This window comes from Rhamphochromis longiceps, linkage group LG15 (assembly GCF_057381845.1).
Source record: "Rhamphochromis longiceps isolate RC_006_pf linkage group LG15, R_longiceps_female_GT1.1, whole genome shotgun sequence".
Taxonomy (NCBI): Eukaryota; Metazoa; Chordata; class Actinopteri; order Cichliformes; family Cichlidae; genus Rhamphochromis; species Rhamphochromis longiceps.
The window spans coordinates 10,148,526-10,292,704 of NC_140571.1; the positions used below are offsets into that span (position 1 = coordinate 10,148,526).

General features: G+C 40.3%; 7 protein-coding genes across 9 annotated transcripts; 5 read left to right on the plus strand and 2 right to left on the minus strand.

Annotated features, from left to right (window-relative positions):
* Positions 1 to 3,635: 3,635 nt before the first annotated feature.
* fdft1 (farnesyl-diphosphate farnesyltransferase 1) lies at positions 3,636 to 11,075 on the plus strand. 2 transcript variants are annotated; one of them, XM_085383387.1, is made up of 8 exons: positions 3,636 to 3,843; positions 5,532 to 5,629; positions 6,629 to 6,812; positions 6,903 to 7,031; positions 7,741 to 7,932; positions 9,660 to 9,836; positions 10,136 to 10,288; positions 10,379 to 11,075. In XM_085383387.1, exons 1-8 carry the CDS (start codon positions 3,745 to 3,747, stop codon positions 10,604 to 10,606), a joined length of 1,260 nt encoding a protein of 419 aa, XP_085239513.1. In that variant the 5' UTR covers positions 3,636 to 3,744; the 3' UTR covers positions 10,607 to 11,075. The 2 variants fall into 2 exon arrangements, with proteins under 2 accessions (XP_085239513.1, XP_085239512.1); XM_085383386.1 differs by lacking the exon at positions 3,636 to 3,843 and having other exon boundaries at positions 3,943 to 5,629.
* Positions 11,076 to 11,659: 584 nt separating this feature from the next.
* On the plus strand, positions 11,660 to 14,535 carry ctsbb (cathepsin Bb). The gene is made up of 10 exons (XM_085383391.1): positions 11,660 to 11,881; positions 12,402 to 12,525; positions 12,633 to 12,718; positions 12,821 to 12,935; positions 13,057 to 13,172; positions 13,364 to 13,449; positions 13,547 to 13,687; positions 13,779 to 13,895; positions 14,110 to 14,238; positions 14,363 to 14,535. The coding sequence occupies exons 2-10, from the start codon at positions 12,403 to 12,405 to the stop codon at positions 14,437 to 14,439; spliced, it is 990 nt and encodes a 329-aa protein (XP_085239517.1). The 5' UTR covers positions 11,660 to 11,881; position 12,402; the 3' UTR covers positions 14,440 to 14,535.
* Positions 14,536 to 19,886: 5,351 nt separating this feature from the next.
* LOC146652127 (phospholipase ABHD3-like) lies at positions 19,887 to 24,861 on the plus strand. Of its 2 annotated transcripts, none has more exons than XM_085383388.1 (9): positions 19,887 to 20,087; positions 21,413 to 21,573; positions 21,687 to 21,869; positions 22,007 to 22,052; positions 23,226 to 23,338; positions 23,470 to 23,643; positions 23,726 to 23,774; positions 23,867 to 24,032; positions 24,328 to 24,861. In XM_085383388.1, the coding sequence occupies exons 1-9, from the start codon at positions 19,968 to 19,970 to the stop codon at positions 24,534 to 24,536; spliced, it is 1,221 nt and encodes a 406-aa protein (XP_085239514.1). In that variant the 5' UTR covers positions 19,887 to 19,967; the 3' UTR covers positions 24,537 to 24,861. The 2 variants fall into 2 exon arrangements, with proteins under 2 accessions (XP_085239514.1, XP_085239515.1); XM_085383389.1 differs by having other exon boundaries at positions 19,937 to 19,988.
* Positions 24,862 to 26,063: 1,202 nt separating this feature from the next.
* Positions 26,064 to 32,145, plus strand: LOC146652128 (phospholipase ABHD3-like). The gene is made up of 9 exons (XM_085383390.1): positions 26,064 to 26,566; positions 27,513 to 27,673; positions 27,787 to 27,969; positions 28,107 to 28,152; positions 28,579 to 28,691; positions 28,824 to 28,997; positions 29,087 to 29,135; positions 29,228 to 29,393; positions 30,188 to 32,145. Exons 1-9 carry the CDS (start codon positions 26,447 to 26,449, stop codon positions 30,394 to 30,396), a joined length of 1,221 nt encoding a protein of 406 aa, XP_085239516.1. The 5' UTR covers positions 26,064 to 26,446; the 3' UTR covers positions 30,397 to 32,145.
* Positions 32,146 to 32,520: 375 nt separating this feature from the next.
* On the plus strand, positions 32,521 to 46,406 carry prkg3 (protein kinase cGMP-dependent 3). Its single transcript, XM_085383384.1, has 22 exons — positions 32,521 to 32,906; positions 34,865 to 34,954; positions 36,341 to 36,403; positions 36,519 to 36,645; positions 36,729 to 36,895; positions 37,052 to 37,165; positions 38,202 to 38,307; positions 38,469 to 38,532; positions 38,673 to 38,750; positions 38,890 to 38,978; positions 39,595 to 39,660; positions 39,850 to 39,897; positions 40,043 to 40,084; positions 40,217 to 40,328; positions 41,467 to 41,603; positions 41,692 to 41,781; positions 41,927 to 42,068; positions 42,189 to 42,352; positions 42,562 to 42,678; positions 44,102 to 44,164; positions 44,875 to 44,950; positions 45,588 to 46,406. The coding sequence occupies exons 1-22, from the start codon at positions 32,897 to 32,899 to the stop codon at positions 45,672 to 45,674; spliced, it is 2,052 nt and encodes a 683-aa protein (XP_085239510.1). The 5' UTR covers positions 32,521 to 32,896; the 3' UTR covers positions 45,675 to 46,406.
* An 11,357-nt stretch (positions 46,407 to 57,763) lies between these two features.
* LOC146652130 (potassium channel subfamily K member 2-like) lies at positions 57,764 to 98,616 on the minus strand. Its single transcript, XM_085382309.1, has 7 exons — positions 98,272 to 98,616; positions 94,550 to 94,863; positions 86,825 to 86,942; positions 69,581 to 69,741; positions 67,702 to 67,897; positions 65,473 to 65,615; positions 57,764 to 61,947 (listed from the first exon to the last, which is right to left on the minus strand). Coding segments are annotated over exons 1-7 (1,290 nt in total). The 5' UTR covers positions 98,273 to 98,616; the 3' UTR covers positions 57,764 to 61,590.
* Positions 98,617 to 126,868: 28,252 nt separating this feature from the next.
* LOC146652131 (uncharacterized) lies at positions 126,869 to 127,630 on the minus strand. Its single transcript, XM_085382103.1, has 2 exons — positions 127,588 to 127,630; positions 126,869 to 127,491 (listed from the first exon to the last, which is right to left on the minus strand). The coding sequence occupies exons 1-2, from the start codon at positions 127,628 to 127,630 to the stop codon at positions 126,869 to 126,871; spliced, it is 666 nt and encodes a 221-aa protein (XP_085238229.1).
* Positions 127,631 to 144,179: the final 16,549 nt, after the last annotated feature.

Here is a 144,179-nt window from a genome sequence, read left to right on the forward strand (position 1 = left end):
GTGGCTATGACCTAAACATTGCTGAAGAGCTGCTTCTTTTATTAAACATCAGCCCTCAGGAGTCTTTCCTCATAAAAGGACAGAGTTATTTATGAAGTCTGCTCCCATCTATGATATATTTCAGTTAAAACAGCTGTGTGGTGCTTTTCACTGTGTAATTTTAAACAACGCTGACATATTTTGTATTTGTATTTTTAATCTGTCTTCTAGGTGTTTTCCTTCCTGTGGTTTCAGTTGACGGAGGTAAGCGAGTAGAGGCAACTTGTCTTGGCAACTTGATTTTTTTTAGAACTAATTTGCATATGTGCTCTTTTATGTGTGGTGCTTTTCTAACTGTGTTTCAGAAGACATTTTTTAAAATATTCAATCAATCAATCAGTCAATCAATTAATTTATTTATAAGCACTTTCAAAAACAACACAGGTTGACCAAAGTGCTGGACATAGTAAAAAAGGAAAAAGTAGATCAAACACACAAAAAGAACAAAACAAAACTCTGTCAAAATTAAAAGCTACAGAGTAAAAATGTGTTTTCAAACGGGTTTTAAAAATGTCAAGTGTTGGAGAGACCCTAATTTCAAGAGGCAGACTGTTCCAAAGTTTGGATGCAGCAATCGCAAAGGCCTGGTCTCCTCTGTTTTTTAGCCTGCTTCTAGGGACAACTAGAAGCAACTTATCAGCTGACATGAGTTCTATTAGGAGTATTTTTAGTTAACAGATCATAGAGGTATGACGGAGCTAATCCATTTAGAGATTCAAAAAACAAGCAATAAAATCTTAAAATCAATTCTACAACGTATTGGAAGCCAGTGTAAATGAGCCAAGACTGGGGAAATATGCTCATGTTGAGCGCCTGTCAAGATTATTCATTTAATTTTGGGGGGATTTTTTCTTTCTTTTTTTGCTGATAGATTTTGGCCTTCACTCTTAGTACTCAGCTATCAGGCCGCTCATACAACTTGTTAGTTTTAAAGCTTCCGAGTTTAATGGAAGAAAGTATTTTTTGCAAAATCCAAAGCTTAAAAAAAATCGAGGAAGAGAGTAAGTAAAGTAAAAAGTCCTTTCCTGGTTCTGTCTTAGATCATCAAGGTCAGTAAACTCATATGGTGCATGTTGCCACAGCCAGAGGTGCCAGACTGCAGCGTTCTCATTCAAGAAATCTGTGTATCTTCATTTGAGACGTAACGTTTAAGATCTGACACATTTCAAACTGTCAAAGGAAACTTTATTGTCATCCCAGTTGTATATAAGTATACAGAGAGATGAAATTGTGAAGCTTAGGGTCCACAGCTTAAACATACACATTATGCAAGTAGAACAAGACAAGAACAGTGCAAGTATGACATACAAAAACTCAAATTACAGGTAACTTGGTAATATGGCTACAAAAGCTGTTTGTCTTGTTGTATATTTTTCACATTAAATTGAATTCCTCTCACACTGACTGCATATCTTGTCTTGTAATAGATGTAATGAATTGATTGTCATCTTAAGAAATTTTAAGAAAGCAAGAGAAACTATGGCTCCAGTCCATATATAGGCCCCAGTGTTCACCCATACAGGTGACATCTCCCTTAGAAAGTGTTAAACCTACTTATTTTGTGTCACACTCCAGCAGTTTTCCAGTTTTGCAAAGAGGAAGTAACCATGAACATCAGCGGTTGCTGCATCTCTTTACACTCTGGAACACAGCAGAGCTAGGGCAGGTGGGATTAATATTGGTAATAACATTCAGACATTTTTGGCTTGCCTGGAGATTTCGCTCCTCCGTACATGGTACATTTTGGATAAGTCGGTATTTAGTCGAGTCTACAATTAGCTCAGCTGACACCTTTCTACATAATTCTGGTCATGTAGGGGATTTAATTCATACCGCCTGAATTATCCTGTCATAGACAAAGAGACTCTGGCCCTTGTGTGAGCAGTGCAACATTGAGAAGTTTGTGTGTTCCTCTTGTGGTCTACACAGCGCACAGCCCTCTAATTTTTCTTCTGCTCATTGAGTTCCCCAAACTGCAGACTGATGTGTCGATTTCTCACCTTCCTCCGCACGGTCCAGCATCGCATTAGTGTTTTCAGTCAAATCACTTCAAACTATTTTCCGATATTTATAAAACCCCTCCGAGGGTGCCAGGTGCTAGCAGTGAAACTGGCCTTCCAGCGTGGAGGGTTTAGATCTAATATAGAGTAAACTTTAAAAGTGTTCATACACAGATATCAAATGTAAAGGATTTATTTGAAACTTTGCACAATATAATTACTGAAAATAATAACAGCAATAGGTTTTTGTCCTAATAATTATAAACATTTAATGATACAGAGGAAATCAGTTAAAGGTTAAGTGTGGGACTGACAGACAAGCTTGTCTGAGCCTTAGTTTTCAAAGCATGTAAAATGTGCAAGTGCAACATTGAAAACTTGGAATACACCAGTTACAGCTCACACTGATGCAGAGGGACGCATTAACATATAAGCATGTGTTACAGAGTGAACCGGGTATTTTAAAGCATCAGGAAACAACTTCTCACACATACACAAACAAGCTAAGTGAGGTTAGATGGTGTTGTTGTGGACACTGACTAATACCTGTTAATACCGTCTAGCCACATGATTTTTTTGGGAGGAGGGGGCATGATTCTCTTTGGTTTCATTTTGGCTTAAAATAAATTTTGGTTAGCCCGAAGGCCAGTCGGCAGCTGGCTGTAAATATGCACAACAATATATATTATATACATACATTGTATATGTCTAGTTTGTAGACAAAGGCTATAAATGAGGGGAAAATGTAAAAATATTAAATTTAAAAAGGAGCAGAGAAACACTTGGCTGTGTGCTCACCGTGTTTTGACTTTGGCCATTAGGTGTCCTCTATTGAACTGTTGATGATCTACTTGGCAATGAATCGGTTCAGATTATCACGGATTTTGCGGCCTTCCTTAGCTGCAAATGAGCAAATGACCTTACAAGCACGTCGTTTAATTGACAGGGAAATATATTTTCAACACGAATGCAATGTCGGATTTTGATTTTTTTTTTATCATAGGACAGCTTCCTTGTCCAATTTTTGTATTCGCAGTAGTTTCAGTATGCTCCAACTTCACAGTGGTGGGATGCATCACGAGCAATGATGAGTCTGACTGCAGGATGGGGGTAAAGCGATTGATGCTTTGATGCATGGGATAACAATCTCTGCATCAGTGTCAAGAAAACAGAAGGAGATGATTGTGGATTTCAGGAGGGATGGAAACTCCCAACCAACCTGCACATTGGATGAGCAGCTGTGAGAATGATCTCCAGCTTTAGAAGTACCCGAGAACCTTAACTGGAGCTACAACACTTCCTTCCTGGTTAAAAAGACTCACCAGTGCCTTTGTTTTTATAACATACAAGGTGCTGCTGTGTATAAACAGTCAACAGGTATCAGACCTGGCCGGGATTACCACGATTTCATTGAGCAGACAGTTTCTTTCTTGATTAACTAACGGACCAATCAGCAGCTGGGCTCCACTGACAGCCCAGGGCGGGGCGGGGCATCACACCAGTGACTCTGGCCGCTCATTGGACGTTAACCTCTAAGCCCATGACTCGCCAGCCAATCAGACGCTCCGTTGATCTGACGAGGCTCCCGGCCGCAAACCGTGTCCTCGCTCATGTTTGTGGTGCTGCCGCATCTCAGAGACACGAATATCTGATGGGGCTACATCTTGTCAGTCTGCCAGAGTAACCGCTGAACACCTGAAGCAACATGGACATCCTGAAGTCGCTGGGTCACCCGGAGGAGATATTCAACCTGTTTAAATTTAAGATGGGTGGATGCAGAGCCGTCATGCCAAAGTTGAATTATGTGAGTAAAATCTACTCGAAAACGCAGTCTGAGCTCATATTTATAGATTCGTTTGAATACTAACACATCAGCCACACGCAGAGAAAGGATGTTGCGCGGATTAAAAAGCAGATAGCCGTTCCTCTTTTCAGAGCATCATCACAGTGAGTCTGCGCAGAGGAAAAAAAACAAACCAAAACAAAAAGCACATAGCCATATCTGGCACTTTACACCTCAAACCTAACTGAGCAACACGGTCCTTAGTTTTGCTCCAAACGATCCGGGTGAAAACAGAGACAGCTAATTGGACTTTGTCAAATTAGATCTGCGCTCACACAGTCTACTCACACAGGCAGAGATGACCATTGACTTGGGATTTACCTTACATAATGAGCTTGGAGGGCGCACCGGTGGGGAGAGATGCTGTGCGCGTGTTTGACGGATAATCCCACTGTTTTAACGCCAATGTGACCCAGAGGCAGGACCCGGAGAGCCTGCAGACTGCACCATGCCAACGAGGCTTCGTGCTCGGATTGGCAGCATTACTTAAACAAAACACACACACAGTAAAAATATTCTTCATTTAAGATTTGGATTAAAGCACCCGAGGAACAAACCTGCACAGGATGTCAAACGTTAGAGCTCAAGTCTGTCATCTGATTGTATTAAAAGCCAAATTGTTGTGCAAAAGCAACACAAGTGCAGTAATGTCTGAGCACAATCGATGTAAACATTAAAAAGAGAAATAAAGGTTATAATGAGTTGTCCGTTTGTTTTAGTATACGTCTCATATATTTGTTTTAAAAATCTTTTTCCTGGAGTATCACAGACTTGCAGGTCACGAATTTTCCCGTCCTTCACGCTGTCTCCCACCAGATGTCAGCAAAATACAGTTTTCATGAGTTCTGCTTTTTTCAGGGGGAGGGGTGTTCAAACTTGCTAAGGTTTGTTTTTCTATTGCAATGAAGGCTTTATATTGCACAAAGTCGCAGTCGACACCCCACAGCTGACTGTTTGCTTATCGCGCACAGCCAACATTATCTAGCTGCATGCGTGCATGGAGATACAACTAAATAGCAGCTAATGCGTGCTTTCTTTAAAAAGAAAACACTGCTCACCTTTAGCGAAAAAAGGCTTTAGTGCAGCAAAAACCCCAAATCGGACCCCCCCCCATTTTTAGCATGCGGGAAGTAGGTTATGGAAGTGAACTTCAGCTGGCGTTGTTTTGGGGGCAGGGGTGGGAGGAGTGTGCCTGCTCATAACAGCAGATCTACAAACGCTGCGCACTGGCCACGCTCAGCCACGGTTCAAGGTTAAAGTGCTTAAAGATCCGCGGGGCGCTTATTTAACTCCACGCAGCGTCGTCCACACAGCGTTGTTCACCTCTCTTGTCCTCTACATGGACTTCATGTTTCACGCTTCCTCAACAGGCGTGGCGTCAACATGGATAGTGTGGTTTCATAGCTGCAGAGTCGTTCTCGCTGTCGGTTTTTCGTATGGCCGGAGCTTGCTGCAAGTGTCCGCTGTCTCTGTCCGTGTTCAAGCGCTCTCTCTCGGTGGCTCCGCGTGGCTGCGGCTCCGCTCCACGCTCTCTCCTGCACGGGTGGAGGCTCGGGGAGAGGGGCCTGCAAGAGGCCGCCCGACCCTCCAGCGCCCTCAGACCTGCAGGCTTCTACCGACAAACAGCTTTTCTCTGTCTCTCCTGTCAGGAGTCCATGACTGAGAGTCTGCGGACCTGCTACCTGTACCTGAACCAAACCAGTCGCAGCTTTGCAGCTGTGATTCAGGCGCTGGACGGTGAGTTGAGGTGAGTAAAACTTTACTGGAGCTGGCTCCAGGTGAGGACACGTGTGTGCGTGCACATGGTTTGTTTTCTTTAGAGCAAAACAAAGGGTCTTGGCCGAAACACTCCCCCTTTAAAAAAAAAAAAATCCCTCAACTTATCTCATAAGTTTCTATTTTTTGTCGACTTTTGACTTTTTTTTTAGTATTATTAATTCCGTTTAGTGTTTATTTCCAGAATGTCTTACTTTAGTTGGGATTCGTTTCAGTGCCAGTTTTAGTCTTTAACTATAGTTGTATGGAGGGCATATGCTCGAGGCAACATTTAGGATGAGTATTACAAAAATAATAGAAACGCTGAGAGCAGTTGACCCACAGTACAGCACCAAAGCGTCATCAGGCAAGTTATGATGACAAACTTTATAAACAAGTACTCAAACTAAAGATATACATTCAAAAAGTACATGTTAGGTTTTTGTATGACAGACTTTTTTTGTCCTGGCTGTGTGATGTTGTTACCAGCATCATGTGAAGCAAAATACCATGGCGGGTAAAGGAATCACAAATTAATCTAACATGCATATCTTTGGTCTGTGAGAGGGACCTGGACCAGGACCTTCCCAATTCATTATTTGGGATGAAATATCCCTGTAATCTAAGACAGACTGACAGGCATTCATTCCTTTTATGAACCCTAGTTTAATTCTTTCATTTTGAGCCAGATATTAAACACGAATCTTAAATAAAATTTTGATATCAAACTACATTTCTATGTACTTGAAAGACTCTCCATAAATAAAATGGGTGTTAATTAACGTTTCCATTGCAGGCTTTTCAGGGTTGCAGAGGTGAAGGCTGCCATGTACCTTTTCTTTTTCTGCATTTAAAGTTTATTGTTGAGTAGTATTAATAGGAATATAAAAAATATCTTTGATGCAGCCATGCAGGAGTTTTTCACATATAGACACTTGACATACCTGCTACCTTTATCATTGTGTAAATCCTCCTTGTGTCTATGATCCAGACATGCAGTTTGCATTTTCTACCTGGTTCTGCGTGCACTGGACACAGTGGAGGATGACATGACCATTCCTCTGGACAAGAAGGTTCCCATGCTCAATGACTTCCACACCTTCCTGTACCAGGATGAGTGGTGCTTCATGGAGAGCCAGGAGAAAGATCGTCAGGTCCTGGAAGACTTCCCAACGGTCAGTGGGTTGTCAAGGGTTATTTACCAAGTTTGGGCAAATTAAGGCAGTGACTAATTGGTAACTATAACCTTTGTCCTCTAAAACCAGATATCGCTGGAATTCAGAAACCTCGCTCAGGAATACAGAGACGTCATCTCGGATATCTGCCACCGTATGGGAGTGGGAATGGCTGAATTCCTGGAGAAGAAAGTGGGATCTATGAAGGAGTGGGACCAGGTAAATGTTATGCTTCTGTTAGTTGTTCTAGCACCATAATGACTACATAAATGACTGCTTTGAGTTGGGGGGGGGACATAAAGAGTAAGTTCTAAAATTACTGGAGTAACGACCCAAAATAATTATTACATTGCAAAATAAAAGCCTTTTATTTTGAATAAAATGTCATCACTCTGATTAAAAACTGAATGGATGTTATCAGAGGTTTGTAAGCTACAAACTAGCTGTTGACTCACTGGTACAGCTCAGGAGCAGATAGTAAGCTTACAATTTTATTGAATTAGCTACAGTAGCGTTCAGATTTGCAGCTCCTTACTTCTTAAATCAGCTGCAGAATCAACCAGAACTTAAGGAAGGTGATTTTAAATGTTTCCTTTATTTATGGCAGTAGACAATTTTGCTTTGACTAATTTATTCATTATTTATTGAGACAGAGGTTTTATATATTTCTTTTTTATTGCCTGTACTTAATTGCTTTATGGGTGCGTGCGTGCGTGTGCGTGCTACTGTTTTATAAAACTCCTCTGATTGTACTGCTGTCTTTCTTGGCCAGGACACTCCTGTAGAAGAGATTTTTAATCTAAAGAATCTTGTCATGTAGCTATATGATTCAGCTCTGAATATTACATAATATGAATGTTTAATCATAAGCCAGGATTTTGTTTCTCTTAAGTCCTGCACTGTGATTTGTTTTTCTGTTTTTGTGCAGTATTGTCACTATGTTGCCGGTTTAGTCGGCATTGGCCTGTCCCGGCTGTTCTCTGCGTCTCAGCTGGAGGACCCTGAAGTTGGGCAGGACACTGAACTTGCGAACTCCATGGGCCTGTTTCTCCAAAAGACTAACATCATCCGAGACTATCTAGAGGACACACAAGAGGGACGTGCCTTCTGGCCACAAGAGGTAGAAACAAAATCTCTTGTCTAATACCAGTGTGCCTGACCAGGGTCCGGTACTATGAAGCAAGTTTAGAATACCCAAGATATCTTTCACTTATCTGGGTTTGCTTACCCTAATCGGGCCAAGCAGTCGCACGAAGGAGGTTATCAACTCGATACGTCAGCCCAGGGGTTTCTAATCTAGCTGTGACCATGTTCACATGAATGGGGCAATTTTCCAGGAATTATGCTATTTCCTACTGAACTCATTGGTGCAGTCATAAATACTTAGAAATATCTGCCATATTTCAAGCAACTTAAAAAAGTCCAGACGCTTTTCTTTCCAAGCTCCTTAGACTACAATGACCTGGATGACTGAGAACCTTCACAGACACCTGCCATATTCATAATACAAAATGTGCTTTGTAACATTTGTTTCTATGCAGGAGGGGCTTTATACTGTCTAATGTCCTTTTTTTTTTTTTTTAAATTTTTTAAATTTATTTATGCTTAACACTAGTGACGGCTGTGGTCCTATTTGTAGTGTTTTCATGTTGTACAAACGTCTGTTTGTGTTGGCTACAGAAGGCCTTTCTGACATTTCTGAGAATGTGGTGCAAACCTTTACTTGGGCTCTAGGAAAATCTATGTTGCCGGTCAAAGGTTAAGATCACTGTGACACTAGAAAATGTGGTACTATGAAAAAAATCTTGATGCACCTATCATTCTTTTATATTTTGCTTCCAAGGACCCAGACTTTCTTTCCTTTTAAAGTGGTCAGAAGCAAGAGTTCTCCAGGGTTTCTGTAGGTATTTCAGAGTTTGTCTTTGGACATTGGCTGCTTTTTCACTCATTTTGCCTCAGCCCTTGACTGTTGTTGTTATTGTTGTTAAGCCACTTAACACTGACCTATGGAGAGAAAAGAAAAAAAAAAAAACAACAACCCCCAAAACAAACCCACCTAATTCGTGGGATGTCTGCAAATAACGGTTAACTTGGCAAATAACCCATTTTAAATGGTATCTTTGGGCATTTGGTAACTAGCCTGTTGCAAAAGCACATCATTTGTTCCCATTTATTTAGTTGAGTCTATGCCAGAGTTTAACAGCTTTTTAAATGGTATTTTTGTACCAACAAAGTGATTCTTTAAGAGGTATTAGCTGAAAACTTGGCATATCTTTAGCAGCGTGTCCTTAAAACTGGACAAGTGGAGGGCAGAAGAGGAAGCAGGTCTCCAAAAATTATCTACAGCAGGTGAACGGTATATGAAAGTCATGCCCCCAAGATTTGGGCTGAACTTCAGCCAGCGGTGTTGGAGAAATTGTCTAAATCGATGGTACTTTTCTGCATTCATAATTCCATCAGATTGAAAACCTACCTGCATAGAAAAACGCAGAGAGGACACTATCAGCCATGGATAGTGACCTCTCCAGAGCCAGGAGCTCAACATTATGATAGTAGTGTTGGGTTGTCTTGACAGAAAATGGACCAAATGCGGTCAACGTTCCAAAGAAGAGTTTCAGATGTCCCTCAGGAAGCCTGCAGTTTTACAATAAAAGGACAGTCATGTGGCCATGCTTTCACCCTGGCCTCCAATCTCTAATCAACTTATTCTCGGGTCTGTGGGATAAGTGTTTGTACTAAATTTGAAGAAATTTGCTCAAGGCTTCTAAGAAGTACATAACGAACAGAATCCAGCCAAGGCTGGTGCCAGTACAGATAAATAAAATCCTTGTTACATGCTGTGTGCAGGCTTGGAGCCAGTTTGCAGGCCGTCTTGAGGATTTGGCCCAGCCTGAGAAGCTGGAGTCGGCGCTGTCCTGTCTCAACCTGCTGGTCACTGATGCTCTGCGTCACGTCCCGGATGTTATTGCCTACCTGTCCCGCCTGCGCAACCAGAGCGTCTTTAATTTCTGTGCCATTCCACAGGTATGCGCTGCGTCACAATCTCCTCCAAACCATAACATTTAAACCTGTTCATTTTTTATTTATTTTTCAAGCTCAGAAAACAAACCATTCTGTCCATGTCCTACGGTCTTACTGGAACATGTTTTGATTTGCATTTAAAGTTTGCGAAACATTTTAATATTTTGTTTTAATAATAACTTTTTCTGTAACTGATAAACGATGGAAAATGTTGCGCTTAAATAGAGAGACCAATGAATACTGACTCATGAGAAATGATCAAACACTTCCACTTCACATGTTGTCATTTCTCTCTTGACCAGGTGATGGCAATAGCTACACTGTCAACGTGCTACAACAACCCCATGGTGTTTCAGGGAGTGGTGAAGATCCGAAAGGGGCAGGCAGTCACTCTCATGATGGAAGCCACCAATATGAGTGCTGTGCAGACAATTATCGCCCAGTACAGCCAGGAGGTGGGTTATTTTTATTTATTTATTTTTAAACTCAGTCTCTCTCTACTGCTTCCACCATATTGGTGTACTGAATGTGCTCTCTCTCTCCAGATATTACACAAGGTGTCCCCCACCGACCCGTCTCGGGAAAAGACGCTCCACATCTTGGCTGTAATCCGTGAAAAGTCCGCCCTGTCGCAGTCCAGCCTCCGCTCCAGGACCCACCACCTGTCGCCCATGTACCTTTCTGCTGCTATGGTGCTCGCTGCCCTCAGCTGGCAATACCTTAGCACTACAGCGGCACAGGCCCAAGGCACCAGTGACATGCAGAGACCTTGAACTAATTTAACCCCCTCCTTTCCTGAGCCTCTATACAAAAGAAGCCCCTGTGCCCCCTCTGAAGGTCTGTTTCTAGAGGAATTTACAGATTCACTGTGGCTGTTACAGGATGATGGACACTCTAAAGTATGACTCTGTTAGCAGGCTGGTGTCATTAAATGATTTGATCTGTAGCAGTCCATCCTGTGTCTAGATAAATTATATACACACATTGGTGTGTGTGGGTATATTTGCCATAAATGGTACACTTCCACAGTTCAGGGTGTTTTTTTTTCTTTTTTTTTTTTTCTTTTAAATAGTTTGTTTGAAACATTGTTTGAATTGTAATTATTCATCGTATTTGAATAATTGAAAACAAACGTTCACAGTTTAATCCTGCACATACTAGGATTTTTTTTTTTTTGGGGGGGGGGGGGGGGGGGGTTACCAACAACCACCACCACCACTTGTTTTTCTTTCTTTTCTCATATCACATCAAACCTAGCTCCATATTCCACTTGTGTTTCTCTAGCAGAAACACTAAAAAGTTACATTGGTGCACTCTGCAGCGCTTCCGCTGTATGTTCGACGGCTTCCAATCACAGTTGAACCTTTTCAGTCCTTTTCTGTGTGTTAATCTGTTTCATCGTTGTGTTTTTTTTTTTAAAATTAAGGAAAAACAATTATGTGCAATATCAGGGTAGTTTTTATTACAGATGAAAAGGGGAAAATGGATGTATTTTCAGGTCCTTTATAGCATCAGCAAAAGAGGGAAGAAAAAGGCATACTGAGACTACTAGCTAAGTGTCCTTAACACTGCTTTGGTGCGTTGAAAGGCTAGCACAGAGTAACTTTGTACAGAACCAAAGGAGAGCTAAAAACATTGCTATGTAATGTGACATTTTGATTTGTACATATTTGAAGAAATAAATAACAATTAATCCTGTATTTTGAGTGATTTCATGTTTTGATGCAGAGTTTAAGTGTGTGTGTGTGTGTGTGTGTGTGTGTGTGTGTGTGGGAGAAGTTCATACATATTAAACAAAAAATTAAGAATCAGAAGGTTGATGGTTAAATAAAGGAAACAAAGCTGCATCTCGTTATTGACGTATAATAATTTTAAGAGCTTGGTCAACCTTTGGAATGGCAGGCTTCTAGTCACATGAGACATGCAGGTGCATTTATTACACAGGCATGTGATCAACAACTGTAGTCTTATAAGAAGGGTAACTGTAAGGTTTGTTGAGTCAGAGAGAAGAAGAACGACGAAAAAGATCTACTAAAACAGCAACCCAGGTAAAAAATTAAGACATTTGGCAAATATGCTGATTTTTTTTTTTTTTTTTTTTGCACATATGAGTTCAATATGCATGTGGATTAATACTTTATGATTGTCTTAAGCTGAAGTTTTCATTTTTTGTTTTTAGCTTGAATCAATGTACATATATGTTAAATCTAGCTGCAGTTCTGATTCATCTGATAATATGAATGTTCTTTTAAACTTTTTTTTTTCTTTATAAATTGGAATAAAAGTATCATTTATCATTAATTGTGGATCTAATTCTTAAAGTCAGTGTTAGATATATTTCAGAAAGAATGTTTCTAATAACCAAGTTCATTGCATTCATACATGACCCAGTTCCTATGTACAGAAATGTATTTGCAACATTACTGCAAAACACATGTTGGTTATAAATAAAGGAAATGGCCTCTTTCCTTATTCCCTTTCCTTGTAACGCTCCACTGAGATGTGCTTTTGTGTGCATGTAAACAGTTTCCTGGTCACCTCCTATGATCACTGATGTCTGTTTTGCAGGATGAGTCCACTGTTCCTCCTCTCTGTAGTGGTGATGGTGTCCACCACTTGGGCACACCCTCACCACTCCCTTCTCTCCTCTGAGATGGTTGATTTTATTAACAAGGCTAACACCACCTGGACGGTAAGACCATGCAATCAGTTTTTATGGATATTTCCACATCTTAGGAAGCTGTTAACAACCCGTAAGCGATGATTTCTCTGCTCCAATTTCCTTTTTATTTGCTCCAGGCCACAAGGAATTTCCAGAATATCGATGCCACCTATGTTAAACAGCTGTGTGGCACCATACTGAATGGACCCAAGCTACCAGAGGTGTAAGTTTATCAGGTGGTTTGGACAGCTGGTCACATGAGATGACATGTGACAGTCAGCAGGTTGAGCTAATCTGCAGTGATTCTGTTTTCTCTCTTGTTTAGGCTTCATAATATTGAAGGCATTAAACTTCCTGACAGCTTTGACGCACGCAAAGAGTGGCCCAACTGTGCCACAATCCAACAGATCAGAGATCAAGGCTCCTGTGGGTCCTGTTGGGTATGACACACCAAGAAATTAAAAATACACCACCACCAAATAGAGGAGATAGGGTGGGACATTAAAAAAAATCATTACCAACTTCCATGTTCTCAGTGTTCCCGGTTTGATTTTTACACAGGCCTTTGGGGCAGCTGAGGCAATATCTGACAGATTATGTATCCAAAGTGGTGGTAAGATCTCTGTGGAGATCTCCGCTGAAGATCTGCTGGCCTGCTGTGATGAATGCGGCATGGGGTGAGCATTAGTAAAGGCTCGTGTATATAAGTAAATGGGCTGTTCATTAATTCTACTCATGAAGTTTTCATGGAAAAGTTTTTTTGGAGAAACCGTGATGGTTTATAATTACAGTCTTCAAAAATCAAATGAAGTAAAACAGCTATAACATAACTCATGGTGCACATTATGTCTTTTTGTGTTTGATGTAGCTGTTATGGTGGCTATCCTTCTGCTGCTTGGGAATTCTGGGCAAAGAAAGGGCTTGTCACAGGAGGCTTGTATGACTCTAAAGTTGGTAAGTCCATTATCCACTTGCTGAATTCAGTTTAAGTAGTTTTGGGGAGGAGCAAAAGACTTGACTTAAATGGACTGACCGTGACTGTTTATTACAGGCTGTCTACCCTACACCATCGCCCCCTGTGAGCATCATGTGAATGGAAGTCGTCCTCCGTGTGGGAGTTCAGAGACTCCTAAGTGTGTGCAGCAGTGCACTGATGGATACTCACTATCATATGAGAAGGACAAACACTTTGGTACAGAGAATTAAAATAAACTCTGCACCCTCCTAGCATTGGTTTACTTTGTCGTTGCAGTCCTTGAAGTTTCCTGTATGTCCCTCTTCAGGTAGACGCACATACGGCGTCCCGTCGGACCTGGATCAGATCATGACGGAGTTGTACAAGAACGGGCCTGTGGAGGCATCTTTCACTGTTTATGAAGATTTTCTGCTGTATAAGAGTGGTGAGGTTTATGTATTTAATTCCAGTAATGTCACTCTATATGAGTAACGTACTTCTTTGTCTCAGTTTAATATTGGGCAACTGTTTGAGAGCAAGCAAGTCGACCACTAATCTGAAAAAGCTCCACTGACACTTTAGAACGCCTGTCAGAAAATGGGTATTATTCAAAAGAGGAACAACCTTCTTCTGCTTTAATGAGCTTTTTTTTGCTGTAGGTGTGTATCAGCATGTGACAGGGGATATGCTGGGCGGTCATTCCATTAAGATCTTGGGCTGGGGTGATGAGAATGGGACGCCCTATTGGCTGGCTGCAAACTCCTGGAATACTGATTGGGGAGATGAAGGTATGGATGAAAGTGTAAGGCACATAGCCGGTGTCACATACAGGCCTACGTCACACAAAGTGCTGAAGATGAGTGGGAATGCTGGCCTAAAACTGTGTCGTCCTCTGTTGTCTTCTTATTTCAGGTTTCTTCAAAATCAAGCGTGGAAATGACGAATGTGGTATTGAGTCAGAGGTGGTTACAGGAATCCCGCTTAACTAGATGAAATAATCATCACAGCAGACAATCAAGAAATAAATCGAAGAAAAGACAGACCTCATTCTGGGGCAGATTTTGACAGATTTCATGCAATAAAGAGGGAATAAATTGTTGTGTCTTGGTCTTCATTTGCATTTCTTTACCATGATTTGCAGGTTTGTTTTCCCACAAGTGAGCTACAAATTTTTTTTACAGCTTCATTTCATTACGGAGAGAATTGAGCATTATTCATTGACATAGAGAAATGAATGTATTTTGCGATTAATCTCTGATGACCTATCATGGCAGAGCAGAATCTAGATGGTGGTGGTGGTGAAGATGAGTGAGGTTTGGATGAAGCTCCAGTTGATATGTCTATGAGGTGAGGATGGGGAGGAGGTGGGTTGCATGAATGCGAGTCTGAAAGCGAGAATGACAGAGAGTAGATCCCGAAAGTTTGAATCTATTCATCTGGACGTAGCATTTTCAGTGGGAGAAACGTTTCGTCACTCATCCAAGTGACTTCTTCACTCTCAGCTGACTGCAGGTTTCCCCAATCTTATAAACAGTACATCGCACAATGACTGAAACTAGCACATGAACATAATCCAACTTTGGGGATTTACTTACCTGGATGATCGAGCATGCATCAAGACGAAGAGTAGAGATTTAAACCACGTAGAGTGGAGGCTAATTGGCTCAAAGAATGTGGGCAAGAAGGTGATTGGATTAGAGTAATGATGTCAGTACTGAGTTTGACAACGTGGGAAAAAGTAGTGGAGTCAAGAAGAGACTAGTAGCAGCCAAACAACCCAGGAAAGCAGGCAGATGAGTGACTGCGGATCTGCCTAATTGAAGTTGCGCATAAACTTCATTGGGAAGGTAGATGAGATTATATGTTTTAGCATTCAAAATTTAGATAATTATATTTAGAGATATATACATATTATCTAGCATTCTAGCTTTAGTTGGGATGATGACATTGCTGATTTCATATACTATGTACTGAATCAGTAATTTATAATAATGATAATACCAATATAATACCATGACTCCTTAAATTACAGGATACTACAGCAAACGAAAATCAAAAATCACATATCCAAATAGTCCTCTTTAGGGGCCACTGTAAATTAGTCCTCCTTTGGTGTTGCAGCTTATTTTTGACTGTGGTGAGAAATGTGATTTGCTACAGTCTTAACAGTGTTTTAAAAAGCATGTGCCTGACAAGATTTAAGATGTTTTAAATTTTACTGGATGCCCTTCTTTCACAATTTGTGGTAGATCCATCCAATGGCAATTCCTTTTGTACACTAAAGGAAAAAAGCTGAAAAGGTTACAACACAAACTTTTAAATGAACTGTGACTTACAGGACAATGTCAAGCAGAGGCGGAGGCAGACATTTGATACACCCGGGGCTTAGCCCTAAAGGGTAGTATGCATGTGGGATTGGGGTGGGAGGTGGGGGGGTTAGAAATGACTGAAAGATTAATAGGCTCTGTTTTGAGTTTTGTTCAAAAAAGAATGACTTCATATAGGGAAAAATATATATCACATGTGCAGGACACCTTAAACTAGTTTTTTAATTAAGCAGCAAGGCAGAACAAAGTCTGGGCTGTATCAAGACTCGAGGACTAAACCCTAATTCAACCAGACCCAGAACTGATCCGGAATTAAAACAGGACTACAACAGTTCAAATCAGGACTACTTAGGATTTAACCAAGACAGAACCAGAATCAGAACTAGATGATAGTAGCACTAAAAATCATCATAGACCTGCACTACACTTATTTTTTAATTCTACCAAAGTCCACTATTTAGATTGAGAAAAGTTTATATAATTATTTAGCCTTGTTGTGCAAACAAGCCTGCATAACTTGCTGACAATCAAACCAAACACCAACATCATCAAATATACAGTTGAAACCAGATATTTACACACTCTTCAGATAAAAACACAAACACTTTTTTAATTGTAACATCAAATCAGACTAAATGTTTATTTTTTTAGATTGATAAATATAAAAAACATATTTGTTAATTTTAAGAGTAAAGAGAGAAACTATCTGTATTTCATAATTTTAAATGGCACCAAATTGTATGGACATGGACTCTACTAACCTATCAGAAGCTTCTTCAGCTCAGAATGGAATCGTCTGGAGTTTTCTTATTAATTAACAATAAACTTAGTGTACATGTACTCCTAAATTTGATGAAAGAGATAAAAAGAGACAGCTCTGTCTGTCTTTATTCTGACATTTAACTAATTCAAAAGATATTTCAATATTTATTTATCCAAAACAAAACAAGTTTACTCTAAATTGATGTTGTACAGTAAAAAAATGTTCTTGGGTTTTCCATAAAGTGTATGTAAATATCTGGTTTCAACTGTGAATATACTGCTGTGTATTGAAATTCCTCTTGTTTTGAATAGGAATATACTGAACAACATACAAAGCATAATATATAAAATAACATCTACCAGAGTTTTTTCTTTAAAAGAAGCCCCTTATGTCCATTCTTGTATATCAGTACATTACTGAAACCGATTTATTTAGACGTGGAGGGAAACAACTGAAAATATGAAATAAACATACATGTAAGCTAAGACTCCAAAGAAACAGCATTGTTGTTGTTCGGCTTTTCATTTCGCCATTTGTTGATTCACTTGAAGAGCAAGTAACGTAATATGGGTCAAGTGATCAGTTTGATATCAATCTTTCGTGATACACCGTCATATTTACATTATTTGTACAGTACGAATGATTTTCTTTGGTACCTGGTCGAACTTCAGTTCTCCCCTCTGTCTGCCTGGCTGCACTTCTCCAACAGCGCACTTGCAAGCAGCAGCTCCCCCCGCCCCCTCCCTCAGTGTCTGAGCTCGGATCATACCAATATTAGGGGGGATTTACGCACAGTCGTAAATTCCCACAGTGTGCACTATGTGCTTTGAATATTGTGTGTAGTTTTTGTTTTATACAGTTGTCAGACAGGCATCTAGCTATGAAAAAATTACACTCCAAAAGACCCCGGGCTTCTGAAAAAACAACCCGGGGTTAAGCCCAGTAAGCCACCCCCCGCTCCGCCACTGATGTCAAGACATGTTTCTAGCAGGGCCCAGCAGAGGGTGGTGGTAATGCACATACAGTTCGGACCGTGTGTGTGTAATTTTGCCTCTGCACACTACTACAGAAGATTTTAAATCAAACAATCAGACAGATGCGAGTGGAAGTGAGGGGCACCGTTATAAGGCTGAAGAAACCCAATCAAAATTCAACTAAACCAATCAGAGAAAAAGCAAGAACTTCGGAGTGGTCGAATCAACAATATGGTTCATTGTTTAAAAGAAGGAGTTTACTGGAAAGCTTAACAACATCAAAAAAGCATGAAAGAGCACAAAATACCACCAAAGTGGATGATCACAGAATTATTTCCATGGAAATGAAAACACCTTCACAAGAACTCGCATAGTCAAGAAAACTGTTGACGAGGCATAAATATCAAAGTCTACAATCATTCCTTTGTGCACTTCAATCACATGACTGATTTAAAATCCACTGTGGGGGTGTACACTGTGTCTGCCCAACAAAGTATGGACCTATATGTAAAAAGATGCAGAAAGGTGCTAAGAAACAGGAATAAGGAACAAGTGCATTTAAAAGAGTAGCATTAAAAGAAAAAAAAAAGGGATACAATAAGATGCAGCTAACCCTGGGTATGTCTACAGGGGTAAAGTTAGGATTACACAACATAAGGCACTTGTTGGCAGAGGGAGCGGAGAGAAATAAAAAGCTGTGGGCGGCTAGTGACACAGAACGCAACAACTACTTAAATTATTCAGTTAAACTTTAGTCCAGCTGTACTACTGCCAGCAATACAACCTTGGATACTTTATGACAACACCGTAGATTTCACTTATCTTTATAATTCACATACTGATGTGTGCAGAGGTATAAAAGAATAGAATTGCAGTAGCATTTAGTATTCTGAAGTTTCATCTCAAAGTAAGGAGCAGTGTTTATGACTATGCACAAGAAAAAAACACTTAAAATATCCTTTTAAGACAAAACAAGGTCATTTGAATTTGATGACAGTAAACGAGTTGGGGCACCGTCATGTTTACCACTATAGCATACCCTTTTCTTTTAATAAAAGATATAAAAGATATAAAAGATAGAATATCTGGGAATTGAGGAGACCACCTCTGGAATGTTGATGAAGGATTCTAGCGGAACAAAAAATCCTCGGTCTTCTTTGATGCACCAAATGTTTTCAGCTGGTGAAAGATCTGGACTGCAGGCGGTTAACCTCACCACCAAAACTTGTCTGCTACAAACCCAGGCTGTTATAATAGCTGCAGAATGTAGTTTAACATTGTATTGCTGAAACATACAAGGCCTTCTCTGAAAAAAGATGTTATCTGGATGGAACGTGTGTTGCTTTAAAATCTGTACATACATGTCAACACTGATTGACCCTGTCTATATGTGCAAGCTGCCAGTTCCATCGGCCCTAATTCACTTTCTTACCAACAGAGAAGCAGGATTTAAGCATTGAGTAAAGCCAGCAAGTTGGATGGTCCCTCCCCTCTTTAGTCCAGCGTCTATATCTTTTCAAATATTTGAAGTAATTTTACCAAGATTTCTTCCTTTATCTAAACTCAAACGTTTATTTTGCAATGACCCCGATGAAGGCCACAAGCTGAAACGCTTTGGTCAGCTAATAAAGTTTTTCCATAGTGCTTCAAGTGTCGCTGGAGTCTTCATGCCACCAGACATTTAACCACACAGCAGTTTTTTACTTTGCTTCAGTCCAATTTAAAAGAACTGTGTTCATAGTAGATGGCAGCGTCCCATAATGTTCACGTCTGGCTTCTTCTTTACATGGTTACATGGTACAAGCTTTAATCTCCATTTGTGGATGACATGGTGAACACAGATAATCATTTCTGGAAGTTTCCTGAGTGCATGCAGTGATCTCCATGACGGAATCATGCCTGCCTTTTAATGTGGTGCTGTCTGAGGGCCTGAAGATCATAGACATCCAATAGACATCAGAATTATCCTTTGCATACAAAGATTTCTCCAGATTCTCTTAATGATATCATGTACTGTAGACCGTGAGATGTTCTAAATATTTACAGTTTTATATTGATGATAATTCTGAAACAGTTTTTTGCAGATTGGTGAACCTCGGACCACGGTTAATTCTGAGAAGCTCTGCCTCTCTAAGATGTTCATTTTATACCAAATCATGTTATTGACCTGTTGCTAATTAACCTAATTAGCTGTAAAGTGTTTCTCCAGCTGTTTCTTTTTAGTTTCGCCTTCTCATTTTCTTTTTTGAAACGTCTATTAAATAAAAAATGAGCCACATTTTTTCATGAAACAGTAAAATGTCTCGGTCCAAGCTCCACACCAGCTGGTGGCGGTAATGCAATAATTTATTGTTCACCAAAAATAAAAGAAGAACGCCTGCGCGCTCTAGAGCTCAACGCTGAATGCTGGCGATGAAGGCATTAAACATTAGTGCACTTCATTCTGTCCTGTCATGTTTCTGACTCATGCGGAGGTATGGAGAACATACTGGGAGTGCGTTTTCACGCCGTTCACGGTGATCATCTGCTCCCTCACAGCCGCACTGTACTATCTGTGGGGCCGCAAGTGTCAGGTCAGATTCCGTGGTTACTTTATTCTGTTTCCTTTTCACTATGCTACTTTCCAATTAGTTACAAAAATTTATATGTTTACTTCAAAAAAGTTCTACTTTACCCCTCAGCTGAGTCTTGTACGCTTTTGCGAGATGTAGAATTAAGTCTGTTTGGTAAAGGGAAAAAAAATTAAACCGATCACACCACCGACCACAACTAAAGCTCAAATTAGTCATCAGTCAACAGTAGCCTCCAGCAATCATGTAACCAGCAGCACTGGGGAGGACCCTGACTTTGCAGTGGATGAGCTCATGCAGATCAAACTTTTGGAAGTACTCCTGTTTCTCTGGCACTAAAAAGAGGTCATTCTTCAGCTTGTGCAGCAACACTGTAAGGACAAAGGTAGCCAGTTATGTTAATCTTTGTATGCTGGTGCCTTCAGGCACAGGTGTATAAAATAAAGCACCTGTATGGGTCGTTCTGAAGATTTCGTGAACTCAAGCGTAGTGATGAAATGGGATCTCGCCGTTTCCTTCCTCCTATATATCCCACAATCAACAATCGGTGGGTTTCACACAAAGTGGGAGTGTTTGGGAACCACAACAACGCAGCCAAGAAGTTACCGACCAGGTATTAGAGATCGGGGTCGCGTAAAAGTCGAAAGCTGCAGACTGACTGTGCCATCACAAAAAATGCGTACCAGGAGCTTCATGGCTTTCATACTTCCTGTAATCTGTAATGTTTAAAAGCAATGACTCCACTCGAAAATTGCCAAACAAAAGGAAATGTGTTTGTGAAGAGTTTTTCGATCACCCTTTGCACCTAATGTCTCTCCTGTTTCTTTGCAATTAGACGGACATGTTTGCACTTCTATAACTGGGTGCTTTTTCTGTGAGCTTATTTATCATTGACTTTGTTGTGTGACCTGTTCATATTCATATTAAGCATTGTGCTAAAGTTTAAGCACTTTAAGTTTAAGTATTGGCAGCTGAAGAATTTAAGAATTAAGAATTTTATGTTAAAAATGCCAAAAAATAAGCAAATATAACAAATCTCTGCACAGACTGTATCAAAAGGAAAAGGGGAGTTTTGATCTTAGACTTATTTTCTGTATGTCAGCCACTCACTGATTACATGCTATTGTGTGACATCACATTAAAGTGCAGAGCTGGTATTATTCAGCACACTGACACTGCATCTACATACCACTGATACTGCCATTATTTTCTTTGTACCTTGTTCTGCTTGCCTGGTGTGTTTTGGATGTTTTCTTGTCTCTCACAGGTGTGAATGTATTAGCAGCTGTGCTTTTATAACGCCTTCATCTGGTCTTGTGTCCTTTCAGAGACCAGCTCTGGTTTGCAGTGAGGCTTTCAGTGCATTCCTCTACAAGCACTGTCCTGTGGTAGCTGAGCGCTTCAGTCCCACTCCGTGGTGCTGGGGAGGCCGACTTCAAACGCTGGTCTTTGCTGTCCTCAAATCCAGACCCCCTGTCAGTTATCGCAAGTAGGAAGAAACCCTCTTTTTTCAGTTCACCACTATTTACAAGAGGGTTAAAAATCTTAATCTAAACATTTAATTAAATAATGAATATCTTGTCTCGTCCCTTCATCTCCCAGTGAGCTGATCCGTACAGTGGATGGTGGTCAGATCTCTCTTGACTGGTTGGACAATCAGGCCAGTGTGACCTACCCAGAATCCTCCACGCGTCCCACAGTGCTCATCCTCCCCGGGATTACAGGAAACAGCCAGCAGTCCTATGTGCTTCACGCCGTTAGCCAGGCCACACGCCACGGTTACAGGTCAGCTGCACTCCTCACACAAAATGAAGTGATCTTGAAGCAGCGCTAACAGGAAAGTTTACATTAAGCAGGAAGCTTAATGTAGCTTGTGCCCGGTATTTGCCTGAAGCAGTTTTCATAAATACTTTCCTTCCTAGATGTGTGGTCTTCAACAACAGAGGTCTTGGAGGGGAGGAGCTGCTGGTAAGTACAATGAATACCTAATAATTTATAGTTAAGTAAAATCTAATTCTCAAAACACTGTTTAAGAAAGAAGCTCATGTTCCAGAATGAACACATTCAAGCTTGACTGAAATTTGCCCTCGTGGAGAAGCTAAATGCCTTCTGGAGAAAACTTTATAGTCAGATGAGACAAATATTAGCTTTTTGGCCATAATGACAAGAGGTGTGTTTGGAGGAGTAAAAGTGAGGATTTCAAATATGAAAACACTGTCTGGGGTTGTTTTCCTGCCAGTGGTGCGGGCACATTAAACAATGTGGATGGAATGATTCTAGTGTATCCAGAGAGTACTCAGAGTGCTTCATTTGTTCCACTTTTTTCATGTTACAGCCTTATTCCAAAATTTTTATTTTTCACCACAAAATTTTGCAAAGTAGAACACCCAAGTACTTGCGAGTTTAATAATAAAAACATAATATGTACATAGGAATTTGCAGCCTTTGCTCAATACTTTGCAGAAGCAGCTTTGGCAGCAATTACAGCTCAGGTCTTTTAGAGTATGATGTTACAAACTTGGCACGCTAACCTTTAGGCAGTTTCTCCCATTCTTCTATCCAGTTGGAGGGGGAAGGTTGGCATACACCGATTTTCTGATTTTTTTCCAGAGACATTCAATTGGTTCAAGTCTGGGTTCTGGCTGGTCCAGTCAATGACATTTGCAGAGTGGAAACCACTCTTTTGTTTGTTTGGTTGTGTGCTTTGTGTGCCTTGTTGGAAGATGAACCTTTACCCCAGTATGAGTTCCAGAGCACTCTGGGGCAGGATGTTTTGATATATTACTGCGTTTATCTTGCCCTTGACCCTGACTAATCTCACAAAAACATCCGCACAATATGATGCTGCCACCACCGCGCTAAATTTGATGTCATGGTATTGGCTGCCTGGTTTCCTCCAGACATAAAGCTTGACATTGAGGCCAAAAAGTTCAAGCTTTTGACCCAACAAAACAATGCATTTGTGACCAGTTTTCTAAGATTCATTTCTTCAGGCATAGTTAGTTTCAGTGTTTTTCTTAATATAAATATGGAGAACGTCATCCTCAGTGCACCATTTCACAGCAGTAATAGCACTAACAGAAGATCTGAGGCTTAAGCACTGCATGTAACTGCCCTCCTGTATCCCTCTGCTTGCTTCAGACACCAGTCACCTACTGTGCTGCCAATACTTCAGATCTTGAGTGTGTGGTGCAGCATGTCAAAGGGCTCTACCCCAGTGCTCCTGTGCTTGGGGCTGGTGTGTCTTTGGGAGGGTGAGTTGGTGCATAGTGTTTCTGCTGGCCTCCATTTCTGGACCTAGATTTGTCGTCTGTGTCTTTCCTCCATTTCTTTTATTATTTTTTTTCAACAATTTTATGATTCGTTTCTTTTCACCCTGCTGCAGCATGGTGTTGTTAAACTACCTGGCCCGTAAGCACACAGAGTCAGGATTGGTTGCTGGTATCACCATTTCCGTACCCTGGGATGCATTGAAGTTCTCCAGCTCGATGGAGGAACCGCTCAACTGGCTGCTCTTCAACAGGCACATCACGAAATCCTTGCACCAAATTCTCAACAGGTCGGATAAGTTACGGTTGCTAAATCTACATTTGCGTTTGTAAATCCAGTTAAATAAAAAAACAAAAATCTGTTTCTCACAGGCACAGGAAGATTTTAGAGAAAGTGGTGGATGTTGACTATGTCCTGAAGGTATGATACAATATTACTCACAGTTTGTCAGTTTCTTAGATGTATAATTGACTCTACATTCATCGTCATCTTGTTTTCACACCCCCTTGTAGGCTCGGTCCATCCGGGAGTTTGACGAACGCTTCACGTCTCTGATGTTTGGTTATAGCTCATGTATGGATTATTACCGCGATGCCAGCCCAGGCAAAAAGCTCCCCAATACAGCCGTACCCATCCTGTGTCTCAATGCCGCTGATGACCCTTTCTCTCCACAGACTGGTGAGTACACAACAGGAGAGGTGTGTCAGTATAAGCACTGCAAAGGGGAAATAACAGCTGTAATGGTTTACTCATAAATGCTGATTCAGTAGGCCTTGTCAGATTTGGCGCACAAAAGATAAATCAAGTTTTGTAATTGTTGAGAATTTATATTCTTCTTAACACAATTCCTTTTTTTAAAATGTAATCAAGGATGTTGAAGTCACATGAAAGGTTTCCGATTCATGTGTCTGCTTTGTGTCTACTCTGCTGTCTGTTTATATTCATTTGGACTTTTTCTGTCCTGCTCTCACAGCCTTCCCAGTGTCTATAGTCCAGGATCTTCCTAACGTCGCCCTGGTATTGACGGCACACGGGGGACACATTGCCTTCTTGCAGGGTTTTTTTCCTCGAGGTGAGAACTACATGGAGCGCTTGTTTGGCCAGTTTGTGCACGCAGTCTTTGAACACCAGGAGGAAATGAAGCAAGCCTGTGGTATCAGAGAGGAGCAGATGAAGGACTAACGAGCAATATGAAGGCACTTACACTGAAGTAATACAACATTTGCAGCTGCAACTCTGCTCATCTACCTCATGACCTCAGGTTCATGTTCTGTAGACAGTCAAATTTTCCTATGATTACACTTTTGCATGCTGTAGAGTGTGGATGGGACACCAGTGGTTAATGAGCTGACACTGTGTAAAGACCAGTAACACCCTGTGTGGGGTTTCAGATAATTGTATCTGCTGCCATAAAGTGTAATAATGAATCGTAAGCGTATCATGAGGACCAGATCACTATGTATGTGTGCTGAATGTATTTTTATTAGCAGTAAACTGAACATCAGTTTTTTGTTTGTTTGCAGTGATTTCCATGACAGAACCATACCTGTTTTCAATGCAGTGCTGCGCGATGGCCTGGAGGTCACGGCCATTTAATACTGACTTTTTGCACTTGTTCTCTGTGCACAGAGATTCCTCTAGATTCTCTGAATATTTTGATGATATACTATGATGAGATATTCAGCAATTTTATGTTATTCTGAAATTGTTTCACAATTTTTTGCACATTGGTGAACTTCAGCCCATCTTTACTTCGGAGAAACTCTGCCTCCCTAAGATGCAGAAATATTCCTGACCTGTTGCTAATTAATCTAATAATTTGCTAAATATTTCACTAGTTGAGAACAAGGTAACATAGGGTTTTGAAATTGATATCGTAGATGTCTAATATGAGGCTGAGGATTAGCACTGCCAACCACCAGTATTTTTAGTGAATGTTAATTCACGTAATAGGGCTAGTGGCAATATTTTTATGGGTACTTGTATATTTGGTGTCAAAAGACATGAAGGAGGAGAATGGAGCAAAGGCCACAACAAACGTTTATGGTGATAATAAATCAACCTGAGGGAAAGGTGGGATAAACAAGAGTAAGTTGAAGTGTACAAAAGGAGAAATGAGGTGAGGAGGGAAAAGGAGATACATTTGTACATACTGAACTGATCAGCACAGGATACACTGTTAGAAATATGAGGCAGAAATAAGGCAATTCAATTTCATTCAAGTCCTCAGGCGAAAAATAGATCTAATAAATATTTTAAAAATGCCAACTTAGCTGATAAAAATAATTATTTTTGTTTTTAAAGCCGTAAATAAACAAAAGTTTCGATCCAAGCTCCACACCAGCTCGTGGCGGTAATGCAATCATTTATTGATTGTTTTTGATTGAATCTTTATTTTGAACTTGTTGAAACAGTATAACAACATAGAATTAAAACGAGAGAAACAAACAAAGAAAAACAAAAGGAAAACGAGCAACCACAACTACAAATAACTTTCATGCTCAAAAAGGAGCAGGAAGAAACATAAGCTTATTTAATCCCACCCCCTTTTCCACTATCTTGGAAATCAACAGACTACAGAAATCCTCCTTACAACTACATTATATTTTACGTGTATTTAAAAAAAATGTATATCTATCTTTCTATCTATCCATATATATATATATATATATATATATATATATATATATATATATATATATATATACACACGTATATATACTCATTTTCAATAACCCCATAGAAAGTAAAAGAAAAACTATATCTCCATATTTGTAGTTTACATGGATCGTAGCCATGACGTTGAAGTTGGAGCTTTTGTCCAATCAGGAGCTTCGCCTGCGAGAACTAGGAAGCAGCTGCTCCCGGAGAAAACACCAGACTTATTACCTGATGGCTACCGGCGTCTAACGTAATATCGCCAAGGCTGCTGGGAAGAGTCGAAGTACAACATATTGAACGTTAGATGTTTCTGATGAAGGCAGGTTGTCGGGCATTAAATATCATATTCTTTCTGTCCTGTTATTCCGTTGTGTCGGTTAACGACGTCGTCGGCTAGCAGCTCAGCTGTCAACCGCACTTAGACCGTTGTCATGTTTCTGACTCATGCGGAGGTATGGAGAACATACTGGGAGTGTGTTTCCAGGCCATACACGGTGATCATCTGCTCCCTCACAGCCACAATGTACTATCTGTGGGGCCGCGAGTGTCAGGTCAGTCTCTGCGGTCGAAGTTAGCGGCAAAGACTCCGCCATACCCGCTTTGACTTACAGTTTAGTTGGATTTTTAAGCGTTTTATTTCCTTTAAAATGAAGATCACTATATCCTATTAACTCCTATTCGACTTTATCTGTGGTATTTTGTTTTTCTAATTAATTAAAAAACTGTTTTTCCGTTTTATTTATTTACATTTTTAAGCTTATTTAACATTTCTTGGTCCATAATTTTACAGTTTTTAGTGTTTGGGTTCAGAGGTTTGTACTCAAAGCTCTGAACCTTTTTTTTTTTTTTTTTTAAAAATTAGCTTTATTTTGTATAAAATTAAATCTGTAGGTTATAATATTGTAATATGTGTATCATCTGTGTATGAGATATGATCTTTTATTCTACAAAATTAAAGCCTCTCTTTTATTGATTCCATAAATAAAACTGGAAGAAGATCATGGTTATGAGTGATCATTTGGTAATAAGCAGTATATCAGCTTTATTCATAATAAGTGTTTTACTTAAGTTTAAGCAGCTAAAGTGAGGATAATTTCAAAGTATGGTCAATAGTAGAATTTGTTTATGTAGAAAATGCAGAAAAAATAAATATCTAAAATATCTTCACAGACTGTAAACAAGACAATATGAATTTTGAATTGATTATATTTGAATACTATTTTCAAATATCTAAAACGTTGGTAAGAGTTATTTTCTCATTGTTAGCTACTTGCTAATCAAATGCTATTGTGTAACATCACATCAAAGTTTCCAAGTGATGTATTTCTTGCAGAGCTGGTCACATCACATCTACATACCACTGATACTGCCATTATTTTCTTTGTACCTTGTTCTGCTCGCCTGGTGTGTTTTGGATGTTTTCTTGTCTCTCACAGGTGTGAATGTATTAGCAGCTGTGCTTTTATAACGCCTTCATCTGGTCTTGTGTCCTTTCAGAGACCAGCTCTGGTTTGCAGTGAGGCTTTCAGTGCATTCCTCTTCAAGCACTGTCCTGTGGTAGCTGAGCGCTTCAGTCCCACTCCGTGGTGCTGGGGAGGCCGACTTCAAACGCTGGTCTGTGCTGCCCTCAAGTCCAGACCCCCTGTCAGTTATCGCAAGTAGGAAGAAACCCTCTTTTTTCAGTTCACCACTATTTACAAGAGGGTTAAAAATCTTAATCTAAACATTTAATTAAATAATGAATATCTTGTCTCGTCCCTTCATCTCCCAGTGAGCTGATCCGTACAGTGGATGGTGGTCAGATCTCTCTTGACTGGTTGGACAATCAGGCCAGTGTGACCTACCCAGAATCCTCCACGCGTCCCACAGTGCTCATCCTCCCCGGGATTACAGGAAACAGCCAGCAGTCCTATGTGCTTCACGCCGTTAGCCAGGCCACACGCCACGGTTACAGGTCAGCTGCACTCCTCACACAAAATGAAGTGATCTTGAAGCAGCGCTAACAGGAAAGTTTACATTAAGCAGGAAGCTTATTGTAGCTTGTGCCCGGTATTTGCCTGAAGCAGTTTTCATAAATACTTTCCTTCCTAGATGTGTGGTCTTCAACAACAGAGGTCTTGGAGGGGAGGAGCTGCTGGTAAGTACAATGAATACCTAATAAATTAGAATAATATCAAATTAGTTTTTAAAAATCTGTAAGTAACATGTCAATACACTCTGAAGGACCCCAGTTGAGTGAGGAAAGTGAGGATTTTAGAGCGGGAGGACAGAAATGAGAAGTAGGAAACTGTGGTGGTCTTGAACTCTGATCCCCCCTGCAAGGATTCTAGCCTTTGGTAGATGGGTTGCCAATGTATTTAATCCCAATTTAAAACAGTTTCAGATTAAAAAAAAAAAACCAAACAAACAAAAAAAGTGAATTGAAAGTATTTTCTGTGTGTTTAAGTAGTAATTTAAGTTTTTCCACTGATACACCATTTCAGACCAATAATAACACTAACAGAAGATCTGAGGCTTAAGTGCTGCATGTAACTCCCCTCCTGTATCCCTCTGCTTGCTTCAGACACCAGTCACCTACTGTGCTGCCAATACTTCAGATCTTGAGTGTGTGGTGCAGCATGTCAAAGGGCTCTACCCCAGTGCTCCTGTGCTTGGGGCTGGTGTGTCTTTGGGAGGGTGAGTTGGTGCATAGTGTTTCTGCTGGCCTCCATTTCTGGACCTAGATTTGTCGTCTGTGTCTTTCCTCCATTTCTTTTATTTATTGATTTTTAACAATTGCATGATTCGTTTCTTTTCACCCTGCTGCAGCATGGTGTTGTTAAACTACCTGGCCCGTAAGCACACCGAGTCAGGATTGGTTGCCGGTATCACCATCTCCGTACCCTGGGATGCACGTAAGTCCTCTGACTCGATGGAGGAACCGCTCAACTGGCTGCTCTTCAACAGGCACATCACGAGATGCTTGCACCGCGCTGTCACCAGGTTGGATACATTTGGGTTCATAAATTTTGTCTAACAGTTTTGCGTTTGTAAATCCAGTTAAATAAAACCCCAAAATCTGTTTCTCACAGGCACAGGAAGATTTTAGAGAAAGTGGTGGATGTTGACTATGTCCTGAAGGTATGATACAATATTACTCACAGTTTGTCAGTTTCTTAGATGTATAATTGACTCTACATTCATCGTCATCTTGTTTTCACACCCTTTTGTAGGCTCGGTCCATCCGTGAGTTTGACGAACGCTATACGTCTCTGATGTTTGGTTATAGCTCATGTATGGATTATTACCGCGATGCCAGCCCAGGCAAAAAGCTCCCCAATACAGCCGTACCCATCCTGTGTCTCAATGCTGCTGATGACCCTTTCTCTCCACAGACTGGTGAGTACACAACAGGAGAGGTGTGTCAGTATAAGCACTGCAAAGGGGAAATAACAGCTGTAATGGTTTACTCATAAATGTGACGTTTTTCAGATTTTATGGTCCTATTCGAAAAAAACAAGTTGGGAACATTGTGTAAAATTGAATGCTTTACTGAAAGTTGTACAAGACATCATATTAAAAGTGTACTGCTAAAGAAAACACCTGGTGGAACATTAGTAACACGGTTGGGTATAAATAGAGCATCCAAGAGTGTCTAGGTTTCTCAGAAGTAAAGGTGGGGGCAGCGTTTACTACTCTGTTAAAGACTACACGAAAAAATAGTTGACAGTAAAGTTTCTCAAAATAAAGCTGCAAATGATCTTGGAATTTTAGAGAATCAAGCAAACTCTCTGTATGCAAGTGACAAAGCTAAAAACCAAGGCTGATATCTTAAGGCCCTTAGGTGCCAGTGGGTTCATTGCCACAGACTCAGGAACACTACTGAAAACATATGTAAGCGAATACAGTTCAATACTGCATCCACACATGCAAGATAACACTCTCTCAAACACTTTCATCTTTGTGTGTGAGCTCATTTAAGATGGACTGAAGCGACGTCAAAACAGATGATTGAATTTATCTCTATTATATTAGGAAATGTCTCATTCTTTTTAGCACAATTCCTTTTTTATATGTAATCATGGACGTTGAAGTCTCCGGGTTACAAAAGGTTTCCGATTCACGTGTCTGCTTTGTGTCTACTTTGCTGTCTGTTTATATTCATTTGGGCTTTTTCTTTCCTGCTCTCACAGCCTTCCCGGTGTCCGTAGTTCAGGATCTTCCTAACGTCGCCCTGGTATTGACGGCCCACGGGGGACACATTGCCTTCTTGCAGGGTTTTTTTCCTCTAGGCGAGAGCTATATGGAGCGCTTGTTTGGCCAGTTTCTGCACGCAGTCTTTGAACACCGGGAGGAAATGAAGCAAGCCTGTGGTATCAGAGAGGAGCAAATGAAGGACTAACGAGCAATATGAAGGCACTTACACTGAAGTAATACAACATTTGCAGCTGCAACTCTGCTCATCTACCTCATGACCTCAGGTTCATGTTCAAGTCATGTAGAAATAAAAAAATGACAGTGAAGTAAAATCAGTAAAGCTATTTTGAAGTATTTAATACATTTTAGTCAATTTGAAAATATTGCTGATCAATTGATTGCTACCTACTTTCAGTCACAAAGGCCGTCTGTGCACCGCACACCTGTAGTATGTAGACTGCACTGTAGAGTTCAAGTGCTCTGCTTGTTGCTATTTAAAAAAAGTGAAGAGTTGGTTATTAAAATTAAAAACAGCATTATTGTTGTTTTCTTCTTGCTAATTATGTTTTTTTCCCTTTTGCATCAAATGCTTATTTAGTTTTGAGCCTTCAAGAAGTGTTTTCCTCGGGGTTTGTGGCATGCCTTAAAGGATGAAACTTTCCTGTGTTTATACGCTGCATGTTGTACAGTAAACGACACCAGTGGTAAATGAGCCGACACTGGGTAAAGACCATTAACGCCCTGTGTGGTGCTTCAGTATCTGCTGCTATAAAGTGTAATTAAGTATCGTAAGCATCACACAAGGACCAGATCAGCATGTACATGTACTGAATGTATTTTTATTATCAGTAGACAGTACATCAGCTTTGTTTTTGTATTACCAACAGTGCACTGATTAATATGTAGCTTTACTGTGCTAGGTGGTATTAGTGTAGGATTCATGCCATTTTTAAATGACGCCACTGCTGGCTATAAAAGGAAGTGTTTTCAATCATCGGCATGAAGAAAATAGGTGATAATGGTGCTAATTGGTGGCTTTTAATTGTCAGCGTGAGGGTGGATGAGAATTTAATTTTGCTTTTTCAGAAGTAAAAGAGGCTTTTCATGAATGTCATGAATCCATCAGCTATTTGCATGTTTACCACATTCACCTGCCTTTTAATATCTTTTTTTTTTAAACTCACGCCTTATTTATAAACTTTATGTATGGGCTGTAAAGACAATCACGGTGTTATTGCAATATCATGTAATGGTGCAATATTTGGGCATTGTATGTTCGATGGTGTATCTTGTAATTACACTACAATTAAAGGGTGATAAAGATCGACTGGTGATTTTTACATCTTGAGTTTGTCTGGAGGCTTCAAGTGGCCGTTCACTGTGATCGATAGCAAGTCGCAGCAGGTTTATTTTGTTATAGCACGTATCACCAGGTTTGACCTGTAGTGGAAAAATGTTATAACCCATATGCTGCCTGTCACTGAGTTACCCTTCACTTGCACCGCTGAAATCCGAGGCCTTTAATCTCTGAGCGCTCGAGTCATTAATGTTGCAGATTAACCAGGAAGATATCAATAATTAACTGTGAACAATAAAGGCCCACGCCCTTTGTCACAATGCTGACCCTCTAACCTCATTTAGAGTCATTTCTGGCCTAGAAAACATTCAGTGGCATTTACTCTGTGGAAAAACAGGAACCTGAAGGAGTAGCCACTTTCCGAATCTGGCAGATAAAATCTACCCTAAAATAGTTCCACACTACCCCAGCTCTTATGTGAATGCAGCCATTTGGAAGAAAGGTGCTTGTTGCGAACACATTTTTTCTTTCTAAAGACAAAAATATGAAGGTAGAAGAGTGAGGACTTGTGCAGCTTTTATGCTTCTACTTCAGCTTTGTGGCAGCTTTTGCAGTGACTTGTTTGCTTGTGCTCCCACTTTAATTTCCTCACTTCTCTGTCATCTGCGTCAGTGAGAAACAATTATTGCTAATAAACGTCACAGTAATCACAAATCAGTTCCTGTTTTTTTTTAAGGTAACAAAATAATGTGAATGAGGTATAAAAGAAGCACCCTGGTACGCTTTTCTTCTACTTGCCCGATGTGTTCTTTCGGGATGAATAACGTGCTGCAACATCACACTTTAGCTGTGTGTTTTCTCAACTGAGCATAATTTTTACAGCCCAGCTTTCTCTCCAGCTCATCCTCCTCCTCCCTCCTCCTCCTCTTCTTCTCCTTCTCGTACTCCTGCTGCCTGTATTCCTCTACCTGGTGTGATAGGAGGAGCCTCAGGTTATGGTTAATGATTCAACACCAGAGCCGTGGAGATTGATAGATACAGAAAAAGAAGGAAAGATTTAGTGAGAGAGAGAGAGAGAGAGAGAGAGAGAGAGAGCTGGAGAGAAGTAAAAATAGTAAAGCTGTAGACGGGGAAATGTAAGCTGAGAAAGTATGCAGTGGCAGGAAAAGTAGAAGAAGGAGTATTGATAGAGAGTTTGCAGGCTGCATGCGGTGTGTCTGCTCAGGTGTGTCCAGTCTGTAGCTCATCTGGGGTTCAAGCAGGTCAGAAAAACTGCACAGAAAGCAAAAAACTTCTCTGCAGTGGAAAAGTGGATATCGTTGAGCAGCTCAAGGTGATTATTTGGCTCCTGTGATCCATGCGGCCTTCATAGGCAGGACATTAGATCACCTTGTCTGCTGATCACACCATGCCTGCAGGTGAGTGTGGCTTCAGTCTATTCGTCCACAGATTACGTGCAAATAGTGTCTCAGAGTTGTAGATTAGGTCAGACAGGCCGCCTTCAGGCGTTTATCGGTTCTTTAAATATATTACCGCTGTGTTTAAAGTACAGATCAGCATTGGTTCAGCTTAAGTTTTATTGGTTTTTGATTTACTACAGCGATTAACAAAACGTCATATCTGAGAAAAGGCTGCCTAATAAAGACAAAGCACATGACTTCCTTCCAGGTTTCTATTACAGAGTATCTTATGAGAATTCAGCTGTAGTTACACATGGCCATGAATTAATAATGAAGCAGTATGAAGTGGACTGTATGCTGGCTGTGTCAGTATAATGGTAGCTGGCATCATGTTCCTGGCGTGCAGCTGAAAAGCAGACACAAATATCTGTTTTTCTTTCTTTTTCTCTCTCCTTTTTTTGGCGTTGTCTGCTTTAATATCATGTTTCCTGGGATCCTCCAGGATCATTTACAGAATATATGAATATACGCATGTTAAATGAATGTTGCTCACTTTTAAAGTTCATTCAGTATTTAAATAATAACCTGTTTTGTTTTTGATTTTTTTTTTTTTTTTACCATTGTAACAAAAATAACAAACATGGACCAATGAAACAGCAAATATTCAAACAGAAATACAGCCACCTACCTATCAGTTGCCCCAGGGCTGAAGAATAACTGAGCAATTTCCCCCATTGAGTGTCAGCCTGCAGGCACTAAAGGTTATCATCTCAATCAGCTCAGATTGTCTTTCTCAACAGCTACAAGTTCCTAGAAAGTTTACAAATTGTGTTTGTGCACGGCTCTGTCTTAGTGTGTGCTTTGGTGACAATTTAACGAACCATCCTGAGGCAAATCTGATATTCAAGTAAGCATGTAGGGACATATTTTTATGATCTGTGTAAACTGACCATTAAGGTCTTTTTCTTTTCTGTAACACATTTATGAGCTATGTGCACTGCAGTCACGTCGCTTTCTGTACTGAAATCCCTGGAAAAATATCTAGTTTAGGCCGCTGTACATGTCTTTTTTAAGTGCCCATGCTCCCTCGCAGAACAGGAGCTGTTTATATTTCCCTGTCACATTCTGCTGGTGTTTTACTAAATGACTTTATGAGTTTAGTTTAATCTTAGGCCTGTCCAATGTTCAGGGTGAGGCAGCAGTAACCTGGGGTCATCCGATGTGTGCCGTGAACACAGGCAAACAGCCTCTCCAGGGTTTTTACTGTGTGTTTAGTAAAATGGGCACATATCCAAGTGTGTTTGTATTGATTGGAGTGTTTAAAAAAAGAAAACAGAAAAGGAATCTTGTTTGCAGAGGTTCTTTAAACAGGTCACCTTGATTAAGAGAGGTATTGGATCTGGCTTGTGGTTAACTTCATTGTTAATCTCATGCAGCAGTGCTAATGAATCTGTCAGTTAATATGACCTGCTTATGCATAGTCACAGGGTTTTTTATGTCTCACATTAGTGTAACAACCCACAACCAGCAAATATAAATAATCTGCATATAAACGCAAAGCCTGGAAAAAGCGATCTATCATTTAAAGGGGTTTTTATACAGCTTTGACAGGTTTTGTGTCATTATCAGTCACAGAAACTGTAACAGATCTTCAGCAAATGCTGGCAGGGTGTGACAGCACTCAGAAAGCACCCCGTTGACTGTCCATCATTAGTCTGCATTATTCAGCAGGGCTCTTGCTGTGTGCTGCCAGTGAAGTAGGGTTCAGTGCTTTGAGAAAAAGGTATCAACACAGTTACAGTTTAAATATCACCCTTTATGGCTTTGTGTGTAGGAGTTTCCACAAATATCACAACAACTGGGGCTACATTTTATGTCTGTGTTCAGGTGCATAATTTATACAACTTCTCGTTTTCCTGTTATATGAAATTCTCCCATAAATCTTCCTTTAAAAAAAAATCTTATTCCCGCTGTAGCTATGGAGAAGCAAATAGAGGAGCTGAAGCAGCAGCTAGAAAAGCAATGTCTGATCAACAAGGAGCTGCAGAGGCAAAATAAGGACCTAGGTGAGTACAACATTAACTATATAAGCTTTAAATATTGTAGAGACTTCATTGTGCAATAGCAGGTTCATTGAGGTGAATATTGGGATATATACGAACACATGAATTAAAGGTGGAGCTCTTAAAGTTCTGAAGGTTGAGTTCAAATTTAGAGAACCAGAATGAGGCCTTCACAGGACTTTTACTTAAGATGTGGAATCAGTGGAACTTAGACAGGTAGACATGGTCAAGACAAACGGCTGAAGCAGTTTGAACAGGAAGCTTCATGTGCTCACAGAAACTGGATTAGAGAAGATTCCCTGGTCTGATAAGTCTCCACTTGTGCTGCTTGTTTTGGATGGTAGACGGTCAACATTTCACATCAACATCAAACCATGGATCCATGATCTGGTGATGATGGTGTAATGGCATGGGAGATATTTTCTTGGCACACTTTGGGTGCCTTAGTATTAGATCTTATCATCCTATTATGACCACATGTCCATCCTCTGGTGGCTAATGTGGCATGTCATAAAGCTCATGTCATCTCAAACTGGTTACTTGAACATGAGAGTTTCACTGTACTGAAATGTCTCGCATGGTCACCTTTGGGGTGTGATGGAATGGGAAAATCATGCCATGGATGACATGTGACAAAATCATGTGATGCTGTCAGGTCAATATGGAATAAAGTCTCTGAGGATTGTTTCCAGCACCATGATGAATCTATGTAATGAAGAATTAAGACAGCTCTGATCCAACCCAGTACTAGCAACATGTACCTAATTATGTGACTGATGAGTGTAAAATGTTGGAGGGATGCAACTAAAATTTTAGACTTTTTTTTTCTGATCATGGCCAGAGATCAGTTATTAGCATGGATCAGTTATTAGCATGGCCCCACTGTACATAAAACACGGAGTACACATGTAGAAAACCATGCAGTTACTCATTGGTTTATGGGCTTAAACCACAATGAGAGATGGATCAGGCTGATAAGTGGATGACATTATATACTCATGAATGGATGACATTACATACATTTATGACTTGTCAGTCATAAATGTATCCATGCCCAATGTATGCTTTATGTTATTTGTCTTTGATTGTGATCTTAATTGACAAAAGTGACATCAGTATGTGACTCAAAGACTCGAAACGGGTGATTCATAAAATAAACTCACTATTAAGGTATTTAGTGAAGTCATAAATCAAGAGACAACTAGGGTCATTCTAGGGTGATTCATTACGTTTGCATTCAGAGGAGTGGATCCCTGCAGGCCATTAGAGAGAATTTACTTTGGCTTATGTTTCAGACCCATATCCATCTTTTATATACAAAGCACAGAAATCGTCACTTTTAATGTGTTTTGCACATTTAATATGTGTTTTTTTTCTTCACATTCACAGAAAAACGACTCACCGAGAAAGAGAAACTCCTGCAACAACTGCAGACTCAGTATCATGATCTCGGTAAGCAGCTCTTCACGGGAACACAGAACAGGGACACATCTACTTATCTACTTACACACATGATTGATGCGATTTCTAATGGCGATCTGTAACCATCCATTTGTTTCTGTTACAGACTTTCCCTCTCAGACCGGTAATGAGATTGAACCTGAGGTCAGGAAGAGCCGTGCAGCTGTCATAGCTTCAGAACCAATCCCGGAGAACCTGGAGATTAAACGGGCGAGGGTGAAGAAAAATGTCAGGTCAGCATCAGCACCTTTCCAACAACTTATATAATACCCAGTTTGTATGTTGTAGATGACTTCTTTGAACTTTCTATCGGCAGTGAGACGAGCCTAATTGTCAAAGCTATCCAGAAGAATGACTTCCTGAGCCGGTTAGATGATGAGCAAATAGCCATGATGGTGGACCTGTTAAAGGTATCTCACTTCAATCCTGGAGATGAAGTCATTCAGGAAGGCTCTGAAGGAGACAGCATGTACATTGTGGCAGGTAGGCACACACCTTAGTATGAATGTCTGTCTTTTTATCTGCGATTGCTCCATGTATATACGGAAGATTTTTAAAACTGGGTTATTAACTTCTTACAGCATCATTTCACAAATAAGCAAATTTTAATATCAATTTTTTTTTGCCCTTTCTTTATAGCTGGTGAGCTTTCTGTGAGCCAGTCTGGCCGTGACCTCCGAACTCTTACTAGTGGTGATGTTTTTGGAGAGCTGGCGATTCTGTACAACTGCAAAAGGACAGCAACAGTCAAAGGTCAGCCTGTATAATGATGCCTCCTGGAGGGTTTTGCAGAGGGTTGTAGTGATTGTATTATATAGTATAATGTAATTTATGTGGAGACATGTATGTATGTATAATATATGACCACATATGTTCTACATATGAGATAATGGATGAACTTTTTGACAGAAATACATAGCAGTGCATTGGAGGAAAACTGCCCAGCATGTTAACAACAAAACATCAACCTAACTCTAGAGTATGGTGGGGAGAATATCATAGTTTGCTTTGGTATTTGGACACATTATAGTCACTGAGGGGAGAACAAACTGACTAACAATAACACTTCTGAAAAAGAAGAAACTCTTATTTTGAAAGGACCCAAACAGTATCCTGATTGAAACTGGTTTAGTGTGGTTTTGGGACTGGTTGTCCAAAATCCCCAAAATGGATGCAGAAAACATGTGAAGGAGGATGTTGCTGCTTATCACAAACGCTTGGAGTCGCATTTTGATATAATGAACATGCCTTGTGCTATGAAAGGTAGCAGCTTTTTCGGACAATGAAATGTAAAATGTGACAAAACCAAAACAATAACATAACTTAACTAACATAACAGTGACAGAAAAAAATAATAGCTTTTTAGTCACAGTAGTTTTGTAACAAAGGTGCCTGATTCAATGTAGAAAAAACAGTGTGTTCAAGTACATCCCTTTACAATGCAATCCACCCGTGGGAAGGCAGTTTTCTCCCATCTGCAGCAAGCTTGTCTCTCATTTATCTCACTTTGTCATATGAGTTCTGCGATGGTAATAGAGTGCATCTGGCTATGGTTTTATGTCATTTATTTCAGATTTCATCTATTACATCTGAACAGTATTTGTGAATTTTCAATCAAACCAAACCCCAATAATTTTAAAGGTTCAATCAGTTTTTGTTACAGTTGTAGTTAAATTAATTCAAGAGTTCAAATGTCTTAATCGTAAAATATGCTTCAAAGTTAACTGAGTCCACTACTCTTTTTATTTTTGTTTATTTTTATCTCTATTATTGTGTGCTCATATTGCAGCAAAGACACCTGTGCATCTGTGGTGCATGGAGCGACAGACCTACAGAAGCATTATGACCAACAAGTCCAAGAAGAAACGAGAACAGCTCATGGGCTTCCTGAAGACGTGAGTTTCTAGACTCAGCAGCCATGATAAAACTTTCATCCCGACTCCTCGGATTCTCTTTGTAACTCTATCATAACAGTTTTGGTATTTTTCGCTGCACTAATGCAGCAAATGCTTCCCCTATTTCTAATTTTCTCTTAAATTCCCACTTGCCATTTCAGGGCCCACACTCTGAAGGACCTGAATGATGTCCAGTTGTCCAAAATCATTGACTCCATGGAGGAGGTGTGCACCTCGATGTCTTTTTTTGCTACGACACAACAGAATCAAATACACTGAACACAAGGATGTTTTCTTTCAGCTCTTGGAGTGAATCTGAAAGTACACATTTTTCTTAATATTATTTTTAATTCTGTCTCTTCTAGGTGAAGTACCAGGACAAAGATGTTATAGTTCGAGAGGGAACAGAAGGAAACGCATTCTACATCATCCTCAAAGGAGAGGTAACGATATCTTAACGTGCGTCTTTGGCCAGTCACACCCAGAGTTTTTATCCAGCCTATTTCACAAACCCATATTTCTCTTGTGTGCATAACATTTATTCTTTCCGTTTGTTTGCCTGTGTGCGTGTTTCCCCTTCAGGTGTTGGTGACTAAGAACGTGAACGGTCATCAGAAGCAGATTCGCAGGATGGGAAAAGGGGAGCATTTCGGGGAACAGGCCCTCATACGGTAACCATGGAGACACAACACATGCCTGAGGACATTTGCGAGAGCCTCGTGCAGCACGATGTGCTCCTCGCGCCTTCCTCAGCTGCTGTCAGCTGTGACATTTTTATTTTGCAGATTCTTCAGATTATCCTCCGAATGCTCTCTGGTGACGGAAACATCACGTTTTTCCCTAAATTGCGCAGTTCTGCTAAGATGCAAATGAGCCATTGAAGCAAATTTATTGCTGTGGCTGTCAGTAGAGGTGCATGCATACAGAAACACTGTGTGTGTGTGGGTGTGTGTGTGTGTGTGTGTGTGTGTGATCCTCTGGTGGAATAACAGAGGTTGTTTTGATTATACAAGGAGGATATTGGATTTTTAATAAATATCAAATATCATCTAGCTTGTGTTGTCTGCCTCTAATTTGCAGGACATGCAGCACCATTGCAATTTCACTGGGAATTATTTTTCTCAAAATAATGCAGTACTTTTTCACATTGCATATTTTTTAATCTACATATTAGTATTTGCTAATATATGTTATTCAATTAAAATATCTCTATGAGGTTCTCTTTCTGCAGCTGTATTCACTGCATTTCCACAGACTTGAATTTTGGCAATGCTTTTTGTCTTGCAGCGAGGTCTTGAGGACAGCAACCTGCACTGCCGACGGCCCTGTTACCTGCTTCTCCATTGACAAGGAGTGAGTCTGACCCAGCACTCAATTCCGACAGTAACCGAATGTGATAGTGTGTTCGCTCAGGCTCTGCAGTGACAGCTGTTGCTCCTGGAGAGGACAATTCTTCGGTTGCTTTACAGTCTGTTTGCTGTCTGTTGTGTTTTCCCACTTGCTCACAGATGCACAGCTTGACTAATGATGCCTTTTGTTTAGGGTATTTGAAGAAACAATTCCCGTAGAGCACCTGGAACTCTTTGATGAGTATGTATTGAAAAAAAAGCACTGTTGATTGCATAACCACAATTTGTTTTTTCCTCCACCTTACCGAGAGTGTGACGTGGAGGTGAAATAGACTGCCCCAGTTAGTTTCCTGCTCATATCCTGTCAAATTTATTTTCACTTCCAGCTCCAAAGTGATGCAGGAGGCGCAACCTCCAGAAAAGTTGAGGTGAGGGGCTGTTGAAGGTGAAGGTTAAAATATGTTACAAAACCAACAATCAGTCACCAGAATAAGCTCAATAAGCAGTTATTAGTGAAAACAAATCTAAAAAATTTAAATAAAATCACCACTCTTTCTCAGCCCCAGCTCCACTCTGAGATTGAAGGATCTGGTTCCAGTCTTCTATCAGGAGGGTCGCTATCAAGGAGATCCTGTCACACTTGGAGTTGGAGGATTTGGCCGTGTGGCGCTGGTCAGTTGTGCATCTTGTCTGGGTTTAAAAACACACACACTATATATATATATATATATATATATATATATATATATATATATATATATATATATATATATATATATATATATATATTAAACATTTATTAGAAAGGTAGAAACTACAGAGGTAGTTTTCACCACCACACCAGAACAGGGTTAACACAGTCATAATGGATGATGTATTATGGTCCCATGTGTCACAACCGTTTGAGCTATCGAAATGGAAAAAGGACATAATAATTATAGCCATGTTTACCCTGCACTGGCATGTGGAAGTTGCTGTTGTAAAGAGAGGCTCTGTCAGCCTACTGTAAACACTGATGTGATGTATAAGGTAGTCTGTGAACTGCTAAAGGTAATTACTCCCACAGTCAGAAAAAATTTATAATTTGTTGTTCAGCTAACTTGTGCTCAGCTCTAACCCCTCATTTTAGTTACGGTCGCATTAGCCACTAAACGTTTATGTACTTTAACATATATGGATATTTCTCTCATTTGCAGTAAATCCAAACCCCCCAGTTCCAAAAATGTGGGGACACTGTGTGAAATGCAGTGCAGAATGCAATAATTTGAAAATCTCACAACCTGTATTTTAATCACGATATAAAAGAAGCAAAACATATCAAAAGTTAAAAATAGGGAAATGTACGACTTTCAGAAAAAAATATTAGCTTGTTTTGAATTTCATGGCTGCAATGTGTCTTGAAAAAGTTGGGATAATTTGCTTCCTTTTTAGTCCAGAGTACAGGATGTTTTCCAAAAAAGAAGTTTAAATTTTGATTCGTCTGACCACAGAACAGTTTTTCACTTTTCCTTTATCCATTTTAAATGAGCTCTGTCCTGCAGAAGACTGGTGTTTTTGGATGTTGTTCATGTATGGCTTACTCTTTCCATGATAGCGCTTGAACCCCATCCTCCTTGTGAACTGCCCCTCTGCCCCTCTACCCTGCTGAGAATCTCTCCCTGTCGAAGATGCTCGATTTATACCCAACCATATTACTTTGTTACATTGTTACCTGACATGAGAACTTAAACATTTCACACATTGTCCTGACTCTTTTTGGAACTGGGGTTGTAAAATATTTAGCACTGATGACTGTTTTTGCTCTTCTAAGATGACCACCCTGCCCCATGGAAAATATTACGCCGTGAAGCGAGTCAGCAAGAAGCACATTGTTGCCAAGAGACAGGAAGAGCACATGCTGTTTGAGAAGAAGATCCTTAAAGCTGTGCAGTGTGAATTCATTGTCAGGTATCAAAGATATGTGGACTGCAGTGTTTTAAATCCATCGGTTGAGCGCAGAGCACCTGAAAATGTTTTCTGCTCTCGCTGTTTCTAGACTTCATGGAGCTTTCAAAGACACACGATACATCTACATGGTGATGGAGTTCTGTAGTGGTGGGGAAATCTGGACCAAACTCAAAGAAGTGTAAGACGAAAAGTGAAATCATGCTCTATATTTGGAGTTCCCAAGTTAAAATACATACTTTTTTGTAGAAGCTGTAGCAGATGGAAGTTTACAGAAATTTTTAAGAAAACCGTTGTCCAACTTATTGCATCTTTGTGAATGTTAGAGGTCGTTTTGACGAGCCTGTCGCTGTGTTCTGCACTGCCTGCGTGGTGGAGGCCTATGCTTACCTCCACAAGAAGAACATCATGTATAGAGACCTAAAGCCTGAGAACCTGATGCTGGATGCGAAGGGCTACGTCAAACTGGTGCGTCTTTAGCTGTAAACAAGTTTCTAAAGCAAACAAACTTTTTTTTAATGTGAATTTCAGTTAATGAAGACTTTATCATCACATTTGATTCTTGTGTGGGTGCTTGTCATCATCCAGGTTGACTTTGGTTTTGCAAAGGAGCTGGTTCGGGGCGAGAAAACCTACTCATTTGTTGGTACTCCTGAGTACATGGCTCCAGAGATCATCAAGAACCAGGGACATGACTTTGCAGTTGACTTTTGGTCTCTTGGCATCCTGATTTTTGAACTATTGGCGGGAAGGTAATAACAATGATAATAATAATACTTTTTTTTTTTAACCAACAGAGACATAAAATAACCTTAATGTTTACCAGCAGATGGCAGCAGCACTGTATGGCTTTTTCAGAGCTCAGTGTCTCACAATTTCAGGTTTCAGTCTTTTTAATACCATTCAATAAAAATTAAACATTTATTAACAACACGTTTTTTTTCTGTTTTCAAATGGTCAGCCCTCCCTTTTCAAGCTCAGAGCCCCAGAAGATTTATGCCAAAATTTTGGATGGGGAGCTCCATTATGCACCTTATATGAGCGAAGCAGCCAAGTCCATTATCAGTAAACTGTGCAGGTAAGAACAGCTGAGTTTATTGAGAGCACATAGATTACATTTTCATATAGGTCACTGATAATTGTACAAAAAAGAAAAATGGAATTAGACCTTATGAAAATTTCACTCAGTGGCAACTTCATTATCTACACCATCCTAATACTAGATTAGACCCCTTTTTGTCTTATTTGTGGCATAGGTGCTTAAAACATCCTCAGAGATTTTGGTCCATATTGGCATGACAGCATCACACAGTTACTGCAGATTTGTCAGCTGCACATCCATGATGTGAATCTGCTGTTCCACCACATCCCAGAAGAGCTTTTTACACTAAGATCTGGTACCTGTGGAGGCCGTTTGAGCACAGTGAACTCACTGTAATCAGTTTGAGATGATTTGAGGTTTGTGACATTATTGCATATTAGCTTGCAAGAAGCAGCCATGAGAAAATTGGTACACTGAGGTGTTAAAGGGATGGACATGGGTAGTATTAATAGTCAGGTAGGCTTTAGCATTTAAAACAGAGATTTCAAAGTAGTTTCCACATCGTGGGCCACAGTTTGATCTTAAGTGGGCTGGACCAATGAAATGTGTAAAATTACAGAAAACTATATCTAGTAGTTCACTGCACACACTGTCCCGTAAGTATACAATATAGTTTGTCAATGTGTGTTTTTGTCTGTTTTTGCTGACTGTGAATTCAATGTAAAAACTGATATTTCTATAGAAGAGTGGATTTAATTACTTAAGTATAGTATGGATGGCTGTAGGGAAGGTCTTTATCATAAGCTGTAAAACTGATGAGATTAAAAGTTTAAAAGTCTCTAAATTTATGCCTTTTAGTGGACTGGATTGGAGTCTGCCGATTCTGGTCCCCGGGCCTTATGTTTGACAACCTGGTTTAAACACAAAATTATTACAAAACTATCGTTCGCTGGATATTTTCTCTTTTTTGGACCATTCTCTGTAAACTCTAAAGATGGATGTGTAAGAAAAAATCCCAGTAGATTGTCAGTTACTGAAATACTTAGACCAGCCCGTCTGGCACCGACAACCACGTTCAAAGTCACTTAAATTACCTTTCTTCCTCATTCTGATGCTCAGCTTGAACTGCACGTCTAAATGCATTGGTTTGCTTCCATATCGTTGGCTGATTTGAAATAGAATTCACAAGCACTTAAGCAGGTGTACCAAAAAAAACTAAAAATCCCCCAAAATCTGGTCGGTGAGTTTTCTTGTTTGGAAATGCCACAGTGCCTCAAAGTACAGTGTGAATAATGAAAAATGACAAAAATGTCTGAAAAAGAAAGCATTCCATCATTAGATGCATTTGTATTTATATAGAAATATATTTGTAATAAAACACACCTCTTGAAAAATGAAAGCTCATGAAACCAAAAGCAGTTTCTGAACTGCCTTCTCTCTGAATGATGCATTTTTTCAGACCTCGGCCTGGTCAGAGATTAGGAAACACCAAAAATGGGATCAAAGATATCCGGCATCACAGGTAACCATGGCAAAACTCTCTTCTTTGGTCACCTACTGCTGCCTGTACTGTAGTACATTACACTACACCACCAGTCTGAACCACTGGTACAACCAAGATGTATCCATGCTTTCACGTTGTTTATGCCAGATTCTGAATCTACTATACAAATGTTGCATCTGAAATCGAGAACAGAAAGCTTTTTTCCAAACTTCCATCATCCAATTTTGGTGTGAATTGTAATGTCAGTTTCCTGAGCTCTTCTGCTTACCTCGGTTGTAACCAGTTGTTATCTGATTTACTGTAGAGTTCCTATCTAACTTGAAGCAGGTCAGCTATTCTCCTCTGACCTTTGGCATCAACAAGGCATTTTTGCCTATATTGAACAGGCAACAGTAATTTTATACATTTACTAATCTGTAATGATAAACATTATGCACCTTTCCACCTCAAGTGCATAGCACATACGATGTTGCGTAATTATTATAGCGGTATTACTATAGAGTGAGTACATTTACTACAATAAATATATACTATGTGAAAAATAGGGAAGTGATTAGCAGTCTAAAGTTCTTTGTACAGAAAAACAGCATGGTGATTTTGTCTTTATAGATTATGTTTCTACACTGCTGATTGAGCCTTTTTACCTTGTTATTATTTTATGATTATAAAACCATGTTTAATAATAATAATAGTAATAGTAATGACAAAATCTCCCTTTTTACCTTCAGGTGGTTCAGCAGTATGAACTGGCACAAGCTGCGTGTGGGTCAGCTTGAGGCTCCCACAGCACGGCTTATCCGCAAGGCAAGTCAAACCAGTGTTACTCTTACATGGAAAGCAGAACCTTTTTTTATGTTTAGAGAAAGTGAAACAAAAGAAGGACCGCAGGCAGGATTGTGTGGAACAAATATTACTGGTTTTCGCAGTGGCTAAAGAACGTTTTGATACATGAAACCCACTGTGTATTCAGACTATATTAACAAAACCTGGGTCTGAAAGGTTATTACACACTGCATGAACATGAAAAAATAGAAAGTCCAAATGGAAAACAACCCTAAGTTTTTCACCCTCATATCATTACTGGCCCCAGAAAGGAAATTAGCCTATCGTAGTTGCTCCAGTTTCTTGCTCTTCTTGTCCTCATCCTCTTCCTAGTCATGTGTTAAGATTAAAAAAAAACCCGGTAGGATTATGCTTTCAAATGAACATTTAAAAATATTTTTACTAAATGTTTCATTCAAAAGTAAATGCTTCTTTAAAATAAATGATCAACTCCCCAAAAATGTTGAATTTTCTTCATTGGGACTATGTGGGTGTTATTTCGTCACTAGCCGAATTTTGTTAAAATGAGGGGATTTAAGAGTGCTTAATATTACTGATTAGAAATAGATTACGGGATAGGCTGTTTTATGAGCTTCATTAACATTTCATCCTCTTTCAGGGTCCCTGCTACATCAACTTTGATCGCTTCCCTCTTGATCAGACGAAGGCAGAAGAGGAGTTCTCTGGCTGGGACTGTGACTTCTGATTCTGCTATGTTAAAGGATCAAGAAGAGATCCCCATATAGGATAATTGTAGGTGGCCTGAGCTGGGGCCAAAACAGGGCTAAAGTCATATGAGGGTGGGAAGAATTTCCTGTTTGGAAAAAACAAAACAAACAACCAAGTTGATTTAAATTTGATTATTGGAGTGAAACTGTATCGAATCATGCACTTTAGACGTGTGCCGAAATTCCTCTTTTGCTATTCTAAAACAACCATAAAGGTGGATAAGGGGCCAAAATATGTAAATGTGTTACAAGAACATGGTACAACATTTTGTTTCCAAATACAGTCCAAGTCAATTTGGTGTCTGGTGGAGAAGTGCCAATAACAACATCTATATAACACTTTTTACTGATTCCAATAAAAACACCCATCCCTGTGTTTAGTGGAGAGTTTCTGTCATATTGTACAACTTGTACCAAACAACAACAACAAAAAAACCCTGTCCTTATCAAACCTGGAAACAGAATCATTTCTAATGCCATAGCTGTAATGTATGTCTGTGTCTATTGTTCCTTTGAATCTTTAAAGTTTTAAAGAAAAAAAAAGTGCTTATCCTCTTGATAAAGTTGTTTATGTTACACTGTTACTTTCTTGTGGTGTTAGGCCTTGATTTCTAGATAAAAAGATAACTGAACATCATGATGAAGAATACCTTTTTGATTGAAAATAAAGAAAAATTGCCCTTATACACTTGATTCAGCTCAATTTGTTACTGTGCTGCAATAAAATACCGAGCCGATTTGATTTACTTTTTTTCCTCCTGCTGACACCAAAGTATTCAGAGATTAGATTTATGATAGATAACAATGCATGGTGGAAATGCGTTTTTAAGAATGTTATCAGGGTGGAAAGTGGCCTGTGACATAATAAGGGTTTAATCTCATGTTCTTGACAATGGCTGCAGCTGACTGTTTGGGTCTGGAAAGGCACAGCTGTCTGATGTGGCAGCAGGTTTTAGGGCTGGAGGAAGGAGTCTTCCTGTCCCCTCCTGTTAATGCGCACGATGTGCCTGCTGAGACCAGTTTTCCACATCACGACACAAACTTCACAGGAATAAAAACCACATCTTCCAGAGGGAAAATACCCGCTGCCAGATGTTTCCTTCCTACAGAAGACCCAAAACACATTGAAGCATAGACTCTAATACCCCAGCAGCAATGACAGAAGCAGCCCAGAGGATGCACAGTATAGTTACAAGTATTTCCTATTCACAGCAGTAAACCGTGACTTCCTGTTTGCAGATCACTTTGTTTTACCTGTGATGCATGTGGTATGATTAACAGAGCAAACACAATATACTCTGTTTATCCAATCCCAGTAACTCATAACAGTTTTCTGATTTCTTGTCACTCTCTCGAGTAACATTCATGTGTATTGAAGCCCCATTTCTTCCAATGATGCCATAGATTTCAGCTGCACTGAATGCATCTCCAGACTCATTATAAACGATAGATTGAGCAGAAAGGGGATTGAGGCTGATAGACTCAAACGAACATTTACACAGTTGATTGATGTGGTCTTATCCTGACTCCTGTCTGTGAGTGTCTCTGTCTTCAAGCTCATTTTCTTGCGAGGAATATTGACTGAGCTCCATGTGAGAGGATTGTCTCATGCAGCCTGAAGTTTAACCTGAAACACTAAAGAAGAAAAAAGAAACACCAGGGAAAAGCAAACATTTGCGCCTCGCTGTGTTCTTTCACTAAATGTCCTTCCCGGTTGTGTTTTCTCCACTGAGCAGTCTTGAGTTAATTAGGCTCAGTGCTAACACCTGTGCTGATTAATTATTGTTTGCACCTGTGCTGAGTCTACTTAAGCCCCTCTCTTTGCTTGCTGCTTTGTTTGGTCACTTATGTTTGAGAGGTCTGAGTGGGCATCTGTTTCTGCGTAAGGCAGCCCTGATGAGTGATTGGCTGCCCTGAGAAAGAATACAAAAGTGCAGGAAACATGTAACCACTTCAATCAGCACTCTCGATCTGACTTCTCCATGCAGGTATTATATTTCCCATAACGGGATCATAAAGGAGCCACTACTTGATGCTCTATTAAAAGCACTCCAGTCTGGAGATTTTAGTGTGTGTGTGTTTTTTCCTATACCCCAATGAACCATCAAAACCCAGAACATGTAAAACATTATGTACTCTGATTGATTGTACCCAGTTGAGAACTGGAAAATATTTGAAATGATTGTTGCACAGCTTTGGCTAGTCATATTCTGGACAATGATTGCATCATTGCATTCATGCTTGAATGAAAGGTCCCGCAAATTTTGTTAATTTTAATTCTTTTTTATTATTATTTCCATTATGTATTTTTTTTTCAACCTCATTTTTAGTTTAGTTTAGTTTTTGATATTTGTATGGCTGGTTTAAGAAGTTCTGAACAGGTAAAACAGTACACATGCAACAATTTGTGAACATGGTCAACTCTCATATATAGACAAGTCTCAATGAATACATATGCACCCACAGCTTCTTCAGGAAATGACTAAAACTAAGGGCATTTTTCATTTTATTTTAGTGTTGAGCATGCATGGGTTTGTAGTAGCTTTCCTAATGGAAACCCGCATACTAAGCTTCAAGCTATATCCATCCATCCATTTCTCCACACGATGATGTGGTGGAGAGCAGTGTTGCCTCATAGCAAGAAGGTCCTAGGGCTAATTCACCTGCCAGCTTGGGATATTTCTGTACAGAGTTCTGGATAATCTGGCTCCCTCTCACAGTCCAAAACACACACATTTTTGGCTAATTGGTGAACTTGGGAATGCGAAGGGTTGTCTCTCTGTGATAAACTGGCGACGTGACCAGGGTGAATCTTGCCTCTCGCTCTATGACAATTGGGATAGCCTCCCCCCCCAAACCTGAATGGAATAAAGGGAGGAAAACGGATGGATGGATGAATGGTTGTCTGTCTCATTGTTAGCCCTGTGACAGATAGGTGACATGTTCAGGATGTACCCTGTGACAGCTGGGACAAACACCAACCGTAAACACGACCTTTAAATAGTTAGCTAAAATTAAAATTAGGAACTTAAGTCCGTTGGTTATTCTTTCATTTTCCCTATTGTAACTCTAGTTTACAACTACTCTTGATCTGCTGCCAGTATAAAAATAAATGTACAGCTGCACTAAGCAGAGAAAAAATAACTCAGAAATTCCACTTCTCTGACAAGATTGCATGTGTCTGGGTACAGCCAGTAGGTGTGTGCAGGAAAAAAAATCAAACAAAAATAGAACTTGAAAGCTAACATTTGATGTGATGGACTATGAAAGCTCTTCCTCAGTGTCCACCTCTCTCCTGTGTTTCCTGTTTAGAGGCAGGACTCATCTCATGTTAACTCATGTGTGAGATTACCTTTGAGATTTCCCTTTTGCCCCCTTCTTTTTTATTTTTACATGACATGTGCTAAAAACTATTGTTTATCAGACTCTTCCACACCTGTTGCAGCAGGCCAGAAATAGCGAAGCTCTGCTGTTGTATAACTTTTAAAATCCTGCTAAATTAACTGCTGTTATTCACCTTTAATAGTTCAGCTGCTTCCTGACTGAGTATATGGTTTTAATTATATCCTGATAATGTCTGTCTGTGATGACTGGCTCTAATTTACCAAATGTAGCTGCTTGTGTATGCAGAAAATAATGGTATATGCAGAAGCATACTGTGTGTATTTTAAACCCACAGCATGCACTTATTTCCTGCCAGCAACCATTATATAACTGTAGTTATATAACATTTAAATTGAGGAAGTCAATGTATGAGTTATTGTCTTGTCCATGATTTTATTTGACTTTTGAAGAAATTATTGCTCCTCAGACACTGAGCACGATAACTGAGTCACCTTTCTTTGAGTATTTCTTGACCTGCTCTGCTATTATGAGGTAGGTCCTTATCTCTGATGAAAATGCTGATTATTCACAATGAGAGTAGTAATGACCATAATTTGTGTAATAGGTTATATCACAACTTTCTTCATATCCGTTTACCCCTTATCTCCTGTTTTCTAAATGACTGGGAAATTTACCTGAAAATACAGTATACTGCCAGTAGCTAAACAGTGTGCACTGACTCAGTATCTGCACATTTAAAACTTCAGCGTTGCCTTTTTTATTGTATATGTACAGAGTAAAGCCAACATTTCATGTGTTCCTGTCCTTAAGAGCTATTTTAAATTTCCCAGGTGACAAGTGCTTTAAAACAGCAATCAAAGTTACAGTTTGAGTGTGGTCGTGCATGAATTCTGTATGCAGATGGATTTAACGCTCCTTCCTAATTTGGCCTCAGCGATGAGTTGCTCTTATGCATGAATGCCCTTCAGGCCCTTGGAAACAGCTGCACTTATAGGTACCTACAATGTCTCATTTCAGTTCTTCAGCACACTCCAATTATAGTTATAAATACAGGAGCTGAGTAGGTGTAAATGTGGTACATGCGTATGTGCATAAGTGTTTGGTGGGATAGAGAGCGGTTCAAAAAGCAGAATATAAAGGACTTTTTTTAGTCATCACATGGTACTGGACATTATTAAAAACAGGTAACCTGCTCTGGCAAGGAAAGACATCTTCTGTGAAAAGCCCTAATGTATTTCAAAAAGGTGACAATCTTATGAGAAGATTATGGACATAATGAGCTGACCTTGGTAGAAGAGAATGGCCTTAGGAACTAGATGATGCCCAGCCACTTGCTATGACACGTGCATCTACTGAGCTAAGGATGAAAACTGTGGCTAAAAGAGTTTTATCAGAAGGGATCCTACTCTACTCATCATCCTCACTTCCAGCATTACAGAAACGAATGATCTTGTACATGCCACTCCCACAATCCTAGAAAAACTTGGGTATAAGAGCAGGAATGTCTTATACCCTAAATGTGACCCCACTTTGTAGGTATTTTTACCAAGTCCTCACTGTTCAGCAAATATAAGAATGTGTGTGTGCATGGAGTGCTTAGGTTTGCTGAATATAGCCAATGGAAACCCAGGAAAGTCTTTTAACCTGACTGTGATAATTTTTGAAACATATACCCACAGTTACATCTGTAATTATCTCCACAGATACAGTATAATTAACAAGTTGAATCCCATTTGTTTAATTACATATTGTAACAATTTGTTGGCAAACAGATAGGAACAGTGATCTCTAGATTTGTCATTGTTGTGAGGTTGTTAAGAACTCATCATGGCACAAATTCAAAAATCCGCTTCAGTTTACTCTTTCTTTGGTTGTCCAGTTTGGAATTAAGAAACGTTAATGGGAGCTGGAGCCTACTGTAGCCAACATACACCTGTGGAGAATTTTTAGTATCCATATTTTTGGCTTTAACAGAGAACTGAAACTGGACTGCTCTATGTGTAGAGAAATAGGTTCATTTCAGAGGAAATTCATTCTTATACTATAACAGTTGCTATAACAATGTATAGAATATAATGAGAATATTATCAGTCTTTTGCTCTCTTTTGAGTAGTTTCTTTTTCTTTTTCTGAAAGATAGCTGGAACTGTGAATAATAATATGAACTATCATGTGACATTTCCATGTAAATTGAATACATTTCTCATTAGCTGGAAATTTTCTGCTGAGCAGAAATAGACATGAAGAGCTGTTGGAGCTCAGATGGAGGCAGCCATTGATACTGCACTTTTCACCTTTTGAAGGCCATCCATTCAACGTGCAGAGCTTAGCTGGCGTGGAAGGTGGTACAAAGCATTGAAAAATATGAACCGTGACAACTGTTATGACTCCACACCTGACTTCCACATCAGCCTTGACAGCTCTCTGACACACACACACACACACACACACACACACACACACACACACACACACACACACACCTCATCATAAAAATATGGTACAGAATAATTACTTTTTTTTATCCATTCAATAGTTCAGATGTTTTGTGCAAGAACATTTTCTGTGTTCAACAATGTTTGCTACAATGTTTCCTCTTTTTTTTGGCTGGTAGCATAATCAGTGTATTTATGTGCACTGGGTGGATGAACTCCAAAGTTTCCAAAGCACTTTTATAAATTGGGATTGGACATTCTGTCAGTGTCTATCATTTCAGCCTTTTTCACACAGGTTTACAAAAACCTTCAAGGTCACTGAGGCTCCTTGACATCTATGCTGTGGTATCAAATCATAAACCTGTCTAATGGAGTGAAAATCTTTGCAGACCTTGTGAAATCTTGTTTTAATGCCTAGGGCAAAGACTTCCTGCTGCAGAGCTTTCAGAAGTATGTTAACCTCTCAGTAACATCTGTAGGAGTTTGAAGAGAAATGATGAAATTCTCATAAACAGGCGTAACTTTAAGGCTGCAACAGAATGCAAAGTAAGCCCTGGCTTCCTTCCCACATAGCAAGCAGATCTGGCCCAGATCTGGTATCAAGCCGGCTCTGCTGGTTGACTTCTGGCATGATAAGACGTATGTCATCCAGATATGGGCCAGGCCTGGCATAGATGGTACTGTCTATGTGATGACATGCCATATCTGGCTCGATTGTGGTTTGGTTTATGTGGCCCAGGCCCATAACAAACAGGTCTGGCCCGGATCTGGCATCAAGCTGGCACTTCTGACTGACCGGTGTCATGGCAGGGTGTATGTCAACCAGATGTGGGCCAGGTCTGGCAATGATGGCACTATTTATGTTCCTATTTTCCTATTTTAGTTAGAAGATCCAAATGCCACGTTGCAATACTATACTGCTATAGTAGCCAACGTTTCAAATGCAGATTTGACAGGTTTGTGAGTGTACACTTTATCCAAAACCTAGTGACGGTTTACTCATCTGTGCCAGCAGGTGGCTGTAGCTCAGGAGGTAGAGCAGGTCACCTACTGATTGCAAGGTGATTGGTTCGATCCCTGGCTCCTCCAGTTTGCATCTCAAGAGCTTGAATGTGTATAAATGTCGTTAGGAAGCACTCAGTTTAACGAAAGTGTGTGTGATTGGGTAATTATGGCATGTTGTATAGAGCACTTTGAGCAATCTGAGACAGTAGAAAAGTGCTGTAGAGCACTCAGTCCATTCAATGTCTGAACAGAGTTCCGTCATGTTGCTTTTGCACTATTATGTTCCGGCACGTTGTTATTACATGGATTAATTAAGGTACACATTAGGCTGACATCTGGGGCCAGAGCTGAAACTGTTCTGGGCCAGCACAGGGCCAGCAGTGTGTCTGCAAATGGCCCGTGGCTGCACACAATTTACACATGGCCCACATACCGCAAAGAATGATGGCCGTTTGGTGGCTCAGATAAGGTTTGCCAGAGGTAATCCACACATGGGCCAGCACAGGACCACCAGTATGTCTGCAACTGGCCTTGTGCTGGCCCATGTGTGGGCCACCTCTGGCAAACCAGATCTGGGCCACCAAAGGGCCGTCATTCTTTGCGGTATGTGGGCTACGTGTAAGCACATTGTGTGGGCCAGATCGGGGCCATACCAATTTTGCTATGTGGGTTGATGGCTATTCATGATCCAAATTGTGAAGTTTACTATTTTTGGACTGAATAATTGTCGTATCCTAGAATGTATCAGCTCACTGTAGAATAATTTTTAAAGATATTTTAAAAGCTTTATAATTGTCATTTCTATTTATCAGGGACACCTTCTTTAAATGATATCTATTTGTGTTCTTCAGCAAGTATTGAAGTAAAGGTCAGGATGTTATTCATCTTCCCAGCATGGGAGGATATCCTTTCTGCAACAGCCAGCACATGATAGGAAAATGAGATTCAAATAGAAAGGTCAGAGTTTAAATATTGTTAATCTGGCTTTAAAGTGCTGCTCTTTGTTTCCTGCTTGACTTTTATAATTGGCTTCGTAATCTCATTTAAATACCTTATGACTGGACATTTTTGTTTGTTTTTTAATAGCTCACCTTGTCAGTTTCCCCAGTATCTGGTAAAATGTAATTACATTTCATAATCAGCACAGAGCAACCTGTTGAAAAATGCACGGGGGTGCCGTCTTCCTCCTGCTGCTTGCAATAGTGTATTGAGAAGGTGGATGAGGAAATAGCTAGCATGGCTCTGTCAGATGCTAGCAGCACCTACTGCTAACTAGTTAACTGCTTGTTAGGTCACTCTTTTGAAAAGTCAGCTAGTACAATACAACCGTGCTACATTTGTTGTGTTAAGTAGCAGCAATACATTAATATGATAAAATACAAACAAACATTCAAACTGATTCAATATCAGAGTACTGCATTGTTGCTCACCCATTAAAGTATTTTTGAGAATTAATTTTGAAAATATTTCTGAAAATTGTCTCTCAATTCTGGGCTAAATTTCCACAGGAATCACACTGCATACAGTTCACAAACTTTACTTTTACTAGTAGAATACTACTGTTGTCTGCACTTTAGCTTCTTAAAGCTGCAAAGTGCATTTTAATTTAGTGGGGAAAGGATGTCTGTGGCAGGGGTGTGGTCTCTGGCTCTGCTGCAATGGAGGGGTGGTACAGTAAGCTCACGGGGCTGTGCCGGGAGGACCAAGGTGACAGGTGAGAGGAATTAGAACTAATGAAATCTGCCCCTTTTTAGTGCCTGGACTCAGGAAGGAGTGGCGTGGGGTGTGGGAAGGAGCTGAAAAGCTGGCTTCCGAGCGCTGAAGCAGTGGGAACGCTGTATTTAAAAAATAAAGGCGCTCAGTGTGACAATTGAACACTGTGTGGGTCCTGATCATTTCACAATGTGTAATGCACAATGGAAAGAATGACAAAGGAGGAAAAAACAAAGTCTTGAATGCAACATGTTGCATGCTCTTAAAAGGCTTTACAGCGTTGCTATTACAGATATTGTGCATTGGGAATATTGAGCATTGACAGACTAAAGGCCAAATGAAAAGGTGAGTATTCCAGTGTTCAACGCAACAGTGGAACAACAAAAGTAAATGTGTGTTACATTGTGTATCTTAAAAACAATTTTCCACCTTCTATTTTATTTTGCTGTCACAGCTGCACAACTCAGCGGCGCTTAATGAGTGCGAAGAAACAGAAATATCTAAGAAAAAGTCATCATGAGGCCAATTATAATCTAAAAAACTGTAGAACTGAAAGTCTACAAAGGACCTGTCAAAGTCTTTCCACACACAACCCACGCACCCACACACAGTTCCAGCTCGCTTTCAGTGTGTGAGGTAACCTCAACATGTACCTCTTCAACTACAGACGATTGTGGTTGGTGGCTGAGTCACAGCTTGTCTCTGATGTCACTGCAGACAGAATCACTAATGAACGAATTTCCAACCAAGTTGGCTCTGTGGCTGCATTTTTCAGGATGCCGTAGTCTACCTCTTTGCTATTAAGTACATCACAAGCAGCCTTTTCAGAGTGGAGTGACTACAAAGGTCCACAACAGCTATATACAGTTAAAGTCTTCCGCCAGCTGCAAGATCAGAGGGCTTTGAAAAAAGGGTTTCACAGAATTCTAGCTAAAGCAGTTTTCCTGTATACACAACCTGTTTGTTAAATAAGTTATAAAACCTGTGGATTATGATTGTTTAAATACTTACTTTGTTATCAGTCTACAAAATAAAAAGCAAGGCAAGGAGCAGTGAATCATAGCCTTTCTTAAAAGAGCAGAGTCAGAAGCTGTGTCCTCTTGGTGAAATGCAGCATTCGAGAATGTGCTTATAGTCCTGTCTGTCTGTTGACAGCTCAGAGGCTGGAAGGTGATGTGCAATGTCACTCTCCATCTTGAAAGTCATTAAGTAACCTGTCAGTTTTCATTAAGGGAAACTGTAGTAGGCTACGGAGAGGCGTCAGTGCTTTTGTTGCAAATTGCTTTATGTATTTCTGTATTTAGCACAGAAGAAAGTCGAGGACGACCTAGAGAAGAATTGTACATTATTGCACAAACAGTTCTCAATACAAAACGTTCGAGGTAAGTGAAGGTGTCAGTGCAGTCACTCATGAGTAGGCTTCTCGGTCCATGCTGTGCTTGTGAACCATGACGAGCATTTTGCAGCTTGTGACTCAGATCAGTTTGTCAGCACTTGTCCATTATCAGACGGTGTGCGTCATTACTTACGTGATTATCGCACTACTGTGTCCTTTATTGTTGAGGTGCACAGAAAACACACGTTGTTTATCAAGAAGAAATGCAGCAGAGTTCATTCTGGACAAGTTGGCAGTTATTCAAGATGGTGTTTCTGCTGATGTAAAGCAATATACCTTTTGTATGGCCTTGCAAGTCCTCCACCTCACAACTAGATCCAGTCCTCACTCCTTCTCTGGAACACATTTTTTGCTGAATCTCTGAGTCTGTTGCAATGATCTTAACACATCACTTGAGGTTGGAGTTTTTACTTCCACTTTTAAAACAACCACAGTTAAACCACTAAAGCAATCAAACTTTGATACTAGTATACTAACTAATTACAGACCAAAACCTTCAAACTCATTACAGATTAAACCTTCCCTTTTCGTGCTAAAGATGTACTACTGGACATCTTCAGAAAATGTGAATGAGGCCGTAAATGTTGGTCTTTTAACTGTATTTTTTATTTTAGAGCTCATCTTACGAATTAAGACCTCCCTCACTGCCATTCATACTACACCAAAATAGCTAAGCAATAGATAATTGAATAGCCAATTAGATAATCTACTATAGAATTACCATTCTAAGAAAAAAAGGGGCATTTCCTGTAAATTAAGAGAAACCTCCTGCTTTATACTTACAGGAGAGTCTGGGCAATGAGCTGCTAGAACCTCTTTTATAAGTCTACACATTTGCCTCTTACAATTTAAGCCCAATTTAAGAAATGCTGCTGTACCACAGCAGCATTTCTTAAATTTCTTAAATTCTTAAATTTCTTAAATTTCTTAAATTTCTTTATCATGTAGAAAAACTGAAACCTACTGTTGAAATTGCCCAATATCTCAGGAAGTAAATGTGTAGTTAAACTTCTTTACACTTAGAGAAAGGGACTTTCTTCACTCTTCTGGCCCGCTTAAGATCATAGCGGGCTGTATGTGGTCCACCATGTAAAATGAGTTTGACATCCCTGGTTTAGATCATATATCACTGACAGGAAAGATTGGGTATCAGCCACTCATGACTTTTCCTGTGGTGTTCCACATGGCAGTTGTATTGGTTTATTACTTTTGCCCTTATATGGGCTACAACTTGGCAACCTGTTCACACAGCATAATGTGTTACCATAGTTGTGCAGATGATACATAGCTATACCTATCTGAGATAGATGACGAACTCTCTAACACTGTATTTGACTGACAGCAACAAATAGATCACCACAAACCTCTTAAAACTTAACAAGGACAAAAGACAAAATGTGAGTTCTTTTAATTGGGCCTAAAATCAGACATGATATGTTAATTAATACGTTAGTTACATTAGCTCACAGTAAAAGTCTTATTTTAGATTCTGATTTGAGCTTAAACTTCACATTGATTTTTATCATAAAGACAGCCTTCTTCCATTTTAGGAATATAACCAAGACATGAGCCTCCATCACTCATGTATTCATTTTCAGTAGACTGGATTACTGCAGTGCTCTTTTTGCTGGACTTCCCAAAAACATTAACAGAAGGTTTCAGCAAAGTTCAGAGCTCATTAGTCCCGTTTTATCAGTCTGCTGCAGGATTTATTTAAAATACTGTTACCAGAAAGAAATCTAGCTTCAGGCACTTTACTGTAATTTAACAGCAATATTTGTTTTGCTGCAGGAATAATGGAATAATGACACTAAATGTGCCCCATGCATCACTAACAAATACAATATTTACTGTTACCGTGTTAATCTGGTGAAATTTACAGTGCTCAGCTATTTGGTTAATCATATTAAGCTAAAACCATATAATTCATTTTTTAAAAAGTTCTACATCTTTAGTAGAAATCGCTGATATACAGTGAGACAGTCTTTTTTTGTCTTATCATTGGATTTGTAAAATGTTACAATAAAAAAAATTGTGCTTTAAAAAAAATCATGTTTTAGAACAAAAACAAAATGACCTTTTTCATATAAAACCTTTTATTCTAAATATTCAAAAAAGTGGTCATGGTTTAATGTGACATACCATACATTAACACACTGGAAACATACAATGCTATATTGTTTTTAAAAACCAAACAAAGCCCCGGATAGGAAATTCATGATCAATAAACAACATTTAAAATAGCATGCAACACTTGATGATGTCATGTTTCAAAAAAAAAAAAAAAAGATCACGTGTCCATGAAGCCTTCACATATATTCAACAAATAGAAATATATAAAAAAAATACAGTGAAAATTATTTCTGTTGTCCTTCCATCACAAATTGTAAAATTCTCATGCATCTTCCAAACCCAAGTTGTTATTATGACTATGATTGATACATGATTCTTGTTTACAACATTCTGATTCTGAATTAATGAGGGCTGGAGCTTTAAAAGGCCTTTCACAGCATACCCACATGAGCTATTGGAACACCTTTGCAAGCATTTATCGCTGCGTTAAATGATGCATGTGCTAACGTCTATAATGAGGCTCCTCTCAGCTGTCAACGATGGGTGGATACATTCACCATGCTCGAATCAGGATTCTGATGTGAGCTACAGACCTAATTAAAAACTGTCACCTCGGGAAAAGAGAAGGAAACGTAATGTGTGTGGGCGGAAACTTAATGAGCTTCTTCAAACCCGAACGCACACGCTCAGTCGTGCAGTCGTTAATGGTCATACAAACCACCATGTGCATGTGGCCTTACGTGTCCTGACATGTTATATAATACTTCATTGACGGTCCTCCTTGACTTTCTGCAGCACTCACAGGCTGTTAATCACGTATCTGACAAGGGAAGCAGCAGCACAGTCTTTGCTTTGAGAAGCTACACTAAAGCTGGGATGGCTTTCCTCAGACTACTCAGCAATTATGTACTAATAGTCTTTCTCCCAGTGTATTGCAGTTCAGCACATGGTACAGGTAAGTGTTTACATGATATTGATTGCTTTTTAGAAACATAAAGAGAAGTAACAGTATTATTTGTTAAAGTTCCTTTCTATTTTCCTCAGTGATGCCCCTTTGATTTTATTACACATAATAGCGAATGGCTTTTATACACGAACACACACGACCAGACTCTGCTCAAACCAAGAAAACATGTCAGGGATTATGTTGTGCCCGCTAAACTGAGTCACACTTGGGGATTAATGTCACTTGGGAAGTAAAATTGAAGTAATGTCTTAGCCTGTAAAGATCTTAGAAAGGCAAAAATCAAACAAACAAAAATAAAAACATATTAAAACTATTTCTTATACCTTTAGGAGATGGGATGATATGCAGCAATAGTTATGATTTCTTTTTGTAAGAGCAGAATTACTTCAGATTTGATTTCTATACATACAAAAATGAAACATATGTCTGCATTTTTATTTATTTAAATGAACTGGAACATATTAGATACATAGGAAAAACTGTACTGGCATAATCCTGAGGTCAGATTAAAAGGTCACTTTTGCTGACCATATCACAAACTACTTTTTTCCCCCAAAGTCGTCTAAATGAGTAATGAAATATCAAGCTAATATAAGCTGGAGTTAAGTTAGTTAAACGTTACAATTGGTAGTTCATGGACATACATATTTGACAACTAATCCTTATATAAGACCTTGTTTGGTTGGTTCAAGCTGTTTTAATTTACTTTTCCCTGAATTTCATCACTGTCTGTGTCTTGGCAAAGCAGCTATGGGAATATTAGATGAAGCCAAACTGTAAAGTGTGAAAGAACAACAAAGACCATATAAGGATGCAGGGGGAGGTGCTATAAATCACAAACCTATCAACCATGAAACTTCATTTGTGTCCCATTTGGGGCCTTTGTGCTCTCAGTTTAGCTTAGCATTCAATTTCCAGATTGTGGTTTTTGCTAAAACATCCTCATTTACATTACCCCTGCATGTTAAATGGCATTCAAGGGTAACTGGTGTGCTTGAACTAAAGGGTTGACTGGCCTCACTACTGCCACAACTGGAGTGTCAAGACAAAGGACACTTTGGGTACCTCTAAGATGCCAACAGCTTTGACAAATTAGCAGTATTTAATGGCAGCAGAATGGAGGAAGGTTGATATGGCATAACAAATCATCTTATAAGACAAACTGCAAAACTGTAAATGGCACTATTAAATGAATGGGACAGTGCCAGCTGTTGCTGTTTAAATGCACTGAACAAAATCAGACAAGCAAGATGCACTATACACTAGGAGAGACAAAAATGGAAAATATCCCTTAAAAATTGATTAACTTTTATATTTTAATAATTTAAAAGAAGAAGTAGATTCATATTCATAGATTCATAGAGTAATTATAAGTGGAAGTGAGATATAGGCAGTGCCTGAATAACATTCCTGCCATTAGTATAAATTTTCATCATCCCCAAACCTGTAAGTGAGCAGCATTTATTTAAATAATTTCTTCTTCTATATGATGCCCCTAGTATATCTGTAAAGCCTTAATCGGGTCACTAATGTGACACACAGTAAATAAGGATTTCTGATTGTATACATTCACTAACAACAATACATAACAGACCTTATCGTTACGAATAGAGGAACTATTCCCCAACCAGCTCAATCACAGAGAGCGGTAAGGTGGAGATGTGCCTCACAGCTTCGGATATTTTACTACTACAGTACCTCAAATGCCAGAAGTTCATTTAAATTCAGTTTTCAAAACCCTGAAATGCTAGATTTTAGAAATATCTTATTCTTCTGTCAGGAAAGCAGGATCATAGCTTTGGTATACTCGAGTTAGAGGGTTTGATCAGAAAGCCTGGCACTGTGGTTAATGTAACTGTCGGCACATTAAGATGGTTAAAGAAAAAAAAACTAAGACAGTTGATAAAGCGGTGACCTTTTCTCAAATGTTACCTCAAGTAATCAAATATATCTCAAAATGCTTTCTCCTCCCTTGTCATGCAAACTCCCTCAAGTCAAAGAAAAAAAAAGTCCACTTATTTTCCAAGACACATCCCAAACACATGATTATCACTGCTGTTCTCAAAAATAAGTAGTATGAGAGCTCGCACCAGCGCTGCTCAGTCTCTCACACACCGTCATCCTCAAAGGTTCAGTATACTTTTTAGTAAGGCACAAGTGGAATATTCCTCATAATGAGAAACTGAATGTCAGTCACAAAGGAACTAATATGTCAACATTCATCTCTATAGCGAGGGCAGACTGACCGGCAGATGCAAGGCATATAAATTCATGCTGTAACAAGCGTAATGCAAAAGAAAGAGGGACATTCCTTTGTGTTAGCACAGAGCTGCTGCCTTGTAGAGAACGTGTTCATTGTTGATGATGCAGTGTTTTTATCAGTGAGGATCCTCTCGATCTGATGCAGATTTCAGGGCCTCTGAAAAATTCAGCAGGAGCTTTGCACAGACACGTCTATTGCTTCCGAAGTTTGATGAATTTATTGGTCTTTGTTTGCAGGGGGTAGGAGGACAGGATGCCCAGTGTGTTGCTACCTCGGTACAGGGTTTTCATTTCCTTCCTCTGCTCAGGAGGAGTTTTCTTTTTTTCTTCAAGCTCATGCCTCCAATACAATCATTTGCTCCAGTCTGGAACAATTTTTTTTATTTTTTATTTTTATTTGGCTCAGTCACTAGCACAGCAGTCAGTCAGTCACGTTGATGACATAAAGACTTCAGACTTCTTTCACAGACTAAATCCAAACTGTGTGTTTTTATGTGTGAGGCTCACACACATGAAGGTACATGGCTTCATGACTGATTTATGCGATGGTTGGAACACAGTCTACTTAACAAATGTGTTTGGGTATGTCATCAGCGATGCTCTGTGAATGAACACAAAAGCATGTTTGTATCTGTAATCTCTGTCAGTGGCTAGATGTATTTTACACAGCTCCCCAAATCTTATTATTCACGCTGCTCCTCATTTGAGGTTTTCGATGATGGCGATCTCCTGTCGGTCGGCGTATTCTGGACTGAGGCCGTTTAGATAAAGGCTGCCGTTCCTCGCCAGGGCCCCCGGGACAGGACTGAGGGAAAGATTCACTGTGGGATAACCCTCTCTGTCCTCACAAAAGTTAGCTGACAGCGTCCTCTTGCCAGGGGTCATTTCCTGGTTGATGGACGCATTAATACCCAGCTCAGATGACAGCTTGCGCTTGATGGATGCAGCACGCTGAAACTTGTCATAAATGTCAACACTGAGTCGCCTGCGGGTCTCTTTGAACTCTGCTGACACATTTGCAGTCCATTCTGCTGCATGTGCACGAAACTCCCCAACCTGCAGAAAAAGAATGAAGATTGATGTTTGAAGGCGATCAAACACGTGATTCTAAGTTTCTCTATCTACACCTGGTGTTAGAAAAGTCTAGTTGCACTAAATGTCTCTGTTTACTTGTGTTTGGGTAACATGTGTGAATTATATCATTGCTGGTATTTTACAGTGATAAAATTATTATGATAGATTGTGCAGTTGCACTTGTTGGTAATTTGTGTGCACGTTTTGGACAAAGAGCTGAAGCTGTCTTCAGGGTTGCCAGATTTGTGGGTTTCCCACAGATTTGGGCTACTTTTAACATAGCATTAAAAGTTGACAAAATTAAACACAAGGTGAACGTTTATTCGGGGTGATTGTAGAATCCAGAATCTGAATGCCAATGAAAAAATGAAAGGTAGTTTAGTTCAATTCAATTTTATTTATAAAGCGCCAAATCCCAGCAACAGTTACCCCCACGAGCAAGCACTTTGGCAACATGGGGAAGGAAAAAGTCCCTTTTAACAGGAAGAAACCTCCGACAGAACCAGGCTCAGGGAAGGGTGGCCATGTGCCACGACTGGTTGGGGTGAAAGAAGGTTAAATCCGCTCAACTCAGAAACAGGCAGCAAACACAGGAATGGCATAAGATGCTCTGCCAACAACTGAAGGGAAAGACTGGGCTTAAATATGTACACTGAGTTTATCAAGGGAAGTGGATACAGGAGGGTGACGAGACACAGCTGAACCTAATTTAAAAACAGGGCAAGGAAGAAAAACTAAAAACAAGAAACAATCAGCTACCAAAATAAAACAGAAAATAACTAAAGGGGAGCAGAAACAAGTAGTTAAGGACACTTGGGAGGCTAGACTATGTAAAGCATTCAAAAATATTCTCTAAACACTAAAAAAAACAGACTACCAAGGTTGTCAAGACCAAACACAGCAGCAGTATAATAAAACAATAAAAAACTAAGAACCCTAAACAACCAGTCACAACTGAAATAGGACACTTAATAACCAAGAATACAAAGTTCCAAAATACAAAAACTTTCCAAAACTTAGGGTTCCAAAACACAGGACCATGAGAATAGCATATTGTTCAATATCCAAGTATTCAAATTCTGTTGACATAAATTTATTGTTGTCTTGAAGTTAAAATGGCTGTTAAAGATTCATAAAAGCTAAAATGTGTAAATTTAACTGACAGGAGGTTGCTAGACAACCGGATGAGATCATAATATCCGATATGGATAAGACTTTTTAGGGTCCCAAATGTGCCCATGTGCCAAATTTGGTCATAAATAAATAAATCAAATATCTACAAATAAAAATTCATATTAAATTTGTTAACTTCAGTAACCTACCAACATTACTCATCATGTACATACACTGCCGTACTAATATGGGGATCCCATTGCAGCATATTAGGCTGGTTTTGGTCTTCTTATTGCTGGTTGTAAGGGTGGTTTTGAGACACCGACATGGCAACCCCAAGGCTTCTCTATTTCTGGCACAGTTCTAAGCATCTACACTAGAGACACTTTTACTGCCATCCTCTGTCACACAGTCAGATTAAAATTTAATTCATGTGAAGAGACAAAGTAATTTTTTATAACTCTAATGTAGAACATGGAGTTGAAGCACTAAATCCAGGAAAAACAAAAAAACTTGGATGTGTTACATGAACATGGTTTATAAAATGTCATTTCTGTTAATCAGTGCAAACCCCTGTTTAATAGCTCTTATCCAGAGCATTCTTCCACAAAATATACCAGCACTCCAATTAACAAATGAGCACGACAGACCTTTTTAACATTCATTCATTATTTGCAATAAAAGAATATTAATGCAGGAGCCTAAAGCAATGAATTAAAAATGAGTTTTTGTCATTGAGCTGTGTGTGACCTACTGAACAGGCCTCTGGCGGATATATACTGTATGTGCTTTGCACAGTATGCTTATTTATGGTTCCTGAATAGTGACAGGGAAGAGGGAGTTAGGCCAACACATCATTGATCCCACCTTCATTATGAATTAGACCCGTTTCTCCCGGCTGTTTTGTTTATTTATTAGGCTCTAAGGTACACTTGAATTGAAAATGATGGTGCACATTGGAGCACAAACACTGCACGCTTTCCCTGCTGTCTTTTCACTTTCTCTTCCCTTCCCCTAATCCATTCCCTCAGTCTCCCACTTTGTCTGTCAGTAATGCAATTCCCTGCGGAGCTCACAGCCTACACAGCTGTACTCCTAATTATGGCTGTGAAAGGATTTCCCACTATAGAGTGCTATATGCCCTTCAATGTGTGCATGAATGTGTGGCTTTTCCCATTCTTTCTACATATAAATAATGAACCTGCCACAGCAGCACAGTATCATATTTATCAGCACCAGCCACTGCAAACACACCAAAGATTTTGACCAAGTCCTGCACAAAATGGCATTTTTACATAACAGGGTGGGGCCAGGATGGAGATTGAGCATTTCACTTTCAACTGTGTGTGAGGAAAAAACTAAAAAAGTCGAGACAAATAGGATCATATTCAGTAACTGTAAAGAAACCCCTCCATTGACAAAGTTATATTTGTGGATAGTTAATCTGTAGCATCATTGTGAAACACTTTAACACATGTACAGTTGTTTGGTTGTAATTTGAAAGAAATGATTGAGAATTTTCTGAGACAAAGCGCTTGATCTAAAAGGCTGATTGGTGAGCCACAGCTGAACTCAGTGTCCTTCTATATTAGACAGTTACAACAACTCATTGCTTCAGTTTTACTTGACGCCTTCCACCCTTTGCACAGCGATTTTTAGTTTCTTCCGTCTGGGTGAAGTGTAAAACAACAAGGCTTAAAAACAGCTTTTTTTCCAGCTGCCATCTTTCAGATGAACAGATCATAGTTTTGCTTATATTGATTATTTATGCTTCATGATGTGGAAATTCTTTTATGATTATTTATTCAATTCATTAGGTTGGATTAGGCTTGTGTTTGTTTTAAAAGTGTGCAGGACTATTAACTTACTGCAGACCAAATGTTTGTACTCACAGGTACAAAAAAAGTAACCTGAACCTTTCTGTCATTGGAAAAAAAATGCATTAACTACAAATTTGTTGGCTTTGCTACTTAAAGAGTGAAAATTCACTGAATACTAACTTCTCAATATACTTTGTAGAGCAGGGGTGTCAAACATAAGGCCTGGGGGCCAGAATTTACCCAGCAAAGACTCTAATCCAGCCTGCTGGATGGCTTTGGAAAATGTTCCAAACTTGTTGGATACTTTGTGTGAAATAAAGGCCAAACAGCAATAAAAAAAAAACAAAAAAAAAAACGTGAAAATGAAAAATGCTAATAGACCTCTCAGTAAGTGCCAACCACGAGCTTGGTTCCTCAAGCATGGGATGCTATTAGCATAAGACTCTAAGATAAATTTTGGGATTCGAGGGGCTGACAGAGTTCTTTCTTCAACTTCAGTTCAGATTCTGCATATCTGCATGCTTTATGTTGTCAGTAAAACCAACAAAAGAGCCAACTTAACAGCACTACTTGCCTCTTCTTTAGTTTTCTTGGAGATAACCCGAAACCAGTCTCCGATCATACTTAGCACTGCAGCAAAGTATGCCAAGCCCACCAAAATCCAGAAGAGCACCACGGGTTTATAGTAATCAAGGTATTCTGGTTTCTCGAACCCACCTGAAGAACAACAAACAAAACTGTGTTATAAAAGTCGGTCACATCGTTCTGGGATACTTACAGTGCTGTGCAAAAGTCTCGAGCCGCCTGTCATTTCTCATTTACATTTTGCTTGGAAAATGAGAAATAGCTGCAAATATTAATTTAAATATATGTGTGCCAATATTTACTACAAGATCCCCAACAGCACTGGCTGAAATCAGCCCCAAATCAGAGTTGCCACCATGTTTCACAGCTGGCGGTAGAAAAAAGCTTTAAACCTGAATTCAATTTCTTAAGTACATGACTTTTAGATACTTTTCATCTGCTGTAGATATTTTTTTAAGGCCTGACATTTCTTTGGTCCCCAACCTTTTAAAGCTTTTTTTTTTTTTTAGCTCATAGATTCTTGGGAATCATCTTGTTGGTGCAAATATGCTATTTTATGCATTTAAAAGTGTTAGATTTGACATCTGTTTTTGCAGCAGACTGCTAATAACAAAATGCCTAAAGATAAAATTTAAAATAGGTTCTTTCCCAAACTGGTTGTTCCCTTGAGTTAGGGGCCTTTTTTTTGAACGATTGAATGATTTGTAGGTCAGCCTTGAAAACAGTCAGGTACAGGGAATGGACAGAAAATGAGTGAAAAACCAAAGAAAAACTTTTAAGAAAGTCTCTTGAACACTTTCAAAAAAAGGTGTCTGGCTCCTTGGAAGAAATGAGTGGTAGCTAAAGACTTTTGCACAACGCTCTGCTTGACTTCACCCAAATCTATTTCTATGAATGACTCAGGAATAGGGGCTTTTATATAATGATTTTTCTATAATAGATCCATGTTGCATCAGTTCATGGGCTGGTTCTGGTTTTCTGTCATTGTGAACATATTACCTTAAGCCCATTTAAATGCCGCCTCAGCCCCCATTATGGTCCTTACCTTTCAATGACTCCGTAAAATATCAGCAGGGATGAAGAGTCAGAGCCAGCCAGCTCAGTGTGCAGTTAGATAATCTCCCATTACAACAACATTTTAACTAACGGGAGTCCACATTGATTAGCTTAGTGTAGCTACTGGGGGTTGGCACAGGTGCCACAATCTAATCTATAATCATTAGGCCTGTTCAGGGAAGTTTAATCCAGCAGTCTAAGTGTTTGTGATTTGTCCCATCTGCCTCTCTCTTGTTATCTGCCAAGAAGGTCAAATCAAGCTAATACCAGCTGCTACACAAATACACACAAGCTACGAAAAATGCACAGTACACCCTCTTACTTTTTCTATCACAGACATACTGTATTATGTACAGTGTGTTTAGTTAATTGTTTATAATTATTCTTTTAGGGTGTTTACAGACTTGCGTCATGAAATAGTGTGACATTTCAAGAAATGCGGTACGCTTATTACATTTCTTGTGGTGAGTCATGATCAGTGCTCTTCTCGGGTTTATTTATGGAAGGAGAATGAATCTACTTCCAGCAGCTGTATAAAATTTGAAAATAAGCAGGAAGCAGGGTATATCTGAAGATAACAAAATGCCAACTGGTCCATCAGACACAGTGTGACACATTGTTTATTCTGCACAAAAAAACCCCCAACAACTGTAAAACAAGCTTGCTGTTTCACAAAGATGAAACAATATGGTAGAACAAAATGGGAATAATTATTGTGAAATGAGCCAATGTCCGAAGGAAAACTATTGTCCAAAACTAATGTAAAAAATTACTAGAAGGTCTGGCTCCTTAGAAACATAATCTGACCAGTGGCTCTGTTATGCTTGCTTGGATATAAAGTAATTCCCATCAACATCTTCAAAGCACCAAATGAAGACAACATTTGGGAGACTAATGTGATGTTCTGGTAGAGCTCCAGAGACTCACACAATCAGTGGCTATGAGCTTGGTGGTCTTTACAGTTAAATATGTTATCGGTGCTCATAAGAACTACTGTTAAGGTGCTTGTAAATTAAAGTGAGGCACAGAATATAATTGTAGTGCACTGGGAGGCTTATCACTGCTGCGCAGATCCTTTGAGTCAGGCTGGCCGATAAATCATTCAACTATAAATACACTGATTCTACATAAAAATGAAAGACAAAAGAAAAATTCAAGTGACCTTTTTCTCCAGCGACAAAGTCTCCAAAGCCGATGGTGGTGAGCGTGATGACGACAAAGTAGATGGACTCGAGAGTGCTCCAATCTTCGATGTGCTTGAAGATGACGGCTGGCAGGGCCACGAAGATGAGGCACCCGAACAGGATAAAGAGTAGCGTGGAGATGACGCGAATCTTTGTCTGGCTGACTTTCCACTTCTGTAGGGAGATTAGCTCACATGAAGAATACATGATGTGCACTTTCGGAGACTAAAACTTTAAATTCAATCTGTGGGAGCGAAAGGGAAGTGCTTGAAAGAATTCAAACAGCGCAGAAGCTTTACATGGAAACACTGCGGCTGAATTTTATGAATAGTTACCATGTGCTTTGGTTTCTGATGTGCTAATAAAACAAGATGTTTGCTTTTCCTTACAGGTGCGGCCGCTGGCGATACATCGTGAATTTTTATTTGTATGCCATCCTTTTATTCCGATTCCGATCCAATTTCTTTCCTGCCTGTCCTGCGTTAGATATTGTCAATATGTATACTACATATAATGTAATAACTGAAAAAAACACCAACAACAACAACCCATGCTTTTATTTATTTATTTATTTGGATCTGTGGGGATAGGTTAATTGGAAAATCCAAATTGCCATTAGGTGTGAATGTGAGTGCGAATGGTTGTCTGTCCCTGTGTGTTGGCCCTGCGACAGACTGGCGACCTGTCCAGGGTGTACCCCGCCTCTCGCCCTATGACAGCTGGGATAGGCTCCAGCGCCCCCCGCGACCCTGAAAAGGATAAGCGGAAGCGAATGGATGGATGGATGGATGGATCTGAATATTGTAATGAGTCACTTTCTTTGACCTCTTCCTAGGAATAAATTGTATGTTTTCTAACATCTCAAGCTGTGAAGTTCATGCGACATCATTTCCACTCTCAGATGGAACGCTCACCCATGACTTGACATCCCTTGGAAATGCTCTAATAACAGATTTACTACATTTTTAGTAGCAGCTACTGTATGCTAATTGATACATTAGAGTCAGCACTTGCACTGCTTCAACAACAGCATGCACATTTCATTTCTTCATTATCCCCAGAGTTCGTCTTTTGCTTGAGTTACTGTGCATTATATTCTGCACGCTGTCCTTTTTTGTGCTGCCCTTGCACTCATGGTGACTGCTTTCAGCTGGGTCTCTTGGTATCATGCCCTTTTCCTCTGCAGTTATGTAAGACCAAAGCACAGCACCTCAGAGGTAAAGTATAAAGAGCAGACAGCCCTCAGATCACTCTGTCTGTGATGTCTTATGTCCGCATCGCTCTCAAAAAAGCATAGTACAACAATGCACAGTTGAAAGGTAATCTACAGTGAATGTTATAGAAACAAATTAAAACTGCATCACTGTATTTCCATGGGGACCAGTGAAGCTGATGGTTTTCAGCACCTTCACTGCACGGCAGTGAGTTCAGCAGGTGGCAGTCCATCTTTTTCCATTGTCTCCATGACCTTCCAACCTGTCTTTTCCTCCCCGGGGAGGGACAGAGCCAGCTATACATCAAAATCAGTACCCTGACAAAATGCTTTTGTCAGTGCTTTTATACTGAAACAGGAGACTCTTAAACTACTTTTTGAGGGGACGTATGAGTTCAGCTGACTTTTACAGATAAACAAAGTACATCAGGAAATGAAAAACATCTGATAATTAGGCCCTCATCTTTTTTTGTCTTTCTTCTAGGAATCTACCAGATGCTACACTCTTCAAGGTAATAAAAGTCAGTGCCTATCTACCTTATCAACAGATTTGTATTCATTTTTAATCTAAATTCGCAATAAATTTCACTTTTTACAACTTTATTCATGTATAATGTCACTGATGGATAGAGAACATATCTTACCACGATCATCTTCTCTACTTTGGCAATGCCCTTCCCAAAAATAGTTCCCAACTGGTCCCCGACACCAGCCAGTAAGAATCCAAATAGGGGAATCCCCAGCAGGGCATAGATTATACAGAAGATCCGCCCACCTTCTGTGTGAGGAGAGATATTCCCAAATCCTGAGAGAAATGACACACACACAGTGAATGTTGAGTGGATCTTGACAGTTTCAGTGATGTTATGTTTCCAAATTATTCTATCCTCTGGAGCAGAACATAGTTTTAATGTACAATTTGCATACTTTCTAACATAAAAATTAAAGGCGATTGTTGATTCATAGTTGAATCTGTTTTATTTTTCTCTGAGCTTTCATTCATGAAATTGCACATTTTTAAAAATCGTATTGCTCTCTACTTTTGCTATATCACGCTTGTCAGTTTAAATCATGAAAAATCGTGTGAACGAGTGTTTGGTTTTTCTTCTGTAATGAAAAGGAACATGAAGAGTGAAGGATCCAAATGCAGAAAACAGACATTGGTTAGATTAAACAGAAGGCACTGTTTATTTAGATTAAAAACTCAGATTTAAGTCCTAAACAGAAGATGAGCAAAGTCCAAAATCCAAACCCAAAACCCTGAGGGTCAGAGAAATATGCAAGCAAATGAGCAGAGAAGCAGTACTACACGACAAGCAACGCAACCAAATCGTTGCCTGGTCACTGGCTGGATCCCTCCTTATGTGGGGATGGTCTCCCCCCCCCACCGGCCACCTTGATGTGTAAGGTGGGCTGACCCATGTTAGAATGTCCGGTCTGTGCCTCCAGGGCTCGTGGGTGCCTGTAGGCCAATTGGGTGGGTTAGGGCATCTTGTCTCAGGGAGCTTGTCCAGACCATTTTGTCTCATCCCTATTGTGACGCAATGTGCAGATGAGCTCCAAGCCTCAGGACTCATCTGCACACTCCAGTCTACTCTTTGTGGTGGTGGTGCTGGGTGCTGCCCTAGACATGGCGGTGTTCAGGACCGTTGTCATTGTCATTGTGTGCCTGACGTCTGACTTCTTACCGCCCTCTGGCAGGGTGTTGGGAATGGGGCTGCCTACTGAACCAGTCTTTGCTGGTTCTCTCTTTTCTTACTTGGTCTTCCATGTCCCAGCTCCATACATCACATCACTCATTCCCTTAGGGTCTTGGGGAGAGGGGTGAATCATATAGTTCAGTGGTCCCCAACCCTTTTTGCGCCACGGACTGACCTTTAAGGTGTCGCTGATAATTACAACAAAATAAAACCAGTAACGGTACCACAAAAAGAAGATTTATTCAGAACAAACGGGAAAAGACCCATGGAAACCTAGTTAACAATAAAACGATCAAAAAAAATAACAATAAAAACCGATAAAACCCTGAAAACCATAAATGTCACACCCAAGCCTCAACTCTCGCGGCCTGGTACCAAACGACGTACCAGTCCGTGGCCCGGGGGTTGCGGATGGCTGATGTAGTTCACCCCAACCCCCCTTTTGAGTAGTAACTCTAATAATTATGGTTCACGACATATAACCACACACATAGGCCATGGGGGGCAGTGCAGTACCCAGGAGGCTGTTTCGTGGGGCTGCTGCAGTGGCCCTATTCACCCCTTCACTGACCCTCATTTTATCTGTAAGTTAGACATTGAGGGTCTTTGCAGTACCAGTTTGCCACTGGTTCGGGGCAGCATTTGCTCACCAGGTTCTTGAGTGCCTGGAAACCTGGGACCCTATTCTTGAATTGTACCAGAGTGACAGGCCTCTATCAGGGTTGATTCCCTTTTGTCTTTGGTCCTCTGGGACTCTGGTTCCATCTCTGCCTGCCTTTGGGCATGCTCTCTCTGTCTCACACTCATACTACAAGAAGATTGCTGATTTATGTATCTGTGTATTTTATAATTGTTGTGTTGCACGTGCTGTATGTCTGTTCTTTTTTTATACAAGAGCTGTAGTTGGCGATACATTGTGCTTTTTTTCCTGTCTGTCCTGCCTTAGACATTGTTATACTGTACCACATATATTGCAATTACTGAAATAACACAAATAGAAATGGATAAATAAGCAGAGAAAAATATTCACGTGAAAAAAAAACAGAATTTCAGAACTTCATTCATTACAGGCTGCAACAAAACAAAACCTGCCAGACAAGAAAATTTTCACGAAGTCTGACTGTGCTATGATATGATTGCTGAGAGGCACAAAAGAATAGCTGTGAGAAATTTCAGTAGAAGCTGCGTAACGTCTCTGACTCGGAAAAAAGCTTATTATTCTCACCCTCTATTCTCAGCCAACTCTAACATGAATGAAAAATGGGGGGAAAATGAAGCGATGAACATTGAGCTGTACCTCTGAAACCTGAGAAACAAAAATATGAGTCTATTACAGGTTTAACGCCTTTGTTTTAATCCCCAAACCCATATTTAGCTGCAGCTAGAAAATCAGTCAAGATCGTGTTTAAAAACAAAATCTGCGCCTCTCGTACTCCTGACCCCACACACCCATCAAAATGCAATATCAATTTCATTATTTAACGTTTAATAAGGCATCTGCATAATGAACTACATCCACTTTTCTTAATTAATGTAGTCATCTGTCTCAGGAAATGAGCTGCAGGGTGTCTTCTAACAACTTTCCATGATCACATTGGAGCAGGGTGACACCTAATGTGAGAACAATTGTCAATCATGGCTCAGTAATTTTAAGATCAGTACAATGGGAGACAGGATGTCGGATTAGGTTTTTTAACCTGCGGGTGACATTGCAAAACAAATGAGAAGCAGGAGCGCTCTAATTTGAACCTGTACTTAATTCATTTCTTCCTGAATTAATTCTAGTTTATATTCTAAGCTCATCTTTTGTTTTATTTCAATAGCAGACATAAAAGCTTAGTACGGTAAGGGTATTAGTCACATGTGGCAGAAGACATCTGTGGTATTCATTCATCTGTCTATTCATTAAGCGATGTTGTTACCTCGTTATGCATAAATAATCAAATAATAAATAGTTAATAGGAGTGTCATGATGACTACATATTGATTAAAATCATGACAGATATAAATAAAAAATGTTTCTTTTTAGTTTTGTCATTGAAACGTGCAAACATACATGGAAACACAGTATAAGTATAGAGTATGAGGCAAAAACAGAGCTTATACAATTCTAACACCTTAAGAGTCAATATTTGGTATGACCACCTTTATCCTTCAACACAACTAGAACTCTCTCAGGTAAGCTTTTGCATTTTTTCTTTAAGTAATCTTCAGGAATAGTTCTTATTAAAAAAAAAAAAGCATTCAAAGCTAGTTTTGGATGCCTTTTGATTCATTCTCTAGCAAGATGATCCCACACTACTTCAGTAATGCTGAGTTTGGGGCTTTGGGGAGGCCAATCCATGACTGATCATGTCCATTGTATGTTTTTCTAACCAGATATGCTTTTACTGCACTGGCAGGAAAGCTGAAAAACTCAGATGAATCTAATCAGGCGACTTCCATATGGATCAAAATCTGACAGTGTTTTTAATTCCATCAGTTTTGATCTCCAAGAGCTCCAAAACCACTGACTGAGCTCCAAACCATGACAGCACCTCCACCATGTGTTTAAGATGGCTGTACACACACTCATTGGTGTGCCTCTCTCCTGACCACCTCTGTGGATAGTGACAATGATTTGAAACAAAAGTTTTACTCGTTGCCACTTATTTTCAATCTAGCTCTAGTAATTTGGCAAACCTGTTTCCACTGAGACCATTTCTCACGAGGTTTCCCCGAACAGGTCCTATGCTAGGTCCTTGTTGGATTTTTATTTTTCCTGATTTTTAAAGGACATGATTTTCAGATACTGTCCATCTGTAGATATTTTTTTAGTCCTAGCACTTCTTCTTCTGTCCTCCACTTATCCGGTTACCTCAAAAATTTAAGGCTACACCATGCTGAGACATACCAAGTGTTCAGCTCATTGCTTTTTGCTAATCACTATTCTGTGGTTGTCGCATACAAGTACTGGATTGAAATTGACCACTCAAGACCACTTTGAAATGTTTTTTTAAGTCTGGGTCCTTGGAAGCAAAATATAATGAAATAATGACTGGCTTCACACTTTTATGCAGATATCAGCATTGTTAATATACTGATTTACTGTGTGACTGTAACTGTGATGTGGTAGTCTGATAGTGTGACAGCCCTGGGCAAACACAGCCAATTTTAAACCATCACATATTTTCTTAAAAATATCTAAAAACATAAGAAGTCATGCATTTAAAATACATTATCTGCCTTCTGCTCTACCGAGATGCTGTTGTCCTACAGGACTTGCAATATATCAGACTTCAAAAACCATGAAAGGTATTCTTGAATTAGTTTCAGAGCATTGCCTCATGAACAGTACATTAACCTTAAGATTTTAGAAGGAGGAGCCCTGGATCACCTCTTTCCCGACACAGTTGAGTGGATTATGTGATGATTGCATATAGTAACACGTCAGGTCTTGTTCAATCTCTCGTAGGAGCGATGACAATTGCAGTGGACAGTAAAAGCTTAATGACTTCCTTCTAAACTCATTAAGTGACACCGGGAGAGAAAACCAGCTGCACAACATTTAACAGAGTGACTTCAAAAAGACACAGGCTCCGGGTTTGGTTGCTCTTTCTCTTTCCTTGAATCAGATGTTGGTACAGTGGGTTTGAGGTGGTATCAAAAATATATAAAAAATATACCTTTTTATGGAAAACCATTGCACAACGTGTCGCAACATGTTCTTGTAAACACAAACTTCCAACAGAGTCCAAAAGGAGCAAAGTTGTATGAGAGAATAATAAAAAATTTTCTACAGTCTATAAATAATGAATCATTTGAGATCTGTTGGTGTAAATACAGTAGAAATGTGAATTTCCAAGTATACCAGTCTTAACAAAGAAATCCCATGGGGGAGAAATGCTGTGAGATCAATGATTACTATTCTTTTGCTCCCAGGAGAGGGTAGGAAGGAGCCAGGAGAGGCAACCGAACCCACAAAGTTATTCCAGTTCATTACCTCGATAAAGGGCAACGATGAAGGGGGGTATGCTATGTTTCAATAATGGGCATCCAATTAAAGATCACATAAACAAAGGAGTATGTGTGTATGAAATGTAATGTTTGATATGGCTTCAGAAATGTTTTCCTGTCTGGACTCTTAATAGATTCTGTAGCGGCGGATGTGTAAAGCTGGCCCACATTCACGTAATGTAACGTTTGTGCTTTTGTTTTGGTAACTTCCTGTGGGACCGGAAGTGAATGTTTTAACGGTAAACGGCTTGATGTGCAGAAAGACGGAAGAAGGTGAAAAATTAATGCTAACGGAGAAAAGGGAGAGAGGGATATAGTTAAATTGTACGAAAACGAATGGTTCTAGCTACAGTCGACAGGGGAACAAGGTTTGTAATGTATAAGATTTAATTTGAGCAAGTTGAAATGCATAATATGTATTATATAGTTTAATAGAAAACGGTTAGACCAGCGTAATGAGCGGTTAAGATGCTGTTACATGAATAATATGGTAATTGTTTTATTTGTTTGTCTAGCTCTTACGTTGGTTCGTTGTCTGATACACGGCAAGGAATAATAAAGGTCATTCAACAACCATCAGTTCTGGCCTTCTCAGTTCGACTGGATGCTACAGTAAGAGCTTGACCGCCGCCATTTTGCTACACCACGAGGGCTCAAGGTTTAACGGCAATTCCCACAACGTCCAGCAGATGGCAGAAGCAGGTCAGAGAACAAAACGGCGAAAGGCATAAGGAAAATAAAGTTAAAATGAAGGATTCAGAAGAAGACATTAATGAACAGTTTGCAAACAAAGAACAAATATTAAATGAGCCACAAGACAAAGCTCAAAGTAACTCTGCGATTCCAAGGCGTTCAGAAAGAGCCAAGGTGCCAACCGAAAAAATGCTAACTTATCAGAAAGAAGAGATAAGTAAAAAAGAAAAAAGACTATTAACTCTTTATGAACAATGGAAAATACGAGTGCGAGAAACAAGAGAAAGATTAAAGTTGGACATTTCAGAGAAAGAAATGGCAGATCTTGCAGATGATGTAGAGCAAAGAAAAGATGAACTGCTAAAGTTGTACACTGAAATGAGAAGTCACATTGCACCTTCATCAGACATACGAAGAAAAACCGATGCATGTGAAGCAGTTACTCATGACATCGTGAAAGTCATCCTGGAAAGAATAAGCGGTGTAGATGGAGATTTTGATGGAGAATATGAAAGAAAACGTCTACGCAGACTATTAGAACATGATTATGCCCAATCCATCTATGGTTCAACTGCAGCATCGAAACGTAGCCAACTGTCTTCAGCCTCACATCTTGCTTCAAAACGAGCAGAGGCAGCAGCAGAACTAGCAGCAAAGGAGGCAGAGTACAAGATTGTACAAGAGGAACAAAGACAGAAGGAAAAGATAAAGGCTCTAGAAGAGGAGCATAAGAAACAAATGGCAGTTCAAACATCAGAGTTGGAACGCCTGAAAGCCGAAAGGGAGGTGGAAGCCGCTCGCGCCAGGTTGGACGCCTACAACAGAGAGTTGTCGCAACTTGATGATGCATATTCAGTTAAGATGGAAAAGGTGAACCCAGAGCACACACCCAAACACACTGTACCATCATACTCCATACCGGCGCCAACAACCCCTCCTAGTGTCAGCCAGCTTGCACAGGCGGTACAAGACAGCATAAGAATAAATAGACTCCCCACGCCAGAACCAACGATGTTTAGTGGTGAGCCAATAAAATTTATTGAATGGAAATCCACTTTCATGTCACTTATTGAACAAACTGGCATGTCAGCAGCAGATAAACTGTACTATCTGAAAAGGTATGTAACTGGCTCAGCTCGCAAGTGCCTTGAAGGGACTTTCTTCAGAAATGATGAAGAAGCGTATAACGATGCTTGGGCAAAGTTAAACCAAAGGTATGGCCAGCCTTTCGTGCTACAAAGGGCATTTAGAGAGAAGTTATCTAGTTGGCCTAAAATACAGTCGAGAGATGCTGATGGGCTAAGGAACTTTGCTGATTTTGTGAATGCATGCACACTTGCTATGCCTCACGTGAAAGGACTGCAAATACTCAATGACTGTGAAGAAAATCAGAAACTGTTGCATAAATTGCCAGACTGGATAAACACAAGATGGAACAGGCATGTAACAAAGATACTCATGGGCGGTGGTGAATTCCCCAGCTTTAGTGAATTTGCCTCCTTTCTCTCGCTTGAAGCAGAAGTAGCATGTAACCCAGTCACTTCCATACATGCACTTCGCTCCCCGGAAACAAATGATGACAAAAGAAACACAAAAGAAGTCAAAAGAAACAAGGCAAGTGTATTTAACATTAACACAACTGAAAGAGATGCAAAGACTAAAATATACAACAGTTCTTCATGCACACTGTGCCAAGAGTTGCATCCACTTATAAAGTGCCCAAACTTTCTGCAAATGACCCTGGAAATGAAAAAGAAACATGTAAAGGACAATAAACATTGTTATGGTTGTTTAAAGCAAGGTCATAGTGCTAAGGACTGCAAACGGCGCCTCACTTGTGAAACCTGCTCTAAGAGACACCCGACCTGTCTTCACGATGAGAACTACAGCATTAGTCTGCAAAGAGAAAAGCAAGCTCAAGTGAGTATAGACAACGCAACACAAGGGAACTCACCTGAAAGTGCAACAGCCATAGCGTTAAATGTCGCTAGAGCAGAACACACAGTCAGCACCTCCATGATAGTCCCAGTATGGGTCTCAACGGCTGCTAATCCACAAAGGGAAAAACTAGTCTATGCGCTACTAGACACGCAGAGCGACACTGTTTTTATAGATCAGGATGTAACACAGAAACTGCAAGCAAATGTGTGCCCTGTGAAACTCAGACTAACCACGATGATGGGTAAAAATGCAGTAGTAAGCAGCGGAAAGGTGTGTGATCTTCTAGTGAGAGGTTACAATTCAGCAACAGTGCTAAGGCTCCCGACTGCTTACACAAAGGACTACATACCTGCAAATAGAGAACACATACCAACATGTGACACGGCAAAACTGTGGAGCCATTTGTCGTCCATTGTAGATGAGATCCCACCGCTCCTCAGTTGTGAGGTGAGTCTCCTGATTGGTTATACTTGTCCCCAAGCTCTGGCGCCCAGACAAGTACTCTTAGGTAAAGACAATGAGCCATATGCCATCCAAACTGATTTAGGATGGAGCATCGTTGGCAACTCAGCGCCATGCAATGCATCAGAGACAACAAGGAGTCTGTCACAGAATAATTGTTAAAGAAATGCCTCCATGTACTCCCGCAGATGCAATACGTGCACTAGAAAGGGACTTTAAAGAAGACGAAATAAACGAAAAGAGGGTGTCTCAAGACGACCTTAGGTTTCTCGAGAAACTTGAACAAGGCATAACACAAACAGAAAGGGGACATTACGAAATGCCATTGCCATTTAAGGAAAGGCCACAAATGCCAGATAACAGACAACTCGCCGAGAGCAGACTCAATCAGCTCAAACGTAAACTAACGCGCGATGAAAAATACAGAAGAGACTATGTCACATATATGAATGACATCATACAAAGGGGCGACGCCGAAGAGACCGATGATAATGGACCTGAAGGCGAGACATGGTACATACCGCACCACGGCATCTATCACCCAAAGAAACCAGAACGGTTACGTGTGGTGTTCGACTGTTCAGCCAGACACAAGGGTACCTGTCTCAACGACCATTTACTAAATGGCCCCGACATGATAAACAACTTGATCGGCGTGCTCGTCCGCTTCCGACAACATCAGGTAGCGCTAATGTGCGACATTGAAAAAATGTTCCACCAATTCAAAGTCGACACGAACGATCGCGACTACCTACGCTTTCTATGGTGGAAAGGAGGAGACATGAGCAAACCACCTCAAGCTTATCGAATGACCGTACATCTCTTTGGTGCTGTTTCATCACCTGGTTGTGCAAATTACGGATTTAAACGTTTAGCCAAAGAGAACAGCTCCAAGTACCCCGTAGCGGCACAGTTTATAACCAGAGACTTCTATGTCGATGATGGGGTAACAAGCGTTGAGACCGTGAAAGATGCTGCACAACTCACAAGAGAAGCACGTGAGCTATGTGCGAAAGGTGGGCTAAGGTTACATAAGTTTGTGTCTAACAATAGTGTTGCACTCAAAGACATTCCTGCTTCAGAACATGCAACAGACACAAAAACAAGGGACTTGACATTCAGCGAATCACAAACAGAAAGAGCACTCGGGATGTATTGGAACATAGAAAAGGATTGTTTTACATTCAACAAAGCTGTAAAGGATCAACCCCCAACCAGACGCAGCATCTTGTCCACAGTCGCAGCAATATTCGACCCGTTGTTTTTCATTGCTCCGTACGTTCTTAACGGCAAAAGAATCCTGCAGGAAATGTGCCGCCAAGGTACAGACTGGGACGATCCACTTCCTGAACATCTCAACCCGCAATGGCAGTGCTGGAAAGAAGATCTACACAACCTGAAAAGGTTGCAGATAAACAGATGTTATGTTCCTGCATCGTTTGGAGATGTGGTAAAAAGAGAATTGCACCACTTTTCTGATGCAAGTACGACAGGATATGGACAATGCACTTACCTAAGACTGATAAACAAAAACAAAGAGGTACACTGTAATTTTGTAATGGGCAAAGCTCGAGTCTCTCCAACAAAGGTTACCACAATTCCGAGGCTGGAGTTGACTGCAGCTGCAGTATCAATCACAGTAAGCAGCATGCTAAAGGAAGAGTTACCCTATGACAATGTGGAAGAGTTCTTTTGGACAGATTCAAAGGTCACGCTGGGGTACATTAGCAATGAAGCAAGACGCTTCCACACATTCATTGCCAATAGAGTGCAAAAAATACGTAACAATACCGCACCACAGCAATGGTTCTATGTACCAACGGGTGAAAACCCTGCTGACATAGCTTCAAGGGGCACATCAGTAGCAGAGCTGCTATCATCAAACTGGCTCACAGGCCCTCAGTTCTTATGGGAAAGGAAGTTAAATCTTCCAACTAAAGAGTCTATTGAACTTTTGGTGGGAGATCCAGAGGTGAGAAAAGTGCAAACACTCAACAGCCAAACTACAGAACACAGGAGTCTCTGTGACCGTCTCACAAGGTTCTCATCCTGGTCACATGCTGTCAGTGCCATAGCACGTCTCAAGCGGTTCCTACTCAGAGACAAATCAAAGTCACTCAGCACTGTAACTGAAAGACAAAACGCTGAAATGGTGATTATCAAAAACCTACAAGGACTAACATTTTCAGATGAGATAAAGACATTAAGCAAAGGAAAGGCACTACATGAGAGCAACAAAATTTACAAGTTGGATCCTTTCTTGGACGAAGACAATGTGCTCAAGGTGGGAGGAAGGCTACAACACTCATCGCTTCCTAACACATTCAAACATCCAACTGTCATTCCAAGAGACCATCATACTACAAAACTCATAATCGCTCACTGTCACGAAAGAATAAATCATCAAGGAAAGAGCTTCACAATGAACGAAATACGGTCCAGCGGTTATTGGATTCCCAAGCTAAGTCAAACAGTATCAGACTACATCCGTCAGTGTGTGACATGTCGGAGACTAAGGAGAGCTGTGGAAGGACAAAAAATGAAAGATCTCCCCACAAAAAGAGTCGAGCATTCTCCGCCTTTCACATACTGTGGTATGGATGTTTTCGGCCCGTTCCTAACCAAACAAGCAAGAAAAGAAAACAAAAGGTACGCTCTCCTTTTCACTTGTTTCTATTTACGAGCAGTACACGTAGAAATGTTAGAAGACCTGACTACGGACGCTTTCATTAATGGACTAAGGTGCTTTATAGCTCTGAGAGGCTCTGTCAGACAAATAAAATGTGATCGAGGTACTAACTTTGTAGGTGCCAAAAATGAACTGTGTGCAGCACTGAATGAAATAGACACTGAAAAACTGACAATCTTTCTATCTGAGAAACAATGTGAATTCGTGTTTAACACACCCCATGCTAGCCACGCAGGTGGAGTATGGGAACGACAAATTCGGACTGTGAGAAACGTCCTCAACGCCACACTCGCTCTCGCAAAGAGACGACTCACCGATTCATCGCTCAGAACCTTTCTCTATGAAGCAGCTGCAATAGTAAACAGCCGCCCATTGACGACAGACAATCTCAATGATCCAAACAGTTTGAAACCAATAACTCCAAATCATCTCCTAACTATGAAGACCACAACAGCCTTGCCTCCTCCAGGACAGTTTGTTAAAGAGGATCTGTACGCCCGGAAGCAATGGCGTCAGGTGCAATACCTAACGGAGCAATTTTGGAGCAGATGGAAGGGAGAATATCTGCACAACATCAGGGTCCGGCAGAGATGGCATGTTGTTAAAAGGAATATGCAAGTAGGTGACATAGTGATGGACAAGGAAGAAATACTGCCACGATCCCAATGGAGACTTGGTAGGGTTGTGGACACCATAACAGACGAAGATGGACTTGTGAGAAAGGTCAAAGTAACCTTTGCAGACAGAAACCTTAGTAAAAAGGGTGAACGTTTGCATAAGATGTCTACAGTGGAACGCCCAGTTCATAAGTTGGTTCTACTGCTGGAAAGTTGTGAAAAACAAGATGCACTAAGCAGTTAAAATGCGATGAGAATTTGTTGTTGCATATACAAAGGTATTATCATTGTTAAGTTACCTGTTTAGTGTCAAGGGTAGTGTCGTGGATGAGAGAAGGAGGACCCAAACGCTGGACTCACAGGCAGGTAGGTGAAGGTGGATGTTTATTGCCGAAGGAGTGAGCAAACAGTACAGAGGGAGGAAATGGCTGGCTGACTGAATGAATGAACAAAGGACTGACTGACTGACTGGACATACAGACGACATCAGACATACATCATTAACATCAATGACACGACAGAGAACTGGTGAAACCGAGGAACTTAAATACACAGGTTGAATGATGACAATGATTGGAAACAGGTGAGTACAGGGCTGAACATAATCTGACTAATGACACGGGAGACAAGCTGACACGGGAAAAGACAGGAAGTGAGAACATTAATGTGGCGAACCAAACTGAACATGAACAAACTGAAATCACTGGGTCAACGACCCAGGAACCCTGACAGTACCCCCCCCTTCAAAGGCCGGCACCCGACGGCCAAAAGAGAAAGAAAAAAAACCAGAACAGGGTGGGCGGAGGGGGCCCAGGACGGAGGGACGGAGTCCACACCAAGACAGTTCAGGTGGGCGCCCCCGTGGCCCGTGGCCGAGACGAGACAGTTCAGGTGGGCGCCCCCGTGGCCCGTGGCCGAGACGAGACAGTTCAGGTGGGCGTCCACGCGGCCCGTGGCCGAGACGAGACAGTTCAGGGGGCCGACCGTGCGGACGGCAACGGCGACAGCACTGGTCCGGGGGCCGACCGCGTGGAAAGCAACGGCGGCGACGTGGGCACAGTTCGGGGGGCCGGCCGTGCGGAAGGCGACGGCGGCCACTCAGGCGAAGGCGGTCGGGGGGCCGGCCGTGCGGAAGGCGACGGCGGCCACTCAGGCGAAGGCGGTCGGGGGGCCGGCCGTGCGGAAGGCGACGGCGGCCACTCAGGCGAAGGCGGTCGGGGGGCCGGCCGTGCGGAAGGCGACGGCGGCCGGCCAGAGGCCTAGCCAGCGGTCTAGAAAATGGCCGTTTAGCTCCTGGGCCAGGCGAGGCTGAAGGCTCTGAGGCTGAAGGCTCTGAGGCTGAAGGCTCTGAGGCCGAAGGCTCTGAGGCCGAAGGCTCTGAGGCCGAAGGCTCTGAGGCCGAAGGCTCTGAGGCTGCAGCGGACGAAGGCTCTGAGGCTGCAGCGGACGAAGGCTCTGAGGCTGCAGCGGACGAAGGCTCTGAGGCTGCAGCGGACGAAGGCTCTGAGGCTGCAGCGGACGAAGGCTCTGAGGCTGCAGCGGACGAAGGCTCTGAGGCTGCAGCGGACGAAGGCTCTGAGGCTGCAGCGGACGAAGGCTCTGAGGCTGCAGCGGACGGGCCGGGCGTGGGTGCAGCTGAGGCAGAGGCCGGGCCGGGCGTGGGTGCAGCTGAGGCAGAGGCCGGGCCGGGCGTGGGTGCAGCTGAGGCAGAGGCCGGGCCGGGCGTGGGTGCAGCTGAGGCAGAGGCCGGGCCGGGCGTGGGTGCAGCTGAGGCAGAGGCCTGACCGGGCGATGCAGGCGCGGAGGCCTCTGGCCGGAGACAGGCAGGGCCAGTAGGCGCGGAGGCCCCTGGCTGAGGAGCGGCCGGGCCAGCGGGTGCGGAAACCCCTGGCTGAGGAGCGGCCGGGCCAGCGGGTGCGGAAACCCCTGGCTGAGAAGCAGGAAGGCTCACAGCTGGCTCTGGGTGCTGTGGCTGCAGGTCCGGGAACTGGACGGGATGGTGGACAGGTGACTGGGAAACAGGAGGCGACTGGACTACAGGGCACTGGGCGGCAGACTGGACTACAGAAGAGTGGAGGACAGGTGGAGACTGGACTACAGGTGACTGGAGGACAGGTGGAGACTGGGCTACAGGTGACTGGAGGACAGGTGGAGACTGGGCTACAGGTGACTGGAGGACAGGTGGAGACTGGGCTACAGGTGACTGGAGGACAGGTGGAGACTGAGCTACAGGTGGCTGAACTGACTGGAGGGCAGCAGGAGACTGGACAGCAGGTGAGGGAACTGATTGGACTAAGGAGACTGACGGATAAACAGAGGCCGGTGAGGCTAATGGCTGAGCTAAAGAGTGAGCTAGTGACGGAGATAAAATTACAGCTTGGGCTCGTAAGGCTGGTGCCTGGGCAGGGGACAGTTCAGCTAGTCTAACCAGTGATACTGCGAGGGCGTGAAAAGCTGGATCAGGGGGTGGATGAAAGGGTGAAGTAGTAGGTGGACCGGTTAGCTCTTCCAAGCCTCCAGGGAGGTCAGGCTGGGTTCTGGCTGCCCTCAGCCTGGGCGCTGGGACAGGCACAGAAGGTGGCTGGACACCAGTCACCCCCACCCGAGAAACAGGAGCGGGTGTGGAGGTGGACTGGGTCGCAGCTGCCCTCCTCCTGGGAGCTGGCACTGGAGTGGGTGTAGGCTGACTGATAGGAGTGGAAATAACGACCGGGTGAGTGACACTGACAGGTCTATCGGGTTGTATTCTGGTCTTTCTGCCATCACTATTTACAGTTTTTGACTGAACAGTCTTTGGGGAGCCAGAGCAGAAAAGATCTTCCCAGTCCACATCATCCTCAAGGAGGGAAACTCCCCATGAATCAGAAAAGGGTCTGTTGTGTGTTTTAAGTGGATAATCAGATGAGGGGTGTGGAAAACAGTCACTGGAACTCACCACCGGGAGTTGCTGAACAGAGTCCGTTTTATGGCGGCGTGTGCGCCGCTTTCCCCGGGAAGAGGAAGCGGGCCGGGTAAACGGCTGAGCCTCTGGCGCGGTAGCCTCCGCTGAGCCGAGATGGGAGGTGTAGCCGCTGTGCCGTGGCGAGGCGGAAAGGCTGGAGAGTGAATAGGCTGGCGGGCGAGCGAGGAGCGAAGCGGCGGGAGAGCGAGCGGCCGAAGCTTGGGCTGTGACGCCCACTCTCCGCGGCGAATGCTCCGGTGCAGCTGAGGCAGCAGGTGGGGGAACGTGGCGTCTCCGAGGCCCGCCCAGAGCCAGGCGAGTCCCCTCGAAGACGTGCTCTCTCTCCGCGAAGAGCCGCTGTTTTCCCCGAAGCCCCTCCGTCCAGCGAAGGAGCGCTGCCTCCTGCCGCTCGAAAAGTTCAGGGTCCGCTGGGTCCACAACGCGTGGTCGTGTCATTCTGTCAAGGGTAGTGTCGTGGATGAGAGAAGGAGGACCCAAACGCTGGACTCACAGGCAGGTAGGTGAAGGTGGATGTTTATTGCCGAAGGAGTGAGCAAACAGTACAGAGGGAGGAAATGGCTGGCTGACTGAATGAATGAACAAAGGACTGACTGACTGACTGGACATACAGACGACATCAGACATACATCATTAACATCAATGACACGACAGAGAACTGGTGAAACCGAGGAACTTAAATACACAGGTTGAATGATGACAATGATTGGAAACAGGTGAGTACAGGGCTGAACATAATCTGACTAATGACACGGGAGACAAGCTGACACGGGAAAAGACAGGAAGTGAGAACATTAATGTGGCGAACCAAACTGAACATGAACAAACTGAAATCACTGGGTCAACGACCCAGGAACCCTGACATTTAGAAATTATTTGTGTTTTATTTGTTTGTAACAGCAAATAATTTGGTGGGAGTGTAGCGGCGGATGTGTAAAGCTGGCCCACATTCACGTAATGTAACGTTTGTGCTTTTGTTTTGGTAACTTCCTGTGGGACCGGAAGTGAATGTTTTAACGGTAAACGGCTTGATGTGCAGAAAGACGGAAGAAGGTGAAAAATTAATGCTAACGGAGAAAAGGGAGAGAGGGATATAGTTAAATTGTACGAAAACGAATGGTTCTAGCTACAGTCGACAGGGGAACAAGGTTTGTAATGTATATGATTTAATTTGAGCAATCTGAAATGCATAATATTTATTATATAGTTTAATAGAAAACGGTTAGACCAGCGTAATGAGCGGTTAAGATGCTGTTACATGAATAATATGGTAATTGTTTTATTTGTTTGTCTAGCTCTTACGTTGGTTCGTTGTCTGATACACGGCAAGGAATAATAAAGGTCATTCAACAACCATCAGTTCTGGCCTTCTCAGTTCGACTGGATGCTACAGATTCTTTACAGGCTGTGCGCTGACAAGAAATGACATAATGGCTTCTCTAAAGCAAGATGTCTTTGCATAGCAGCACAAAGGCCACAGAACATTTTGTTCCAGTAAGGCAAAATTAAAATGATTGCCAACAGAGAGAGCAGCAATTATATGTTGTTTGCACGAACAACCATCAGAGATACTACAAACAAAATCACCACCCGGGATTGAGACTTCTGTGGCAAAATCTAATTTCAAGCACAGTTTACTACCAAAAAAGATTTCAATTCTTAATTTCAGACAGTTTTGGATGCTTCATGCTTTTTTAATTAGTTTTTAAACTAAAGCAGAGCTCTTTCACTTCTCTGCATCACTTACTGCACTCACATTGCATAGAAAATCTAGTAAACCTGCTTGTACTGAGAAAACTCGACATCTGTAAATCACTGGAGCACAGGAGTATAAAAGAGAGAGTCAACATACTCAGTCTCAGGTGAGCAGACGAAAAACCCACAGTGCAGTCTTTGCTTTTTCGCAATAAATTCGAGGGGAAGCATATTTTAAAGCCAGAAGGCAAAATCAATTTATGGTAATGCAATGCATTAGCAACATTTTATCACAAGGATGAGCTGTGACAGAATCCAGGAAATATGAAATGAAGCTCAACAGCCCACCACACAGATATGTTATACCCATCGTGTGTGTGTGTGGAGGGGAATTTTTCATGAGCGGAACTGCAAGCACAAGCCTGGCGCAGTGCACCAAAATCTAGAAATCTGGAAAGAGGTTGCAGGAGAAGTCTTAGTGTTAGCAAACAAAGTCTGACGCTAAAATATTTATCAAGATCACACTTAGGGTGTTTTTAAAGGAGGGTGTGCTCCGAAAAGGTGCAACAGATGTGAAATGGAGCCCAACAGCCCACTGAACAGACACGGCGAACTGTCATGGTCCAATTGGAAGAGCCAGATGAGCTGTCAAACCGGTTGTGTGGGTGTTTGTGTGCGTGCCATTCCTTTTTTCTGATTAGCAAGCTCTTACAGCTGGAGGTGACAGAGAGAGAGCAAATGGTGTAAATGATGGAAAAAAGGGAAGTGTGTTTGAGTTTCAGGCTGTTTTTTTGCTTGTACGAAGCCAAATTACATTACTACATATTTAAGCTGGACATTTAAGTTCTGTTATGTATAAAGAGCACAGTAGCTAACATTGAGGGCACAATTTGCAAATGAGGTACAAAATTATTTACTGGGATAATCTCAAGTGAGAGGCTGCTATAGACCAAACTGGATCAGGTCAAGTATTCAACTAAAACAACTATTTAAGGCCTGTTCAGGCACTGGCTCACACTTTTTGGTAGTGGGACTGAAGTGTATCCACTTGTATCCAAAATGCTTCCACATTGTTCTTACAATTTATTTGCATTTCCATTTTATTTCACAACCGAACGAGAAATTTCTCTGCTTACCGATGGTGGTGATAACAGTCCCAGCGAAGAAAAAGGAGGAACTCATGTCCCAGAGGCTCGTCTGATTGGATGAATTTCCCGAAGGGTTCACACCTTCTCGAATTGCTATAACCACTTGCTGCAGAAGAAAGAAGAAAAAAAAAAACAGCCTTAGCATGAAATAAATAATACAGTAAATATGTGCCGCTATTTTCCATGCCAACGTTTACATGTCACAAGCAAAAGATGTGGAATGACCTGCGCACAAGTTCATGATGTTTTGAAAAATCGCTTTTACATTTTTTTCTATACATCAAAATGAAGTTTATGTGTAAGTTGAATAATAATGTAATCGTCTGCCTTCTTTCCTGGACGTTCGGCTACTAGTCTGTTCTTTACATCACTACCAGTTTCCCACGCTGTCTGAGTCAGTACTGACTGACATTACAGTCCTATCATCTTCTTGCCTGCCTCCTTTGAGCCAATCTGCCTCCATTCTGTGTTGTTAAATCTGAGTACTCTGTCATTCTCTCTTTCAGAGTCTCATTCGTGCAGCTCATCTCCTCCCCATCCCCACCACACCCAACAGAGCTCTATCCACCAAGCCTCAATCTACATCTTCACCACCATCTAGGGATCCTGTCCTAAATCAATGCTGGGATTCTGCTCTGCCATGAAGGGTCATCAGAGTTTAATCGGCAAATACATTATTTAATTTTACTCTCTCAACAAATCATGTTCAGTTCTTCTAAATGATCTCTCCTTATTGAAATTCTCATGCAACATGTAGACTTGCTTCTTTTCTCACCTATTTGCATAGAGTCTGCTCAGTCTATACTTAACACTGGGCATTTGATTACAGTGAGTTCACCCTGCTGGCAAACTGCATACTGGATAAATATAGCCAGACGCAGACAGCTGTGGCATTATCGCCTTTCTTTATGATAGATTATGCCTTGGAAAGCTAATGCATTAAAATGTCTGATGTGTTCCAGAAGGAGGGAAAAATTGAATTCAGGGAGATTGCAGAATTCAGCTACCGTGATAGATGTCCGCCTAAGACACCATAATACGGCCTAATAAGTGACTGGTCTCCTGATGGCTATTCATAGCTTGGCATCAAGAATACTTTTAAGTGGTATTTAAAAAAAAAAAATGAAGTGCCAAAAGTGCCAAAAATGTTATTTCTTTCAGTGGCAACTTCATAAGCGAATCAATCTGCATATGTTACTTTTATAACAAAATGACTTTACTGCAGTAAAATGTTTACAGACTGGTACAAAAATGGTTTTGCCCTCTATTGATAGTTTCGCCACTTCACAACAACTCTAGACGAGATACATTTTCTTAACAGCTGAATTATAGGTGCTGCTACTTTGACATGTGCCCAACAGGAAGCTGTAGTCACGTCTGCTAGGCCCTTACCTCCATGCTGCTAGATCCAACCATTTGTAGTGTCTCTGCCTTTGGGAGCATTTAATTGCAATGACCTGACAAATGATATAGTTTGCTGCGCAGCACGAGTTTCTTCTTTAGTTTTAGTGAGTGAAATTCCAGTATTTTATAAGTCTGTTACTAAGCACTAATTAGGATTCAGCAGTTAGCTACGTATGCAGCTTGCAAACTGAAGGGAATATCGGACTCCAAATTTCCACAGTGACAATGAGTTTAAGACCAGTGTGTGATGTCACATCCAGTTTTATAACAGTTTATGAAAACAGCTTGTTAAAATTTGTTCATCTTCTTTGTCAGCATGTTAAATATCTATTTTTAGCCATAAAATGATCTTTTCCTAAACCTAACAAATAAATCTATTTGTATAAACGTGTGTAATTCACAGACACACACCAGCTAAGAGTTTGATTTCTCCTTTTATCCTGCTGATTTATGTAATTAATAAAATACATGCTAAGTGCATTAAACTGTACGTCTCCTGTCTTTATCAGGTTAATTTCAACCATCCTAAAATTGGACTGAAATATTTTTTCACGATGAAGCATGAAAATAGGACGCCGCTGCACACAACCACCAAACAGGTGGTCCTCTGATAACATCAAACAGAAAACAGGCAACCGGGTTTGAGAAGAAAAAAATGTCAGCACTTACAAAAGTGAAAATAGCATAAATACCATGCTGAAATAGTTTTTAGCATGAAACATGAAAACAGGACGACACGGCCCAAAACCACCAAATGGGTGGTCCTCTGGTTCCATCAAACAGAAAACAGACAATAAGGTTTTAGAAAAAAATCAGCACACAAACAAGGTGGAAATGGTCATTTCCAAAGGAAGCATTAAAACTTGAACTTAAAAATTTACTTCCAAATAGAATGCAACAAGCCTAATAATTCCAAACCACATCCCAAAACTTCAGAGCCCCTGCTTATGCAATACGTCTTATCCGTGATCAACTTTGGGGGTCATCATTTTGCCCCTTCCAAAATGACAGCTGACAGCTCCTGACTCCACCTCTATAGTTCTATCTGTCTTTATATATCCATAAATGTTTCTGCTCAACTCAGCCATCATATCACTCTGTGATCAAACAAGACCTGATGTCCACTTCAAGGGACAGAAGCAGAACATAAAACGTAAAAAAATTACAATTTTGAAAAAGAACATTTTGTCTTCTGGATCTTAGGAGGTTAAAGTGTGTTAATGGAATATAATAACAATACTACAACAGTACTGTACAATAGCACACAACAGTCTGTGTCTGTGATCTTCCTGCTCTTCCTGCTACCTGTTTCTAACTGTTTTTCTTTTCTTTTTGGGGGGAGTTGACTAGTTCAACTGACCTACTTAACCTATATCGATCTCTAATCACTAGTGTATAACCTGCACAGATATTACAGTATGTAGGTAAAGCTGTAAAGCTGAGAGTTGCCCAGGTAACCACTGGTCGCTAGAGAAAAATGTGTATGTGAATAAAATGTTTGAATTCCTTGTTATGAATATTATGAAAATTTCCTTGTTTAGTCTACTAATTTTTTCCTCCTCATGGACTGCACAAAAAGTTACCCAAGGACACACTCTGAGAACTCTGATTTTAGATCTAAGGTGTAATAAGAGAGAAAAAGGGCACAATTAAAAAATCAGTCTACCGCATACAGCACCATGGAAACTGTCACAGATTCATCATGACGCATTCATTTGGATTACTGATGTTTCAGATCCATGGACAGCTTGAGTAAACCTGAGCCAAATAAGACATCGATGAGTACGGCAGACTCAGCTAATATAATTAATCAAACAAACCCCGGCCTCTCTCTGCTACTAGGAGATGGAGAGGAAGGATCGTATTGGCTGTTTGGTATCAAGGATTACAGCATCAAGATAAAACAAGAAAGATAAAAGATCAAGGCTAGTGAACTGTCATTTCCTCTGAATGCTGGATTAACTTGATCCCACCAAGTTTAAAAAAAAAAAGAGAGAGAGACTCAGGTCAACAGGGGAACAGTTTAATTTACTGCAGTAAGAAAAAAGCATTTTTGGCCCAAGTGGCAACTAAAGAGACTCGCTAGAATTATTACTGAGACAAAATGAAAGAGAAACACTTTGAAACGACAGGGGAGCAGATACTCTACTACAGATCTGATGCCATTAACTTGCAGAGGAATACTTCGCTGGACTAAAGCTTTTACTCCTCTGTGATTATGCATTCTGTTCAGTTTGAGGCCAAGAAAAAAGATCTAAAAAGGATCTAATTCTTGAGTGGCTTTTCTTTTAATAAATGTAAGAATTGAACCAAAAAGAGTTAGAATTTTTTAATTATTTCCATCAGCTGGATTTAATATGAATAGACCTCAGGTTTGGAGTTACGTTGCTATAATATAGTAAGTGTACAAGACACCGTATGTTGCTCATCAGTCACTAGAACGAGCTCAAATGACGACAATTAGGAAAAGCACAAAAGCATAGAATTAATTGATTTACAGTTTTCTCCACTCATTAGCTGCTATAATAGAGTTGGTAGAGCCCACTGGAGGACAGCTGTATTATGAGACTTAATACATGTACCAAGATTAGCTTTTAATCATGTTTTTGTCTAAACCTCATAATTCCCAAATAAACCGAAGGAGGAGGAGGAGGTCAAAGTTAATTCCACTACATTCACAGTGGCTTTAAAAACACAATTTAGCAAATCATTAGATCAGAAAGCCCTGGCTCAGTCAGCCCCCTTTTGTGTCCCAGCCAAGTGAGCTTACTAATTCACCGCTTTGGCACTCAGCTATATGCAAACTAATAAAAGATAAGAAAGGATGACGTGAAGACCGCAGTGGACGTCTCAAAGCTGAGGCAAATAGACCGGAGAGAAAGAGTTGGAGCTTTTAACATCACTCACTTTTTTTAATTACTCCCTTTGAGAGCACATCTCTCCTCAATCCTCTGCTGAGTAGTGTTTTATCAGCAGGAACCTGCAAAGGTGTGTGCATGTGTGTGTGTTTGTATACATCATTAAGTAAAAGTGTGTGTGTGTGAGGGAGGGGGAGGGGGGGACCTCAGTTGAAGCTGCCTATCAATAAATGATCAGAAGAGTAATAGTTGCTTGAAAGGCTGGTGTACTCACTGCAGCTACTCTGCCCACCTCTGCCCGAGACTAGAGTTTGGCTGGACTCTAGTCTCGTGAAAACACAATAAAAGATTTATATCAACACTGCTATCTGCCTTACAATTAGCCTCAAAATACCAAACATTAAAGTGATTCTAAATGCTTCCAGAGACAACTCGCCCTGGATTTTTAGGTTAAGTTCTTGAGCAAGTAATTAGTTCCAATTTGCTCCAGAAGTCCAGGAAACCCATAGAGCTCAGATGCATCTAAAGACAGAGGACAGTCTGCAGAAAAAGGGACACGCAGGACAAGAGACATACTTGTATAGCAAAAAACATCCTCATCCTGTTTATCAGTTTTACAGCTGATGGTCTGTCAAAAAAACTCCTACTTTGTTACAGACTGATCCAATCTCAGTGCATATTGTCAAAAAAAGTTGCTTTTTGTCATGTAAGTTGTTACGTGGGTTCCTACTTTTAGATGACGATGATGCAGAATCAACTGTTGCTACTGCTGGCTTTCCATATGTTTTCCTGATGATGTGCTTTTAAGTATGTCTTAACCGTAAATAAGCTTCACTGTATAGTCGTAGCCCTATTGTTGGACGTCATGTAACAGGTAGTGGGACCGAAAGAGAGAGCTGGAAGGATGATTTCCATTGTCCAGAGCCTCAGGTTTCACTCTAACAATGTGAAAGACGGATGATCTCGGCTCTGAAAGCACCACCATCACCATTAAACATTAACTCGGCAATTTAAAGATAAATAACCGCCATCTGTTACAACTGTGGCCACGACACATTTTTCAATACAGGCAGTAATAAATCCTTTCAGCGTGAAATTGGTTTTAATTATGTTAGAGCACACATGTACTATAAACAGCGTATGCCAATACTTTTATTACTTTAATGCCACAAAAGGTAAATACGCATTAAGTACACTTTGAAGCCCTTTAAAGTATTAAACAATAAAACCCAGAGTGATATGAAAAGTAATCTTGTTATATTGTGAAAGTTTTCTCCTGTTCTCATGTTATGAATGAGAAGACCTGCTTGTTAAATCAAGAGGGGTTTTTTCAGTACGAGGTGAAATCCATATCAGAGCGTGCACCAATGATTCAAGCGCTGCTGTTCTATAATTTAGTAACTAAAAACAATCGTTAAAACAGCTTTTGGTTTGCAGGCTATAGTATACGATGGGCTTTTCACTTGAAGTGTTTGCTTAGAATTTTTTATTATTTTAAAAATGTTTGCTCCACTCACAATGAAATCATCCTTGCCATTAAACTGTATGTTTATGCCAGTAGCTTAATTTGACTTGTGACACGATGATTTGGTTAAAGCAAACAGACAAAAAATAAATAAAATGAATACTATGAAAAGAAATCATAGATTGGAAATTGTATAATAAACTTGCTTTATGTTCTCTGTAGACCTTCATTACTTTGCTGGCTCATTACTTGTTTGCATTTGGTCATTGTTGCAATGTTTTAGGGCATCCTACCATACTATGTGAAAAAAAATACATATATTGGTTTTTAATATATTACCTTTTTAATTTTTCATGTTACTACATAACGTTGGTCTTGCACATTTTGATAGTTGAAGGTGTTTTTCTTGGCTCCAAGTGGCAGACTCTTAATGAGAAATTGCAGCTAGCGGCCAAATTTAGAAAAGGTAGAAAATCATTTTTCCCTTGAGATTTAAGACCTTTCAGCTTTGGCACATTAGAAAAGTAATCATCATCCACAAGTGCAATGCTCCAACAAGATTCCCCAAGAGGAAATGCTTTTAATCAACCCTGACAAGTTTGCCTGCTAGATAAACTAATCCATAGAGAAACAGTCGTGACTTCACGAGTTAAACGGCTGCACCGTCAATATATCTTTTTTTAGTGCATTTTTATTTTTAGTGACTGATGTGCAGTTACAAGTTGACGGATTGGATTCATTTAGTGAGATTTACTAGTTCAACTTGAGACTTCATGGCTTGATTTGTAGTTACATCTTTGACTTTCTTTTCAGCAAACATTGAATACCCAAAGGGCAAACATAACACAAACCTGAGGACCCAGATGGGTAATTTGGCAGTATTGTGCTTTATTTTGCTGCAATTCATAGTTTATATTCGTTTTCTGTATATTTTATTTTGCAGAGCAGTTCAAAATGGTTAGATTTACATCAGCACTAGCATTCAAGATTTGGGGTGATTAAACAGTAGATGGGCTGTTGAGCCCTTTTGTTCATCCCATGCTAATTTGTAATAGCTTTAATAGAAATGTCAAAATTAGCATCAGCCTCCAGCAATGATGGGTTCCATGTCATTTAGTTTACAGCTCAAAAAACATTTAAACGTGCCTCTCTTAAGGTACTCCCGCGCTAGTCTCAGCCTCAAGTAGTAATTTTCCGGTGCTTGGCATATGGTGAGCTCAAGAAAATAAAAAGTTCCCTGCATGGTTCGATTCTGTTGCTTCAAATGAAACTGCAGATAAAAAGTAAGTAAAGATATGCTGTGATATGGAATTCCCTAGAATGAAACTTTGTTTTAAAGTTCCATTTAGCAAAACAGATGCATTTCATGATTTGTAACCCTGTATCAATTGTCTAAGGCTTCTAAAACCCTCACAAATCACTGTTGAAAAATGCATTTCATGGATAAGAAAAGGTACAAAAGAACCCCAAATTTGCTTATCTTTAAAGAATGGTATTATTTAGCTTTAAAACAAAGACATTATGACAGAGACACATGGCAGTCAGAGAGTCCTGCATTGGAACAAAGATGGTGATGGATATAACAAGAGATTCAAACTCTTCTGAGATTCTTAGCTGTAACTATGGTATGAATGTCAAAATCCTACGTCGCCTTGTTCTTGAGTTATCACATTTGCAAACTTGGGTGTTGACACCCCCTGGTCGTTCCCCGGCAGGGTGACGACAATACTCCATCAGACTTTTACAGCTGTGGGGTAAAAACTATTTACAGTTATTATACTTTTCTGCAAGGCATAATGTTAGAGGCAGGGTAGGGTTTCAGGGGTGCTTAAACAACATTAAGCTGCCAGGTACAAACTGCACAGTGCTCAGTGTTCTCCCTGAGTTTTAAAAATCTGCAGACAAATTTTGTGTTTTGCTACACATTAAGACCTGCACAACAGAATAAATTAGGATTATTATTATGGCACTAAAGCTTCCACCTACCCGGACCAGCTCTTCCAACTCCGAGGAGTTTACACATGCATGCGCAACCAAGAAGTCCAGCTTTTGAGTAAGAATGGCCAGTTTCTGGGAGCTCTCGTGAGGCTGTTCAAGCGCTCTGAACACTGTTGCCCCAATGATAAGGTACAACACCACCAGGAAAAAGATAGCTGATACGGTCTTCCACCTCATGACCGTAGTCCGAGTGTCGCACTCGTCCTCTGGGGTGTTCAGCACCACTGGTTTGGTTGAAAACGACAGGCGAGGCTTGGAGTTGTGGGCGGCAGCCTTTGGGTCAAGAAGGTCAGGTGCAGCCACTGCAAGGACACAAATGATTTACGTGGATCAGTGTCTTTACATGTTTCCTCATTTATCACATCATTCACCTTTCCTATGATTAGACTTGGTTGTGCTATTTTTTATCACAGACATAAACAGGAAACAATATGCGCCATATGAGATTTGCATAATATAATATAATAGGGTTGCGAGTAACTATTTCCCATGGTCACCATCCAGACAGTGCAGTATCATAATATGTTTTATTCATTCCAACTAAACAGGGCTAAATGTAATAATAAACCTTTAACAAATGTGTCAAACAAAAAAGGAGCTCTCACTGAAGAAGCTTGGACCAAAGGAGCTGTGATATTTCTGCCTAAAAAGATGGTTTAGTCAACAAAATAATTGCCAGTTATTGATTCTGTCATTTAACTAACTGTTTAAATTACTGTTTGCTTCTTCATCACATAAAGGAAAAAGTTTGTGAGATAATTAGAAATCTTACCACCCTTTAAACTCATAAAATGTTCCAGGACTGGCTGTCCCGGAACACTATTGCAGACTGTTATTTATAACTGCTTTTGTTAATTATCTGTCTTTAAAATGTAAACGAGTACAAATGATTTTCAGTTTCATATTTTTAAATACCTGACACTTCAAAACATTGTTGTTTAAATGGTTTACAGGCATTTCTGACTCATAAATTTACTTCAAAGAGCTGCTTTCAACTTCAAACTCAACCACAACCCATACTCTGTTTAAACTGCCTATTGTGGATCAAATATATATCCTAAAAGGCATAAAACTTTTAACTTGTCTTGAACTCAAAATTGATATATACTACACAACACTGAGCGGCAGTTACCATTTCTTTGTGACCTCTCTGAGAAACTTGTGTCAGGGCAAGCGAGATAGTCTCAAGAACACTTTATAATTGTGTAATGGGTCGAAGAGGCATTTCAACACCTTCTCTTCCAGTCACGAAGTGGTTTATAACCATCCCAGGATTTTATTATCCTTCCCCCTACATTACTCTAAATTCCTCAAGCACAGGGAGGAGTTCATTTCCTTAAGGAAATGGAAAGTTTCTGACCAACTACCAGGATCCTGTCGGGTCCAGAAGACCGACAAGCATGGAGCAGATGTGGAAAAAGGTTCTTTCACATGTATATTTAAGAAAATCTGGACTAATGTGTTAAAGAAAAGAGCAGGGTTGAATTGTAATGTTTTATCTCTCAATGTATACAGTTGGGTCCTTAAGTTTTTGACAGTTAAATTTTTTCCTCTTCACATAAACAAAGGATTTAAAATAAAACAGAGTCTGGGCTCAGCCTTGTTTCAAGGCTTTTACACATTTTTTGTTTTGGAATCAGACGTTATTATACACGATCTCCATTTCTAGATACTCAAAATTAATTGGACAATTGACTGACAGACGGTTTCATGAGCAGGTGAGGGCTGTTAATTTGTTGTTTCATGACAAATTAGGCCAATAAAAGCTCTGGTAGCCTTCGTTTCAATTCTGAATATGATGCCCAAATAGATGTCAGTGCAAGTGAGGACATCATTAGACTGAAAAAACAAAGGAGCAGTTGAATCAACAATTTGGTTAATTCTTAAAAAGAATGAATGCACTGGCTGACTGAGCCAAAAAGGTGTGAACTGCAGAAGTAACCAAGTCAAGCACACTCGAGGAGATAGCTGATCACTTTTAAAGTTTACAATGAAGAGACATCATGATTGGAAATAGAACAACTTTACAACAAGGTTCAAATTACTGGTTACACTGAAGAAAGAGAAAGATTAGACTTTACCAGGGAAGCTGCACAGTTCTGAAAAACAATCTTAAATTGACTGATTGATTAACGTCAAATATCTATATCTGGTGAATAATAAGAATCAGAATCTGCTTTGTACACATACAAGGAATTAGGCTCCGTTTTTTTCTTTGCTTTCATTGCATGTAACAGACAATACTGACTACATGACATCAGCATGACACAGACACAATGAGACAGACAAAAACAATTAAAGCATGTTTAAGATGCAATGGTGCAAAGATGTAATACATAGTGGAATAGATAAGGGATGGATAATAAGTTACTATATGCACAGTGTAAATACATGAGGACTGACTATATATATGTAAAACAGAACAAAAACTGTATATACAGCATTTTTTATTTTTTTTATTTTATATTGAATCACTGGAATCACCTAAGATGACCTCTGTGCAGACAATTTCTGAATTTTGTGGCATATAGCTAACAATTTTTTGTTTTTTGGCTGCTAAAAAAGAAAAAAGATATTTCAGAAACGTTAATATTAGATATTATAGTGAAACTTTCTGTTGCAGTATTTTAATGCCATCACCTTCTTAAAATGTCAGTAACCTGGCAGAAAAGCTGATCATTAAATCTTAAAAATGGAAGTCCAGTAGGAATGGCAGTTTTTTTTAATGCTGTTATAAGTAATAATGTTTTTTTTACTTGGTTTGTCTAATTACATTTATAATGTTTTTCTTAAGAAACAGCGCCACCTCAACCCCAGCGATCAGCATGAGGTTGGACACTTTTCATTCACATTGTGTTCACACTGAAGGAAAAAAAAAAAACACAATGCATCAGCCCTAATTTTACAACCGGCATCATTATCTCTCGATCCTCTTCCGAATTATGTCCAATAAATATACATGTGAGACTGATATAAAACTCCCAAATATCACTTCAATCGATCTGTTAATCAATCAATCTGTGCATGCAAAACATGTGAAGAAGAATGAAGAAAGAAGAATGCAACCCTTTGCACTCCATGAGTTAAAATACTATATCTTTATATATTTTTTAAATACGTGTATGTATGCATGCATGCATGTATTTATTTATTTTGGCTGCTGTCCCATAGTATAAATGTGCAAAGCAACTGAATGGACGCTCATTACAAATTTATAACTCTTTGTCACAAACCCGTTTCCTAAACAACTTGCTACAGTAGATGCAATTACATAACCACCCCGAGAGGTCCTGGACATAATTTTATAGTAAACAACTCATGGAGAGGATCACTCGCTCAAAAACAATCCAGTGAAAACCAAAAGGACTGTTTTAGGTTTTATGGTTATTTGCACATACACGCAACTGCGGTAAGCACTTTTATTATATTAGTCCATTTTTAATGGGTCTACCTAATTAAAAATGTCGCTTTCTTGTCTATAATTAAGTAAAAGTGTCATCAAGTTCAAAACAATAATACGAATAGTTCAAATATCCCTGGTATTAACCTTCAATCAATTATCAGTGAACCGATTACCTACTGAACGGTTGCTTCCCCCCTTAACATCTTCTCTAAAGTGCAAACTTGATAACAGGTTATAAGTCACGAAGAATAAAAGCAGCTAATCGTCATTTGCTAGGCTTATATTTCCAACTTGTCTGCGTACTTACTTCTCTACCATCTCTTCTCTCTTCGTCTCCTCATGGATGGATCTTTTTTGCTCTCCAATAAAGTGCGAGCACTGTTCCTCTACTGGACTCGCGTTTTGCCTCCGGTGCTCCCGACAAGAGACATGTCCGCTCTTCACATGGCTTCAGCGAACTGCGCTTCACATCAGCGTCACTGGAGATAACGCATCCAGGACGTCGCGTTCCTAGCAAAAGCAACGCTGAGACAGAGCGTAAAAGGAACACGGAGAACAGACCGCCTCCGCGAAATCCAGCCAGGTGTTTGCAGGCATTTCGTGCTTTTACGGAGGGAAGGTTTGGGCTGTCAGGGTCAGTAGACGCGCTTCATCAGTGTGACACTGCTGGATGCGCTGTGGCGCATTCCGGCTGCGCTCACAGTGACCGTGTGCTCTCTTTTTGAGAGAGAGAGAGAGATGGAGAGAGAGAGAGAGAGAAACTTCCTCCTAAGGGAGATGTGGATTCCTTAAAACCTCCACTCCATTAAAAAAACCCTCTATATGTTCATATATTATAAAGGATCACCACTTCCTTCCTTCCAGCATCATCCAAATGTACAATTCAGCTTCAGAACCAGAAAGCAGACCTGTCTGACATCCACGTCTTGGTAGATGGTGAGCTGAAGAGCATATAGAATACTACAGAATACTCACCTTAAAAAGCATGAATTTTACCAAAATAGGCCATTTTAAATACCATTTTGGTGTTAAAATAATAATAATAATAATAATAATAATAATAATAATAATAATAATAATAATAATAATAATAATAATAATAATAATAAATAAATAAATAAATAAATAAATAGAGCTGTCTTCTTACTGGACTAAACTGGCAACATCCCAGTCAACGGGCCATATCTCACCTCCAGGAAAAAGCCAGGTTGCAGCTCCACGCTTTGAAGCCTGGCTTTAATTAAATTAATTTGAATTTGTGAGACTGTCTGTAAGGTTTATGTCCCCTGTGTTGCTTGTTATCTTTACCTTGGCATGCAGACGTGACCTCCACATGAAAACCAACACTGACAAGGATTCTCAGTAATTTGATGGTCAGTTGCTGATCAGCTCCTTTACCTGCCCTTGTGTGTGTGTTTGTGTGTGTGCAGATGAGACCACAGTATTGATTACATGCATGATCAGCTGCAGCTAATTGAATTGGAGTAGTTCTGTTTTTCTTTCATGCTTTGATACTGATGTACTGCTGGCATTAGATTGATTCATTAATCAGGAAGGCGTCTTTGAAAGAAAAACGTGATCCCTTTAACAGATATTTGATTTTCTCCTTTTTTTTTAAATGTTTATTTCATTTTCTAACCAATGCATAAATTATACAAGTCATAATGATATCATACATGATTGATTTCTACTTTTTTTCTATTTTGTGCATTTTTTTGATGTTTTGTTGGGACAGTAGTTGAGGTTAAAGAGGACAAAATTTTCATTTAAAGAAGGGAAAACGCTAAATGAAAAGAATTGTAAACATGTAGTCTGTAACCGCACTTTAAAAATGCTTTAGATTGCTCTTAATAACCGCGTGTTCTTTCATAGATTTTCAACCATTTGTTCCATCCTTTCCTTTTCCATTATAATCTTTTTCTGGCCATCTGTTCATTTCTCCTTCTCTAAATTACTTTAATTCACTCAAGCATCCAATCTGCACTCACATGCTCAGAGAATCTGGGAGGGTTTTTTTTTTTTTAGGTCCTCCAGGACACGACTTCTAGGTAAGTCGTGGTTTCATTGTTTATGATGGATGCTGGTCACACTGTCAGGATCCAAGTAATCTGCGATTAATCATTTCAGAGCATTAATCGCAGAGGTACTGTACATGTGTGACACTTTCATTAATTTCTCCATTCATTTATCATTCAACAGAAGAAAAACCCATTCCTGGATAAAATATGAGAGACTTACATTGTGGCTTTTGTGTCTCACATGCGGTCATATCAGCAATGTGTATTGAAAGGCTCAAGGGATTGCATTTACTCATCAAATATTTGATTTGCCACGAACAACATAAAAGCAGAGATCCATTCTGCCTTGCAGCAATAGCTCACGATCAATGGAAGTGCGGGGGATAGTTTCGTATCAGTATCTATAGTAGCAAAATCTCTGAGGTTTTCAGCACTTTGTTGAATTAAAGAATGCAAAAGGGGGACCAGCCCGGTACAAGCAAGGTATACCTAATAAAATGTCTGTGAGTGTTTACTACCAGTGTTGCCTAAGTTTTAAACTTTGCAGTAATGGTATTTAGTCAGGAGGATCATTTGGGAATTTGAAGTAGAGCTGTTTAGATATTTCTGGACACGAAGAGGTTTTTTTTTCATCTCATTATGAGTCCCCCCATGAAATATGAGCACATGGTTCCTAATTCATCGTAATTTGCAGACTGTTTCGCTCAAGCTGGACAGCACCTGTAACTGGAACATATGGCTTTTGTTACAGACAGCAATCAGGATAGTAATCCTATTATGGGTGACATTGTTGCACTAATGGGCCATATTACCACAGTAATTTCTCCTAATAGTGCAGCGAAATGATGCTGTTGTAGTAAGCCACTTGAGAGTTCACCCATGACCCGTTACAAAAGGTTCTTACGTAATAGTTGCTTACATAAAATTTCTGTTGATTAAAATTTAATCACAAAGGTTTAAAGATTTACATTTCAAATGTATTTTTTGCACATTGTATTTCTATTACCTATATTATAATGAACCCGATAGCATGTTTTGCATCTGGTAATTTGAGTGTACTGTGCATCAACATTATGGGGTGTATTATTGAGGGCATATTTTTCATATTTGGTAGAGATGCAAAAAGTGTATCTTAGGAACAGATGGTTGAGGATCTGTTTCTAAATGCTTCAACTCTCGCTGTTATTCCCACATGCTTAGAGATGCAAGGACATGCAGAAATATTGCCTTGGTCAAAAATGTGACTGCAGTAATGTTAAAAAAAAAAAGCTCTGGAAACAGATAATTAGCAACATCAGCAAACAGAAATGCTTATACTTTCATGTGATTAAATCTGTATAATATAGTCTTCATTGCAAACTTGCATTGTAAAAGCTCAGAGGGTTTAGTGCTGAACAAATGAATTGCATCTCTGCCCCCAATCCTGCTGAATACACACCTGAATCTTTTCTAATGAGGTTGCAGTTTCTAAATCCTGCAGAGATCTATCAGCAGTTTTTAGGAGCACAAGCCTTTTGAATTAAAAAACAAGAAAGATCAGATTTAGATCGATCTTCAATTTTCTGATCTTCATTATTTTACAAAATATATACAACAATGTCAGTATCCACAGAAATTGTCATTTTGTATTAATGAAATACTGATGTTTCTTTTAGGTAGGTTTAATGAAAGCCCAACACAAACAAGTTCTGAAAGTAAACTGAATCTATTGAAAAAAAAAATCATTAAAAACGAATTAGGGGAGACCAGGGATAGTTGTAACATTTTTGACATTTCTGTCTGTAAATTGGAGCTCTTTTAAAGGTAGTGGATTCAAAATGTAATGCAAAGTATTTACATGTCTCTGCTATTAAATAGTGCAGCTATTTTCTCTGCAGCACAGTTACCCATTGCATGGTATGGTCTCAAACACAAAGAGTGAAATGTTACAATTAACCCCATAGTCTGGGTTAGTTGTAACATATCCTGGGGTAAAATGTAACACAATGAAATAAGGGTACTAACAAAACATTAACATGTAATCTTTGTTTATTCAACACATGAATGCACTTAGAGCCATTTATGTAGCTGTGTGTGTGTGTGACAGAATGCAGAAATCTAACTTTTGAGCATATTCCAACCCCCCAAAAAAGACAAATTATGGAATTTTCTGCAAATGAATATTTCATTAATTTTGGTTGGTCTTCCTTGAGTTTGGCCTCATTGGCTCAGTGGGCATTATAACCTACAGCTCTTGCACCAATTTTAAACATAACAATGAAGCTGAAAAAATGTAGTTGTTCACCAGCATCGCAATTCCATTATTTTTTTCAGGGTTTACCTTGATGTGGTTTGCAAAGTGTTTCAGAAAGATGAGGAAATCTGTTTCTTGCACCCATCCTGACTTATTTCCACTACCAGTACTTCCTACTGGTCCATCTCTGACACAGTGGTCTGCATAATGTATGTGTGGGAACACAAACAGTGGAGGAATTGTGTTGCCAATGGCATTAACCGCATATACAAATGTGACCAGTGAACCTCTCTCTGCTGATGTCGTTGCCCCAACTTGTTTAATATAAGTTAAAGTAATAGTGTGGTAAGTTGTAACATCTGCATTATTGTTACAACTAACCCAGACTGTTGCTGTTACAACTGACCCAGACTCCTATAGCCATGAACTAGCTTACATTACAGCCAACGGCTAAAACATTAGCACTAAAGACCTACACAGAATATATCCCCATAGACATACAAATAACATAATTCAAGTTTGATGAGTTTAACTGCAAAGCAGATAATGCTATTAGAAATTGAAATAAAGTAGAAAAACTTACTTTTTGGCATACAAATTACTTTTTTTCGTGTTAAATTGTCTGTGTTTGACAAAATGTGCTGATTTTTCACATGTGATAGCAGAACTGAATTGGGCATGCACAGGATGAGTCACATCATTTGAAACTTAGCCCTGATTGGAGAAATTGGAAGTGTTACAACTGACCCACGTTACAACTATCCCCGGTCTCCCCTACTATGAAGACAGCACACATTTTAGAAAGTCTGTTTGAAACAACTTATAAAAAGGAGAATTATACATCTTGCATGGGACAATGCTTTAACAGCCTTGCTCTCTGGGATTCAGTGAAGTCCAGTTAATTGCAGCCTTTTTGCACATTGTTTTTGTATCAGTTACTCTCACTGTGTTCAGGGGATAGCCAATAATGCATAGTTTGACACACGATTAGCATTTGTGTGGAAACAATCTTTATAACTGATGTTGCTCTCAAGCATCTGTCTAATTAACCCTGTGCTTCATGTTCATTGTAGGGTCGAGTTGTTCTAGTCACTGGTTCTTGATGGATAATTAAGCTCAAAAGGAAAAAGGCTGCATTATCCGTCGACTGGAGTCTTTCATTTCCTGCTCAGTCAACTGAGCCCTGCAAAAATCAATCACCATGAACAACTGAGCGAAATGAACTTGTCCAAAAGCGCCTGCTCACGCAAAACACCTGCAGGTGCACACAGATGCATGCACATAATACGCCCATATTAGGAGAAATACTTATTTGACCCCCTGCTGAATTTGTATATTTATTCACTTACAAAGAAATAAAGTCTCTAATTTTCATTGTGGTTTAATTTTAATGTAGAGAGACAGGATATCAAACAAAAACCAAGAATCAACAATGGATTAATCAATTACAGATACTCCTGAAAAGCAGACCCTCTTGTTAAAAGGGAGTTTTCCTTCCCACTGTCACCAAAGTCCTTCCTCAAGGGGGTTGTTTAATTGTTTGGTTTTCTCTGTATTATTGTAGGGTCTTTATCTTATACATAGTATATAAAGTACCTAGAGGAAACTGTTGTTGTGATTTGGCATTATATAAATCAAATTGAATTAAACTTAATTGAAGTAACTTAAATTTATCATGTCCACAGTATCACTTTGTCCTATTCCAACATCTCCACCACTGAGAGCAAGATAAAAGAGTTGTCAAAGGACATTCAGGACAAGACTGTAGACCTGCACAGTGCTGGCATGGGCTACAAGATCATCAGCATGAACCTTTGTAATAAGGTGACCATCAATCACCCATGGCCAGGAGCTCCATGAAAATCATGGGATAATGATCATCATGAGAAAGGTGGTGGATATTCCAAAAAATACATGGGAGAAGCTTGTTACACAGGGGACCAAAGTCACAAAGAACATCATTTATAACACACAATGCAGTTTAGAGCAGCATTTCAGTGTAATAAAATGTCAATTAAATGAATAAGGTAAGTTAAATAACAATATTTCCCTTGCATTTCAAATAAATGAGGGTTGCTCTACTTCCTGATAACCTTCTGACAATCATTTCTGCAGAAAAAATAATGTCCATGCCTGACCTGCTGTAATGGCTTAGTTGTTTTAAGAAACTGTTGGATTTGGATCAATGCTGATGTTATTTCAATCACAGTATTTCTCAAAGGTCACTGTTAGAATGACTAAGTCTAAAATAATGTCTCAGGCTGCTGGAAAGCAAAAAGCAAATCTATCATCTTTTTGTACGTTTGAAGAGAATATTTTGAAGATAGTTTGGTGCAAGAGTAACACAGTCTGATCATTACTGCTGTTAAAAAACACTAAGTCAGCTCTCCCACACTAGTGATGTGCGATACCATTGATTTCCTTTCCGATCTGATACCAAGTAAAATTCAGGGTGGTATCGACGATACTGATCCGATACCGATACTTTGTACAAAACTGTATTTTATTTATTGTATCTTTTATTGTATCTCAAATTATAGCATCATAATGATTACAGGACATCAGATTACTTGTTCTTATCACTTCATAATGCAGAGTTCATCATATAGAAATAAAAAACCTGAAGTTGTGCGCTATTTGAACACCTTGCCTGCCTGCAGCACTAAAGGACTCCGTGAGAGACGTCTGTCTCGCCCTAGCAGCACCTGTTCATGTCCACTCCTCCTCTTCAGTTCGCCTCAATATACGCTCGTCGATTCTCTGATATGATTTACTCTGAGGTGTTTGACAAATTTGTGGTGTTGCCACAACACCTCACTTTCTTGCCACATGTATTGCAAACCACGTCTCGACTGTTTGTGGATGTAAAATACGTCCGCACATGACTCCAATTACGCTCAGTCATTGTTGTGAGTGCGCACGCCAAGGGGCTGCGACACATTTATACAGCCATATTTCGCACATGACTATGAAAGGCGGAAGAGGAAGTAGTTCCTTCCAATGTAGACAATCCGAATGATATAGTTTCTTTCCACTGTGTTCTTGTTAATGATAAACTACAAATTTACCCTAAATTACTAAAATATCGATATTTTAATGTGAGAATCGATTCTAGAACATAAATGACTGGTATCGGAGGAATCGATATTTCAGTATCGATCCGCACTATCCCACATAGGACAAACTACCCGATCATCAATGCCACAGACCTCACTTATATTCAGTATGGTCTCTGGGACTGGTTTTTGAATTAGAAATCTTTAGTTAATATATTTGTATATTAGATTTTTTTCTATTGTTCTACTACTTAAAGTTTTTAATTCCTGTTTCCCTTATGATTCTAATACTCAGGCTGACTTTTGTAATGTTGTTTAGTCTCCAGTTTTGTTAATTGTCTATTATTCTTATTCTTACTATTACTATTATTAATAGTAGTAATTGTAGCAGTAAAAGTCTCTCTGTGTTTCTGTTTTCTTCTTTATTGTTTTGTTTACTTCTTGGTTCCTTTGGGTTTCCTTTTCTCATACATCTTGAGAAGTATTAGTAATCAGGCCTATACCAGTCGTCTTTGTTTTTTATGTCCTGTACCAGTTTTTTGTGTCTGTTGTCTCTTTATTGTAATGATTGTGTTAAACGGTGTCTCATTACCCCAGCTCTGTCCAATGGTTCTATGCTTGATTTTCTTCTATGTCAAATGTCATGCTATCATAACTCGAGAGTTCTGCAGGACACGATGCGGACTCAGGATGATAAGTTCAGTGCGGTTATTTACAGTGGCTGTTCAACAGTAATGCAAAGGCAAGCAATAGTAGTCAGAGGATTTCTTGGCTCCCACAGGTAAACCCACAGAGTTGATTCCTACAGGAAAATATTCTCTCTGTCTCTCAGTAAGTCGCGTCAGATGGAGAAGCAGGAATCCTGTGCAGACGAGAAAAAAAAACAGGTAAGAAACAGGAGCAAAATACCACAAAGCATCTAGTAAGAAGCGCCAGCAACACAGACTGTTTCCAGCTTAACAATTCAGCATTAGCTGATGGGCTTCCTTCTCCTTAAGTAGTTAGCAACAGCTGATCACAGAATTGTCAACCGGTGAGTTAATTATCACAGGTGTGCTGTAGCGGGAAGCAAAGAAGGAGGAACAGCTGTAACAGAAGGTGTGATTAGCACGAACACAGAAAGACACAGGGGAGGAGAGGAGGACTGGAGGATCAGGAAACATGCAGACTGCTGCTGTACTCTGTATTGTTTGACCCCCTTTGAAAGGGCTAAATAACGACAACCTGCTTGTGTCAAAATTTCCACAACACTCATGAACTCATATTTTATTCACAAATGTTTAAACCTTAAAATATTTAATGAAAAAAACATTGTAATGGAAAAGTTATGGATGTCAGATAATCCCTTCATACGTTAGATTTTTCACCCTCACATATCCTTCCTGTTATCTTATAGTCTCCCCCCCCCCTCCCTCAGTGTGATCTTTTCCACACTGCTCTTTCACACCTGTACACCTCAGCAAGAGGGAGTTAATTCAGATTAATGTGGTGGCAGACAAGGGCATCGCTGACTAAGCTTGCATCTGTGATCATGAACGCTGCATATAAAATCAGCAGGTGTGACAATACCTGCCTTGTTACATCTTCTTCCATATACAAAGCCAACTCTGAAAATCTTGGATTTGACACTTTATTCATCATGCCTTCTAACGCCCATCACATTATTCACACAGGGCACGATTAATTTACTACAGTCTTGAACGCATTTATGCCCCAACCTGCAATAACTCTATTTAATAAAAATATGAAAATGGTTCATAATAAATTGAGACTTTGCTTAGCTTAGTTTTACTTAGTTATCCTGCTAAAATCAGCCATCAGAAGATGGGTACATGGTGGTCAGCAACAATATTCAGGTAGTCTATGGTGTTTAAACAATGCTCACGTGGGACAAAGGGAACTGAAGTGTGCCAAGAAAATATTATCCACACCATTACACCACCACCAGTCTGAACTGGTGATACAAAGAAGTATAGAATGTATGTTTTCATGTTATTTGCACCAAATTCCGACCCTACGATTATAGCAGATATTTCAGAAATTGAGTCATCACTCCAAGCTTGTCCCATTGTCCCATCAAGTTACAGTTACCCTCACATCAGCTTGAAGCAATCTTGCCATTCTCCCCCAACCTCTGGCACCAACAAGGCACTTTCACTCAGAGTACTACCCTCACTGGAGATTTTCTCTTTTTTGGCCCATTCTCTGTAGATGAATGTGTGGGGAAAATCCCAGTAGATCAGCAGTTACTGAAATACTCAAATCAGCCTGTCATGCAACTACCATGTCATGTTCAAAGTCACTTAAATCCCTGTTCTTCTCCATTCTGATGCTCTGTTTGGTGTCTTTACTGAGATGGTGTGTAATAATAATAAAAAGCTGGAAAAGCCATATTATATTTAATGAGATGCAGATGGCAGTTATTAGGCTGTATCTCTGTCAGCCACTTCTCCTTTTTGGACAAAAAGTGGACCTAGTCGCAGACACTGGCGTCAGGCTTGATACACTAACACAACAGATATTTAAATGAAGTTACTGGTAACAGAAATCCCATGTGAAACTGTCAGGATAGGATCAAGAAGCACTGATACAAAAAAAACTAAAGGGCTACAAAGAACACTGGGGAAATGCATATATAATACAACAAAGACAGAAAGGCGAGATATGCAAATTAAAGAAAATGAAGCATTGGTGATGTTGGGGGGCAAAGGCAGGAAGTGAAAACCACAATTAGATACACAGGGACGCCAACATCCATTGAAAAATAGGAAAAAAACAAAAATAAACTCATAAATATCATAAATAACTCATAAATAAATGATTGAAACAAACAAGAAACACAAAGGAGCACAAGAAAACCAACGAGGACAATGACAGGTGCTCACAGGGAGCTGCAGGTGGTGGGGCTGAAGTTGTGTAAGCTATTGAACGCTGCTTGTTCAGAATGGGATGTGCCAAACATACATAACAACTGCACATGGCAGGATTAGATGTTCTTTTTTCCAGAGAAATATCACAAAGGGTACCTTCACAATATTACTCATAGATAATAGACCGCGTAGGTGTGTCCTCGACTTAACTGTGACTCTCTTGTCAGCCTTTTCTTCCTTCTGCAGGATTCAAGATTATTATGGGATTGGTGGAGCATTCTGTCACGAAAAAGGGGAACTTCTCCTCGGGGAGAGAAGACCTATTTGGCGGGGAGGTTTTCGAGCACTTAGATGCACGACTTTAGTCTCTATTACAGCTTCCTATGTTTGTTTTCTAAGGTGTATTCTAACCTTTATCAGATTCACTACTCGCCCAATACTAACCCTTACCCAAAATATTAAAACATTCGTTCGCTTTACAATGTAATGACTCACATTGTGGTGCTACCTTTTAGTCTCAATAAAACTTTAGGTCCCCACAACATTGAGTCTTACCTGTGTCTCACATACGGAGCAGCAGCAGGACAAATAACACAGGGGTGAAGAGCTTTTTAGATAACAATCTGTGTGGTGAAATTAGGAGCTCTATTACACACACACACATATATATATATATATATATATATATATATATATATATATATATATATATATATATATATATATATATATATATATATATGTGTGTGTGTGTGTGTGTGTGATATCTGATATCTTTCTCCGTTGCTTTGGATTTTACTGTTGGCATTTGATTGATTGATTAATTAAGCGGGTGTCTTTGGAGAAGTGACGGTTTTAATAATTGTCTCTAGATTCTATTGCTCCCCCTCCCCCTCTGTGCCCACTTTCTTTCTATATCTATATGTGGTTAAGTACATGTGCACAAACACGTGTGCACATGGGGGAATCTGCCCCTTCCTTGTTCCTTGTGCACTTCCCTCTCTCTTCACAGGAGAGTGACACGCAGCAGTCAGACAAAGATGGACCGATCAATAAACGTCTGAGAGCTGAAGAAGGTAATCCATACAAGTGAACTGAGCTCTCGCATTTAACTCCCACTGTGTCCTTCCCTGCAAACACGACTACTGAGCAACAACATCACCAAACCACAAAAGATCCCCTGATTCCTACTTCTAACAAACGGGATGCTTTTGTAGATACTAATACAGAAATTCAGCTGAAAACAAAAAGCTCTTCACGGTTATGTTTGAATGTGTGTGAGTGTGTGCGTCTGCTGAAGCACTGGGGTTTGCACCTTGTATAATAAGCTGTTGCCCAAGGATATGATTATGTGGCGTTGCTTTGATAAGAAAAAAAACCCCACAAGAGCCCTCCCTCGCTTCCTATCACATTGACTTTGTGGTTACCCATTTTCCCTTTTGGAGACTTCAACTCGCTGCAGCCCAACAGCTCATTATCAGTTGGATAACATTCATCTCAGTGGCAAATACTATACTTGGAAGGCAGCTTTTTGTGTGCATGTGAATTCATTTGCGCCATCTGAAGCCTTTCGAACCTGCGATTAGGCCTTTATTCTTAACGGTTTTTGTGAGAGAGAAAAAAGATAATCCTTTATGCTGAAATATTCACTTTGGCTTTTTATCTGGTGCTTTCAGCACCTCTCGTTTAAAAACGTGCTTTACATTCTCAACTTGTGCTGCTGCAAAGACATTTTTATTGCTGCTCTCTTCAAACACTCGCTGCGCTGCACGCCAGTCGATGAGTAGTGGGGGCGTTAGATCACATGCTCCCTGCCATGTAGGACAACACAGATATTGCTTACTTTGTCACTCACGCATGCACACACGGAAAATTCTAAAAAGGGGAAATGACTCTGATATATTTGTAGTTCGCGTCCAGGTGCTTCTGCTATCTTGTCATGCTCGCCAGAAAGCAGGTGCCACCTGTGTGGAAATGAAACTGTCAGAAAATAGATATCGGCCAGCTAGATGTTAATACAAGGTGTCCTGTTTACCTGCAACACTCTGTATGTGACGCTAATCAAGAATTAACTTGTCTGCCTTCGCCACAGAGGCACCTCCTATCTTGCCAAATTACATCAGCTTGCTGCTCATAATAGAAATAAAGTCTGATGCATACTTTCTTTTCTTTATTATTTTTCGCCTGATGAAAAGATGATCATTAGCAGCAGTTTCAGGAAATTAGATGTATTTTTCCATCACAGCTTGCTATGAAAGCAAAGTGGAAACCATGTTATTGACATGAACGCTGACCAAAAACAGTTCACAAATAGACAGTTATTAGCAGGTTGATGTTTTAAAGTATTGCTTGCAATATTTTCTGTTTCTAGCTCCCACATCTACTTAAACATCATCAAACAATGAGGCAAGATGCTAAAGGCCAAAGCCTTTCAAGACAAATGCTGATGTTGACACAAAAATATCCCTGTCTGTGTTTTTCTCCACAAAGCTTATTGTTCTTTTATGTTCTTGAAATCAAATGCAGTCCTGTGGGTCCTGTGGGGCTCCCTGCACACATCATCTCACATTAATTTTTCTTGTGTAACTGAATGCCAGATGGTATATTGCAGAGAGTCTGTTGACTTCTACAGTAAAAATGATCAATCAAAAAATAAATCTGCTGCTAAACCTTCATAAATAATTCAGCTTTTCACCCATTTAGTCCTGTGGGCATGTTTGGTGTAAAATTTTGTGCATATATGAGGCTCTGCTTTGGCAGCGAAACTGTTAAAAAAACAAAAACAAACAATGATTCTGAATTTGGCAAGAAATCTGAACTCTTGCTTAAAAAAGTGATGCTGAAGTTTTACAACAGGTTCTTTCTCCCTCGTTTTAAGTTATGTAACAGTGAACAGAGAACATGTTTGACTTCTAGTATATGATTCCCTCATATGCGTTCCTAATTGATGCGCAATTTAGAGGAGACGGGAAGGGGACCTTGACTCACTGACCTGTATTTGCATCTTCAGTGCCTGTGTGCCAGCATCACGTTAAAAGGATCACAATAACTGCAGCTTGTGTTGCTGGGCAACTAACCATCGTCCAAATTGCAGACATACATACCAGGAATAGCAAATTGTGGTGGAAGAACTCTCCACAAAGCATCTGTTGTACGCTTTTCAGAAGGTATTTCCTCACTTTAACACATGGAAGTCGAAGAAGAATGGCATGGCGCTGACATTTTTAAAAAAAAAAATCAAGCTTTCAGTTGAACTGCCGTAACACGAAAGGTTTCATATTGAAAAGGGTGCTTAGGAAGGGCAACATTTTTATTCAGTAAATGGAAATTAACTTGTTAGTAATGACCATCTGTTCAGAACATCAACGTGCTCCAGAAATAATATGTCTTTCATGTTTGTACTAAAGTATCTTCCTATTCCAGCAACTTTCTCTAACTTCTGCAGTTCAGAGAACGATATAAAAATAACTGCACAAGCACCGTTTGCCACAGTAGACAGCTTGCTTACACAATCCCTTCACGCTACTGAGGGTTATTCATTCTTTTCAAGTGTGCATAGAGGTGTCAAGGAGCCGCTAACCAGATCCAGCAGCAGGTTTTTCACAGCCAGATGAACCTGGTACCTCAAATGCCGTTTGCTGAGGTGCTGGAGAAGAACTTTTCCACCCGTGAGACCCGAATGCTGGAACTAATGACGCCGGCTCTCCAGTTGCCAAGAAGATATTTTCCAGTGAAGAGTTTTGAACTATAATTTCAAGCACTTCTTTTCAGAGACACTGATAGCTTCACAAGTTGCATTAGCTGAACCAGGGCACAATGTTGAGGCTGAACAACAATGAAGTGCAATACTGCAAAGGAGCAACAAGGCTCCTGGCTCTCTGGTTTATTAGGTTATTATTTTAATTTTCAATCACTTGCTGTCGGCTATCCAGAGTCCACAATAGGCGACAGCAAAATTGATCATAAAAGCCACTTAAATGGCAATCATTTGCAATATTTTTGCGCATAATATCCCATTAATGCTGTATTGGATATGCAATAAGATTGGATATTATGCTGTTAAAATTAGGTAGGTTTTTAAATTAGGCAAGGCAAGGCAAGGCAAGTTTATTTGTATAGCACAATTCAACAACAAGGTGATTCAAAGTGCTTTACAGAGACATTAGAAACAAAAACAAATAAAAAGCATGATTTAAAATTGATTAAAACAAGCAAATAAACTAACTAACTAATTACATTCAAGATTTGCCTCAACTCCACACAACTCATCTCATGTAGAGTTCAGACTCCATTCCAATATTACATGTGATTTCATAGTCTAGGTGCTGGACATCATATATTCTCCTATGATGGGCATGCATTTTGAATTTTTTGACCTGGAATACTCTGAACTTTCCACTGTAAAATTCATCAAATTTATCAATAATTCAGCCATGTATTGAACATTCACCTTACAAATATCTGTGTGCCACAAAAATACCCCAAATTAAGGCAGAGGAAGGAGAACCTCCTACCTTTCTCAATGCTGCAATTTGTCAGGCGCTAAGAAGAGAAGTGATTTGGGTAATTTGGTGGTATGCAGCAGCCTGTAATTACCTAAACTGTGTGAAACAGATGAGATAAGAAACAGTTTTCCAGAACCCTAATGGAAAAAGTGGATTTTTAACAGAAAATTAAATGTTTATATTTTGGATTATATCACTCAGGGCTGTCACTGTCTGGGACTGCAACACATACTGGGCAAAAACATCTTAAAAACAAAATGCTGAGGCAGCACTAAAACATGCAGCACTTTGCTTTCTTTGTTACATAACCTCTCCCCATGCATGCCCTGTTCTCACAACCGCCTCTGCAGTGTGAAAGAAACCCTTTGGCACTAGCAGAAATTTTAAAAAAAAAGAACAAAACTGTGATATTAAGAAATGTCTGTAAACACACATCAATATTTTATTTGGATCTATCAAAACCAAAACACATAAAATGCATGGGAACGGCGACTCAGCCTGAGAAGATTTTTTTCTTTGTTACCACGAATGACCCTTGAATTTGGAGAGATTTAATTATCCGTCTTGTCTGGATGGAATATAATCCTTGATTTAATTCAAGAATACAATTTTCTTTATCACTGTCTCAAGCCTGTAAGCAGTGGTGCAGGTTTGAGGCTTTCAGAAAACGACATCTCATAAAATTCTGAAAATGGAAAATGAGCATGAACTTAACTCACTAAAAGCAAGAATTATGTGAATCCCTGCTGTCCTCTTTGTGACCTTTGATCTGCTGTACTTACAAATAAGAAGAATGCAGAATAAGTGGAGAAACACAGTGAATGCAGATGCTTCCACACAGGGCAAGGAGTTTGCATGTTCCTGTGGAGGTTTTCTCCAGGTACTCTGGCTTCCTCTCACAGTTTGGTCAGTTTTGTGAAACTATATTTTGCATGTGTGTGAATGTGAGCGTGATTGGTTGTTTAGCTCTCCGTGTTTGCTTTGTGATAGACTAGCAATTTGTCCACAGCTCTGATAGGCTCCAGATATCCTGAATTGGATAAGTGACATTGTTGGATGAATGAATGAAGCCTGCTTTACAAATATCTCACCAGGCTCTTGAGTCAGCTAATTCTTCAGGACACATTGCCCTGATGTCTTTGTAATAACAATGAGGTATATCTGTCCGTGTCCATGTTTTTGGAAAGACGGGAATGCACTGCTTCTGTCGTGGTTTTAGATGAGGGTTTTGAATTCCTGGGAAATTTGGGTTTTTCTGGTTTTGTATTTTTTGGATCCTATATTCTGTATTATTTAGTCATCTGGTCATAATGTTATATTTACATTCCTGGGCTTATGATGATTCAGTTTTCTGTGCTGTTTGTTACTTGATAGGTGATGATTATTCCCCTTTTGGTCTTCCTAGTCTGTCTTTCCACTCTTTTTTCTTTGTTTCTTATCTTCTGTGTTTGTCTCAAGTTTGTATATTTTAGTCCTGGTTTCACTGTTAGTGATTTCCTCATTATTATGATAGCCTCTTGTCCTTTGTTTTGGTTTCCCCTGTTAGATTCTGTTCAGCTGTGTTCACCAGATGTCTCCAATCTCCTCATCTCCTAGTTCCTCCTAGTTTCTTCCTAGTTATTTGTTCCTTTGTTCTTTGCACCTAGTTTCATTCTTTGTCTGAATTTGTGTAAAATTGAGTAGTAACAACAATAAAACTACCTCTTTTAGGTAATCCCTTGTCTCTAAGTCCTGTAATTTGGCCCTACTCTGCCTCCCACACAGTTAAACCTTGACAGCTTCCTCGTGTTTGATGCTTAATGCACATGCCACTATATATGGTGTCATGATCAGTGATCGACAGTTTCCATCTTTGAAGACAAGAGCCAATACACTTTTTATTCTATATTGTGCACTTCCCTGCTGAAATGCCCAAGCTGGCAGCATTGTGTGTGTTTGCCCATGTGTGAAAGAGTAAACTACAAGACACCTTAGTTTCATCAGAAACTTTTAAAACACAAAGTGGTGCTACTAGTATTTTTTGAAGGGCTGCTATTAAATGGGGACAATGTGGTAATAACAAATCATGTCCATTTTGAAAACAACTATACTAATAACTTTGTACTGACTTTATCTAATGACTTTATGAAAGTGGATCTGAATCAAACTGCATACATTTTTAATAAGCCCTCTTTACATTGCTTTAACCAATGCTTTTTTTCTGTATTTCTAATAGCTTCTTCAAGTATTTCAGTAAAGCAAGTCATTGTTTTCATTAAAGTACTAGCAGTCAGCAGATTGTGTGAGATCAGGTAAAGTCTATAGCTATAAAAAATAGAGGGTTTAAAAGAAGACACTGAACAGGTGGAAACGTCTTTCTTTTTACCCGTTTGTCTAATATCAAAGCAGAAGGACTCTAAAGCACGACCCAAGAGACCAGTGACTAGTTTAAAAAGACTTCATTTGAAAGGACCTCAGGAATCTGGACTCAGAGGCTGACAGATTGAAGTCAGGCAAGGCTTTTTCTGGGACTGGGCAGCTATTCTCCAGGGAGGCCGCTTAAATCTTTTCCTTAGGCTGAAGGTGGAGGAGAACTGCCAGGATAAATTCAGAGGACGAAAAGGTGGGAAGTGGGTAGGCAGGTAACTACAGGTAAAAATGATGAATGGCTTACTGAGACCAGCTTGAGAAGATCACAGGCGATTTAGCTGAAAGTAAATCGATTCCTCTGAGGGATCCATCTAAGCACAAGCAGGGACATAAACTAAGAGAGGCCCAAGAGAGTTTTGTCAGGAACAGGTAAGATTTCAGAAACAGGCATACACCTTGTGAGGCCAATTTACCACCATAGAGGCAACAATAATCTGGCAAAAGATGATAAATTAGCATGGCCTTAAATCCATTGAACTAAGGAGTAATGAGAAGAGTAAGGATTTGTGTGCCAGCTGGGTCAGAGGGGCCGGCACCGCCCTGCCCAGAGATGGAGCTGAGAACCAGAAAACCTGCTCCGAACACTAAATGAGAGAAAAGGGGAATCTAGAGGAAGAGTGAAAGAGAAAGAAGAGTGGGGCTTGCCAGGACCATGACACCTTTTTGGTTATTTAATTTAAATCTTGTTCTGATATATTGTCTGGCAGATGGATCTTATCACTTTAATGTGAGCACAGGGCTCCTGTAGTTGAGTGCCTGGATGATCTCATTGTTTTTGGTGTATGACTATTAAATATTGCCTTTCAAATTAGTAGATGATGCGGTAATGAATAGCGAGTCATTTGTAGGATCTCCAGCTTAATGGCAGAATTAGTCTCATGACGCTGAATGAGAATACCCAAGAAAAACTGTATAACAGTCCTAACAGATGCAGCAGAGGGACACTTTAGATTCCCCAAACACATTCGCACACACAAGCACACATTCCTCCTGTCATTGTCATTATGCAAATGCAAATGTGAAAGAAAGCATGGCAGTGCGATTAGCACACAAAGTAGGCTGAGTGAGCTATAAGTTAAAAACCCAGAGTGGGAGGATAGAGTTATGTAGTGACATGCAGTCTGAGGGATTATGGCAATTCATTACACACTGTCAGTCACAAGAGCAGAGCACAGCAGCAGCAGAACCTTGTTTTTATGCATCTGTAGTTTGTTGCACGCATCCATTATTGGCCCCTCACTGTATTTCATCCATCTACTTTTCTTGTTCCCTTCATCTGAGCAGGAGGGTGACTTTTACTCTGCTACGATGACCATGCATGTGTTGTTGCCATGGTTACCAGGTCGCAGAGGGCAAAATGTCATCTGTGGCTGCATGCTGCATTCATGAACACATGGCACATGTTCTTCGGTGTAATGTTTGGCAGCCTCTGACTTGATCAGGTTTGCCTGGCGTGTATTTACTTAGCTGTTTGCCGTTGTTGGCTCCTTATTCATAGCAAATCAATTTCCTCATGTTAGATTCAAAATTCGAAAGACCGAACAGAACCAGTGTGAATGAGTGGCCTGTCATGTTGCCTTTGGAGACTTTGAAATTACAGGGTGCAAGAGAGAAAAAGTATGTGCAGCTCTTTAAGTTCAGAATTTCTCGTTTGAGTGGCAGACTTCTCAAAATGGTGCATTGAATACAAGGTAGTTGCGCAATATTGCTTATGTTTGTGTCTCACTATGCCTTTCACATATTTTCTACTTAGTTGTGGAGCTAAAGTTTGAGATTTGTGTGTGTGTGTGTGTGTGTGTGTGGGGGGGGGGGGGGGGGGGGGGATGCAAAGCACGAGTCTTGAATCTGCTTGTTTTTAGAGGAATTTTATAAATTTATTTTTGTTAACTTGATGAACCACTTAACTCTGACCTATGAATCATTCAAGAATAAAGTGATATATCTACACATAACGTCAATTTAGCAAAAAAAAAAAAATCGGCAATTGTATATATAGGCACGTTCCCATTTCTTTGGCTGAATGTGAATGTGTGAAAAATGCCAAACATAAAACAGTTTGACAGACATGAAAAAATATTTTTGATCCATCACTTCTAATGGTTTGGGGCTGGATTTCAGACAGTAGTGTTGGGGATCTTTCAAAGCACAGAAAGGGAAAGCGCCGTCAGATATTGATCCACCATGCAATGCCATCTGGACATTGGCAATGGCTTCATTATTTAGCATTACAATGATCCCAAACACATTGGCAATACAGCAAAGGCATACCTGGATAAAAAAAACCTCAACAGATTCAGTTATTGGGAATCGGCCTCCCCAGAGCCTGGAACTCAACATTATTGAAGCAGTGTGGGATCATCTTAACAGAGAGCTAGACGAAGGCGGTCGCACTTTTCTCCTCTCCTCCTCCTCCTCTCCCTTAGCTTCCCTGCTTAGCCTCTTATGTCCTTGTCTAGTCTCGTGTTTTTTGTATTACTTTTCCCTGGAACATTCTCTCACAGTCTGTTCTCTAAAACCTAAAAGAGGAATTATGGATTGGATCAACTGGTCCCTAAATGCAATTGACACCCCTTTCTCAACAAGAAGTTTGGGCTTGGGTGAGCCTGAGTGCTGAAGATATCTACCTATTCGGAAACATGGTAACAGGGTTCTGGCGGATCGGAGCTGGCTTGGCCCTGACTTATTGAAGAATTAAGAAAGCGGAACCGGCTGTTCAAACCCCCACAAGGCTGCCTGCTGGGATTGGAACGATGGGAGAGGCGTGAGTTTCTCAAAATGGGCTCATTGAGTGCAGCACGAATAAGATCTTGGAGAGGCTACGGCTGCTGTGAATACTCAGAATAAGATCTCTGACTGCAGACTGGATACATCTCGGAAGGGCTAGCTCGGAATAACATCTCTGGGCGCAAATTGGATGACATTTCGGGGAGGCACACTGCCATGAGTTCTCAGAATTGGCTCCTTGAGCACAAGAAATAACAGCATCACAGAATGCAAGTATGGCGAAGCTCGTGGCTCTCCAACGGGAGATTGAGAGACCAGTGTTGGACTGTAGAACTGCTTTGAAATTCATAGCTGTTCGCACTAAAGTAAAAACCACCATCACTTCATGCGGATACCCCTTTGGCGCCAGCTGCGGTCTCAAGGCTGGAGCTGAACAACAACACCCTGGTAACGACTGTGTTTAGTCTGTTCCTTCCCATTCCATGCAAGGCCACCTGGGTTGGCTGGAAGACTGTTTACTTAGGCTAGCAGGGCGAAGGACACTGTCTCAGCTGAACTCTGGACACGCACACACATACATATACACTGATATGCACACACTCATCCCCCCTCCCTTTCCAAACGCCTTCGACGCTTATTCCCTTCTGATGCTGACGGTGGATCAAGGAGACCAGCGCACGCAGGCTCGGATGTACTGTCTAATTCAGCTGTCTCTCACCCTTTACCCACCCCTGTTGCTTGTCATGTGATTCTTTGGTGTATTAAGAGTTTTTTCATGGGCTATGTGCAGAGGTGTTTTTTTCTGTTCTCAAACTGATCTCCCTGTTGGAGCTCAGTCTGGGGGGAGTTATTTTTTTCTCCTTATCTTTCCTCATGTGGTGTATTTTCCATTGTTATACCTCTCTGACCTGTCTTCCCCATGTGATGTTTTGTGTAATGTATGTATGGTCAGAGGGTAAGATGGCGCCGCCATTGCGTGCAATAGGTCGGCAGCCTTATGAAATTTCCCCTTGTGGGACTAATAAAGGTATATCAATTCAATTCAATTCAATTCAAAAGGCAGCCAACATCCAAAGAAGAGCTTTAAATGTACTTCAAGAAGCCTAGAGACTCTTTTACTCCAAGAAATGACAAGAAAGCTTGCATGAGAGAGCTCAAACTGTGTTGAAAAATAAATGTGGTCATACCAAATATTACCAAGAACTGTACTGTAGGTCTGCATTATTTGCAACTCTGTCATGCCAACATTTGCTGCACTGTATGGGAAAGGCTGTTATGGTGGCACATGAGCATTATGGGGAACACCCGTCCATACTCCAGCTCATTCACTCTAACGGGGTGGGGTGAGGTGGGCTTCTTCAGGGGCTTGTTTACAAGCAGGTCACAACTGAATACTGAAGTTCTACCAGTTGGATGCTCCCTTGGCTTTATTGGCACTTCAAGTAATTACTGTAGGTTATTAGCCGGTGGAGTGACTTAGCAAATGACTGTTGTAAAAATGTAACAACTGAAAATATGAGAAACAACTTAAAACACGACACTGCACCTCCTTGTTGCAGAAATTCGTTTCATTATTCGGTTTTTGTAAAGGCATAAGGGGAATAAACAAAAGCAAAGAAGATAATGCAGGCGGATAAATGATTTTTTTAGAATAATGACATTTGGGAGACAACCACTTCTTAAAAATTTCCGCAGAGTATTGTCATTAGCAGGCAACAAATAAAAAGAGGCTTCTGAAACACTGTTTTTAAACGATATATTAGAATGTAAAATATCAGATATGTAATAGTTTTCCTTCTATCAGGACATTGCCGTGTAAGTAGGTAACAGTTTGTTGGAAGCATGTTTTGTTGATATCGTGCAGTCCCTGTTGTTGTTCTGTTCCCAGGGCTGCAGACCTGTCAGAGGGTAATCTGCAGCATCAGACACACACAGGTTCCAGTGTGCCTCATGAATAAAATCCAGAGCGGCAGACCTCCTTTCTCCATGAACTATTGTGTTGCAGTGTTTTGATTAGATCCTTTTCTTTTTCTTTTCCTTGGAACAATAATGAATAAACAATGAGCCAGATACATGTATCTGTTGTTTGTTATTAGCAGCATACACATATCAGGTCCTGACAGCTTTGTATTACACAACTTAACTACATTTGTTTCATTCACAACCAAACTCAACCAGCTTTTCACCTTCAACTACTGGACAAAATCCTGTTTATGTAGCCACAAAAATGTTCAGGGACATTTCTGATCTTTTACTACACTTCTTCCAACAACTACCTGTCCAAAAATAGTGGCATATCTAGTCAAACTTGTCTCTATGCACATCTATGTCCATAGAGCCAGGCGATTTGTAAAAACAAAAGAAATAAATGTTGTCACTGTATTGCGTAGACACTGTGGAGCCACTCTTGGAGAGGCACGAAGGTAATGGGTAATAAATTGGTGATATTGTGAAATGATATTGTTTCTGTTATCGTTTTACCCATGCCTGTCAGCAAGAAACACAATTCTGTGTAATATAATATATTGTATAATGAAATCACAGTAATAGTAATGGATCCCCAAACAACAAATGTCATGACAAACACATGTTACTATGCAATGAGGAAACTGATATCGGGTGCAGATTTACTGTAGAGCATCAGTAAGTGAAGCTGTTATTATTAAATGATGTGAAAACCTCATACCTCCAATTTGATTATGTTTTATTTTTGTTTTTAGGTGGGGTTGACTGGATGTTGTGGAGAACAATAAAATCAGATTCAGCGTTTTATTGATTTTACGTTGGCCACAAAAGCTGTGCTCATGTGTGGGACGCACATGCATGACAGACCATGACCTTGTTTACTATCAGGGCACCTGAGTGAAGAGGGCTGGATAGTGTGAACTCATATGTATTCAATGCATGTGTAGTGTGGGATGAAGTGTATTTTGACCCCAAACTTATTTATTCCCTTTTAACTACAATATTTTGTTTTCTGTATTTACAAAAGTGTCAGAATATCTCCTGTACTTTGTGCCGTATACCCCCATGCAGCAACCCCTTAATGCACTTTGGTTAGTGTAATATCTTTTAGATCTCCAAGTCCTTAGTATAAGTGATACAAGTTTTTTTCACCTACAATGACATTAGCACAATATTCATTTCTTTGTCTGCAGAGAAATCATTGCTGCTAATGCAGCTGCTGCAATTCAGTGTGAAAAACACTGCCATTTGATAAAGCACATTCATACTGTGAATGTGTGATTAAACATTTTTATTCACAATACATAATTATTTGACACTTGATTACATAAAACTCTCCAAATGTGAGTCATGACAATGTCCTGCTATGCCCCAAGAACATAAGAAAAAGTGGACAAGACACACCAAGTGCCGCTAACTGATTTCATTTCAATGCTCTAACAATCATAAAACAAAGCCAATTGCTTTTTTTTCCTTCTTTTTTTTACCCATTATCGGTCCAGTCCTTGTACCTGACCATTTTCAGAGAAATGTTTCTTTTGCTTACTAAGACAGTTAACACTGACCTATGAATAATTCAAGAATTTTACCTATTTCAGGGGATGAACCGGTGTTAAGCAGACAACTTAGCAAAGAACCAATTTTAAATTGTATCTTTAGCCACTTTGTTAACAGCAGCTTGTCACAAAAATACATAATTTGTTTTCATTTCTTTGGTTTAATGTTTGAAAAATGAGTGGCAACGGGCCTCAGAGAGTGATTTATCCACATTTTTAATTCAAACCATGTTTGAAGGAGGTCAGGCGAGACATATAACAGTTTTCTGCAAAACATGGTGCAGGCTCTGTCATGGCTTGGGGCAGCCAGCAGTGTTGGAGAGCTTGTCACTATTGATGGAATTATGAACTCAGAAAAGTACTGTCAGATTTGGATCCACCACGCAATACCATCTATAAAAGTTCCTACTGGCAACAGCTTCATTTTTTAGCATGACAGAGATTCCAAAAACTCCATTATTGATATCACTTATCGATTCAATTCCTTATTGATTCTCTTATGGATTGTCATTGGTTTCTCATTGGCTCTGTTTTGAGAGTCACCACAATCTCTAAGCAGCAATAAAGAAATTACATTAATGCAAATTAATTGCATGCTGTGTGTCAAATGTTTCATGTTTGTTGAGGTATTTCCCCTCTTCTTTGAGATCAGTGTTGGAGTCATTACTCAAAAAAGTAATTATTACACATTTTAAACAGAACATGGACAATTTCACCTCAGTAAATCGCATGATAGGGTGGGGCTAGGTTTCACAATGGGTTCACCCGAAACCTTGGCTGCTTGTGACTACACCCGTTTCCACACTTTGCCTCGTGTGATTAGGTAGGACCAAAAGGGGTCCATGGCTCTCTTGGGGACACTCCCATAGGGCTTAAAATCTGGGACTCTGCACCAATTGCTCTTAGAACTGAAGAAGCTTCTCAAATGAGATGTGAAACGTCTTCAAGGAAACTTAAAGAAGTCCGGACGCTTTTGTTTCCAAGCTCCTTACACTATGATGACCTGGATGACTGAGAACCTTCACAGACATTACACCGAAAACTTTTCTTAAAAGGAATGCAGCATGTTAAAGAGAGGCTACAGCCTGACTGTTCATCTGTTTGTTACCTGATATTAAGGGTCTGGCTGCTGGGGTCGGCATTCGCTGAGCACTTGGGGATCTTGGCTAGCTTAGCGTTAGCATGCTGTCTGCACAAATGCTTGCAAAGAACTGAAGTTGTGTTAGCAGAATAATGTGGTTGTTTCTGTCCTGGAAGCAGTTTTCCCCTTTACCATTTATGTCACCCTTCTGTACAATAAAAATAAATGTCCATATCCTCACTCTACACTGTGTCACTATCAGCTGGTAGCCCAATTGCAAGAACCAATAAGCGGCATCAAAAGGCAGACAGACTAACAAAACAAAAGTCAGCCCACATTCAACAACAGCTTTAAACGTCCTAGAACTATTCCTAAAGACTACTTAAAGAAATGAATGAATGAATGAATGAATGAATGAATGAATGAATGAAAGGGGTCATGCAGAGGGTTGGTGTGACAGAGGAGAATACTAGTTACAGGGTGAGATGAAGGCATATTATCTGCTGTGGTGAGCTCTAAGAACTGCTGAAAGAAGAAGGAGGATCTAACAGCAATTATCTCACATTTTCTTAGTAAGACGCTTCACTGGCTGAGACCACATCCTCATTTATTTCTCACAGCATTTCTAGTAGATAATGGCATGAAAATGAGTTGAGTCTACGATTTAGAAAAGGTCTCTAAGTGGACTGGAGATGGCTTCCGGACAGGGCAGATCCCCATGTTTGCCCAAGGGAGGTTGGGGCATGAAAATGAGAACAAACTGCTTATAGTGCAGGGGGGTCATATATCAACAGAGAATGGAAAGGGGATGCATGAAGTGTGAGCCTGCTCCTGAAATTCGGATAAATGATCTCCATGTTATTTTATTCATTTTTGCCAATTACTAAATCAGCATCCACACTCTTGTTTTTATCAGCAATGCAGAAAAAAAGCTGCCAGAATAACAGAGTATAATTAAGTATAATAAGAGGAATTAACTATAATACAACAGCTGAATACAGAATCAAACCTGGCAAAACTAAGCTTCTTCTTTTTCACCCCGACAGCTTCTTTGGGGTGGGGGGGTGGGGGGTCATTACATCGGCTTAATATCAAATCTGCCAAGAACGTTGGTATATTTTTTGACCAGCATTTGAAATGCACATTTCACATCTCAAAGTTCATCCAATCTTGTTTCTTTCGTCTAAGAAACACTGCAAAAATCCAACCTCTAATTTGAATCTTGAGTATATATGCTTTAACTTTCTTCCATCTCGAAGAGATGGCCCATCTAAAAACTAGCTGACACTCATACATCACTCCTCTTCGTTCTTCTCTTCACTGCCCAATTAAATTCTTTATCCATTTAAAAATTTTAATAAAAACATAAAAAGCTCGATGGTCAGGCTCCTGCATATATAGCAGAGACCTTATTCCAGCAGTTAGCCTCTCTTAACTCTTAACTGTTTCCCTCTTTAGTATTAAATCCAGAGGCAATCAAGCTTTTGAGGATGAAGTGCCTAAACTTTGTAACAACTTGTCTCTGCCTATCAAGCCATCTAAATCTGTGGTGTTTTTCAAAGACTACTAAAAACTCGTTTTTATAGGTCCATTTTTCTCAGTCTTTCACCCATTTGACTTTGTCTCTATGCTGGAACATGTTTACTTATCTTCAATGTGTGGTTTTATTCAAACTGTAAAGCACTGTGTAACTGTGTACTGAAATCAGGCCCCTACCTTCATCACGCTTCCATTTACCACTGTGCTTTTAAAAGAAGTAGTGGCAGAACCAATTCCCGAGATAGCATCCAAAACAACTTGACATTGAGGGAAAAGAAGGTGGAGGGTAATAATACATTTAGTTACAGTTTGAGTACAGAATAAGCTGCAGTCAGTCAGCTCTTGTGAATGCTCTGTCAGTGGGTCCTAATGGTGAAGGATCATGATGTCATCATTGAAAGTAAGCCACCTACTCAGCCAAATGACTTTGTTCTTAACACTGTACTTTCTTGGCCTCCTACAGTAAAGTAGATTGGATGATGAGTCACTAAGAAAAACAGAGGACAGTCATACAGACACACGTTTTACAGTTAGATTATTAAATTGTACCAAATACATCTTAATTACAAATTTTTCATGGCCTTGAATAACAACCACATGCGCCTCACGCAATGCTGATCTGAAAATATAATCACTTGCAAAACCCATGTTTCTAATGGGCTCATCCAATGTCATTATGTTGCCTCATCATAGCACCTCCTGCACACCCTCACCATGAAAATCAGTCAACAGCTAGTTCTGCATATAATTCTTCTTCCTCCAGAAGAGAAATTATGCAATAAGTTTAACAACTTTATAATGAAATTATCCAGATCCTAAAATGATTAAGCAAAACTGTGAACATTCAACATTCTTACACTGTTTAGACCAACCAGTGTGTTTATTTTTAAGATTTTTCAATATTACTAAACTAACAAAGTTTTACTTTGCAAAGAAAAACTGAGATTTTGGCAATGACAGGTTTTTGCACCGAAACATACATCATTACAACAAAAACAACCTGATGTTAATGTTAATGTCTGTCAACAACAGAGATGGGCAGTACAAGTAACACGTTACTGTAATCCGATTACTTTTTTGAAGTAACGAGTAATGTAGGGGATTACTATTGCAAAAAAAGGTAATTAGATTACTGTTACTTTCCCGTAAGCACGCCGCGTTACTGCATTACTAAAACCGTGTCTCATGACAGTGACGTAAGCGAGTGCGACGTTTGTGACAACAGCTGTGTGCAGATCAACAATGGATAATCTATCGAGTGCAGGAGAGAGTATGAGCGTGCAACGTTTAAAGCGTGGAAGTACTGACCTTACTTTGAGTTTGATTCTGTAAAAAGTGACAAAAACATTAGTGTCCACTGTTCACTGCGTGGGAAGAAAACTTCTTTTTACAGCTAAAAAAAAACCTTAACTTCCGAGGAAGCACCCAGTGCGCTACCACGTAATGGGAAATTCACAGACAAACTCACGGATTCTTCCACTGACCGCAGCGGCACACCTGCACCAGGGCAAACATCTGCCTGCTATACAGGTGAAAATAGAGCAACAGGACCGCTGAGTCTTTGATTTTATTTATTTTCTGCTGTGTTTCACTTGCATTTATTTGAAAGACTGAGTGTAAACACAAAAAAATGTTTTATTTTATGTGCTGGAATGTGCAGAAAATAGGTTTAAATGTTAAACAAATTTCTTCCAGTCAGAGAATGTTGCATATAATTAAATTTTTGCTTGATGCATAAAGTTAAAAGATTAAAACTAATAAAACTTTGTCATTTTTTGAACTTTTTGAGGGTTGAAATAAAGAAAACCCTTTTTGAAGATATCTTTTTTTTGCCTGTGTCCTCTATGCCTTGGCTGCTTGGTCCCTCACAGTTTTGTTATTACTATTATTCCTGTTTTGATTTCTTTCCCAAGTTGTTGTGAGCCCCTTATTTCTTATAGCAATTTCGTTCCATTATTGTTTCTATTTGTTCTATTTACTTAGTTCCCTCTGTGTTCCCTTTCGGTTCCTTCTGTTTTCTCTCTGTACTTGTCTATCGTTCTTCTGTCCAATACCTGTCTTCCTTTGTGTCAAGCTCTTTCTTGCTCTCCTGATTAGCTGTGGCTAACTTCCTGTTTTGTTTTGGTAGCGGTTTATCGTGATTGTTTTCAGCTGTGTTTAGTTCCCATACTGTCTCTGCTTTCCTTGTTACCTCTTGTCATGTCTTGCCATCCTCTTGTTACCTCTTGTCATGTCATGCCATCCTCTCTACCGCCACTAAAATAACCAGTAACCGCCCAGTTACTGTGGATCAGGAAGTAGAAGAGGTCATCCAACATTTGGAAGATTGCTGGTTTGACCCCTTGAGTCCTGTAATCAAAGTATCCTTGGGCATGTTACTACATACAGAGTTGGCCCTTTTAGTGTGAATGTAGTAAAAAAAAGGGCTTTGAGTGCTCAAATAGAGTAGTAAAGTGCTGCATAAGTACCAGTCCGTTTACCTTTTGCTCCTGAGATGTTCATAGTATCTCGTCATGTTGCTGGTTTCCCTTGTACATGTTAAACATTTAGTAGTCTGTGGACTCTGCATCACACTCTAACCTATCCTGTCAATGTCACATCTAAAAAAATATCAGCATCTGGATTACAGTAAATGTTGTGGTTGAGGACTGATGTTTTAGCACTATTTTTCAGCATCTTGTTACACTTTTAAAGTTTATGTGTTAAGTTGTTTTGGTAGGATGGCACATTGATTGTGTTTAAATATCAGAATCAGAATACTGCCATACCTTGGTACGTCTATTCTGCAAGAGTAATTTGGTTTTACAAAAGCAGTTTTATATCTTTTTAAAAACAAGTGTGTTGCAGTGCTCGTATTTAATCAAAGGACAACTGAGTAGAAGATGCATTTTTATTAAAGAGGTTCCATTCAGTCACTCTGAGTGACGGTTGGCATGTCACTTTTGGATTCACCTCTCGTCTTCATCACCCTCATCGCTTTCTTTATTGCCTTCAAGTAGGGAGTCTTGTTCTTCAGAGGCGCTGTCAGCAAATTCATCCCACCAGTGGAACTGTTCGCTGGCATGACTTTTCTCATCATCACTGTCTTCCTCTCTAAACTGTCTCCCAAATCCTCCAGGAAGCAGATCCTCCGCTGCTTCTCCTTCATCCGGGTTGACTTCATAGTCAACCTCAGCAGCAGCAAGGTCATTTTCATCTTGATGAGCTTCATTGCGTTCTTCTTCATCGTTGCTGCTGTCAGCATTTTGATCATCATCGGCAAAATTATAATTGCAATAATTGTGGTCATTTTCAGTATCTCTGTTATTGTGGTCATTTTCATCATCAGCATTATTGCCAGCATTATTGCCATCATTTCCATCATCAGAGTTGTTGTCATCAATTTCAAAATGAATGTTGAAGAAATTATTCTGATTGATGTGATCACCATTGTTGTTGTTAAGCTGCTCTGGCTCCCAAAGTCTCGCAACTTCAAAGATACGTGGTGCAAACATTATAACATATTCCACACCATTTTCAAAGAAGTTGTCCATATCTCCCCAGTTACCATCTTCAGCCAAGAGTGGTTGCTCTACATGAAAGTTCAGTTAGCAAAGTCACAGCTAATCAAAAGAAACTTCAACACTGCATTATGTTTCTTTTGTACAATAACAGATCAAGTTCTTACCCTCATTAGGCTGAGCATGGGCCCCATCTCCTTGTTCCGTCATCTGAGCTTTAAAGATCCCACAAAGACATAAGTTATTCAAGTTAAGCAGTACATTTCCCATCTGTACTGTTGGGCATGCTCAAAAATCTCACTGTAAATATCTACCATCAGCTATCAAAGTTACAGCGTCAAAAGTAAGTTTCACTTATAAAGCAGTTCCCCCAAAACTCACCTCTTTTTCAAAGAAACTGCTCTATGAAAATGTCCTAGTTCAGCTGTGTGTGTATCTGCTTGTTGCTGGAGTCAAAAATATGTTTCAGTTGTAACATTTAAACCTGCACTGTAACTGTGCAATAGCAGTGATGTCATAAGAACTACCAGAATTCCACCCCATGAGTGTTCCATGAGATTCCACCTCAGGAAGGCCAACTCTGATGGCCTTCATCAGGGCTTATGCAAGCTTACTTCAGGACTACCAATGTAGCCACTGTACTCCTGGTACCCTATGACCCATCAGGGTCATATATCATACTGATATATAAAAAACATAACCATGCTAACAGACAGCCATTTCTAAGTAGTGATGGCAGTAAAAATAAAAAGCTGAGCTTGGTTCTTTCATTGTGACAAAAAAGTCGGCAATGGCTGGGATGTGAGTCATTTAATTAATATTGCATGTACTTATGTGCTTAAAGTAAACAAACAAAAATAATACTATTAATGTTTTAGCAGTAGTAACAGTTTTATATATTTAGTCTTCTCATATAAAACTGACAACACAAACATCATAAATAAGAGGAAAAAACTGACCTCCTATTTTACACCTGCTCATGAGTGTTTTCATGATGGCGGCAGCCTTGTTTTCTTTCAACAATCAGGAGAAGCAGGAGACCAGAGCTGAAGACTCTGTATAGATAATGTATGGGAAGCTGCATCCCCTTTTACATTACAGGCAGGGGGAGAGGAGGGTCACGAAGACACGCTCATAAAACATTAATTCAGCACTTCATTCTGCTCAAAAGCAGCCACACACGGTGAAATAGGCTGTCAAATACAGTGTGCTTCTGCAGGGAGTTTGATTCACTTTAGTGTTAGCAGCAGTGGCCTCAGAAATGTTCATGCAGCTCATTTTAGTTCAGCATTTTAGAAAAAACACAAAGTCACTAAATAATTGTGACTCATCGGCTCAGCCATTTCTGTCAAAATTGTTAGGAGTGTGAGAACTTAGGTAATTTTTACATTTATTAAAATCAATATGTTTCCCTGTGATCCAGGTTGTGTAAACGCTGTTGTGTAAAAGCTGTGTAAGCAGCAGGTTGTCACTTACCTGCAGAAGAAACAGCGTGGGCTTTTTTTTTTCTTTTCGTAAGTGTATTGGTGCCTATGTCTTGTTCAGTCTCTGAGTGTTCCCATGCTGCAGGTAGCCAGAGGGTATGTAGACACAGGAACATTAAGTGTTGAGAAAACAAGTATTTATTCAATCAGCAGGTGCCATCAAATCTGAGAAAGAAATGCTAAAAACAGAACATCTGAGATAAAAAAAAAAAAAAAAAAAAACAACAAAAAAGAGCCAATTTCTAGGAATTAAGGAACACAACATGGCTATGGGGATTACTATATGTTTGTTGTTTTGCTTCATTATTAAACCAGACTAAAACACTGAACAGAGTGCGTGCTTTGTGCTAGCACATCTCACCGAGAGTAAAACCTCCTGAGTCACCTGAAAATCCTGCATTAGAAATAATTCTAAATTCTGCTGATTCCTTAATGAAACCTTCTAGTAATTTCAAACTGTTTAAACTGTTTCTGAAAGTCACACCACTTACTGGCCTTAGCTCGTTTCTGCTTTAATCCCAACACTTTAATTTCAAATCAGCTGTAAAACAAACGTTTAACTTTCAAATGCCATGAGAGCGAGACCCGTCTCAGACGTCTGATATTAAATGTGACAGCAGTTATCAGGAATCAAATTCGACTGTGGTAGACGGCACTTTTGAATAGTCAAGAATGGTATTTTTATCAGTATGGAAAGTGTCTCTTTTCATCGAATTTTTACTTTGTGCTGTTTGTTTAACCTTTTCGAGATTTCAGCAGGTAACCTTTAGAAACTGTGTCTAATTTCAGGGTTGTATATACCACTTGTGATGCTCTGTAATGTATGGTTGGCTATGATGGTTTTGATGCCTCGCTCTCTTATAAGGAGATTCGGGCCATTCGTTGTTTATTCTTTGTCGGTTTACATCAAAGAAAATGTCAGCCATGTGTTTCTGCGCTCGGTGCTCTGAGCAGGTTTTCTGTAATAAGGCATGAAAATGTTGAGGTGACTGTACCAGCACTTGCAAAGTACAAGGGACTCAATTTTCCAGCTAATGCACATTTTGTCAGCCATGTCTTTTCTCACTGTGCAAGACACACACTCACACAGATGTGCACATCAAGACACATATAACCCCACTTTGCGCTGGTGCACCAATGCATGAAATGCACACTATGTCTGAAATGCTTTTTCTGTGATGTGAAGTGAAGGTCAAGAGGACGGGGCATGAATGACTGGCTTTTATTTTAGCTTGACATCATATGCAAGATACCATCTACGTCTTTGTATTTAGCAACAAAAGAAGCTCTTTATTTACTTTTTTTAAATACTGAAATTCAAAGTTGTTTTTTGATTGGATCTAGCTCAGCAATATTTAGTGCGTTATGTGTCATTTGTCTGTGCTATATCAAATTAAGAGACCTAGGTTAACAGAGAGTGAGGCGTTTGGGGTCGAGTAAGTCTTTCCTCAGGCTAAACAATGAGACACAGCCAATGGTGCGCTTGATGAATCTGCTGACGCGTCAGTGTCGTCGTATAAATAATTCAGAAAGACAATAGAGAAGAACAGAAGAACTCACTGCCGATGGCTGGAGGTCAAAGGTCCTCCCAGCTCCTAGACATGTTGGAAAAACAAACTGCATCACCGCACAGTGACTTATCCAGTTGCTCTGCGCGACCCCCTTGAAAGGCTGAAACCTGACGCTGTTATGATCAAAGAGGGCAACTGTCTGTTAGACTGACCCACCTCTTCTATGGAGCTTTTTGGTAATATTTTTTACATGAGACATGATGAATGGAACAAATTAAATCCCTTATTATTGAGCTGCCCGAGATCACTAAATACATAAGCCCGTAGCGAGTGATACACAATGATTGTTACTGATGGACTGATGTGGGCACTCAAAGCCTCTCATGAGATTTTCATGACAGTCACATTAGAAAGAAATCAAAGGAAATGGACACTACTGGCAGCACTTAATAACAATCCATCTATCCACTGTTCTGTGATTTTTATGCGGTTAGATATAAAGCTTTTTAAATGGAAGGCAAGTCCAGCATTGATCTGATACTAAAAGCCTTCCTGTTGCTAATGAAGATCATGTCATGCTGTATTTTTCTGAAGAAAATGTCAGCCCATTCAACCGCAGCATTTTATTCACTTACATCAGTGTAGCATGAACCAGCAATTTATTTCTGGAATGAACTCCACAAAGAACGATGATTTATTTTTCATGTTATAAAAACTTCACAGTCTTCATTCTTCAGGTGTGATTGCCCACTTATGACGTTATAAAGTCAGATTTCATTGGTCACTCAAAAATCAAAAATACAAGCTACACATTAACGTTTCATAGCCAAAACCAAGCTTTTGTTTGGAAACTTAGGCCTATAATTTTTCACATTACCTTACACTTTCCTGTTAAAAGAGAGATTTTCTTTCCCATTGCTGCCAATCATTGTATTGTATTATTATAGGACTGTCATGACACAGTTGTAAGTGTAATGTGGGTGTTACACCTGTTACAGAAGGTGAGTATGATGGCAACTACACTTTACTGTCAAAATTATTCACTCACCCATGCAAGTTGTTTGTATCTATCTATCTATCTATCTATCTATCTATCCATCCATCCATCCATCCATCCATCCATCCATCCATCCATCCATCCATCCATCCATCCATCCATCCATCCATCCATCCAGATGGTAGAGTTGCAAGTTCAATCATAGGCACTCATAGGCACATATGTTGAAGTCTAATCACACTAATCACTTATAATCTGTAATTGTACCTATTCGGGGTACGTCTCAGTGCCAGTTGGGATAGACTGCAACCCTGCTATTAGCTGCTAAGAAAAATAATTACAGAGTCAAAAAAAACATGTAATTTCTGAGGCTCTATATTTTTAAAAGAAATGTAATCTGTTTCAGGTGGTAGGGATGCTATCATGACATGATGGCCATAATGTCCTCTATTTTTAAACTCCAATTAGCAGAGGAATCCTCTGAATGGCTGTGAAGGCCATAGCATTTAATTTCATATCTTTTTTTTTCTCCATACTAATCAAACCTTCTTGTGACCTCATGTCTCCAGTCTAGCAGCATTTGCATACATCATGCATCTTTACTCTTTGAGGGCGAGAGATCACTGGATTTTTTTGAAGAAGAATATAAAGCTGAAAAAACATATTCATCTGCTTTCAAAGGATCTTTGAGACAGTGTTGTGATTGATCTCCACAGAGCTTTTAAAGGAAAGGTCTTTTATTGTTAGTTAGAAGAAGAGAGCTGCATAAATATTTAGGGCCCGAGCACTGAGAGTGCGAAGGCCCTATTGTATCTGCTCCGTTTCTTATTATTATTATTATTATTATTATTAGGGCCCGAGCACTGACAGTGCGAAGGCCCTATTGTAATTGCTCTGTTTCTTATTAGGGCCCGAGCACTGACAGTGCGAAGGCCCTATTGTAATTGCTCTGTTTATTATTAGGGCCCGAGCACTGACAGTGCGAAGGCCCTATTGTAATTGCTCTGTTTATTATTATTATTATTATTATTATTTCGGCAAATGAATTGGCCGTTTGAGGGCCTAAACATGCTCGAAAACTCATGAAATTTTGCACACGCGTCAGGTCTGGTGAAAATTTACGTATTTTAATGTTCTCAGACATGGCCAGGGAAAATTAGCTCAGTAGCGCCACCTAGAAAAATGAAAAACGCGAGCCCCCGATATGGGTATGACCTACATGTTTGAAAGTCGGTACACCTATATAACGTTCAGAGTCGAACAAAAAAGTCTATTATGGCAATGTCCTAAACCCAACAGGAAGTCCGCCATTTTGGATTGAAGGTGACATTTTGGGTCTGATTTTACCGTTTCCATGCCTCGAACTTTTGCGAACTCCTCCTTGGGGTTTTATTTCATAACCTTCATATTTGGTCAGTGCCAACTACACCCTTGTGCCATGTTAAATTGCGGAGCTTTTGAGTTTTCACAATACTATGAGGCCGTGGCGCCACGGCGAATTTCGATGACTCGCCATGAAAATCTTATTGCCTCTCATTTTGTCATACATTTTCTGACCTTGACCAAAGTGAACACATATGATAAGGCTCCACCCCTGAACATATTTCAACTGCCATATTTGACATCAAGGACAGCGCCACCTAGTGGGAACAGGAAATGTCATGTTTTACACTTTGGGGTACAGTATAGTGATGGGTGACATCTGCAGCCTCAAATTTCTCCAGGAAAGGCATAAGGAGTTGGTCTTGGGGTACAGTGAAAACTGTGGCTTTTCACGAAAGGGTGTGACCTCAGCAGCATGGCGAACTTTGATATCTCGCCATGAAGAAAGAAATTAGTATAACTCCATGAAATCCAGTCTGATTAGTACCAGACTTTACAGGCATGATGTCACACCCGCCCTGAACAGATTGATGTGCCCATTGTCAGGAATATGAAGAGCGCCACCTAGTGGGAACAGGAAATGTCATGGCTTTAATTTTGTTGTACTGATTTTCACAGGTTCATCGTGGCCACCTCAAAAGCGGTGAATATCACCATCAGTCCCTCGTGATGCTTCAGTGCAAAAAATGTGACTTTAAACTGAACGGCGCACCCTGGTGGCAACGCTGTTTAACATGAAAGATGAAGTTACTTTTGAGGGGCTTGGAAAGTTTATAGAGGCTTTAAACTTGGCCCACGCCTCCAATGTGATGAAGGCTTTGTTGTTATGTAACCATTTTCCTTGAATAGCGCAAAATGGCTCCACAGCGCCCCCTACAAAATTCCAAAATATCAGCCCCTGCTCTGTGTTTTATCTATGAGTCTGAAACTTGGTAAGCTTATGGAAGATCTTAAGATGTACAAAAAAGTCTCTTGGAGCAATATCCCAAATCCAACAGGAAGTCAGCCATTTTAAAGTTAATGTGTAATTTTGGCGACATTTTCCCATCTTTTCAGGCACCGTACTTTGACGAACTCCTCCAAGGGATTTCATCAGATTGGACCGATCTGCAGTTTGTGGAATCTAAAGACCTTTGTGATGTTAAATTGCGAAGCTTTTTACGTCCAGGGAAACGGGGTGGTTATGGCGGCACTTAGAGTTTGAATCACTCGCCAAAAAGCAGTAATCTGCTGTCACTCAAAAACACAATGTCCAATCTCTCCCAAACGTCTCAGGTGTGATGAGACTCGAGCTTGGAAGTGTTTGTTATGCCATTTGTACATAATGGTTAGAGCGCCACCTAGTGGAACGACTAACTAATCATGAATGAATGAGTTGAAATGTTAGCTGGTGGTTAAATGCATGAATTCCATCAATGTGACATCAGATCGGAGGTGCTGGTTTTAGGTGTTGGGCGTGGCTCGACGCGCCGGGGGTGCGAGGGCCCTCACAACGCTGCTTGCAGCTTTAATTATTAGGGCCCGAGCACTGAGAGTGCGAAGGCCCTATTGTATCTGCTCCGTTTCTTATTATTATTATTATTATTATTATTATTATTATTATTATTATTCACCCCAAACAAGGGCCTTTTTGAGGGCCTAAACATGCTCAAAAACTCATGAAATTTTGCACACATGCCAGGTCTGGTGAAAAATTTTGTATTTTAATGGTTTTACATATGAGCACTGGGAAATGGCTCTAGAGCGCCACCTATGCCTTGTTAAATGCAGCCCTACGACCACATCGTTTGAGCTACATGTATGAAATTTGGCACACATGTGTATCATGCCAAGACGAACAAAAAAGTCTGTGGGCCCATTGACGCAAACCCAACAGGAAGTCCGCCATTTGGAAGAGAAGGTGACATTTTGGCTCTAATTTTGCCATTTCCATGCCTCGAACTTTTGCGAACTCCTCCTTGGGGTTTGATTTCATAACCTTCATATTTGGTCAGTGTCAACTACACCCTTGTGCCATGTTAAATTGCGGAGCTTTTGAGTTTTCACAATACTATGAGGCCGTGGCGCCATGGCGAATTTCGATGACTCGCCATGAAAATCTCATTGCCTCTCATTTTGTCATACATTTTCTGACCTTGACCAAAGTGAACACATATGATAAGGCTCCACCCCTGAACATATTTCAACTGCCATATTTAAAATCAAGGACAGCGCCACCTAGTGGGAACAGGAAATGTCATGTTTTACACTTTGGGGTACAGTATTGTGATGGGTGACATCTGCAGCCTCAAATTTCTCCAGGAAAGCCTTAAGGAGTTGGTCTTGGGTTACAGTGAAAACTGTGACTTTTTGCAAAAGGGTGTGACCCCAGCAGCATGGCGAACTTTGATGTCACGCCATGAAGAAACAAATTAGTATAACTCAATGAAATCCAGCCTGATCAGTACCAGACTTTACAGGCATGATGTCAGACCCGCCCTGAACAGATTGATGTGCCCATTGTCAGAAATACGGACAGCGCCACCTAGTGGCAACAGGAAATGTCATGGCTTTAATTTTGTTGTACTGATTTTCACAGGTTCATCGTGGCCACCTCAAAAGCGGTGAATATCACCATCAGTCCCTCGTGATGCTTCAGTGCAAACATTGTGACTTTAAACTGAACGGCGCACCCTGGTGGCAACGCTGTTCACCATGAAAGATGAAGTGGCTTTTGAGGGTCTTGGCAAGTTTATAGAGGCTTGAAATTTGGCACACACCTCCAATGTGATGAAGGCTTTGTTGTCATGTGATCATTTTCATTGAATATCCCAAAATGGCTCCACAGCGCCCCCTACAAAATTTCAAAACCACAGCCCCAGCTCTGTGTTTTATGTATGAATCTGAAACCTGGTAAGCTTATAGGAGATATCAAGATGTACAAAAAAGTCTCTTGGAGCAATATCCCAAATCCAACAGGAAGTCAGCCATTTTAAAATTAATGTGTAATTTTGGCAACATTTTCCCATCTTTTCAGGCACCGTAGTTTGACAAACTCCTCCAAGGGATTTCATCAGATTGGACCGATCTGCAGCTTGTGGAATCTAAAGACCTTTGTGATGTTAAATTGCGAAGCTTTTTACGTTCAGCGAAACGGGGTGGTTATGGCGGCACTTAGAGTTTGAATAACTCGCCACAAAGCAGTAATCTGCTGTCACTCAAAAACACAAAGTCCAATCTCTCCCAAACATCTCAGGTGTGATGAGACTGGAGCTCGGAAATGTTTGGTATGCCATTTGTCGGTAATAATTAGAGCGCCACCTAGTGGGACGACAATAATCATGGTTCAATGAGATGAAATGTTAGCTGGTGGTTAAATGCATGAATTCCATCAATGTGACATCACATCGGACGTGCTGGTTTTAGGTGTTGGGCGTGGCTCGACACGCCGGGGTGCGAGGGCCCTCATAACGCTGCTTGCAGCTTTAATTATTATTATTATTATTATTTCGGCAAATGAATTGGCCGTTTGAGGGCCTAAACATGCTCGAAAACTCATGAAATTTTGCACACGCGTCAGGTCTGGTGAAAATTTACGTATTTTAATGTTCTCAGACATGGCCAGGGAAAATTAGCTCAGTAGCGCCACCTAGAAAAATGAAAAACGCGAGCCCCCGGTATGGGTATGACCTATAAGTTTGAAAGTCGGTACACCTATATAACGTTCAGAGTCGAACAAAAAAGTCTATTATGGCAATGTCCTAAACCCAACAGGAAGTCCGCCATTTTGGATTGAAGGTGACATTTTGGGTCTGATTTTACCGTTTCCATGCCTCGAACTTTAACGAACTCCTCCTTGGGATTTGGTCCTATAAACTTCAAATTTGGACAGTGTCAACTACACCCTTGTGCCATGTTAAATTGCGGAGCTTTTGAGTTTTCACAATACTATGAGGCCGTGGCGCCATGGCGAATTTTGATGACTCGCCATGAAAATCTTATTGCCTCTCATTTTGTCATACTTTTTCTGACCTTGACCAAAGTGAACACATATGATAAGGCTCCACCCCTGAACATATTTCAACTGCCATATTTGACATCAAGGACAGCGCCACCTAGTGGGAACAGGAAATGTCATGTTTTACACTTTGGGGTACAGTATAGTGATGGGTGACATCTGCAGCCTCAAATTTCTCCAGAAAAGCCTTAAGGAGTTGGTCTTGGGTTACAGTGAAAACTGTGAGTTTTCGCAAAAGGGTGTGACCCCAGCAGCATGGCGAACTTTGATGTCTCGCCATGAAGAAACAAATTAGTATAACTCAATGAAATCCAGTCTGATCAGTACCAGACTTTACAGGCGTGATGTCAGACCCGCCCTGAACAGATTGATGTGCCCATTGTCAGGAATATGAAGAGCGCCACCTAGTGGGAACAGGAAATGTCATGTCTTACACTTTGTTGTACTGATTTTCACAGGTTCATCGTGGCCACCTCAAAAGCGGTGAATATCAACATCAGTCCCTCGTGATGTTTCAGTGCAAAAATTGTGACTTTAAACTGAACGGCGCACCCTGGTGGCAACGCTGTTCACCATGAAAGATGAAGTGGCTTTTGAGGGTCTTGGCAAGTTTATAGAGGCTTGAAATTTGGCACACACCTCCAATGTGATGAAGGCTTTGTTGTCATGTGATCATTTTCATTGAATATCCCAAAATGGCTCCACAGCGCCCCCTACAAAATTTCAAAACCACAGCCCCAGCTCTGTGTTTTATGTATGAATCTGAAACCTGGTAGGCTTATAGGAGATATCAAGATGTACAAAAAAGTCTCTTGGAGCAATATCCCAAATCCAACAGGAAGTCAGCCATTTTAAAATTAATGTGCAATTTTGGCAACATTTTCCCCTCTTTTCAGGCTTCATACTTTGACGAACTCCTCCAAGGGATTTCATCATATTGAACCATTCTCCAGTGTGTGGAATCTAAAGACCTTTGTGATGTTAAATTGCGAAGCTTTTTACATTCAGGGAAACGGGGTGGTCATGGCGGCACGTAGAGTTTCAGTCACTCGCCAAAAAGCACTAATCTGCTGTCACTCAAAAACACAATGTCCAATCTCTCCCAAAGCTCATAGGCGTGATGAGACTCGAGCTCGGAAATGTTTGTTATGCCATTTGTACATAATGGTTACAGCGCCACCTAGTGGAATGACTAATTAATCACGGATGAATGAGTTGAAATGTTAGCTGGTGGTTAAATGCATGAATTCCATCAATGTGACATCAGATCGGACGTGCTGGTTTTAGGTGTTGGGCGTGGCTCGACGCGCCGGGGGTGCGAGGGCCCTCATAACGCTGCTTGCAGCTTTAATTATTATTATTATTATTTCGGCAAATGAATTGGCTTTTTGAGGGCCTAAACATGCTCAAAAACTCATGAAATTTTGCAGACATGCCAGGTCTGGTGAAAAATTTTGTATTTTAATGGTTTTACTCATGAGCACTGGGAAATGGCTCTACAGCGCCACCTATGCCTTGTTAAATGCAGCCCTACGACCACATCGTTTCAGCTACATGTATGAAATTCGGCACACATGTGTATCATGCCACGACAAACAAAAAAGTCTGTGGGCCCATTGACGCAAACCCAACAGGAAGTCCGCCATTTGGAAGAGAAGGTGACATTTTGGCTCTAATTTTGCCATTTCCATGCCTCGAACTTTTGCGAACTCCTCCTTGGGATTTGGTTGTATAAGCTTCATCTTTGGTCAGTGTCAACTACACACCTGGGCCATGTTAAATTGCGGAGCTTTTGAGTTTTCACAATACTATGAGGCCGTGGCGCCATGGCGAATTTCGATGACTCGCCATGAAAATCTTATTGCCTCTCATTCTGTCATACATGTTCCGATCTGGACCAAAGAGCACACATATGATAAGGCTCCACCCCTGAACATATTTCAACTGCCATATTTGACATCAAGGACAGCGCCACCTAGTGGGAACAGGAAATGTCATGTTTTACACTTTGGGGTACAGTATAGTGAAGGGTGACATCTGCAGCCTCAAATTTCTCCAGGAAAGCCTTAAGGAGTTGGTCTTGGGTTACAGTGAAAACTGTGAGTTTTCGCGAAAGGGTGTGACCCCAGCAGCATGGCGAACTTTGATGTCACGCCATGAAGAAAGAAATTAGTATAACTCAATGAAATCCAGTCTGATCAGTACCAGACTTTACAGGCATGATGTCAGACCCGCCCTGAACAGATTGATGTGCCCATTGTCGGAAATACGGACAGCGCCACCTAGTGGCAACAGGAAATGTCATGGCTTTAATTTTGTTGTACTGATTTTCACAGGTTCATCTTGGCCACCTCAAAAGCGGTGAATATCACCATCAGTCCCTCGTGATGCTTCAGTGCAAAAATTGTGAGTTTAAACTGAACGGCGCACCCTGGTGGCAACGCTGTTCAACATGAAAGATGAAGTGGCTTTTGAGGGTCTTGGAAAGTTTATAGAGGCTTGAAATTTGGCACACACCTCCAAATGGATGAAGGCTTTGTTGGCATGTGATCATTTTCATTGAATAGCGCGAAATTGCTCCACAGCGCCCCCTACAAAATTTCAAAACCACAGCCCCTGCTCTGTGTTCTATGTATGATTCTGAAACCTGGTAAGCTTATAGGAGATATCAAGATGTACAAAAAAGTCTCTTGGTGCAATATCCCAAATCCAACAGGAAGTCAGCCATTTTAATATTAATGTGTAATTTTGGCAACATTTTCCCCTCTTTCCAGGCACCGTTCTTTGACGAACTCCTCCAAGGGATTTCATCATATTGAACCAATCTCCAGTGTGTGGAATCTAAAGACCTTTGTGATGTTAAATTGCGAAGCTTTTTACATTCAGTGAAACGGGGTGGTTATGGTGGCACCTAGAGTTTGAATCACTCGCCAAAAAGCAGTAATCTGCTGTCACTCAAAAACACAATGTCCAATCTCTCCCAAACGTCTCAGGTGTGATGAGACTCGAGCTAGGAAATGTTTGTTATGCCATTTGTCAGTAATGGTTAGAGCTCCACCTAGTGGGACAACTATAATCATGATTGAATGAGATGAATTGTTAGCTGGTGGTTAAATGCATGAATTCCATCAATGTGACATCACATCGGACGTGCTGGTTTTAGGTGTTGGGCGTGGCTTGACGCGCCGGGGGTGCGAGGGCCCTCATAACGCTGCTTGCAGCTTTAATTAGGGCCCGAGCACTGACAGTGCGAAGGCCCTATTGTAATTGCTCTGTTTATTATTATTATTATTATTATTATTATTAGGGCCCGAGCACTGACAGTGCGAAGGCCCTATTGTAATTGCTCCGTTTATTATTATTATTATTATTATTATTTCGGCAAATGAATCGGCCTTTTGAGGACCTAAACATGCTCGAAAACTCATGAAATTTTGCACACGCGTCAGGTCTGGTGAAAATTTACGTATTTTAATGTTCTCAGACATGGCCAGGGAAAATTAGCTCAGTAGCGCCACCTAGAAAAATGAAAAACGCGAGCCCCCGGTATGGGTATGACCTACATGTTTGAAAGTCGGTACACCTATATAACGTTCAGAGTCGAACAAAAAAGTCTATTATGGCAATGTCCTAAACCCAACAGGAAGTCCGCCATTTTGGATTGAAGGTGACATTTTGGCTCTGATTTTACCGTTTCCATGCCTCGAACTTTAACGAACTCCTCCTTGGGATTTGGTCCTATAAGCTTCAAATTTGGACAGTGTCAACTACACCCTTGTGCCATGTTAAATTGCGGAGCTTTTGAGTTTTCACAATACTATGAGGCCGTGGCGCCATGGCGAATTTCGATGACTCGCCATGAAAATCTTATTGCCTCTCATTTTGTCATACATTTTCTGACCTTGACCAAAGTGAACACATATGATAAGGCTCCACCCCTGAACATATTTCAACTGCCATATTTGACATCAAGGACAGCGCCACCTAGTGGGAACAGGAAATGTCATGTTTTACACTTTGGGGTACAGTATTGTGATGGGTGACATCTGCAGCCTCAAATTTCTCCAGGAAAGCCTTAAGGAGTTGGTCTTGGGTTACAGTGAAAACTGTGACTTTTCGCCAAAGGGTGTGACACCAGCAGCATGGCGAACTTTGATGTCACGCCATGAAGAAACAAATTAGTATAACTCAATGAAATCCAGTCTGATTAGTACCAGACTTTACAGGCATGATGTCACACCCGCCCTGAACAGATTGATGTGCCCAATGTCAGGAATATGAAGAGCGCCACCTAGTGGGAAGAGGAAATGTCATGTCTTACACTTTGTTGTACTGATTTTCACAGGTTCATAGTGGCCACCTCAAAAGCGGTGAATATCACCATCAGTCCCTTGTGATGCTTCAGTGCAAAAATTGTGACTTTAAACTGAACGCCGCACCCTGGTGGCAACGCGGTTCACCATGAAAGATGAAGTGGCTTTTGAGGGGCTTGGAAAGTTTATAGAGGCTTGAAATTTGGCACACACCTCCAAATGGATGTAGGCTTTGTTGTCATGTGATCATTTTCATTGAATAGCGCGAAATTGCTCCACAGCGCCCCCTACAAAATTTCAAAACATCAGCCCCAGCTCTGTGTTTCATCTATGAGTCTGAAACCTGGTAAGCTTATGGAAAATATCAAGATGTACAAAAAAGTCTCTTGGAGCAATATCCCAAATCCAACAGGAAGTCAGCCATTTTAAAATTAATGTGTAATTTTGGCAACATTTTCCCCTCTTTTCAGGCTTCATACTTTGACGAACTCCTCCAAGGGATTTCATCATATTGAACCATTCTCCAGTGTGTGGAATCTAAAGACCTTTGTGATGTTAAATTGCGAAGCTTTTTACGTTCAAGGAAACGGGGTGGTCATGGCGGCACGTGGAGTTTCAATCACTCGCCAAAAAGCAGTAATATGCTGTCACTCAAAGACACAAAGTCCAATCTCTCCCAAAGGTCGCAGGCGTGATGAGACTCGAGCTCGGAAATGTTTGTTATGCCCTTTGTCTATAATGGTTAGAGCGCCACCTAGTGGGACGACTATACTCATGGTTGAACCAAATGAAATGTTAACTGGTGGTTAAATGCATGAATTCCATCAATGTGACATCAGATCGGACGTGGCGGTTTCAGGTGTTGGGCATGGCTCGACACGCCGGGGGTGCGAGGGCCCTCATAACGCTGCTTGCAGCTTTAATTATTATTATTATTATTATTATTATTTCGGCAAATGAATTGGCCGTTTGAGGGCCTAAACATGCTCGAAAACTCATGAAATTTTGCACACGCGTCAGGTCTGGTGAAAATTTACGTATTTTAATGTTCTCAGACATGGCCAGGGAAAATTAGCTCAGTAGCGCCACCTAGAAAAATGAAAAACGCGAGCCCCCGGTATGGGTATGACCTACATGTTTGAAAGTCGGTACACCTATATAATGTTCAGAGTCGAACAAAAAAGTCTATTATGGCAATGTCCTAAACCCAACAGGAAGTCCGCCATTTTGGATTGAAGGTGACATTTTGGCTCTGATTTTACCATTTCCATGCCTCGAACTTTGACGAACTCCTCCTTGGGGTTTGATTTCATAACCTTCATATTTGGTCAGTGCCAACTACACCCTTGTGCCATGTTAAATTGCGGAGCTTTTGAGTTTTCACAATACTATGAGGCCGTGGCGCCATGGCGAATTTCGATGACTCGCCATGAAAATCTTATTGCCTCTCATTTTGTCATACATGTTCCGATCTGGACCAAAGAGCACACATATGATAAGGCTCCACCCCTGAACATATTTCAACTGCCATATTTGACATCAAGGACAGCGCCACCTAGTGGGAACAGGAAATGTCATGTTTTACACTTTGGGGTACAGTATAGTGATGGGTGACATCTGCAGCCTCAAATTTCTCCAGGAAAGCCTTAAGGAGTTGGTCTTGGGTTACAGTGAAAACTGTGACTTTTCGCAAAAGGGTGTGACCCCAGCAGCATGGCGAACTTTGATGTCACGCCATGAATAAACAAATTAGTATAACTCAATGAAATCCAGTCTGATCAGTACCAGACTTTACAGGCATGATGGCAGACCCGCCCTGAACAGATTGATGTGCCCATTGTCGGAAATACGGACAGCGCCACCTAATGGCAACAGGAAATGTCATGGCTTTAATTTTGTTGTACTGATTTTCACAGGTTGATCGTGGCCACCTCAAAAGCGGTGAATATCAACATCAGTCCCTCGTGATGCTTCAGTGCAAAAATTGTGACTTTAAACTGAACGGCGCACCCTGGTGGCAACGCGGTTCACCATGAAAGATGAAGTGGCTTTTGAGGGGCTTGGAAAGTTTATAGAGGCTTGAAATTTGGCACACACCTCCAAATGGATGAAGGCATTGTTGTTATGTAACCATTTTCCTTGAATAGCGCAAAATGGCTCCACAGCGCCCCCTACAATATTTCAAAACATCAGCCCCTGCTCTGTGTTTCATCTATGAGTCTGACACTTGGTAAGCTTGTGTAAGATATCAAGATGTACAAAAAAGTCTCTTGGAGCAATATCCCAAATCCAACAGGAAGTCAGCCATTTTAAAATTAATGTGTAATTTTGATGACATTTTCCCCCCTTTTCAGGCCTCATACTTTGACGAACTCCTCCAAGGGATTTCATCATATTGAAGCATTCTTCAGTGTGTAGAATCTAAAGACCTTTGTGATGTTAAATTGCGAAGCTTTTTCCGTTCAGGGAAACGGGGTGGTCATGGCGGCACGTAGAGTTTCAATCACTCGCAAAAAGCAGTAATCTGCTGTCACTAAAAAACACAATGTCCAATCTCTCCCAAAGGTCGCAGGTGTGATGAGACTCGAGCTTGGAAATGTTTGTTATGCTATTTGTCAATAATGGTTAGAGCGCCACCTAGTGGCATGACTATAATCCTGGTTGAATAAGATGAAATGTTAGCTGGTGATTAAAAGCATGAATTCCATCAATGTGACATCACATCGGACGTGCCGGTTTGAGGTGTTGGCAGTGGCTCGACGTGCCGGGGGTGCGAGGGCCCTCATAACGCTGCTTGCAGCTTTAATTATTAGGGCCCGAGCACTGACAGTGCGAAGGCCCTATTGTAATTGCTCTGTTTATTAGGGCCCGAGCACTGACAGTGCGAAGGCCCTATTGTAATTGCTCTGTTTATTATTATTATTATTATTATTTCGGCAAATGAATTGGCCGTTTGAGGGCCTAAACATGCTCGAAAACTCATGAAATTTTGCACACGCGTCAGGTCTGGTGAAAATTTACGTATTTTAATCTTCCCAGACATGGCCAGGGAAAATTAGCTCAGTAGCGCCACC

What these genes read in the sequence shown, in the direction of transcription:
- fdft1 (XM_085383386.1), top strand. Translation starts at nt 5,319, where the DNA reads ATGGCCGGAGCTTGCTGCAAGTGTCCGCTGTCTCTGTCCGTGTTCAAG. An exon ending in TCCTGGAAGACTTCCCAACG is followed by an intron (nt 6,813 to 6,902) that starts GTCAGTGGGTTG and finishes CTCTAAAACCAG; the next exon opens with ATATCGCTGGAATTCAGAAA. An exon ending in CTATGAAGGAGTGGGACCAG is followed by an intron (nt 7,032 to 7,740) that starts GTAAATGTTATG and finishes GTTTTTGTGCAG; the next exon opens with TATTGTCACTATGTTGCCGG.
- ctsbb (XM_085383391.1), top strand. Translation starts at nt 12,403, where the DNA reads ATGAGTCCACTGTTCCTCCTCTCTGTAGTGGTGATGGTGTCCACCACT. An exon ending in GCTCCTGTGGGTCCTGTTGG is followed by an intron (nt 12,936 to 13,056) that starts GTATGACACACC and finishes ATTTTTACACAG; the next exon opens with GCCTTTGGGGCAGCTGAGGC. An exon ending in TGAGAAGGACAAACACTTTG is followed by an intron (nt 13,688 to 13,778) that starts GTACAGAGAATT and finishes GTCCCTCTTCAG; the next exon opens with GTAGACGCACATACGGCGTC.
- LOC146652127 (XM_085383388.1), top strand. Translation starts at nt 19,968, where the DNA reads ATGTTTCTGACTCATGCGGAGGTATGGAGAACATACTGGGAGTGCGTT. An exon ending in TGTGGGGCCGCAAGTGTCAG is followed by an intron (nt 20,088 to 21,412) that starts GTCAGATTCCGT and finishes GTGTCCTTTCAG; the next exon opens with AGACCAGCTCTGGTTTGCAG. An exon ending in TTGGAGGGGAGGAGCTGCTG is followed by an intron (nt 22,053 to 23,225) that starts GTAAGTACAATG and finishes TGCTTGCTTCAG; the next exon opens with ACACCAGTCACCTACTGTGC.
- LOC146652128 (XM_085383390.1), top strand. Translation starts at nt 26,447, where the DNA reads ATGTTTCTGACTCATGCGGAGGTATGGAGAACATACTGGGAGTGTGTT. An exon ending in TTGCACCGCGCTGTCACCAG is followed by an intron (nt 28,998 to 29,086) that starts GTTGGATACATT and finishes TGTTTCTCACAG; the next exon opens with GCACAGGAAGATTTTAGAGA. An exon ending in CCCTTTCTCTCCACAGACTG is followed by an intron (nt 29,394 to 30,187) that starts GTGAGTACACAA and finishes CTGCTCTCACAG; the next exon opens with CCTTCCCGGTGTCCGTAGTT.
- prkg3 (XM_085383384.1), top strand. An exon ending in AGGGTGAAGAAAAATGTCAG is followed by an intron (nt 36,646 to 36,728) that starts GTCAGCATCAGC and finishes TTCTATCGGCAG; the next exon opens with TGAGACGAGCCTAATTGTCA. An exon ending in CAACCTCCAGAAAAGTTGAG is followed by an intron (nt 40,085 to 40,216) that starts GTGAGGGGCTGT and finishes ACTCTTTCTCAG; the next exon opens with CCCCAGCTCCACTCTGAGAT.
- LOC146652130 (XM_085382309.1), bottom strand. An exon ending in GACTGTTATCACCACCATCG is followed by an intron (nt 69,742 to 86,824) that starts GTAAGCAGAGAA and finishes CATTTCTCTCAG; the next exon opens with GATTTGGGAATATCTCTCCT. An exon ending in AAGTAGAGAAGATGATCGTG is followed by an intron (nt 67,898 to 69,580) that starts GTAAGATATGTT and finishes ATCTCCCTACAG; the next exon opens with AAGTGGAAAGTCAGCCAGAC.
- LOC146652131 (XM_085382103.1), bottom strand. Translation starts at nt 127,630, where the DNA reads ATGACGGAACAAGGAGATGGGGCCCATGCTCAGCCTAATGAGG. An exon ending in CCATGCTCAGCCTAATGAGG is followed by an intron (nt 127,492 to 127,587) that starts GTAAGAACTTGA and finishes ACTTTCATGTAG; the next exon opens with AGCAACCACTCTTGGCTGAA.